The following is a 140,202-nucleotide window of genomic DNA, read 5'->3' as shown; positions in this document are numbered from 1 at the left end:
ATAAATGGCGTATGGTCTCTGTTGAAACTCAAGTCTCTCCTCATAGTCTGACAGGTGTGCCTGTATTCTAATCAAAGTTTGAATGTGAATTTCATGTAATTGTCATTAGGCTCCGAGGCTCGGCTCTCCAGGGCTCCCAGGCAAGCACCAGCCTTTAATGATGTCATGCTGCACATTAGCAAGTCACATGAGTTCAGAGCGTCTGAGCACCAACCCCAGGCCTGTAGGAAACACACTCATTCCAACCCCCATTCGTTCTGAGTCCCGTCGTGGGCCTGTTCCGAGAGCAGCAGCTGCGTGGACGGTTTCGTATAGCTGTACGCTGACCAAGTCCCAGATCTGAAGGCTCCGCGTTAGGAGGGATGGGTCAGAATTAGGGTGAGGGAGCGGGAGTGCACTTGGCCGTCTTTCCATCCTCTTGACTAGCTGGGCCCCGTCACCAACACAAGCGGCTGGTTTTTGTTTCTGGTTTCATCACAGCAGTGTGTGTCTGGCTTGTCCAAAATTAATTTTATTGCTTCATGGGTAGCAGCCCTAACAGACACTGTTTTTTGTCGGTCATCAGGGGCTAACGCGAGGGTGAGCCTCCCTCTGACAGCTGAACCAGGGCCAACCTTCGGGCCCCAGGGTCTAGGGCCTGACTCTGCGAGAGCCCGGTGTCGCCAGCAGGGGGAGCCCTTGGCCAGAAACCCTGGGCCCGGGGGAGGGATGGGGAAGGCTGGGGCCCAGCTCCAAACGCTTAGAGCAGAGTCTGAGCACATGCCCGTGGGCCACACCGTCTGGCAAATATCAGGACATGGGCGCTGCCAGATGAGGCACCAGACTAACTGGAGATGGGGGCATGAGTGAGGAGAGACGCTGCTGAGTCAGAGCGGCCCTCCTCGCTGGTTCCACGGGCACCCTCTGCGGGGTGGCAGCCCAGGCTTCACTGCACCCTCACAGTCCTCCGGGCCACGGCCCTCTGCACCCAGCTGGCTGATGCCCCCGAGGGCACCACAGTGCGGATGCCAGCACCTGCCTGCAGCAGGCCGCCAGCCGGTCCCCAGCTGTGCTCACAGCACAGGCTGGGTGGGGATTCGGGAGCTAGGCCCAGGGGTTCCCTAATCCCTGGCTCTCCACCAGTGATCATCCCCAGGATCTCTATGGGATATACTTAAATATACCCATTCCCTTACGCTGGCTGTTCAAAGACCTGAGCCAAGTTATCTCCCAGCTCTCCTGAGAGTCCCCTCCCGCTTGGGCAGGTATTTAGGAAGCTAAGCTCTTTGCACAAAGTTAGCGAGCTAATAGCTGCCCATTCCCTTCTCCCTCCTCCCCCCTCCCCCATCCCTCATAAGCCGTGCCCCCCACACCACCACCCAGGCGGTCAGATGCCCAGCACGTTCATACATCAGTCACCTAAGACTCTGGGTAGCATGAGCTGATTCCTCACACATGACCAAGTCCAAATTTACTGAAAAAAAAACCAGTTCTGGTGCCTCAGAGTTACATCAGACCCTGAACCACGACAACCTTCTAAACGACCAGCCACCCACTTCTGCGGCATCTCTGAAATACGTCTCCAGATCCACGGCATGAAGGGTTTCACCGCGTAATATTCCAGTCCTGAGTCACTGTCCGGGAAGCTGAGCCGATACTGGCTGGGACGGAGGGTTAACGTTAGAGTTAGGGTTCAGGTTAGGAGCTGGGAAGGAAGGGGGAGCCTGAGATGGTCCCCGGCACTGCCTAGGTTGGTAAATGGCAATGGAGGTACCGGAAATGATCTGGAGGTGGGTAAGCCAGTGGTAGCAGAGACTTCAGGTGATGGCACGTGGACAAAGGCTGTTGGAAACGTGGAATCGGAGGCCTTCCTGTAAGAGCTGAGGAAGCCAGCTTGTTAATAAACAACCAAAGCAGGGGCCGAAGTGTAAAGACAAAGCAGGCGGACACCAGCGTTATTTCTGCAGGACGTGTTGGAGAGGCAGGTGTAGCTTTTCACGGTCCCTTAATAGACTGGGTGTTATTATTATTTTTGGTAATCCTCGCCTGAGAATATGTTTTTTCCACTGGCTTTTCAGAAAAAGAGCAGGAGGGAGGGAGGGAGAGAGAAGCACCAATGTGAGAGAGACACGCTGACTGGTTGCCTCCCACACGAGCCCCGACGGGGGCCAGGGGCAGGGAACTAACCTGCAACCCAGGTACGTGCCCTTGACCGGGAATCGAACCGGAGACCCTTCGGTGCGCAGGCCGACGCTCTAACCACTGGACCACACCGGCCAGGGCTGCACTGGGTATTGTTTGCACGTCCCATCAGGAGCCCGCCCCGCCCTTGCGATTAGCCCAGGAAAACCGGAATCCAAGCCCACAGGGAAGGAGCCCCTGCCCCCGCCCTGGACTCCGCAGCTGAACGGAACGGGTCCAGGGTGCGGTTGACACTCGTCGGCCCTGCACTGATTTTCCCTAAATCGACTGAAGCTATGTGACCCAGTTCACAAGAAAGACAAGCGGAAGTAAAGCGTCTAGACCCGCGGGGAGAGAAAACCCGGGGTGAATGTTTAACACGCCTGCTGCGCCTCCCCAGCGGCTGTTTGTTTGACCTTGAAGTTTCCAGGGAGGAAGGTGCCTCCACACCCGCTGCCTCCGGCCCAGGGCCCCGCTCAGCAGGAGGCCCAAGAAGGAAACCGACAGAGTCGCAATCGTGACAGCCGCCCTTATCGAATGCCTCCTTCCTGCAGTTCACTCTCAAGACTTTCTGTAGTTTATATTAGTTGTTAAAAATAACTGAGCAGGTGGCCTGGGCAGTGTGGCTCAGTGGTTGAGCGTCCACCAGGAGGTTGAGATTCGATTCCGGGTCAGGGCACGTGCTCGGGTTGTGGGCTGGTTTCGCCCACAGTAGGGGGCGAGCAGGAGGCAGCCGATCGATGTTTTTCTCTCTCATCGTTGATGTTTCTCTCTCTCTCTCCCTCTCCCTTCCTATTTCTCTAAAATCAATAAAAACATATTTAAAAAAAAAAAGGGGGGGGAGGAGCTGCTGAATGCAGAGGCCACCTTCCCCAACCGGAAGCCGGTGCCTCGGTCTTTAGCAGCCAGGGAGCAAGTCGACCACAGCGTCAGCCCCCAGACCGGGCCGTCCTGCAAAGGCCCGTGCCAGCAACAGAGACGCCCAGAACTCCCCTCGCTCCCTACTCCAAACTCAGTTCCGAACAAGCCGCCTGGTCCTCTCTCCATGTGATTCGGTCCCGAATCAAGGAGAAGTGGCCAGTGACGCTGAAATCGTGTCTAGAGCCCCGGCTGCAACGGCGGCCGAGGCCTCACTAGATGAGTAATAAATAAATGAGTTTCCCCAGCAAGGTGCTCTCTTCTTTAAATTATTGGATAATCTGCATCTGGTTAATTACGAATCAATTGCTCCAGTTTCCTGGTGTTTTTAATTAGCTAGACCTCCCTCCATCAGCACCGTTCATCTGATTTCTCCTGTTATTTCCTGAGCACTCATTAGTTAATGTATACAGAATACATTTTTACATATTTACTTGCTTTGTGACTTTTAGCCTTTTAAAAAATAAACTTAAAGAGGGAGAACAGGACTATGTCTTTGGAGTTGAAGTGAGTTCATTTTCTCTTTGGAACGCCCACACTGGGACAATTCCTACACTAGTCCAGGCATTTGCCGTAACAATTCACCAGGCCGGAAAGGGTGAAACAAATCATGAGAGCAAAAGCGCCAAGGAGTCTCCGTGCTCTACGCTTAATCCACTCGGTGCCCCGCTAAAGGGCGGTTTCTTCCATCCCTGTCAGCCCTTCAAGGTCAGCGGACAGCAGCAGTCTCCTTAGTCCCGTCTGGAAACGTCCCGCGTTAGAACCCCAAGAAAGCGGCCAGTCCTCGCCGCGGCAGGTTCTGTCCTGCCCCGTGGTTAGTAACCCTGGTAGGCAGGCAGTGCCTCCTGGCTGCCATGGAAACGGCCGCCGGCCGCTGGAAGCAGAAAGAACAGCGGGTGGGAGACACGCATTCCACCGGGCCTGGCCCGTGAAGCAACTGTCCGGCCGAGTGGGGAGCGGAGGAGCGGCCCCAGCGGCGGGGCCTCGCCTGAGGACGCCGGCAGGTAAGTCATTTCTTGGTTCCCTTTTGAAAAGCATGTCGAGCTTGACAGACAGTTTTTCACAGCTTCAGAATTTCTGCCGCATGGCAAGAAGGGGCTGTGTCGGTGTGAAGAGCCACTGGCCGGCCGTGTCACCTCCTTATAGCATTTACCTGCCTTCCTTTCTTTCTTGTTGTTAATCCCCACCTGAGGACGTTTTTTCCATTGACTTTTTAAGAGAGTGGAAGGGAGGGAGAGGGGTGGGGAGAGACACACACACATCGATTGGTCTCCTCCCGTAGGTGCCCTGACCAGGGCCGGGGGTGGAACGTGCAACCCAGATCTGACCTGTGCCCTTGACCAGGAATCGAACCCTCGACCTTCCGGTGTGCAGGCCGCACTCTAACCACTGAGCCACACCATCCAGGGCATTTGCGTTTCTCGAGCATAATGTAGACGTATGGGTGACCGTCACCATGAACTGACCACCCCTAGGCTCCCAGGCCTATGAATTGCTCTTTACTAAGATTCTGCCCTTAAAGGCAATGTTTTCAGTGCACTAAGCAAAGAATGAAACGATCTTCTCTCTGGTCCCTAAATAGATAGACTCGTGCAGGCTAATGTTATATGACAGATATCGCCACAGAATCTGGGCCCCTCTTCCTATCTTAAAAACCTGGCTCTATGTCCACGCTAAGTAACAATTCAATAAAAGACGTGGGGCCCAGCCGGGCGTGGCTCAGCGGCTGAGCATCGACCTAGGATCCAGGCGATCAGGGTCCGATTCCCGGTCAGGGCACAGGCCCGGGTTGCGGGTTGCAGCCGATCAATGACTCTCCTCATTGATGTTTCTCTCTCTCTCCCCCCCCTCCCTTCCTCTCTCTGAAATCAATAAAGATATATTAAAAAAAAAAAAAAAAAGTCATGGGTCACACCTCTTTCCCTTCCTGTGCCCACAAACAAAACTAGGAACTCTCAACTGCTGATATTGTTTCTTTGCTCTGTTTTTATCGGATAGTTTTATATTTACTGCCTGTTGATACACAACTCATAGAAAACATAGGCAGATAAAGAGAAACTAAGCTTAGCCCTGGCCGGTTTGGATCAGTGGTTAGAGCGTCAGCCAGGGGACCAGAGGGTCCGGTGTGATTTCCCGTCGGGGCCTCGTACCTCGGGTGCAGGCTCGAGCCAATTGGTGGGACGTTTCTCTCTCTCTTCCCCTCCACTCTCTCTAAAAAATCAATGGAAAGAAAATATCCTCAGGTGAGGGTTAAAAGGAAACTAAGTGTAGATAATGATTAACACCTGAATCAGTTAGCGCTTTAAAAAACTGGTCCTTTTACTCAAAAGTGGGAAAAGCATGATAAATACTTTAGTAAAAGGCAAGGTGACGTTTGGGTAAAAATCAGCAGTCCCTACACAGTCCCGCGTGGTTCTTTGTCTAATAACCGTGTCTTCCAACGGTGTCTTAGCAATACGGGCGTCGGCGTATATTGAGGAAAGGAAATGTTTCAAAAGAATTGTGCATAATGTTGATTTTTAAAAACCTGCCCTTAGAAACTACCCAAAATATCAGACCTCATTTGTTTGAATTTTTTTTTAATAAAAAGAGTGGTCTTTGGGAAGTTTTATACTTTTGTTTTCAGACCGAATAATGCAATATGTTTGAAAGAAAAAATATTTTTAAAATGTATTTGGCAGAAATTAGGCGTTTCCTGAAAATAGCGATTTTAATAAAGTCTTTATATGGAGATGAGCACTTTCAACAGCTGGCTTGGTTTTCCCAAAGTGCTTTTCCGCATCTTTTTGCCGGTGGAGTGGCTTCGACTTGTGAGCAGCGCAGCGTCTGTGAGCTCGGCGAAGCGAGGCGCAGTGAGGCGAGGCGAGCCCTGCGCGTCCGTGAAAACCAACGTTCAGCCAGGGCGTCGGTGCGCGTCTTCTGCTCTAAGCACCTCGCGTGTTTTGCGTCACTTGATCTGTGCGGCGATCCTAAAGGCAGACACGGTGACCCCGTTTTCCTATCAGAAAAGGGAGACACAGAGAGGTGAGGTAAATTGCTCAAGGGCACAGAGCCAGGAGCAAACAGCTCAGATGTGAACCGGGACAGCCGGATGCACTCCAGGGAGCCGTGGTGGAAGGGCCGGCGCTGCGTCCTGCCCCAGGGGCCTGTTCCTACCCAGAGGACGGCCCACACCTCGCGCTGGTGCTGGCCCGGCGGCCTTTAGCCTGACCTGCGTGTGGAGACCGCCTGGCAGGGAGACAGGAAGCGAAAGGAACGGAGCGAGTTCTGTCACACACACACTTTGCAAAAAGAAATGTTTGTAAATTAGATTTCAAATAAGGACAGCCCTGGTTGAGTGCGGCTTCTGCTGACACAGGCGAGGGGCGTGGGACCGAGGCTGTCGGAGGCCGGCCAACGGGAATCGCTCGCTGAACTACGAGCGAGCGCACCTCGCACTCGACAGTCCCTGCGAGGGGTGACGAACCAGTGACCGCAAGCCCTCCCGTCCTGCCCTCGGTGGGTGCTCGGCCCGTCGGATCCCTGGGGCTCGGACCCACCGGCCCTGGGCTCAGCGGCCCGTGGAACCAGGTCTGAAGCTGGCAGGACCGTCAGCCGCCCCGGCTCCTGAAGTTCCTGGAAGGGGTGGCTCCTGAGGACGGGTTAAGAGATGAAGGTGGTTCCTTAGAAGGTGAAAAATAGGAAGCACAGCGGGACGCGGGGCCCACAGGCTGTGCCAGGGAGGCGACGCGCACACAGCGGACGACCCCCGGGACTGGGTCTCACAACATCCCCGACCCGCTTTTCCCAGTGTCACGCGTCTCCCGTTTGCGTCTCTGAAGCGCCGGGCCTCCGAGTCCCTGGACTGGGGAGCGGGAATCTCCCCTGCGGCGGGAGGTCCCACGGTGGCCGGAGCGGGGCCTGGGCGGCGTTTCGTGGGGACTCGGTTCGCCCAGACTGTGGTGCCCAGATTACCCACTGGCTGTGCCGTCACCTCAGGAACAGTTTCCAGGGAGGCATCCGGGGATCGGGAGGAATTCTTTTAGACAAAGTCCTTATTTCAGAGCAGTTCTACGGAGACGGAGAAACTGCGAAGACAGTGCAGGGCCCCCGTCTCCCGTTGTCAGCACCGCCCACGCGTGGGGCCCGTTCACCGCGGCTAAGGAACCGGCGCCGGACACTGTCGCCATCAACCGAGGCCCACGCTTTACTCAGGCTCCCTGAGATTTTACCTGATATCTTTTGGGGTTCCAGGACCCCTGCCGGCACCCCGCGCGCCTTAGCTGTCGTTCCCAGGAGAACATAAGGACCTTTCAAGAGAGCACCGGGGTTTAAGTTACGTCTGGTTCCGATATTTGTGACTGGAACCACTAAAGGAGACGAGTTCTCGCTTTTCTAAAATGCAGTCATTGAAGCGGCTGAGCACAGATGAAAGGGAAACCCGCAGGCCCCCACCTTGAGGAGATACTCGGGGTACCCGGCGGGACCGGGATAAGGTTCGGCCGTAAGTGAAGACCTGAATCCCTTCACTGTTCTGGGAGCAGGTGGTTAAAATGTTAAAGGCCCGCCGGCCTTTTCGGTGTCTCATGTCCTGGCACAGGGACAACTCGCTTTCCTTGGCACCCTCCCTCTCACACGGCACTGGCCCGGTGACGAGCACAGCCCCCTCCGAGTTGGTTTTAGGGGACCGAGCGTTAGGTTGCGGGCGAGCCTGCGGCAGGGCTGTCACATCCCGCAACCGAGGGCATCGGGCGGTGGCTCCCGATGCTCACACGCGCCTGAGGTCCCTGCACACCGGCTCTGCCCTGGGAGGTGGGTGCAGTGAGGAAGGGCAGCGATCGGGGCTCTCCCTTGGGGCTCGCAGTCCCCATTGCGGGCGAGCGTGTTCCGCGTGTGACCCATCAGGTTCACAGGGACGTTCCGAGTCAACCGCAGGCCTGGACCAGGCTCGCTGGTCAGGTCCTGGAGGCTGAGGCGGCCTCAGGGGACTTCTGCCAGACGTCACTCGGTGGCTTTCAAGGAGACTCTCAGGCAAGGCACAGGGCACTGACTCCAGGGCCCACCCTCTCGCCCACGCACGAAATCTCACCGCGCGTGCTCTGTCGGGGCCGGGCCGCAGCCTGAAGATCCTGCTGAAGGAGATGACCTTTGCTTGCTTGTCTGACATGGTAGACTCCACAGCCCCGGAGGAGCAGCTAAAGGAGGGAAAGGCCCGGGACTGTGCCTCCCTGACTGAGCTGACGTGGGGGTGCACTGGGATCGTGTAAACATTTACGGGGTGCCGCTGTGGGCAGGCGTGTGCCGGGGACCGGGAAACCATGGTCAACAACAAGGCCGGGGCTCTGTCCCGCCAGACGCCGGCTTACTCAGCGGCCCCGCAGCAAGGGCCCAGCATCGGGTAAGCAAGTCAGCGGGTGAAACCAACACCGGGGTGAGCTCAGTGCTTACGAAACACGGAACGTCTGCTTTCCAGTTGGTCCTCTTTGTTGTTGTTAAGCCTCCCCCAAGGATACTTTTTCTTTCTTTCTTTTTAGAGAGAGTGGAATGTCTCACGGGCATTGACGTGAGAGACACGTGGATTAGTCGCCTCACCCGGTTGTGCCCTGGTCGGAAGGTGGCCTGTGTAGCTGACCTAGGGTGGCCCGAATTTGAAATCTCCAAAAGGGGACTGAGAGAGAGATTGGCAGCCTGTGGCCGTCGGGAGGGGAGGGGAGGGCTCCTGACTCACCCTGACGGGCGTTTCTCGGGGTGCCGGCTTTTGTGTGCCGAGACCCGCCTGCGCCCCTCCCCACACCCAGGGCAGGGGCACAGCCAGGGGCAGGGGCATCGTAAGGTATCTGTGCCCCTGTGGAATCTGCCCACAGGTGAATGAACATGGAGAGAGAGCCGTGTGTCCACCAGCCAAGCTCAGCAAACCCGCAGAACAAAGTCATGGCCACGCTGAAGGGCCCCCGTAAAGCGGTTACCAGGGCGTGTGTCCTGCCTGTATCCCTTTGCGAGGCTTCCTGCCACTGGCCTCCGGTTCTGGCCTTGGGGTCCCCGACGTCCAGAAAACAGGGCCTTGACTGCTGGGAATTTGCTCACAAATCCCTTTGGGGACTTCAGCCCCACCCCCTCTAGGAAGCCAGTGTCCACTTCCCCCTCCCCCCACCCATGGGTGCGTCTGGACGCCCAGCACCGGGCGGGCAGACAGATCCTTCCCCTCCCTGCCCCTCAAGGCCGATGGTACTGAGAGCAGGCTCCCAGCCCGGGTGACAGGGTTACTGGGACGTGGAGTCCTAGAAACCTCCAGTGGAATCTGGGGCAGTGAATCCTCTAAAATTATCTTGTAACAAATAAATGCCCGTGTTGCTTACTAAGTGGGGTAGTCACCCCCGCACCGAACACTGTTCAACGCTGTTAGCCTCTTGTTCAGAGAAATCCGGCCCCGCATTTCTCAAAGCCTTTTTTTTGTTATGGAGCGACCGACGAGTAAACCCTTTAATAAAACCTTGTGCCAACTTCAAGATACACGCAGAACACCAAGAAATGCCTTATTCAGCCCTGCAAGTGGACCTTCTCTCTCTCCCTGCGAGGCTCCTGGCTCCGTACCTACTACAGTCAGCGGAGCCTTCCTCAGTTTACCTTCCTCTTTTTCATATAAGCCCTTGGAGGGCACAGTTCAGGTCTTTTTAAATTTTTATTATTTTTTATTGATTTCAGAGAGAGGAAGGTGAGGGAGAGAGAGAGAGAGAAACATCAATGATGAGAGAGTCATTGATCGGCCGCCTCCTGCACGCCCCTGGCTGGGAATCGAGCCTGCAACCCGGGCATGTGCCCTGACCGGGAATCAAACCCCTGACCTCCTGGATCCTAGGTCGATGCTCAACCGCTGAGCCACGCCTGGCTGGGCACAGTTCAGGCTTTGTGTGTCTTTGTGTCTCTGCTTGCCTTGGCACATGGCCCGAGCTGAGCCCCACTGGCCCCTGCCTTTGCCCCCTCCCCGCCCTCTGTCGCAGTCCCTGGTGCTCACCTGTGGGCCTGGCCTGCCCTGGGCTCTGGACGCAGAATCAAGGCCATTGGAACATCAGCTCCAACAGGTCACTGTCTTACTCTGGGCTGAACCCCAGGGCCAGCCATTGCCGGCCGCCCAGTAAACTCCCAGCGAGCATCTCTCGAATGACTGAATGAATGGCCTTATGATTGCCGTGAGAACCAGTGTCTCACCTTCTGTGCTAATTTCCTTGGCTGAGCTTATTTATAATCCCCTGAACTCCATCCTCTCTGCCCACCTGAGCTGGCATTTTTAGCTTTGCCTCCTTGGGCTTCTCATTGCCTCGCCACCTCCTGGCCTCATCCTGCACCCTCCGTGTTACATGTCTGCCTGACCTCTTTCCTCCTGTCACCAGCCTCTGTGGACATGTGTTTGTCCCTCCCCAGTCCTCCCTGCAGGGACCCAGTCCCTAGTTCTGGACTCTCCTGGTCAGAGGTTTCATCCATGTTTCTCACTATACCCCTGGAGCTCTGTAAATACAGGTGAACTGAATTGTATTGTTGGCTCGCTCTCTTCAGTCATCAGCTAATTCAGGGGAAATTCCATTATTTTTGCAAAACTGGAATCTGGTTTCATAATATGTATCTAATTCCAATCACAGTGCTGGGCATTTCCCCCCGGGTTGGACATCAGTGCTGCTCTTTAAACTCTGCGTGTGCCCTGGCTGGTGTTGCTCAGTGGTTAGAGCGTCAACCAGCACACAGAAGGGCTGCAGGTTTGATTACTGGTCAATGGCATGCACCTGGGTTGCAGGTTCAATCCCTGGTCCGGGTGTGCGCGGGAGGCAACCAATCGATGCATCTCTCTCACATTAATGTTTCTCTCTCCCCCTCCCTCCCTCCTTTCCACTCTCTCTAAAAATCAGTGGAAGAAAACACCCTCAGTGAGGATTAACAAAAATAATAATAATAAATGAACCACGCATGCACTCCTGCGGTCTCTGATCACTCAGCAGTACGTATGTATCTCTCAGTTCTGGAGCCCCATGGTAAATGCTTTGATAAAATTGATTCATAAGATTGGCTCCAGGAAAGGAGTGGGTGACTAGAGGTCATTGTGATGAGCTGGTGTGGGGCTGGCCTTTTCATCGACTATCAACACAGAATCGACTCTGACACTTGTCCAGGAGGCCAGGAAATGTACGAACGGACCTATACACAGATTAATGGGCTGGGGGCAGATTTGTCTAGTTAGAAATTAAAGTTTGCCATTAACTAACTGGCATTCACGCTATGTTGCTTGACAGGTAGCCCTCAGGTGACTGAATCCAACAAGGGACAGCTTTGTCTGTGGAATTCTGGGAAATCAGAGAGGAGTGGGCAGAGGAGGTGGGTGCTGAGGGGGCTGAAAGGTACTCAGTACCAGCGACTGGGTGTTTGGGGGACGTGCACGCTGAAATCACCAATTCCCCACCCACAGACAGGATGGCAAGGTCTCCTCTCTGTGTCCCCTCCCCTTCCTGCGTTGGCATGTGGGTCTCGTTGTCAGGACACATCACAGGAGTTTGATGCCTCAGATGAAGAGTTCAGGGTGCGGCTGCTGCCTGTTGGGAGGCACCCGGAAAAGAGTATCCCTGCACGTGGGCCCCTGGCATTGCCCGCCTTTGTTGGAGCTGCAAGGGAGAAATGTTTCCCACGGGTTATTCCGGGGCTCCTTTCTCATGAGCAGCACATTTCTAAGGAGTGGTAGCCAAGCTGCATGTTTTCTTTCAGGTGAGTTTCAGATGAACTGGTGGACTCAGGGAACCTCGAGGCCCACGTGGGACAGGAATGGCACCACCTCCCGGGCACAGTCTCCTTCTGATCAGCACGCTGGGCATCTTAGCCCTCAAATGCCTCTCACGAGGCCAGCACAACAGCACCCTGATTTTCACCAAGGAAAACACCATCCGGAACTGCAGCTGCCCCACGGACATCCGGGACTGTGACTACAGCCTGGCCAGCCTCCTGTGCAGCTGCGACACCGCCCTGCCCGCTGCCGCGGAGCCCACCAGCTACAGTGGGCGTCTCACCATCTGGTTCACCGACTCCTCTGCGCTGGGCCTCCTGCTGAACTTCACGCGGGTCCCAGACCTGAAGCTCTCCCTGTGCGGCGCAAGCACCCTGCCCACCAAATACCTGACCATCTGTGGTCTGCAGAGGCTTCACATCAGCACCCAGGCCAAGCGCTCGGCACCAGAGCAGAGCCTGGTCCTCCACGGGGAGCCTGGATTGAAGCCCACGTCAGCCCCGGGCTGGCATCCATGTGCCTATGTCTCATTCCTAGACATGGCCCTTTTCAACAGGGAGTCCTCCCTGAAGTCATACAGTATCCAAAACGTTGCCAACATCACCAGTAACTTTCCCTACTTCCCTGACATTAGAGCCTTCCCGAGTCTAAGCAACGAAAGCTACATTGTAACATTCATTTACTAACATGTTACTGTGTCCGACCACCGGGAACTCTGGCCCACTGTGGATAATGTGAAGAAGGGATCTGGGAATAAGTCTCTACCCACAGCCTCCCTTCTCCCCGAGCCCACTCGCAGCAGAGCCACACATGCAAGTAACCAGCCCTCCCTGCCCCCCCCCCCCAACCATGGGAGCTGTTAGGAAAAACAAAATAAAAGGAAACCAGAACCCAACTTGGGCCCTGGCTGGTGTGGCTCCCTTGGCTGAGTGTCATCCAATGAACCAACCGAGAGGTCGCCAGTTCAATTCATGGCCAGGGCACATGCCCGGGTTTTGGGCCTGATCCCAGGGGGGTAGGGCAGGAGGCAGCCAGTTGATGTTTTACTCTCCCTTTCCCTTCCTCTCTGAAATCAATAAACACATAGTTTAAAAACAACCCAACAAACTTGGTTCAGTCCAGAAACATGTCTTGAGGGCCAGCTGGAGGTCCTCGCGACTCCTGGGGGTTGTGGAGCCACATTAGACCAGAAATGGAGCGAGCAGAGCACCCAGGGGCTCTTAGTGGGCCTCCGGGTAGGGGCCGACTCCCGAGAAATGCATCTTCCTTCAAAATCCTGCCTTGACTGTTCTCTGCTGCATTTTGTGACGGGCCTGGAGCTTCCTCCCAAGTTGAGGGTGACCCATTTCAGGGGTTTCAGGGCTGTGAGCTCCACAAAACAATGAGGTTCTCTTCTGCTGCTGTTCCCCAAATGCCTGGCTAAGAAGATGCACTGAGAAAGGGGAGTTCTGTGACGGCATCTGTAGACGGGGTGGGGGAGGCCTGTGGAGGGTGGGAACTTAGGGCCAAATGAGGGCACCAGGCTTTTGAGGAGGGGAACAGGAGTGAAAACTGGGGGACCTAAAACCAATTGCACACGCCTCCACATTTTGCCTGGACCCTGGGAAAGTTTTCCTCATCTGCCCTTCTCTTCCTTTGTCATTGTCCCCGCTGCCACCTCCCGTTTCTCCTCTCCCTCTCCCATCCCCCTCCTCCTCCCTCCAGAACCAGAACTTAGATCCACACGGTTAGAACCACGCTCCACTCCACAGGGGGAAGCCTGGGAATCCACCCACACTCAGCATTCCTGTGGGTGGCACGCCCCTACGACCAGCAGATAGAAGAACGTTGGCACAGCCATTGCCAGCTTAAGGCTGGAAAGTTAAGACAGGCCATATGACATGGTCAGCACAAATGGTTTTATGTGTGTAAATACGAAGAGCCGAGGCCATGTTTTTGTGTTTTTTTTAAATATGGGAGAGGGAGGGAGAGAGAGAAACATCAATGATGAGAGAGTCGTCACTGATCGGCTGCCTCCTGCACGCCCCCGACTGGGGATCCAGCCCGCAGCCGGGCATGTGCCCTGACCGGGAATCGAACCGTGACTTCCTGGTTCAAAAGTTGACACTCAACCGCTGGGCCACACCGGCCAGGCTGGGCTAAAGCAACGTTTTTAAATTAAATCGACGCATCATTGTACAAAGAACATTTTTCCTCGCTGAGGCCCAACTTACCACTGTAGTGGAATGAACAGAAAGAATCCATGGCGATTATGGTAGAAAGGGCTACACTCGGAGTGCAAAGAAGTGAAACATTATTGCATTCATGACACCATAATTAGAAGAAATAGTTTTGTTATGAAATAAGAGGATGGCCCAGCTGGCCGTGGCTCAGTGGTTGAGCATCGACCTAGGATCCAGGAGGTCACAGTTCGATTCCCAGTCAGGGCACATGCCCGGGTTGAGGGCTCGATCCCCAGTAGGGGGCGTACAGGAGGCAGCCGATCAATGACTCTCATCACTGATGTTTCTCTCTCTCTCTCTCCCTCTCCCTTCCTCTCTCTGAAATCAATAAAGACATATTTTAAAAAGAGAGAGAGAAAGAAATAAGAGGGTGTCTTGGGGTTGATGACTTTAGATCACAATCACCATAATTTTTCTCTTAATCTTAGTGTAGTGTCGCGGAAATAACCTGAAATGTCTACATTTGCTTAATTGGTGGGGGATTTGGTGATCTGGGTTAATTAGCATGAGTCCATAATGTCAGTGTTTAAATTAGGCCACAACTAAGACCAAAGTATGAATTTTAATAGAAAAACATAATGGCCTCATTACTGACATTATACTTGAGAGGTGAGATTAAAGTCACGGAAAAAGAGAAAGAAAGAAAGAGCAAAGAAAGGCAAGAAGGACATAAGTGAAAATATTAATAATAAATACATTAACTGTCGCTAGTTACTGAAAATGTGAAAAATTGAGTTTTAATGGATTTTGACTAATAAAGTATAAAATTAAATGATGGAGATTCTGAACATCCTGATGTGCCTCTTCCTCCAGGTGGCTTTTAACAGTTTCAAAACCCTTTCACATATGATTTAAGTGATTCTTACAAGAAATAATTGTGGGCCAATGGGTCTGAAATCAATAGAGAGGGAAGTCAGTGTGTGAGAAATTAAGCGTGAGTTTGCCAGATATCTGGACTGGACTGAAAATGTGGTTCAGGTGGCCCTGCAGCTCTTATCTAGAATAGAATTACTGGGTTACAGTTTCAGAAAGAAAAGAAAACTCTAGATTAGGGATTCCTAGACTATCAGATGCCACCTGCCAAATAAAAATTTTAGATAAAATAAAAAATTGGGGAAGACTCATAGCTTTCACTGCTGTTTAGTTTGTCAAATAAGGGTGTAAAACACAAACACACACACAGACCCTCATCACCATTTCACAGAAGGCAAGAGATTTTTGTATCTCAACATGGAAAGAGAAAGATAATCTCAGAATAAAGGACTGTTTTTCTCCCAAGTAAGGACATCTGGCTACTCTACATGGACAGGCTGTCCTTACGCTTCTCACTTGGCAGCTGACTAGGGAAAAGTTTCCACAGGTAACCAGCGTTCCAGAGTACAGTCTAACACTGACTCGGCCAACAAAACAGACTGGCCTCTTTCGTCTGAATTTATGGGTCAATTATTCCATGTAAAGTCGCAATTTGTTGAAAAAACAACTCCTCATTGCTTCAGACAAATTGGTTGATGTAACGTTTCTAGGTAAGCAATCTTCGTCTTTGCAGGAGACTAAAAACACTCCAATATTAATTAAAAGGTGTTGACAAACTATATTCAATAAACAAATCCGCCTCTTTAACGCTTAAAGCACAGAAGAATTTTATAAAATAATTAACGTCTGATAATATACTGCTGACAGGCGATTAAAGCAGCTATTCAGTTTCAGGAGTTTAATTCCCCCAAGGTCTATAACCTCTAGAAAGACCTTTGACCTGGTTGGGCAGCAAGATAGCTCACAAGTGTTTAACTCTGCCCTGTAATTATTGAATATGTAGACTGTCGATGTTATACATATATTTGTTGCCTTTTAATGTCTTAGCTCACCTTCAAATGCAAATGTTCCCTGCTCTATCCTCATTAAATCAACTCTTATACAGTGGAAGATCTTTTTTTGAAGTTTTAGACCACGATATTAACATATTCCGCTCTGGCCCTTATTTTCTTTGTTTCCTCTACGGGAATCATGTTACTGCCAATCTGTTTCTCGGCTCAGGTGTCTGGAGGCTGACCAGGCACAATTTGAGTCTTTTGTGATGGGAACTGGAGTTCAATTTCACCCATGAAACGACCTTGGAATCAGAACTTAAATCAATGCTGAGCAGCCAGAACATAAGGACTTAGAGTAATTTGAATAGAGTGGAAGCCAGGTATTATTAGCTTTTCCTGTTAACTGGAAGAAAATGTTACAGAGGATTCTCTTGGCCTGGATCATCTTTCCAGTTTCCCAAAGTGAGTCCTGGTGGGCAGATCTCAAATCGGATCAAAGAAAACTAGAGAAAAGGGGCAGATGTGTATGACATAGAAATTCTTTTCTTTTAAAGGTTCTTCTTTTTTTTTTTTTTTTAATATATCTTTATTGATTTCAGAGAGAGGAAGGAAGAGGGAGAGAGATAGAAACATCAATGATGAGAGAGTCATGGATCGGCTGCCTCCTGCATGCCCTCCACTGGGGACTGAGCCCGCAACCCAGGCCTGTGCTCTGACCGGGAACCGAACCTCGATCTCCTGGATCCTAGGTTGATGCTCAACCACTGAGCCACACCCGGCCGGGTGACAGAGAAATTCTTAGTGGGCTTGGGATCATCCACTTCCACTTGGAACTTAAACCTGAAGTGAAATTGTTGACAGGATGGCGTAGGCAAACGCGCACTCTCACATTTGCTGGTAGAAGTACAAATTTGGCAGCTTCTAGAAAGAGCAATTGAGAATTAGCGAAATTACAAATGCACACATTTGCATCTAGCAATTCCGATTCTAGTTCACCCTACAGATGTGACAATTTTTCTATGCTTTCATGGCAGCATTAATTATACCAAGACTGGAAATAACCTTAATATCAATTTTTATGGGACAGGTTACATACATTATGGTACATTCCCACCGTGGACCACTATGCAGCTGGTAAAAGAAGAGACAATGCTTTTTGTGTACAGATATGAATCGATCTCCCATTTACATTAGACAAAAAAAAAAAGCACTCTTTATACAGTGTCAAAAAGGTATAAAAATGTACACATATTTGCTTTTATGCTCATAGAGCACCTCTGGAGGACCAGGAGGCACTCAGCATTGCAGCGAGCTGGGTGGCTGCCCCGGGCGGGCGGGCTTCACTGTGTGGATGCCCTTTGCTACCTCTCGGGTTTTGACACATGGAAATAAACTCGCAGGGACGCGCACGCGCGAAGGAAAGGGACCCAGGTTTGGTGACACAACAGGAGTGCCCGCGAGTCCAACCTCAGGGTCCAGTCCTGCTCCGGCCCCGCCAGCTGGCACTGTCACCTCTGTGACGCAAGCCCGAAAGGTGTCCTTGTCATCGCGGCCCAGTCGGTTTTCCGTTCGTCCGTCCTCGCGGCGGGCAGGTTCAGAGCCGCGGGCGCGCCTGGCATCCTTTCGAGGACTCGACACGCTTTCCCTTCTTGTAACGGCCAGAGGGGCTCAGCGATCAGGCCAGGCGACGCCCGTCACAAATGAACCCGACGGCTCTGAACGCGCTGGTCGCTGCGGTCGGTGATGATGCCCAGTTCGTACCCATTTCACAGCTCGGAGAACACCCACCCGCCTTCCCCGCCCCGCCCCGGCCCCGCCCACCTGACCACGCCCCCACCTGGCCCCGCCCCTCCGTCCAGGTGCCTAGAGCGCTTGGCGGGAGGTCTCCTCGCGGGATTGTCCCGCGAGAGTGCGGAGGCCGCGCAGCAGCACCGTCTCGGGAGCGTCCTCTGTCCTCCGCTCTCTATGATCCTCTTTGTGACCCGTCGAACAGCGCCCGAGTCCCAGCGTTCCGCACCCGCCATAGTCCTCCAAGCCGGCAGAGGGCAGTGCGGGACGCTGACGTTCTCGCGAGAGGCGCGGCGTTCTCTCCGAGCACTAAACGCGAGCGCACGCGCATGCGCGCCCGTGGTGCGCCGCCGCGCGAGGAGAGCAGACCCCGGCCCGGCTGGGAGCGCGCGTGCGCCGTCCGTCGCGAGCTCGGCGCTGCCGGGGCCGCGGGGCGAGAGCGGGGGCGAGGCCGCCGAGCGGGCCGCGGGGATGTTCCGGAAGGCGCGGCGAGTGAACGTGCGCAAGCGGAACGACTCGGAGGAGGAGGAGCGGGAGCGCGAAGAGGAGCCCGAGCCGCCCGCGCCGCCGCCGCCGCCGGGCTCTGGCGAGGAGCAGGGCGCCGGCGGCGGCGACAGGGCCCCCGGGGGGGAGGCGCTGCTGGGCCCCGGGCCGCCGCCGGCCGCGCTGACGCCGGGCCCCGCGCCCGATGCCGGGGGCTGCTTCCCCGGCGGCGCCGAGCCCGGCAACGGGCTGAAGCCGCGCAAGAGGCCGCGTGAGAACAAAGAGGTGCCGCGGGCCAGCCTGCTGAGCTTCCAGGACGAGGAGGAAGGTAACCGCCGCCCGCGCCCCGGGCCCCGACCCGCCACGGGCCCCCCGCCCCGCCGCACGGCCCCCGCGCCCCGGGCCCGCTCCCGCCACGGGCCCCCCGCCCCGCCGCACGGCCTCCCCGCTCCTGCCACGGGCCCCCCGACCCGCCTCACGGCCCCCGCGCCCCGGCCCCGCTCCCGGCCCGCCGCACGGCCCCCGCGCCCCGGGCCCGCTCCCGGCCCGCCACGGGCCCCCCGCCCCGCCTCACGGCCTCCCCGCCCCGGCCTTCCTTCCTGTCCCGCCCGCGCGCTTTCTGCTCGTGGTCTGGGGCCGGGGCCCAGGTCCGCCGGGGTGGTTTCCCGGGGACACCTGGCGCCCCGCGCTGCCTCGTTCCGGCGACAGCTTACGCGCGTCCCCCGCCCGCACGTGGCACGTCCCGCGAGCCCCGTCCGCACCCCCTTAACCGCGAGGTCGGGCTGCAGCGCTGGGCCTGAGCTTCGGGCTCGGGGTCGGAGCCACCTTGCGCCCGTCCCTTGCCATCTCCGAGCCTCAGTTTCCCCGTAAAAGTAAACTAGGGTACCTGGACCTTCGGGTGACGGAGAGAGGCGGGGCGGTGGTCATTCCGGGCAGTTTATCCAGTCCGAGGGCAGAGGCCAGGCTGCAGCGCGTTCAGGGTTCTGATCGTCCGGGAGCCTTTAATGTTTTTTGTGCGTGTATATAACCCTTTTGAGTCCGTGTTATCAAATAAGGAATTAAGACTTTGGGAAACCTCACCCGCATCTTCATGTGAGGTCCTTTCGTGTTTCCAGTGAGGCAGGCACTTCTCTCTGGCCGTCCTGTTTTTTTTTTAATTTGTGCAAGAGAAGAAGAGCCAGGTTTTTGCTTTTGAAGATGCAGGGGCTGTTGGTAGTGTTTGTGTTTGATTTGAAAACCTTCAGGTCAAAGGCGACAGAGACGTCGCCAGAAATTATTTCCGAGAAGTGTTTTGTTCTCAGGCGAGTCTTGAAATAACAGTGTGTCGCTTGGTGATGGGTTTTAGTCCCTCACACTTGACAGCTCTGTGGAGCAGCACCTTTTGATGTTGGGTATTTTGTTTCAGGTACCGGAGTCATTTGCTAAGTCCTTTCCCAGTGATTTTTTTCTCTCTTGAAATAGATGACTTTAAGGAGACAATAGGACATCAAAAAATTTTGTGCAGTTTACATGTGTTATGCCTTTTTAAAAAGTCTCTGCTGCACATGATCCCAGATTAGTTTATGAAGCTGACTAGGGGGGTGTACGGGTATGTTTGAAAGAATTTGAAAAGCACATAAGACCATGTAAAAGTTAGAAAGGAAGGCCGTCTGAAAATGGTTGCTACAGGCTTTGTTTAATTTCTTTTTAAGAAACTGAAGAAGTTTTCAAAGTGAAGAAATCAAGTTATAGCAAAAAGATAGTAAAATTACTTAAGAAGGAATATAAAGAAGATCTTGAAAAATCGAAGATTAAAACAGAACTCAACTCGTCAGCCGACAGTAAGTACCAAACTAACAGGAATCTTTCAAAATGTCCAACCGAAAGGCTTCTGGTGTGATTGAATGGATTTGCTACATATATTGTGGACTCGCTCTGTTGACACTCATTGTCGTGGGTCCAAACCAAGTGGCAATACAGTTCTGTTCTTTTTTTAATTTTTAATTTAAAATATATATCTTTACTGATTTCAGAGAGTGTAAGGGAGAGAGAGAGATGGAAACATCAGTGATGAAAGAGTCATTGATCGGCTGCCTCCTGCACACCCCCGACTGGGGATCGAGCCTGAACCCTGGGTATGTGTCCTGACTCAGAATCGAACTGCAGTCACCTGGATTGTAGGTCGATGCTTAACCGCTGAGCCACGCCCGGCCAGGCAGTTCTGTCATTTTTAACACAGTTGCAATGTAAATGCATTTTTTAACAAGAGAAAGTCACAGCCCCTGGAATTTTCCTACTGCAGTGACTAAATTCTGCCCATTTTCTTACAAGTGTTCAGACTGCTGTTGAGCAGAGAAAGGTTTCCCACTTAGCCTGAGACACAGGTTGGTTCCTCTTTGAGGGAGCACTGTGCAAATTCCTGTATTTGTGTGTTACAGAGACTGGCTTTCTGTTGTTGTTTTTTTGTGGTACTTCTACAGTTGGTTTAATTCTTGGAGAATGTTTAGAATGCCCTAAGTTCAGTGTTGGTTCCCACTCCACAGCCCTATCCACATGTGGCTGAGGACTTCTCAGTGTGAGGACCCAGCCTGCATGCATGGTTTTTTCACAACCTGAGTTAAAATGTTTTAAGCAGTTAATTTGTCTTTAGGAAAGTGGATCCATTATACTATGTTATGGTCCGAGTTTATTCTTATGTAAATGCCCTAGGGAAGTCTTTATTTTATGGAATTAAAGATGACATTATTTCCCAGTTTCTCAGCTACAGGCTTCATGTGAAAAAGTGTATCGCTGTATCTCAAATTTTCAATCTAATTTTGGAGACAGCATCACTTAAGTGTATAATTGGATCCACTACTTGGCAAACTGTCCAATGAATTGTTTAAAGAGTAACTATACTTTTTTAAAAGAAGGAATGCTTCATACATAGTGGAATCAGAAGCTGGGTCTTTGATAATTTAAATTCCAAGAGAGAAGAGGGAAGGTGTGGGGGTATCATCAAAGATGAGAGGGACGAAGGCTGCCCTGGAGAAGAACAGGTTCTCTGACAGGCCAGAGCCTATGATTTGTAGGGGAAGTAGAGGTTTGGGTGAGAGGTACATTGTTGACAGATTGTGAAGGATATTGAGAGTCTGTAGGGGTTTAGGGTTGCTGTGTTCACTGGCTTGCCAAGATGGGGACATGATGAATGCCCTGGAAACCCTAACCGGGTGTTAGCATGCAGCATGGATTGGCACCAGGAAAGATTGGAGGCCTGAAGCGCTTTAAACCAAGAGTTGGCTTTTATCCGTTACTAGTGGATCAGAAATCTCAGCTGAGCAAGACATGGCTTTTCCTGTCTCGCTGGGAAATCGTGGATGAGTTCAGAATGTTTGCTGTGGTTGTAAGAGAAGAAATGGGAAGAAAGCTTTATTGAGAAACCCTCCAAGAATTGACATGCTTTAGCTCTTGGATTTAAAAGAAATAGTCAAGCCCTGGCTGGGTGGCTCAGTTGGTTGGAGCGTTGTCCTGTACACCAAAAGGTGATGGGTTCTATCACCAGTCAGGGCACATACCCAGGTTGTGGGTTCGATCTCCAGTCAGGGCATGTATAGGAGGCAACCGATTGTTTCTCACATCAATGTGTCGTCCTCCCCTCTCCTAAAAATAAAATTAAAAAAAAACAAATAGTCAAATTTGAGCTTCTGTGCCAGGGTGACTGACACAATAATTATGTATCACATACAGAACAGAGATGGCAGGTGGGAGGAGGAGTATTTTTAGGGGGGCTGATTAACTTGGGAGTCTAGGAAACGGCTTCATTTTTTCCAGCAACTGTGTATAATGAAATAATACAGAAAAGGTCAGGAAAAGTGAGACCTGAGAAAGAACCATTTACTGTTGGGTTTAGAAATCTAAGTAGGTTGAACTTTATGAAGCTATTGTTTGTGACGTCTCCTGTCTTTCCACTGTCACGTAACTCACCAGGTAACTCGGTTAGTGCCCTCCCCAGAGGGGATGCTGTGTTGCAGGTTGTCGCTGTCCTCCCTGATGTGGTGGTGCCTTTGAGCCCTTTCGTTAACCTGCTCACAGGCCTGAACCCTTCCCACCCAGCCTCCTGAGATAGGCAGAGATGCGTTACCTTCAAAACAAGGGCAGTGCCAATTTGGAAAACCTGTTTTTGTGATTGTCCTAAAATAATGAGTGCACTTTTAAACTGAATTGGAGTGGAGTTGCCAGTGAGCAGTTGGAGATGTAGGTTTAGGTTTGGTGTTTATTGAGATGGCAAAACCAAAAGTAAATAGAATTGATGAGGGCACAGCATAAAGAAAAACTCGTGAGGACCAAAGATCTCTGCCTGTAGTCGGCGTGCATGCAGAGAAGAGGGTTTGCGGAAGAGAGACAAGGATCATATAGGCTGGTGGAGAAAAGACTGGGAAGTTTTCAGTCTGATGATGGTCAGTTGTGTGACATGGTACTGGAAGGTCAAGGGAAGTGTGGTCCGAGGAAGGACTGTTGTCAGGACTGCCATGTTTTTTTCTGGAGGGGGGCATCTGTCAAGAGCCTGCTCCACCAACTAAGCTCTCTGCTGGTTTGGGGAAGGAATATTTTGCACGTTGCTCAGCGATACTGTATGAAGTAGCTGTTGCTACAGCCACGTGTTTGCAGGTGAACTTGGTTGGATGGGAAAACATGGGCACGTCGGTGAGGAAGTGAAGGAGAAGGCAGCAGGTCCCCACTGCTTTTGGAAGGTTGGCAGATGAGAGAGGGCAATAGCTAGAGAGACCATTGGGGCCAGAAGCCTCGGTGTTTGCGGCTGAAGAGGGGGGAGCATGATCAGTTCACGGTAGTGAGCATGTCTGCGGGAGTGTTTCCTGAGGGCGTACTAAAAGCAAAACTGAGGGCACAAGAGGAGCCTGGAAAAAGGTCATTTAGCACCTCTTTTTATAAAGATGTCCAGAAGCATAATACCTGACCATTAATAAAAATTCAGCTGCCACTGGGTTTTGGACTAGTGCTTTCTCAATCACAAGCAAATACCTGTGAACTTAATGAAACATTGAATCCTTTAAAATCCACAGAAATCATTCTCTGACATCTGATCCGGTTGACCTTTTGCAGTGCTGTTTTGTCTATTAAAGGCCATTGGTTTAGTGTGGGTTGAGAGCAGAAGGAAGTGGCTATTTTTTTTTTAAAATATTGATTGATTTCAGAGAGAGGACAGGAGAGAGAGAGAGATAGAAACATCAATGATAAAGAGAGTCATTGGTTGGCTGCCTCCTGCACGCCCCCCAACTGGGGATCGAGCCCGCAACCCAGGCACGTGCCCTGTCCGGGAATTGAGCCTTGATCGCCTGGATCCTAGGTTGATGCTCAACCGCTGAGCCACACCCAGCCGGGCAATAGTTCAATCTTTAATGAGTTAAACCCATAATCGAATGAAAAGTCCCTCAATTTATGGATGTTTTTAAATCATTTTAATTTTTTCAAAACTGTAGATGAACCACCTTTGGACAAAACAGGACATGTCAAGGACTCCAGCCAAGAAGACGGTGTAGTTATCAGTGAGCATGGTGAAGATGAAATGGACATGGAAAGCGAGAAGGAGGAAGAAAAGCCCAAGGCTGGCGGCGCCTTTTCCAATGCTCTGTCGTCTCTGAATGTTCTCCGTCCAGGTGCGCCTTTGCTTGCGAGGGTGGGCACCTGTAAAGTTTAAGGAAGGAGCTAGCTAAGTGGCATTTCTTGTGGTATCCTTGTTTGAAGCCAGGGCGTTTCCTTTCGCAAGTCTAAAAAGTGAGGGGACTAGAAACTGCCCATAAGTTCCTTGTCAGACAGACGGTTTTATCAAAGCAAATGTGGGTCTTCGAGTGAATGGATAAACGGTGCTGAAGTGTTTGTTATGTATTTCACGTAAAGATGTAAACTCCTTTAGAACTGCTACTGAAAGCAGAACTAATTGCTATTAGTTTTCTGCATATACACACACACTTAATTTTTTACGTTTCTGTAGGAAGTAGTTTGCAAATCTCTGCTGTTTATAGTCAGCTTTTGAATAATTAAGTGCTTAGTAGACAAATTTAAATTATACAAAGGTAACTCATTAACATTTATAAAATTTAAAAATGCTTACTTTGGTAAAGTTGTAAAAGTTTTATATATAGATCTAGTAGCATTCTAATTGCTACAGTTCTTAAGCTCTTTGACAGAGATTTCAAATGTCCTTCACCCTGTAATTCCGGATCTAGAAATTTGTCCCAAGGAGATGATGTTTTCATTGCAATGTTATTTGCAGTGAGCAAAATTTGGAAATGTGTGGCCGGGGAGGAATGGCTTAGTAATGAAGGTACATTTACATGAAGGGATATTATATAGCTATTAAAATAACAATCTGACAAATGACAAGACAGTTTTTACTGTAGGTTAAAAGGTCAGTTAATTTAATTGTGTAGTAGATTATGCTTTATCTGTTAAGTTGTTGAGCCATTAAACATTGTATTTATGCAAAACAACAACATGGACAAAAACTTATGTTTTAGCATGAAAAATTAGGTACAGAATTACATAGTCAGTGTGCTTACAGGTGAACGGAACTGTTTGCTAGAGAAATAGACTATGAATCTAATAGTGTTTTGGGGGTTTGTGAGGTGTGGGCACCTTTTAAATTTTTATCTGTTTTCTAGTTTAGTAATTTAATTACTTTTGTTTTACTTGAAGATGAAAAAATTATAGTTAAAATATATCTGCTTTTGGTGGATCCCCCCGATCCCCCTACACATGCTCTTCCCATGTTGCCCTTATGTGTTCGTTTTCATTTCCTTGGTGACTGAGTTTCCATTTAAACTAAACTAAGTCATTGGGTTCGGGCGCTGTTTGGGAAGGGGCGCCAGCAGTTGGCATTAGGACATCGTAGCTGCGACAAGGCTTCTCAGTTAGGTTATCTCACCTGGCACATTTTGAAGAAATCAGAAACTTCATACCCTGGTACATCTATAACCCTACCGCCCGTTTCCAGGAGAAATCCCGGATGCAGCTTTCATACACGCTGCGAGAAAGAAGCGCCAGATGGCCCGGGAGCTGGGAGACTTCCCTCCGCACGACAGCGAGCCTGGAAAGGGCCGGCTTGTGCGAGAGGACGAGAACGACGCCAGCGACGACGAGGATGACGACGAGAAGCGCCGCATAGTGTTCTCTGTGAAGGAGAAGTCCCAGAGGCAGAAGATCGCCGAGGAGATAGGTACCGGGCGGGCAGGGGACCGGCCCCGTGCATTGCTTTTAAGGCCTGTTGCCATTCAGTGTGATTTGATAGTGAAAATAGAGGGCCCACATTTATTTGACTTTGCGTGATGTTAGAGGGCTGTCCTTGCTGGGCTACAGAGTCTCACTGGAACTTTTTGAAAACTCCAGTGTGATGTTTCATTGAGCACTTCCTGTGTGGCTGGCACAGTACGAAGCACTTGACTCGCTTAAACGCGTGTCATCGGCCCTCAGCATTCTCAGGAGGCACTGGACTCTGTTCTTCCTTTTGTTGAGCTGATGTCAAGCTCACAGGTTAGGAAACCTCTCCAAGGTTTTAACTGTGACATCAATGCTGCCTTTTGCTTCCAGGGATACTGTGTATAACAAGCAAAGTCAGGAGCGTCAAACGAGAGAGTGGAGATCATAGTAGATGTTTTTAGTGGGGTTGAGTCAATACCAGTAGTTCTGCTTAATTTCTGTGAAGTGTCAGGATAGCATCCCTTCCTTCCCTGCTCTGCTGATGTTACTTACTTCTCTCTGCTGCTTCTGGCTACAGGTATTGAGGGGAGTGATGACGATGCTTTAGTCACTGGGGAACAAGATGAGGAGCTCAGCCGATGGGAACAGGAGCAGATAAGAAAAGGAATTAATATCCCTCAGGTGAGAACTAAAGAATTAAACTTCAAAAATGAAAAAGTAAATAAACTTTTTTTGCCTATTTTGTTAAAGTAAAAGTTAAAAAATATTGCATATTAGGTTGAACCTTTGTTATTTGCTCAAGTCACATAATTAAGAAAATTACATAAAGGTATGTGTCCAAGAAGCTTTTAGAAGAAACTGTTATAGTTTGTTCTTTATGGTCAAATGATGGAAGAATTTCTAGTTTCTCAGATCAGGGCTTCTCAGAGTGGTTCTTCAGCTGGCAGCATCAGGTACCGCCTGGGAACAGTGGGAAATGCTGTCCCGCCTCCCAGGGCCTCGAGAAAGAAGCTCTGAGGGGGAGGTCCAGCCGTCCATTTAGTCAGCCCTCGGGTGATTCTAAAAGCACACTTAGCCTAAGAACCTCTGTAGGTAGAAAGTGTCTTTCCTGGATAGCTTACTTTTTCTGACTCTTTAGAAATAATTTTGTAGAGATCAGTCTCTCTCACTGTGGATGAGAAACACCTTCCTAGATGGTGGCGGCGTCTCTGGCGGATAGTGCGCTGGGAGAGCTGCACAAACTTAGCCCTTTTGTGACGTGGATGTAGAGGGAGTCCTGGGCCGGGCGGGGGGCTCGGGCACCCACCTCCGCCTGTCTTTATTGTGGCCATGCAAGCAGTCTGTTGTCTTCCCTAGATAGCATGGTGCCTTGGATTACTTTTAATATCCCTTCCAACTCTTCTTTGATATTCTTTTTTTCTGAAAGTTACTAGAAAGGAATCCAGGAATCCTGTAAGAGTTGGAACATTCATCCAGCCCTTTTATTTGATTTTGAAGGACTCTAGTTATTTTAAGTACACACGATTTGGAAAGTGGGTATAACTTTCGCTCTTAGATGTTGTTTTAACCCTGAGGCGTGATACTATTCATAGTTTAAGCTAATAGTTTTCACATACATCCCGTTTCTTTTCCAGGTTCAAGCCAGCCAGCCCACGGAAGTGAATATATACTACCAGAACCCTTACCCGGCTTTGCCTTACGGCTCATCCTACGGCATTCCTTATAGTTACACAGCCTATGGATCCTCTGACGGCAAAGCTCAAAAAACAGATAATACAGCCCCTTTCAAAACTCCCAGTAATGAGATGACTCCCGTTACTATTGATTTGGTAAAGAAACAGCTTAAAGACAGGTAGGGCAGATCAGCTTCTTAAAGACCTGTCCTCTAGCTTTGTGTCTCTCAGGCACCATGTAGTCTGGGGGTAGCAGGCACACAGAGTCGGCAGGAAGACTCACTGGCCCGGCCTCCAGTCAGACGGAAGATGACGTCGTTCTTTGTTTTGCTACCTCCGTGGATGACTCCTATGGAAGCCTCAGAAAGTTTTAACATGCCACTCCATGATCTTGTTGAAGACAGTTCTGAGTTTGCACCTCTTGGACTCTGAAAAAGTGTAGTCAAGATATGGGGGGAAAGCAGAACAGTGCAATTTGGTTAGCGCGCCTGATAACCACGAAGGCCGTAAACTGCTGCTTGCTTTTTTTTTTTATTAAGAGAAAAGCAGTACATATGAAAGATGCCACTCCAAGTATTTTTGTGTTCTAATAGTGGAACTAAATGCATTATAATATTGCAAGCATCCCGGCAGCAGAGGTTTGGGGTGTAAACATGTTATATGTATCCTTTTGTGCTCTTAGGTTGGACTCCATGAAAGAAGTGCACAAAACAAACCGTCAGCAGCATGAGAAACATCTGCAAAGCCGCGTGGACTCCACCAGGGCCATTGAGAGATTAGAAGGGTCTTCTGGGGGTATTGGTGAACGGTATAAGTTTTTGCAAGAAATGCGAGGGTATGTCCAAGACTTGCTTGAGTGTTTCAGTGAAAAGGTAAGAATGCAACAATATTATCTCTTTGAATAAGGCAAAGTGAGGGAGGTCTAGACGGCCTGTGTAGGTCATTTCTGTATTGCTCAGGAAGTGTCCACTGAATCCGGCTATAGACGTGATGAAAAGTGCTGCTCTGGTGTCATTTATCCTGGGGGCCAATATGCTGTCTTGTTGAAAACAGAGAAAGATAACTCAGCCCCTTTATTTTTTATTTATTTTTGAAATATGTCTTTATTGATTTCAGAGAGAGGAAGGGAGAGAGAGAGAGACATCGATGAGAGGGTCATTGACCGTCTGCCTCCTGCACGCCCCCAACTGGGGACTGAGCCCGCAACTTGGGCATGCGCCCTGGCTGGGAATTGAACCTCAATCTCCTGGATCCTAGGTCAGTGACCAACCACTGAACCACCCTGTCCAGGCAATAACAGCCCCCTTAAGAACCCTGGCAAGTCCTGCCTGAATCTAATGTAGATGATTGGCTGGCCCTGGATTGTCAGAATATAGGGGACTCATCTGATGGAATTTCCTTTTTATGGATCAGGTCTGAACTTATCTTTAAACTGTTTGTACAAGTAATTCCAAATATGCGTAAAGTTGCAAAGTTTTATTAGTTTTTATTTTTTACCCTAATGTTGCTCACCATTGCTGCTTGTAGTTTCATCTCAATAAGCCAGTGCTTCATCCATTTCAGAAACCTGTCATTAGGCATGGCTTCCTTTAGGTCTCCTTTCCTCCAGCTTCTCTTTTTTAGTGTGGTAGACTTTTAGTGTAAAGTTAAATTCTTTTTAGCATGATTTACATTATAATTAGCTGCATAGAGAAACCCCTCTTTTTCTCAGATGACTTCTTAGTTGAATTTTTGTCTTTAAGATGAGTGTTATTTGATGAATTGGTTTGTAAGCATTTGTGGGTTTGCGGCCTTATCTTTAAAATGGGTTAAGGTGGTGGTGCTTTGGATGTCCTGTCTCTAAACTTTAGTGATGCAGGATAGAAGGCGCAGTTTCCCTTTCCTTGGCTGTGTGGATTGGCACGGACCTATCTGTAAGCATCTGGCTTGTTTAGATGTGTATTTTAACTTTCTGTTGATTACTTCGATACCCTAAACCCAAAGCCTGGCAGGAGAGCATGCTACTGTCTTCCTGATGGGCCTTCCTGGTTCTAGCCAGGCCATGGTCAGGCCCAGGCTGAGGCAGCATTCACCGGTCCCCTTTGTAGGACTTACCACCTGATCTGTGGAGAAGCAGTGACAAATGAGCTGTGATACATCCCTTGTGGCAGAACAGTGGCTCAGGGTGACAGTACAAGTGGGAAAGAAACCCAGGTTTGCCTCTGTGCAGGGGTGATGTGTCAGAGCTGTAGGTCGTGTCTTTTCCTGCTAACAGAGCCCTTCGTTCCAGCAGGCATGGGGGAGCTGCTTAATAACCTGTGTGCCTAGCAGAAGGATTTTTGTCCTAAACCATGCTTGTGAGGGAGATTTGTCCCTGGGGAGCGTTCTCTGAAAGGATTTGGCCTTTGCTTTGGAACTTAACTCTAGTAAACCCTTAAAAAATGTTGACACTGATATGATCAACTAGATTTACAGCTCTTGAGGTAAAGAGACTCTACTAGGACATGTAGTTCATGTAGTTTCAGGTCCGTGTTCATTTCGTAGTCGGCTGTAAGTAACTGGTAGTGTGCTTTACCTGCTCGATCACCTGTCCCGGGCATCGGCTTCAGGCTGTGCTGTGTGGTGCAGAGGCACTGAGAGGACTGCTTCTGGAGCAGCTCTTAACCCTGCCGTGTTGTATAGTGACTGCATTTTAATAGAAAGGGGTAGATAATTCCTCTCTTATATTAACATGAGTATTTTATTTCACTTTGACATTTTCATATACATTCAATTTTAAAGGACTCCTACTGAGTGAGTAATGTCATCAACTCATCTGGATAATATTTAGGAACAATCGGATAGATTTGAGTATTCATTTTAGTTATACTGTAAAGACATGGTTTTGGGTTAAGACAATAAAATGAGAAGCATTACCTTTTTTTTCTTTTGGTATAAAAGTTTAAGTGGTTTTGAACTTAGATTTTTAATTATTTGTAGATCATCTTAACTTTCCATTGTTTTGGTTTCCTGTAGTTATTTTCTTATGTTCATCTTATATTTGGTCTTGGAATAACAACAGTTAATAATAACAGTTTTGAGTTTGGAGAGGTACAGAAATTGTTCATGGTGCATACTCTTGAGATCAGTAGTGTTGAGAAACGTGAGTGAGAGCTGAAAATGTGTGTGAGGGCTTTTATTCTCAGTAGAATTTTCTCTGGGTTTCGTTAAAGCCATTACAATTACCTGAGCAGGAAAGTTACATTGTCAAATTTTTAACTAAATTAAATTCTGTGCAATGCATTCACAGTCTCCAGACTGAAGGAATGTCCCTTAGGTACATAGGTGTAGCTGTCTTCAGTCCCGCATGGTTTAGAACAGTGAGGGGTCGGGAAGTGGGGGAGTCATGATGATACTACAGTGATAGCTTAAAAAATTGATTATAGTAAATTTTAGAGATAGTCTTTGGGCTCAGCCATCAAAGATAACCAGTGCAGATTTGGGGACCTGTTGCCCATGGAGTGGCATGTTAAAGAATAAAGTAACCCCATCACTTGGACCTTTCTGTGAACATTGGCTACTTTTGCAGTGGAATCATGCCAGTCAGTGTGTACACTTGCTTTTATTGCAGACATCTTTATATCCCACCTGCCTTTATTTTCCATTTGCAGTCTGTTCAGCTCAGGAAGTTGCTGTAACACTTGGTGACAGTGTTCCCAAGTTCTAAATAATGTCTTTTCCATTTGCACTAACCAGCAGGAAACTAGAATTTCTAGTTTCCTCAGGTATGTGTAGTGTCTTAGCGTTTTGTGAAAATTTCATAGCATTTGGTTATAACATAAGGTCAAAAATTAAGAGAACATTTTCGTTTTAAGATTTTTAAATTGATTTTTAGAGAGAGAGAAACATTGATGTGAGAGTGAAACATTGAACGGCTGCCTCCTGCACGCCTCTCACCGGGGATTGAGCCCGAAACCCAGGCATTTGCCCTGATTGGGAATCGAACCAGCAGCCTTTCAGTGCACAGGATGACACCCAACCAATTGAGCCACACTGGCCAGGGCTGCTGCTTTCTTTTTTAAGTTAGGTCTTATTCTGTAAGCTTTTGCATTCAGTGTGAACCATGGAAATGCTTAGCCATGGGTAGTAACCTGAAAAATCTTAGTGACTTTGTAAAATGACAATTGATGTGAAGACTTTCATTTTATTACAAAATGTGGAAATATTTAAACATTTGATGAGCTTTCTGAATTAGTGATAGCTAGAAATTTTATTTGCCGTATTGTGAATGAATCAAGTTTACATTTAAATGTGTAATAAAGCTGCAAAATAGTAAGGTCCATATGAGTGGCAGAGCAATTCCAGTGCCTAGAAGTAGGCAGTTAGTAGACTCCTGTTCTTACCTACTCAGAACCAGTGCAGTTTTTGGTATCACGGGGATAATAGTTTCTTTTAAACAACAAAAACTGCAAGGCAGATTGCTGCTGGAAGGTGAAAACTGGATGCTAGACTGCCAAGTACTTTATTCTGAAAGAAAAGCAATCAAACTTTTGACATTTCTTTACTAATAATTGACCTGCTAAGTTTCTTAACTGAACTTTTGCTCCAATAACTAGGCACCGGACATTATAGCTCTATATTTGGATTAAAAGAAGTGGTTTTCCTAACAGCATAAAACTGCATTGCTGTCTGTGTCCCACTGGGAACTCATGATTATTCTGTCCATAGAGGGTACTTTTTCAGAAATCCGGAAATAGAATGGAACCCTCAAAAGAGCGAGCAGCTGAGGAGTTTGGTGTTACGGAGTGTGTTGTATTTTCACAGGTGCCACTGATTAATGAACTTGAATCAGCAATACATCAGCTGTACAAACAGCGCGCCTCCCGCCTTGTCCAAAGACGACAAGATGATATTAAAGATGAATCTTCGGAGTTTTCAAGCCATTCAAGTCAGTCCATCTTGAAGGTTTTTATTATTCATTAAACAACCTTGTTTACTTAGTGCAGCCTAACTGAAAGTTAGAGATCTCAGAGCATCTTTTTTTTTTTTTTTTTTTAAATGAATGAATTCCCTTGCTCTTGAGTTAGGTAGATCTAAACCTTGTACAGCATGTATTTGGGTTGTGTTTAAGAACATTCGCTTTGCAGAGGAGCTCAGAACCTGTTCTGTATGCCATCAGTCTTACTCCTGGACCTTTTTTATTCTGTAGAGTTAGACCAGACATTACAGTGTTTTGTCTTGAAACCACTGTCTGTTGGGCTCTGATTGGTTTTTGCCCTGTTTTCATCCTGTCGATAGCCCCATTGTGAATGCTGCTGTTGATCGCAGGGAAAGAGTCAGGTCAGGGATGGGAATTTTGGAGGGCAGAGGGGTTTCATTACATAAATGAGTTTTGTGCTTCAGCTCTTGGATAAAGCAAAATTTTTTGTATTTAAAAATTGTATTTTGCAGTCTGTCTTAAATATACTAGGGTTTTTAGTAAGTCAGTTGATACCTACGTTTCTTGAAGTCTTAGTGTAAAAATTTAGAAATTGAATTTATATTATTTTCACTATGATGAGTGTTTTGGAAAGCCAAAATTTATTGGAAACCTCAAATTAAATAGTTCAGCTGAGATTCTTTAACCAGGTGTTTTAAACTTTTTGATCTCACTTTTCCCTTTGCTCTCCACATTGTTGGCTGCTCACATATAAATTTTCCCAGCATGGGGTCCTGCGGCTTCCTTTCTCATCTCTTTGTTCCCCTTGTCAGCAGTTCTCAGATGGAAACATGCATCAGAATTGCCCGTGGCATTAAAGTGCAGGTTTCCGGGTCCTTTCCCCAGAGATGCTTGCTAGGTCTTAGCTGGTGTCAGGTGACCTGCATCAACCACCCCGGGTCATCCGAGTGCAACAGGCCCTGGTGATACTCTTTCTGAAAACCATGTTTGTCATATGAGGTCCCTGAGAAGGCATCCTCCATGTGCCATTGTTAGAGCATCATGGAGAGGTGGTAACATGCCCTCGGAGCCCAGTCAGACTCGGGTGGGAGCCATATGAGGAGTGTCTTGGACCTTTTATTTTTGCCCCCTAACTATAAATGGGAGTATTTCTGTATTGGGCACCTAAACGGCGAATGCATCCCTCCAAGATCACTTGTGATCCAGACAGAACCAGAATTTTGGGGCAGATTACAGGTAACCATTGCACCTATAAAGGGAAGTAATTTCCTTTTAATAGTAACGGTTTGTGTGAGCTGTGCATTTCATCAATGCCCTTTCCTACCTATAATCTGTTCTTTATAACTTGGAGCTGTTTACTTACATGGAATTAGAGGTAGGGTTGAATGATGATGTATGTTAACTAGATTGAGAGTTGGAAATAAATTGAAAGGTAATGAGAGAGTGAAAAATACTGCCCTAGAGGAAATATTAATTGCCAAAGATTTGAGGAAAATTACATGGGGCACTGAAGTACCAATTCCATTTCTGATTTTTTTATAAAGAAACAAGCCTGGAGTTCATCTCTCTGGCCTTTTAAACACTTATCACAATGACTACATGTGGTTCTTAAAGTACTTCTTTGGTGAAGGATACCTCTTAAAGAGGCAGGCATTGTTCTGTGGTTTGGGACTTGTAGCTAACTCATCTGTGGCAAGCAGGGAACTCACATTTGACATGAAGCTGGGGCAGCTTGTACTGTGCTCATCTTTGTAATTTGTGAGTGCTGGAGCATCCTTCCTTGTATCTGAGGCATTCTGAAATATGAATGAAGAGCTCAGTAAGAAAGTCAGCTTTAAAAATACTAGGCTCCAAGATAGTGAGGCAGGGCAGAGTAGAGAGCTAATATTTTATTTTTCCTGTTGCTACTATTGGTGACACATCTGGGAGGAAAATATGTGAAAGCCTTTCATGTAGCATGTGATTTCTCCCTCTAACCCTTGGGTTGTTTACTTTGCTTGTGCGATGCCGTAAGAATTGAACTCTTGCTAATGTCAGTTAGCCTCTGGTAAAACTGGTCACAGAACCAGTGGACGATGTTAGTGGGACCTACTATGTTTCAGAGTATCATCTTAGTGTGGAGCTGAAATGTAGAAATGAGGGGAGGATTGCAGACAGACGTTCCCCACTCGTCCTACCCAGGGCAAGAGATCAGAGGGCTTCTCTGGAGACAGAATGGGTTCGGAGAGAAGAGCCTGAGACACTAACAACCTTGGGCCCCCAGCAAGAGTTGAATTTCTACCCAGCGATCTGATGGAGATGGCTCCGTCAGACAGTTCCCACCTGTGTCCACTGATGTCCAGTCTTCTTTATGTGAGGTGGCTAACAGTCATCAGAGAGAACAGCCCAGGCAGTGGAGCCCGAGGGACAGAGGAAACAGTCAGTGCAGATGGCAGGTCAGACATAACTGACCTCGGAGGAACAGAAGGTCCATACGTAAGACAAGTAGAGGGAGGAAAGGAGTGTTCTGAGGACAGGAACCACCTCTAGGAAACTGAAAGTGTGCTAACTGAACTGTAAACTTAAATAGGCAGGTTGGAAAGTAAAGCTAAAAAATTACTCCAGGAAGTTAAGAAAGGGAGGTGGAAAATAGGAAAAAAAAGAAATAAGGGAACTGCTTTAGAAGGGTGGTGATTGAGGGAGCACAAGTTGGTCCTGTTCAGACAGTTTTCAGTCCACGTTGTTTCTGCCCTTGTTCTAAAAACAATTTCTACAACCAAAATTAGAGTAAGAATAGTTATCAAACTCCAACAAAGCTGTTTCCTCCTCCTGTCCTTGTTTCTTTCCTGTTGTTTCATGTCATTCAACATGAGATGCTTAAGTTCTTTAAGACGTAACCTCTTACTTTCCACAGGTAATGTGGGCTTTTAATTTGTTTGATCATCACGATAGCATCAGCTCTGTTACTTACACATAAAAACAGGGATTAGATCCAGTTGAATCTCTGTAGGGTTGTGAACTTACTTCTCTACTCCTTTCCTGGGAACACAGAGACGAGATTTGCTCTAGACTAGAAGGCGGTCTGGGTTTCGGGTTATGGCAGACTCTGCTGTTGATGTCGAGATTAGCAACAGTCTGTCATTGTGGCTGATTCTGTGCAAACTCTTTCCTCAGGATGGTCGAAGGAGGTTTTTTAACTGGAACCATTGTTGTTTTACAGATAAGGCTCTGATGGCACCTAATCTCGATTCCTTTGGACGGGATCGGGCCCTGTATCAGGAGCATGCAAAGAGGCGGATTGCGGAGCGGGAGGCCAGGAGGTAATTTTGGAAGTGCTTGCCACGGTTGGCTAGTGCGGGAGGCATCTCATTGATCTGGTTGGGAACTCAGTGTTTGTTATTTAGGACACGTCGACGACAAGCCAGAGAGCAAACCGGCAAGATGGCAGATCACCTTGAAGGCCTTTCCAGTGACGACGAAGAAACGTCTACAGATATCACAAATTTCAATCTGGAGAAAGGTCAGACACTTTCTTGGAAATGAGATTCCTTGTGTTTGGTTTCTGCTGGGTGTGGCTTTACTGTGAAGGGACCCTGTGAAGGTTTGTGGCCTGTATTAGAACCAGCACTTTCTTCCTAATTGTAGAAACTTGCACTGTTTTCACTACTGAAAGTCATGATGAGTTCTCAGAAATAGTATGAGTCTTGTCATGGGGCTTACTGAGTCCTTGTGTGATAAATGGTGCTGCTCTGCAGAGCTACAATCTTAAGTGATCAGAAACTGTCAGGTCCCAAGGGCAGTGTGTGGTCTGGAGAGGTAGAGCTCGGTGGCACACACGCAGCCCCGGAGGAAATGCCTGATTTTGGAGCCCTGAGTAATTTCTCCACGAGGAGCAGTTAGTCTGTCACATGCCAGGCTTTTCCAGAAGGGCCCCCAAGGAGTCCTCCTTTCTTGCCACTGGCTGTGATGATTTAACTATATTGGCTGCAAACATTTGGGAACTCAGTTGGAGAAGCTTATTTTTCTTCCACTTTTCTATAGTGAACATTTCTAAACATGCAGAAAATTTGAAAGAATGACACGATTACCCGTGTACTTGCCAGCCAGACTCACAGTTTCTGTTGCCTCTCCAAGTTTGCTGTTCATCTGCGGGGATGAGTGTGTTTTGTGGCCCATTTGAAAATGACTTCCAGACATCCCTCTAAAAACCTGAGCGTGTGTCTCCCAAAAACAAGGATACTTTTCTACCTGATCACAGTACCATTGTCACACCTAGAAAATTAAAACTTCTTAATATCCTGTCTGTTCAGTTTTCCTCAGTAGCAGCCCCCACAAAACTTTATGCCTTTTTGGTGGGTTATTCTGTTTTCCAAACCAGGATTCACACAGCTCCTGCCCTGAATTTGGTTGTTAGGGCTTTTTATCTAGAATTAATGACTGTCCAGGAGGACCTTACACATCCCCACCCCCCCACTCCCCGGTTAATCCACCTGTTTGTTGAACACATTCACTTTTGAAGAGACCAGGTCACTTGTCTTGCAAAGCATCCTACCTTCTAGATTTGCTTGTTTCCTTGTGGTATTAGCTCGTTCTCCTGTCCACTGTATTTCTTATAAACTGGAATTTGGGTCTGAACTCTTGATTAGATTGAGATTATTATTGACAAGAATACTTCATACAAGATGCTATTTATTACTACATAATAACAGATTACAAATGTTATGTTGTTCCACTATTAGTGATGTTAAGATTGACCTGTTTGTCACAACCAGGTGTCTCCATTATAAAGATCTCCCTTTCCCAAGTCATCGGGCATCAGTTGGCCTCTTACCTAAAGATCCTGGCTTCTATCACTGACTTGTCTCTGTCAGTCATTGCAGTCACCAGCTGACTGAGAAAGAAGTGATACTATTGGCCACTGGTCCTGATGCACATGTTACTGACATAGTGATTTGTGGACCGAAGAGCTAGCAGCAAAGTTGGTACTTTATGTAATTGCTAGTGTACCGTGGTTACTGAAGTTTGAACTGAATTGTTGAGGGGCAGGCGTTATTTAACTAAATTGGGTAACAGAAAGTGGTACATACTGGAACCATGCAAAGGAAACAGCACCTGCACTTTGGATTGAAACCTAAACTGCCATGTTTATCCTATCTTTTAAACTGTAATTAACAACTATTACCTCAGTAATGAGCCTTTTTTATTGCTACGCAGGCTGTAAAGAAAAGGCTGACAACATTGAACTGTGTTTATTCCAGCACATCCTAAATCACGGTTCTTGGTGGGGTTTTATTGTTTTTAGATCGCATTTCCAAAGAGTCCAGCAGGGTTTTCGAAGATGTCCTAGAGAGTTTCTGTTCGATCGACTGTATTAAGTCCCAGTTTGAAGCATGGCGCTCAAGATACCACGCGTCCTATAAGGACGCTTACATTGGCCTGTGCTTGCCCAAGTTGTTCAACCCCCTCATACGGCTGCAGCTGCTCACCTGGACTCCTCTTGAGGTGGGTGCCTTCTGTCACCTTAGAAAGCCTGTAGCGTGTGCCTGGGTAATTCCAACCCAGAGCTAGAGATGTCAGCTTAAGCTAAATATTTTTCAAGGCAGGTAGCGTGGAGGCTATAGCTGGTCCCGATTGCAGCTGCCTTCATTTGAGGACCTTCTTATGCTCTACCCCTCCTCATGAGAGCTATCTGTTGCTTTTCAATTTATGTGCAATGCCTTAGTCACCTAAATTATATATAGTGACACCTGAACTAATGGGTCAGTGGTCATGGAAATTGGGAGGTGGCACAAATTGATAAATCTAGGAGGTGGAATCAGTAGGGCCTGTTGGCCTCATATCTAAGAGAGGAGACGAGTTTACTGTGTACGTCTAGTGGTCACGTTTAAGATATGGTTTCGGAAATTACCAACATATGGATGGAGCCATGGGCATGAATGGGATTGGCTGGGCTGAATGTGTAAACTGTAGTGAAAAGAGGGTTGAGGCTGAAGCTGTGGAGGTGATGGGGGAAAATGTGAGCTCTAGAACCACTCAGTGAACCCTTTGCTCTTTGCCAGACCTTGTGGACTTTCCCCCTTTGCGTGGGTGTGTTAGTACACAGCATAGGCTCAGGAGGCTGTGTGCATTCTATGTGCCTATGTGTCTTAGTACATGCTCTTGAGGACTCTGTGCATTCTGGAGTTCTCCAAAAGTAGCTCCCTCCTCTGCCCCACAGCTCCCAGAGTCTCAGTCTCCCTGAACCCTGTTTCTATTCCCTGAGTTCAGGATGCCTTTGCTCAGCTTGCAGTCCCCCCCCCCGCCCTTCTGATGGGCAGCTCACTCCACCCGATGCCCTTCTTTCAGGGGTCCAGTCCTGCACTGCCTGTGCTGCGTTGTCTGAAAACAGGTTTCCGATATTTTGTCCAGTTTTGATTTGTTCATGACTAAAGGTTAAATCCAGGTCTTACTACTCTTATGTCTGCTAGTGACAGCAGCAGCCGCCGTGTTAAACGTGTTTGGGTAACTGTTTTAATCTCCTGTAGGCCAAATGTCGGGACTTTGAGACTATGCTGTGGTTTGAATCTCTGCTGTTCTACGGCTGTGAGGAGCGGGAGCAGGAGAGGGAGGACGTGGATGTCGCACTGCTGCCCACCATTGTGGAGAAGGTGATCCTCCCTAAGCTCACAGGTAGGGCTTCGGAATCCAGCTTTCAGACGCATCGGCTGGGGTTTTCACATCTGTTTGCTGGGGTCTTTTTAAAAAAAATGTGTCTTTATTGATTTCAGAGAGGAAGGGTGAGAGGGAGAGACATCAATGATGAGAGTCATTGCTCTGCCTCCTGTAGGCCCCCTGCTGGGGAGGGAGCCCGAAACCCAGACATGTGCACAGTCGAACCTGGAATGGAACCATGAGCTCCTGGTTCATGGTTGGACGCTCAACCACTGAGCCACGATGGCCGGGCTTTAGGGATTTTAATCTCAGGATGTTTCTTCATAGAGATTACATTATATACTACATTTCATTATAAATGATAATGATACCACTGGCCCAGGGACAGCTAATGGGTATATACATGTCTCTTTACCTGGTACGTGAAGACCACTTTTGGGTGGGTCTGGAGTTAGGAGCAGTCATTGATCTGCTGTTGAATTTGAAGACCCTTTAAGACTACCTGAAGCAAAGCATAGATTTGGGGACATATGTATTGTTCTGGAGAGCAACTTCATTACTTTCAACAGTGTCTCACAAGAGATTAGAAATCACTGATACAGGAACTGATTTAAAGTATTAAAAATAGGTTTTTAGCTTTAGTTAGAAATTCTTGGTGCCGGGATAGGATTTCTTAGGATATTGACTTCTTTCCCCTGTGTTTATTTTTACTGATTAGCAGAAACTAGAGGAATCTGCCCCCTCCACTTTGCTAATCCTCAGCATTCCCAATTAATTGGACAAAGGCTTATGCTTTACAGAGGGACTTATAGCCCGGCCGGTCGTGGCTTAGCAGTTGAGCGTCGACCTAGGATCCAGGCGATCGGGGTTCGATTCCCGGTCAGGGCATATGCCCAGGTTGCGGGCTGCAGCTGATCAATGACTCAATCATCATTGATGTTTCTGTCTCTCTCTCTCTCTCTCCCTCTCCCTCTCTCTGAAATCAATAAAAAGATATATTAAAAGAAAAAAAAAAAAGAGAGAGGGACTTATAAGTGAGGACTGCTGGCATCGGGTGGGTCAACTGTGGTTCACCCCTGTGCTCATGCTCTCCCTTCTCTTAATAGTCATCGCCGAAAACATGTGGGACCCCTTTTCCACAACCCAGACTTCAAGGATGGTCGGAATTACGTTAAAATTAGTAAACGGGTACCCTTCAGTAGCGAATGCAGAAAACAAAAACACGCAGGTAACTTAACTATTGTCTTGGAAAGGTTTTTGTGTTTTCTCCCTGTCATTTTGGAAGTGAGCAGGAGCTGAGAGAATGAGAGGTAATGTTCCAAGTCAGCTAGAAAGTCGACTCTCCCACGTGGGCTGTGAGCCTTCATAACGCCTGGAACACACGGGATGTGAGGTGGTAGTTTTCGGGTCTAGGGTACCTACCTTGGTAGGACGCCATAACGAACCTACACAGCCTCTTAGTTTTACTGTTCTCACCCTTTTTACCACCCCACCTAATTCCTAGTCGGACTGATCAAACATTCCTGTAAGAACTATTTTTAGGAAAAAGGAAAATGTAAAACTACTAGAATGGGTAGTAATTGATTATTTAAGTGCTAAAACATTTAAATAGCATGTAAAACGACTAGGTATTGTTTTATAACTAGCTTCCAAACTTCACATTGCTGCTGCCCCTCGTGGGATATTCTTAGGAGCTGTAGACAGAAGGTGCTCTTACCCTTGGTCTATTTCCAGTGATGCATTTTGAGCAGAACCAGGTTTTGTGTTTGATCTTAAATCTTTGCATAGATTGAGGGGTTGAAAAGTTTCTAAACGGCTTTACTGCTTTGTAATTATTGCGGGTGAGCTAATAGAATGGCAGGTCCTGGAGTCGTCAGGGCTTTCAGTGAGGAAAGTGCAAACTTTGAGTAGAGAGTCCACCCAAAATTGAATACTTAGTTCTGTGATTTGGAATGCTGCTTACTTTAGTTTCTTAACTTTTTAGTGTTATCACAACCATTATCACAGTGTGGGATCTATTTTTACCTCTTTAGGTATACCTGAAAGCCCTTTTATTGAGAATGAGAAGAACTTTAGATGATGATGTATTCATGCCCTTATACCCCAAAAAGTAAGTTACTCCTAAGAACGTTTACCATGGAATAGTTTCCATTATCTTCCAGAGAAGGCTTCTTAAATTCTGGAAAAATGAATGGTAGCTTGAAATACATACTTGGCCTCTGTAGAGGAGGAGACTAGCTCGGTGGGGACAGGCTCCCTTCAGCAGAATAAAGCAGATGAAGCCCTCTGTTCTCCCTCAGTGTCTCAGAATAAATTCCTACTACTTTTTAAACTTATCTTCTGGAATATAGTTTGAAAATTTTAAAATATTACTTAATTCTTTTGCTTACCCATTTTAGTTGTAGGAATACTCTCTCCTAGGAACCATGTGGTACTGTGTATATATAAAGCATGAACGTGGTGTGTTTCTCTTTCAGTGTCTTAGAAAACAAGAACTCTGGACCTTACTTGTTTTTTCAACGACAGTTTTGGTCTTCAGTTAAGGTATGTATCTATAGAGTATCTGGAAGACTTCAGATTTGCTTGAATATATGTTTATACTTATATTTGTATTTAAACATATCTATTGATTTCAGAGAGAGGAAAGGAGAGGGAGAGAGAGATAGGAACATCAGTGATGAGAGAGTCTGATCAGCTGCAGCCCGCAACCAGGGCATGTGCCCTGACCGGGAATCGAACCCCGATCTCCTGGATCCTAGGTCTATGCTCAACCACTGAGCCACGCCCTGCCGGGCTTCTTGGCTATATTTTGAAAAGTATTTTTATTGATTAATTCTATAGGCTTAGATCTATGTGTATATACAAAATGTCCATTTTGCAAAATAATTTCGTTCCAGAAGTTCATTCAGGTTTGATGTTTCCATAGGATAAAATGAAGTAAGGCCCAGGCTTGTCAGCAAAATGCCTTGCTAACCCACAGTTTATTCAGAAACTAGAGGAGCGGGTCCTCTTCTGAGTGTGGGGAACAAAGCTGGGTGAGGAGAAGTGGAGCCTGAGTCCGCAGAGCTGACTTATGGGAGAGAGTGGTCTCAGGTGTGGCAGAAAGTTGAGGTGGTGTGGAGCCTGTGATGGGCACAGAGGCCCAGGCTAGGGAGTCACTGGAATTCCTCTTTCAGCCTGAGGAGGTGATATTTAGGTCATTAGACCAGAGGATTCAGTAGAGTTGGTCCTGAGGTGGGGGGAGGGCTCACTAGAAGAACCGAGGAAAGGCAGGTTTACAGAGAATGAGGCAGGAGCCACTCGGTCATTTGGGGAACTTTGGTCTACATACGTAACACTTTTTAGTGTATGTCCTGTCAGTTTTGATGAATGAAGATACGCATAACACTTCCATTGGGTTATATACACCCCTTTGTAGTCAAGCCCACCCTGCACCCTGGACACCCCTTTTTATGGGTCCTCTGGTTTTCTTTGCAAGAATGGAAATTACGTAGACTCATGAATGGAATTCCATAGCCGGTAGCCTTTTGAGTCTGGCTCCATTCACTTAATATGATGCATTTGAGATTTTTCAGTGTTGTGTATTGTCAGTAATTCATTGAATTTTATTGCTAAATAGTATTCTATTTATAGATATACCACAGTTTCTTCGTTGTTTTTTAAATCCATTCCTCAATTGAGGGATATTTGGATTGTTTCCAGTTTGTGGTAGTTGTGAATAAAGTTGGTCCTCAGTGTTTGCTCACAGGTTTTCCTGGGTGTGAGTTGTCATGTTACTTGGGCAAACATCTAGGCAAAGCTGGGTTCCAGTCCGGCTGTGCACCAGTGTTCTGGCTGCTCGGTTCTCTGTACTCCTCAGCGCACAGCACACTTGTTGCTGCCAGGGGTTTTGTTTGCTGTTGAAGTCGTCTGTTAGGTGTGTAGTGTATCTCGTACGGTTGTAATTTGCAGCCAGCTCCCTAATGACTGATGGTGCTGAGCATGTTTTCAAGTGCTCATTTGCCACCTGTGTGTGTAGTTCGGTGAAGTATCTGTTCAAATCTGTTGCCCATTTTTTTAAATTGGGTTTTCTTATTATTGAGCTTTGAGTTCTATATCTGGGGTATAAATCCTTTATCAGATACCTGATTTGCAAAGGGTTTTCCTTTTTCTGCAGTCTTCGGCTTGTCTTCATTCTCTTAACAGTCGTAAAAGCGCAGAAATGCTTAATTTTGATGAATTCCAGTTTATCGCTTTTTCCTGTGATGGTTTGTGCTTTCAGTGTTCTAAGAAATCTTTGCCTAACACGGGACACCAAGCTTTTCTCTTATCCTTTTAGGGTTCCATAGTTTTAGGCTTTACATCTAAATATTACTTCTCATATAGGATGTGAGGCCTGGTTTGAAGTTGGTTTTTCCTGCACTGTTCTGAAAAAGCTATTCTTTATTGTGTTGTTTTTGTACCCTTGAGGAAAGTAATTGATGTGGGGGGGGGTCACAGAAAGGTTTTTATAGCAGGAAGTTACGGGAGCAAATCTTTGGAGATAGTGGATTGAAGTAGGTAAGGATATTAGTAATGAAGGTTGAAATTAGTTTTTATTGTATATTTAACCGTGAGCCAAGCATTGTGGCACACTCCATATAGGTTATCCTGTGGACTTCTCCTAGTGGCCCCATGAGCTGTTCCTCTCACTACTGATGGGACAGTGAGGCCCAGGGTCATTTCAGTGGTGAGAGGTCGAGGTGGGACTCTAACTTGGGCAGCCGACTCTTGAGCAGTTTTTCTCAGCGCAGGTTTTGTGAAAGAATTAATCCCTAATGCCCCAAGGTCTCCAGGAAATAGGATGAATTCTCTGTTCTCACCTAGAACATTCATAGCTGTGCACTGTCCTTGGGAGAGCTAATCACCCAAATCGTTTTCTGCAGGCTTAGCTCTCCAATGGGCCCTGCTTGAGAGACCCTTCCAGAGCTCTTAGTCACTTGAGTAATTGCAGAGTCCAGGAAGAAATGACAGAGGGAACTGAGAAATGCGCGGAATGGGTGGAGGTGGGGTCAAACCCCTTTCAAGGGAGAGCTCGAGAATGACAGCCAGGCTTCTGGCCTGATCAGTTAGTTGGATAGTGTTACTATTCACTGAGTTGCGAAATACTGGGAAACAGAAATTTTAATGGTGGGATGGTGGAAGCCCCTACTTAATGGTGCCCATTTCCTATGTTCTGAGCTGGAGTAGCTTGAGATGTCAGAGTGATGAATCTCAGTCCAGGTTCCTGAGATGTGGTAAACATCATGTTGGAGTCAGAGTCGATGTCTTCTAGGGAGGTCACAGGACTGGCTTAAGCCTGATTGTGAATGGAGGACATTTATCTGAAGATTAGCACTTGCCGAATAGTCCTTTCTGTGATGAGGGACAGTGTTCTGTATCTGTGCTATCTAATACAGTGGCCACAAGCTACACGTGGCTATTTAAATTTGTTAACTAATTAAATTTAAATTAATTAAAATTTGAAATTCAAATGCTTGGTCATTCTGTAAAATATTTGGGCCCTTTAAAAGTGCTTGTTAAGCCCTGGCCAGTTTGGTTCAGTAATTAGAGCGTTGGCCCCCAGACTGAAGGGTCCTGGGTTCAATTCTGGTGAATGGCACATATCTCAGTTGTAGGCTCCGCCCCAGTTGAGGCATGAGCAAGAGGCAACCAATTGATGTCTCCCCCCCCCCTTTTCTGAAAAGCAATGGAAATATCCTCCAGGGAAGATTTAAAAAAAAAAAAAAAGCTTATTAGTACTTTTGCAAGACAAGGTTCTCTGTATTTTATAAGGTGTTTTATTTTACTATGTAACTAATTTATTTTGTGCCTAATTTAATTGCTTGATATTGCTTCTCACTATTTTTTTCTTTTTTCTAGCTCTTAGGGAATTTCCTCCAATGGTATGGCATTTTCTCGAATAAAACTCTTCAGGAGTTGTCAATAGATGGTTTATTAAATAGATACATTCTCATGGCTTTTCAGAATTCGGAATATGGAGATGACAGCATCAAGAAAGCCCAAAATGTGAGTTAAATAACACATCTTAGCAGTTTTCATGGAAATGAGTTGTTTTCTTTGTTTGAAGAGAAATTTGAGATTTTACGAAAACCCCTTTGATTATTAGACTTAGTGTACGGTTGTTCCAAACCCCACAGCATTTTTTACATAAAAATCTGCATCGTTGTATATGCATATCTCTATCTGTCTATGTCAGTATTTTTGTCGCTATTAATAGAAGTTAATTTCAGGGTAATTTTTTAACAGTGGAATGAATGCTGTTTTGAATGTTACTAAAGAAATAGTTTATTTTCTTGTTTAAGAAGTGAACTATTAAATATTGTTTTGTTTTCTACTTTATACATGAATTCCCTAATTTGACCGTTTAAAAAATGTTTTTTGAGACAATCACAAAATTAAAGCAGATTTGCCAGTGTAGCAGTTTTCCCCCAACAGCCAGCGTCAGAGTCTCTCTGACATGACGCCCTCTGGCCCGCAGATACTTCTGTGTCTGTTTCCTGTAAACATGGTTGTGCTCCAAGACTACACTTACCCATCAGCACCAGGAAGGTGTTTGTTACTGTAACCTGGTCCTCAGAACCTTCTACAAGTGTGGTCAGTTATCAGCAGTATTCGTGATTGGCAGGAGTCCCAGGTCCTCTCTTGCATGTGATGGTCATGTCTCTTCAGTCCCCTCAGATCTGGAGGAGTTGTCCAGTCTTTTCTTGACCTCATAACCTTTACATTTTTTAAGATGATAGACCAGTTATTTTGTAGAATGTCCCTCAATTTGGGTTTGTTAGATCATCTCATTCGATTCAGACTCTGCGTCTTTGGCCAAAATTATCCCAGATTTCATCAGTGTCAGTCCCTTCAAGTGGACTTCTGTGACCTTGTGACTTGTCCTCATTTTGAGGAGCACTTTCTTGCTTTCTGGCACATGATGTTCACGCCCATCTGGTACTTGCTCAGCCCCAGCCCTGGACTCAGTCATTTTTCCAAGCATCCATGGGTTCTCTGGTGGGGCTGGGGGCTCCTTCTCTGCACACAGACTGACCCCTGGGGTGGGCTGCCCTCTCCATGTAGGACTCAGCCTCCCTTGCTTGGGTTTGTGCAGCCACCATGCCCTTCTCACCCTGCTTAGGCTCTTGCCCGAGGCTGCCCCTCTGGTGTGAAGCCCTCTTCACCCTGCTCTAGGCCAGCACAGCTCCACTGCCAATGTGGCTGCCTCCCAGTGGAATTGCTTGGCAGGGGGGAGGGGCCTCATTTGATATTTTCACTGCACATGCTTTTAAGTCAAAAGCTGCTAATAAAGAAGAACTCAGTTCATTTAGGGCTTCCTGGAAGACTGGAGAGGGAAGCATTTGGTTATTAGTGTTATGTCTCTAATATATTTGAATACTGGACAAGTTATTTGTTTTTTGCTTTGAGTGTCTGATCTATGTGGTGAAGTAAAAATTCAGGTATATTAAGGAAAATTACATAGTACAGGTTGACAGAACATCCCCTCAGAGTAGTTACATAAAGCCCAGTAGAAAGCCTTCTAGTTAAATGCAGTACACCAGGATCTATGCTCAGCTGTTAGACACCTCTGTTTATTCTGGGTCAACTATTTCATTTTGCGTCTTCTCCTTAGGTAATCAATTGTTTCCCCAAGCAGTGGTTCATGAATCTGAAAGGAGAAAGAACCATTTCTCAGTTAGAAAACTTCTGTCGATACCTTGTACACTTAGCAGATACAATTTACAGAAACAGCATCGGATGCTCTGATGTGGAGAAAAGAAATGCAAGGTAATCATTTGTGACTGTTTAATGAAATATGGTGGTCTTGTCTATACTTATTTGTTACACTTGGTATTATGCAAATATTTAAGTAGAGACGTGCTTATAGTTTAAACTATATATTGACTTAGTCTTGGTAAATGTACCAAAAATACACATTATTTTCTATTTTTGTGGTTTTGCCTAATCTTTTTCAATAGGATATTTTATGAAGGCATTAAGAAAGGCTTCTGGTGAAGACCAGGCCTAAGGGGAATGAATGAGTCATTGCTTTCTGCCCCCTCCTCTGAAGAGTTGGGGAGACTCAAGCTGTAGATAAATGGGCCCTGGTCTTTGGGGATTCACTGTACAGATAAAACCCTGGAAAAGATAGTGAGGCCCAGAGTATGTTTCAGGTGATCTCCCAGACACTTGTGGTCTGTGTTGAGGTTTCTGTATCCGTATCATAGACTGAAGGTCATCACTTGGGAGTTTTGGGGAGCAGCTTACACATAGTTTTTATCAAAGGTTGCAAGGAAGGAAGGGTGATTCTTTTTGTGGACATTGTTTTGGATGTTCATGTACTTTTGGGATAAATCTCTAGCATAAAATAAGTAGTAGTATAATTTGAGAGAATTTTCTTTTTAAACGTTTCATTCTATATAGTCTTTCTCATATCCCATTTTCCTTTAGATCGCACCACTAATCGCAGCTATAACCGACCTGTTTTCTTCCTCATTTCTTTCACGTGTAAATAAAGGGAATTTGCTCCTTTATGATACAATGCAAAGCAGGTAGCCCTGGCCCCTGTGGCTCAGTTGGTTGATTGTTGCCCAGGTTTCGGCTCCATCCCTGTGGGAGGCCTGCAGAAGCTGGCGATTGGTGTCTCTCTTTTGATTTTTTCTCTCTTTCTCCCTTCCTCCCTCTCTCTAAAATCAATGGTAACCTTTTTTTTTTTCTTTTCTTTTTTTTTTTTAAAGCAAAGTAGGTAGTAAAGATTTTCGTGGTAAAATTATTTGGCAGATAATTTTGCCTTATATTTTAATTTCACCTTTGGTGTTGGTTATTTGTTGGCACTAATATTTCTTCTTAAGGTGTTACATTTTTAGGTAAATTCTGTCCACTTTTTTAATACTGTTTTGTTTGACTTAAATGTAACAAACCGTGTTTACTTTTGGACAGAAAAGAGCTTTCGGCACCTGCTGTGTGCAGTGCACATAAAATGGTTCCATGTAGGTGCAGTTTTACAGATTTTAATCCTTCCTAAAAGATACTACAGTTTTGTGGAGAAGAGACAACTAATCATGTCGCATTGTGTGAAACATTCAGAAGTAGTTCAGACTAAATGTTGAGAAACAGTTGATCTTAGAGTGGATCCCGCACCAGCCTCACCAGTGTTTCCGGGGAGCTGTGTTAGAAATGCAGTCTCAGGCCCACCCACCTGCTGAGTCAGGGCTCGGGGGCGGGGCCTGATGAGCTGTGTTAGCAACCTCTACGGCTCTGCGTTTGCTAAAATGTGAGGAGTGCTTCATGAGAAGGCAGAATGGCTTCTAGCCGGGGTGTAAGGAACCGCCTGTGCCTCAGTTGTGAATTCTGGAGAGGGAATTGTGCTGGGTCCTGATGGATGGGTGGTGAGCACACAGAAATATAATCTGGGCTCCAGTTGTATTCTCAAAGAACTGGGACTGTGGTTGGGAAGGAGTGGGAGGCAGCCCTGGAGTAGGTGGGAAATAGATCGCTTTCTTTTCTGGGTACTAGTTAAAAAAATCTGAATAAACTTTTTGGATGTTTTTGTTTTTGAAAATGGGTAATTTAAACGTGGTTTAAATAAACCTGAGAGTGAACAGCCCGCCGGCTTTAATACCATTCCTCATGTATAAACTCTGTATATATGTAAAGTTTCTTAAACTGTAAAATAGTGATTCTTGTTTTAATACAAAGAACATTTTTAATATCCAATACTGTGTCCTTACATGCGATTTCTTCAGAATGAAGAATTCAGATGGTTTTGTTTTATGTGGATAAATATATGTATTTTAAATATGCTGTAGCTCGCTTATCTCTTTGCTTTTCTTTAAAAATGTATGCTTGGAAAAATTGATTGTAAAACCTCAAAAATGGTCAAAAAGTTAATGTTTCCTTTGGGGCTTTTGTGCTAATTAATGAGATGCTGCTACACTTTTTTCTCTTTCAGGGAAAACATAAAACAAATAGTGAAGCTCCTTGCAAGTGTCCACGCTCTGGATCACGCCGTGTCTGTCGCAAGCGAGCACAATGTGAAAGAAGTTAAGTCTTTGATGGAAGGAAAATAGACCTGAGAGTGAACAGCCCGCCGGCTTTAATACCATTCCTCATGTATAAACTCTGTATATATGTAAAGTTTCTTAAACTGTAAAATAGTGATTCTTGTTTTAATACAAAGAACATTATTAATATCCAATACTGTGTCCTTACATGCGATTTCTTCAGAATGAAGAATTCAGATTATTTCTAGGAAGTTGATGAATGTTTTCCTTACTGCCTGCCCTACTTTGTTTACAGGAGTATTTTATATGGTTATTCCAGTTAGCCCTCTCAGTTAATTGTTCTCTGTAAACAATGTTGCCGTGTAAATTGTGTAATTAATGCATATATATATATTTATACCACCATGGAGTTACTTTCACACTGGAAGTTTGTGGTGTTTTTCTACAGAGTAAGCCTTTTAACAGCAGAAAACTATTCAGTAGCAACTTGTCTTAGGAAAATCACTCCACTGTTGCAACAAAGGGCTGGCAATGACTAAGTGTCCTCACCTCTGGTCAGCAGTGCTGTCACTGTAGCCGCGCCGCCTGCACTCGCGCGCTGAGTGTGGGCGTAGTCACTGGGCGACAGTGAGCTCCCTTCCCGGAGTCAGCGCTGCGGTCGGACGTGGGCTTCGTGCGACTCTTAACATATGCAACGTAGGGTTTTGAAAACACATAAGTTTAATTTTTTAAACTAATAGACCCGTAACCTAACTGCATGGTTTTGGGCTATTCTGTCCCATTCGTGATTTTACTCCCTTACCAGCTTCCAAGTCCACGCATTTGAATTTAGTGTCTTGTCATTTAAAACCCCATACACGTGAGTACATATGCAATAAAGAATGCGCCTTGCTGGTGCGCCCCACGCCAGGCAGTTGAATGTCCATGGTCTTCTATAATGTTTATACATGATGTAAATACCCGGAGAACTTGTTTTAAAGTTTATGCTTTCTGATTCTGTGATTTTCAAAAGAGGAACTTTTTAGAAATTAAGGACTATTGTTTGATAATTACATATGTAATGAAGCTTTAGCCAAGCATTAAATTAATTTTCAATTTGTCCTTTGTTGTATTTGCTGGCGACTAGTTTATTTAGAGCATTTCAGGTAAGTTAATGTAGTGAGGCTGTCAGCATGTGCACCCGAGGTCAACTCACATAACATGTAGGACAGTGCCACGCACTCACTGCTCTGACGATGTTATGTCTTGTAGAAACACAGCTGATGCCTACATATTCATTCCAAATGAATATTTTGTAATACCTTAGTAGCTTACTAAAAAATTAAAATGAGAACACCTATTCAGCTTCAGTGGAATAAAATGTACAAACGTGTGTAGCTGACATGCACATCTTTCGTGCCTTGAATTTGTTTCCAAACCGATAGACTGATGGCGTTTCCTCTACCTGCTTTTAAGGACTCTTGCAGGAGACTTTGGGACTGTTATCCTGTGAAATGCACCAGGCTCTCTCTTGTTTCAGCGCTGGGTTTGAACACCACACTGGGACCTTGGTGTGATGTGATTTTAGCAGAGATCACATGGTTCTCCTGTCTCCACCAGAAAGGGTGTGTTTCTGAGAGAGCAGGGGACAGCCTTTCTTAGGAAGGGAACTGTCTAAGGATAAATTCAGAGGGTGACATTTTAATAAAGCTGAAGTCTTGTCTAATTTTTTCCTTGTGGAGCAGTCTTCTGGATTGACTTCAAAATAGGTAAAGGCCTGGCCAGCGTGGCTCAGTGGTAGATCATCGACCTATGATCCGGGAGATTCAAGGTTCCATTCCCTGTCAGGGCACATTGCCCGAGTTGCGGGCACCATCCCCAGTGGGGGCTTGCAGGAGGCAGCTGATCAATGACTCTCGTCATTGATGTTCTCGCTCCCTCTTCCTGTCTGAAATCAATAAAAAATGTATTTTTTTAAAAATAAGTAAAGGCTTTTGAAAAGGAAAATTATTTTATTGAGACTTAGTACTGTCTTATGAAGTGACGGTGCCCCACCACGTCCAGCGCCGAGCACCTGCAGCTCTGCCCAGGGCTTGTTGGGGCTGGTGCAGCCAGCCTGGGGTGTCCACCAGGTGATGTCCTGGGGGCGCCTTCAACCAGAGAAAGACAGGAGTGGGAGAATCAACACCCCAGTGTGCTGGTCTGCCCTCGGAGCAGTCACCGAGGTGGCATTAGATGTACAGATCTATTGTGGAAACTGCTATTTGGGAAAAGGAGAGAGCTGGAGGTTGCTGGGCCAGCCCGAGGTGTGGAGTAAGGGGTGACCCATATGAAGGAGAGGGAAGGAATTAAAGACCGTCTCAGATGTGGGTTCGGGTCTAAGAAAGTTTCAGTAAGGCTGACGGAGCCCTCCACCCAAAGTCCCGCTTCTCAGGAGTCACACATCTCCAGAGCACGCCTTCCTCCATCGTTGCCAGTCCTTCACTGGCGGAGAATAGCCCCGGGGCATGTGGCCTGGCACATCCGCCGGCTCTTGTAGGAGGCCTGAGAGGCACGAGTGTGTGTCCACCACCAACTTCTAATCTCTCAGGGACACCGGGAGCTGCACATCTCCCAGATGGCCCCAGCCACTGAGCACAGCTGCCTGCAGCAATAACATCCCCCAGAACTGGCCAAAAACTGCACGAGTATTAAAGCAAGTACCTTCCTCATGAGACTATGCTAAAATGTAGACTTCCTTAATTTTTTAAAAAGCCTTGTTTACTGAAGTGTAATTTATACAAGTAATGTTTTAGTTATGTATAATTTAATGAGTTTGGACAGATGCCTAATTTTGTTTTAAATTGTAATTTTGCCCTGGCCAGTGTGGCTCGGTTGACTGGAGCATTATCCTGTGCACCACAAGGTGTTGGGTTCGATTCCCGGTCAGGGCACATACCCAGGTTGCAGGTTCTATTCTCTGTTGGGGTGTGTGCAGGAGGTGGCAGCCCATCGATGTTTCTCCCTTCCCTCCTCTAAAATACATTTTTTAAAATGCTAATTTCCCTTGAAATCCTGGAACCCTAAAAATTGTCAAATGTTGGAGAGCTGCAAACTACAAATGAGACTATAAATTGCTACATGGTAGTGATTCTTTGTCTTGACTAGAACTCTTCATCTCTAACATGGTCAAAGGATGTTGCCATTTTGGTCTCGGTTCAAGCAAATAAAAATGAGAACAAACAATTTCTACATGTAATGAGAACAACAAAATGTGTCTGAGTGAGTGAGAGGCCTCAAGCTTCAATAAGGCTGGCATCCAAAACATTTGGGAGGTTTCCTCCAGAACTGAAATTGTCCATGGATAGTAGGTGCCCAGCGGAAGCAGACAGGCTAAACAATTCTATGGGGCTGGTATTGACGGGCAACGCTTGGCCTGCTCCGACCTCTGGGCTCCAGCAGTTCGTACTGGCTGTTCCCCACCCGTCAGCCTAATTCCAGCAGAGGCTTGGAGGTTAGAATCACCGGCACAGTGACAATGACGAACACAGCATTTCTCAGAGTATATACTGTGGTCCAGTTGAAAAGATCCGTAGGAAAATATACCTTAGATCCTGTACTTGATGATTCAAAGCACATGGTGAACCGTAAAAGATTTGACTTCCTGTAGAAGCCCTTTTAAGCTACTTGACAAAAATACTTTGACCACAAAAGCTTACCTTTTACACTTAACCTTAAGATGCTGAAATTCCAGAGACACCTGCTGCTAAGGTACCAGATGCGGGATTGAAGAACGAACATCCTACGGCTCTAAAAAAGAGCCATCCCTTTCTATGTAGGAACAGATGCCTGCAGATCCTGAAATAAAAGTTAGCTCTAGCCTGTGTAACCTGAAGAAGGCTGCTAAAGATAATTGGATCAGGCTGTTAATATTCTCCAATTTGCCGAAAGTTTCCTAGCATTTTAGATAAAAATGCAGGCTGTAAGGAAAAGGTAAACGGCAAACATCTGTCGAAATCCATAGTCTAGTAACATGGCATAGTTTTTTTATGCCATTGTTTGGGATAATTATTACTGATTTCTAAAGTATTAAGTCCTAGCTGTAGTTTACTAGGGACATACTATTAGATTGGTCTATTTTTGGCCTATAGAAATGGCAATTTTATGTATAGACCTGATAGAATTTGCCCATAGGAGAAATAATGTCAAAACTCAACATCGGTAATCAGTGTTTATTTGTTTTCAGTTGCTTGAAGCTATCGGCACTGATATCTGTCACATCTGTCTGGGTTGTTTCAAGAGTGCGTCAGCCCATCTCTAGGCCCTTAGAGTCTGTGTGTGCCGCTTAACCTGTATTCTAAGACAGCCTGCCCCAGGCATTCTCCAAATTTGTTGAAAAATTGTCCAGCTCTTTTCAAGTGTTGTAATCAACAAGGAAGTATAAATAGGAAAGAGGGCCAAGAAAAAGAAAAAATAAGTTTAAAAGTCACTAGTGCCCAGCGGGCATGGCTCAGTGGTTGAGCGTTGTCCTATGAACCAGGAGGTCACGGTTTGGTTCCTGGTCAGGGCACATGCCCAGGTTTCAGTCTCCATCCCAGTAGGGGGCGTGCAGGAGGCAGCCAATCAATAACTCTCGTCATTGATGTTTCCCTGTTCCTCTCTCTGAAATCAATAATAATAATTTAAAAACCTCACATTTAAGTCACTAGTAAAAGTGGCCCTTATGTTTCCAAAACGTGGGCATGTGCTTATTTCATGACTAAAATGACCAGGTTTGAAAAGATTCGGAAAAGCTGTGGCCTTCTCCTGTCAACTCCAGGAATAACAGCCCTGCTTACCCCCCCCACCCCCCCACCCCCCAGTTTTATTTGAAGAAATAAAAAAATTCCATTCTCTCCCAGCGCCATGTAGTTTTCTCTGTCAGATGCAATCGCCAGTTGAAAATGAGTCTTCTGGAAAGAGAATCGCTCAGGGACCAGTAGGTTATCTTAATTCGAGGCTGCTGTCAGCAACCACGACGAAGAGCAAATAGTTTTTCTTAGGAGAGAGTACGAATGAGAGAATGCCCTTTATTCTCAGAATTAAACCCACGTGTCTTTGCCTATGTCCTAGGAAAGAAGTGGCCTCTTGTGTAATGAATTATAGTGACTTTGGTATCCTGAAACCAGGGTGGGTCCAGCTTCTCTGAAACCGGTGAACAAGTGATAAACCGAGCCACGTGACGGGGCCTGGAGGGGAAACGGTTTTGTGTACCACGCGAAATTTAAATTCTGCTTTAGCTGTTGCAATAACGTCGCTACGGGGAAGAAAAGGCAAAGCCAAGAGGAAACGGTTCCCCAGCGGGCTGGGTCTGGAGGGTTTCAGTTCCCTCCGAGGCCGCTGGCTCTGGCTTCATTCCCATGAACTGAAACAATGTAGCGGAGGCCTCTGGCTCTGACTTCATCCCCACGAACTGAAACAATGTAGCGGACGCCGCTGTTAGCGAGCGAGCGCCGTCCGCTGAGAGACGGGGTGGGAAGGGGAGCGGGCTGGCGTGAGCGGGTCCCACAGGCAGCGGGCGCTGCCGCCCACCAGTGACAGCGACGGCCCCGGGCCTCGGGAGGGACCGGGCTTGCGGCCGCCCAGTGGCCGCCGTGCGTCCAGGTGAGCGCGCTTTGCTAGGCCGCTCCCGAGAGCCCCGGGCACCCCGCCGGTTCCAGAGCAGGCCCCGATTTCTCCCAGCCGCCCGCCCGGACGCGCGGCGACACCATGGACAGCTCTCCAGGCACCGCCCGCCGGCCCGCGTCCTGCCCCTCACCCCCCGCCGGGCTAGGCGCCGCCGCCATGGGCGGGGGGGGGACTCGACGCCCGCCCGGCGCACGTGCCCGCACCCAGCCCGCGAAGGTCTTCCCCGGAGTCCACGCGCGGGGCTGAGGAGGCCGGTCCCCGTTTCCCAGCATCCCCGGCGGCGGGACCTGCGCTGCCGGCCCGGGACACCGCCCGTGGCCACGCCCGCTGCGGGCCCAGGCGGTCCCCAGCCCCTCCCCCCGCCCCGCGCAGGGCCGGTCGCGCGCTCGGGGTGGGCGGGGCCGCCTCTGGTGGGCGGGGCCTCTCTGGCGCCCCGCCCCGCCCCCGCCGCGGCGCAATGCGGAAGAGATGGTCCTGCTGGGGCGGAAGTGACGCTCCGGGCGGCGGCGGCCAGGGCTGCGGGGGCCGGCGGAGGAGGGGCCGGCGGGGGAGGTGAGCGAGCGGCGGGGGCGGGAGGCCAGACCCACGGCGGCCGGCGCGGGCGGCCGCTCCCGGAGGCGGTGTCGGCGGTCACAGCGGCGGGAGCGGTGAGGGCGCCGCGGGCGGCCGGGCTGTGGTGACAGCGCTGTCAGCGCCCGCGGGACCGGGACCCGGCGTGCGGGCGCCGTGGACGCGCCGGGCTGCTCGGCGCCTCCGGCCCCGGGAGGAGCCGCCTTCCCGGGCGGGTGACCGTCGGCGACCCCGAGGAGCCCGGCCAGGTGCGCGTCCCGGGTCGTGACTTCCCGCCCGCAGCCTGCAGCCGGCGTGGCCCGGGGCCCGGGGCCGGGTCGCGCCGGGAGAGCCCTTGCGGGCGGACAGCCCTCCCTCCCCCCGCCCGAGGCGCCTTCTTCCCCCCGCTCCCGCTCCCGTTCCGCGCCCCCGGGACCGGCTCCAAGTTTCCGAACCGGTTCCCGGCCCGGCGGAGGCTGGTAACGGCCCGCGCAGGGCGCGCAGCCCGGTCCGTGCTCACGGCGCCGGGCTCCGAGCGCCGACCTGCCGCCCGGCACCGGCGGCTGCTCCGCGCCCGCTTGTTGGCGACGCGGGGGGACGGCGGCCCGTCCGGAATAAACCCTTCTCCCCGCGCCCCCCGCTCCCCGCCCCACCTGCCCCGCGGGAGGCTGCGGGGCCGCGGGGGACCGGCTGCGGGCCGGGCCGGGCCGGGCCGGGCGGCGCCAACCGCTGTGCTCGCTCCGCAGGGCCGCCTCCGCGGACGGCAGGATGGCGTTCAGCAAGGGCTTCCGCGTCTTCCACAAGCTGGACCCGCCGCCCTTCAGCCTGCTGGTGGAGGCCCGGCACAAGGAGGACAGCCTGCTGTTCGAGTCGGGCGCCGTGGCCGTGCTCTGTGAGTCCCGGGGCCGCGGGCGTCGCCGGTCGGCGGGGGGGGGGGCCCTCGCTGCCCCCTCGCTGCCCCCTCGCTGCCCCCCTCCAGCCGACTGCGCGCTTATTTTCCTGCAGTCCACCTTATTTTGTCTGAAACTTTCATTTTCATTTTCTCCGCCTGCTGCACATTTTTTGGGGGGGAGCGGGGTGGGGTTGGTGCAGGTCTTGGTTACACTCCCCTCCCCCCCCTTTAGTGGCTTCTGCCGCTGCCCCTAAAAGTAAACCGTCCAAAGAAATGTGGCTGCAGCTTGTATCCCAGCCCATGAAATAAATGCCTTGCTTCCCCTTTTTCCCGTAACGAACAGAATGTCTTACAGGTCAGCGACAGTAATGAGCTATAAGATGCTTACTCAGTGTTTTTGGACTGTCTTACGGGGAGGACCTTATGTTTACATAAGAGAATTGTAGACAATATTTAACATTTCACGTGGGATATAGAATTGATTTCGTATCCTTTAAAAAATTATTTTGATAGTCTGTTTTAAAGAAAAGGACTGCATCACACAGGAAGAACAGTGCGTTCAGCCCCCGCCAGTGGCTCAGCTGGCTGGAGCACCCTGAAGTCGCAGCCCTTCCCCTTCCCGGCCACAGCACCGGCCGGTGGCCCTTCCCTCCGGCGGAGGCGGGCAGGAGGCAGCCCCCTGAGTTTCTCTCACATGCTTCTCTTCCTCCTCTCGCCCTCCCTTTCGCTCTCTCTCAAAAGCAATAAATAATTTAAACACCCCACCATATCCTCGGGTGAGGATTTAAAAGAAAGTCGATTAATATGATTTGGGTTATTTTGTAGGCAAATGCATGAAATGAAAATATTGATTTAAATGTTACATTTTTCTTGAGATAAAATTTTGGCAGATAAGTCCAGTTTGAGGTTATTTGAAATGTGATTGTGTTTTTAAGAGCGTTCTAGTGGTAACTGCTTTTTCTTCATTATGTTTTTGTTATATAGGGGCACATATAGTAGAAAGAGGCTATGTGTGTTCTAAGAAACAAGTGTGAATAATATGGGTTATACTCAATCGGTATGGACTTAACTTACTCAAATCGTTCTGTATACTTAACCAAAATAGAACTTGCTATAATATTAATTTGCATAGCATATTTTTTCATACTAGAAGTATAATTCTTATACTGATGAATTGTTAATTAAAAATATTGGGGGCCACCTGGCCAGTGTTGCTCAGTGGATTGAGCATCAGCCCATGCACCAGGAGGTTGCCAGTTGGATTCTGGGTCAGGCACATGCCTGGGGGTTTCAGGCTTGATCCCCAGTAAGGGGCATGCAGGTGGCAGCCAATTGATGTTTCCCTATCGTTGATATTTATGTCTCTTTCCGCCTTCCTCTTTCTCTAAAAAATTCAATGAAAACATATTTTTAAAAACATATGGGGGAAAATGTTTGGTTTAGCATGTGAAACATTTTTCAGCTGCTTGTGTTTTTGATGACATTACCTGATTTTCTAATTTGTCTAAATTTTAAATGTTTCTTTAATTGTGGTTACTGGTAATGATAGGGTCCAAATTTTCAGCTATGAAGTATGCATTACCTATAGTTATTAGGATTGTTGCTATGCTTTACTCCGTCAGGAAACCTAAGGAGAAATGTACTTCCAAACCTCCAGCAGCCTTCTTTTATGCCAGAAAATGATTTTTAAAAATTCCTAAACCATCCATTTGGCATTGACATTCATTTTAAGGAAAAAGAATACTCAAAATACTTTCTTAACTATTTATTCTACTTATTGTCCTTAGATTTAGACTAAGTAATTCTTTCAGGAGAAAGAATTTGAACATTGCCTCTTGGTAAAGCTAGCATATATGGATGTGTACTCTCTGGGGTATGTTATTAGCTTTTTTATTATAAACTTTGAAGCAGTACCTAAGACATTAATGTTTAAGAGCTAACAGACCTTTTTATAAATCACTTGGCTTATAAAATTAATCTGACATTCAGCTTGGAGTGATGCCAAGGTGTGTATTGTGCTGCAGTGTTCATTTTTAAAACCTTGACAGTTTTTAACCGCCTGCTTAAAACTGTGTTCAGGGAACTGTGCTTGGGAAATACCAAGGTGTGCTCTCTATCTTCAGCAAGCCCCGCCCTTGAATCCCAGTGCGTCTTGCCTGTTAATCTACCAGGAGAATCTCCTAAAACATTTTTTATATTGAACAGAAGTATAACCCCATTTTTCAGTAAGATTAAGTTCAAACTCCTCAACCTGTTAATCAAGGCTTCCCATAATTTGGCCCTACCCTGTTTATCCAGTGTTGATCTCCTTTAAGGAAACTCTGGTGTTTCCTCAGTGCTTTCCCAGAGTACCATGCTCTTCCAGCCTCCGTCATGCTGTTCCTGGTTACGCCCTCTCTCTCCAAGACTGCTGGAAGGCTCTTCTCTGCTTTTCCAGTGCAAGCCCGTTAGTTCCAGCTCTAATTCTTCCTTCATGAGAGTCTGCCACTCGCACCCACCCCATCCAGCTCACTCGTGTATCTTCCCTTCATTTTTGTAGAACTCTGTCTATATCCCAAGGCGACCACTTTTATATGCTGCCTTTGTTGGTCTCTACATGCTGCGTGCAGGTTATTTTCTCGAAAATGGATGGTGAAAGTGACCCTAGCAAGACTCTGCCTTCATGTACCAAAAGTTTGTGATTTCTGCAGACTCTCATTGCCCTAGCTTTAATGAGTAAAGCTGAAAAATGAGACATCTTGGGAAATGCCTATTGTTCAGGATTGATAGCCGCTGAATTCTCTTGGCTTAATGCCAGATGTGCCATGAGCTGCCCAACATGAAATCTTGTCTTTCATAGTATTAGCACGTATCAAACAATGGGTCATGAGGGAAAGACAGTGAGAAAATCTCAGATCACTGATCCTCTTAGGACCAAGTGTCCTCTAACGCAGCCTCAGGACTCTACGTTGACCGGATTCCAAGCTTAAATTGGTTGTGATGCCAGGACTTAGTCAATGGGCCCTGGGTACACATTCCCATCACCTGGGAGCTTTACGAGTCCTGGGGCCTGGGCTCCAGCCCCTAGAGAGCCCCTAGAGAGAGTCTGATGATAATTTCTGAGCATAGTTTATATAGGCCTTTCTATGATAATGGAACAACTTTAGCTTGCACACTTTATTGAAAATAACCATGTTTTGCCTGGCCGGTGTTGCACAGTGGTTGAGCATTAACCTAGGAACCAAGAGGTCCCAATTTGATTTCTAGTCAGGGAACAGGCCCGGGTTGCAGGCTCCGTTCCTGGTGGGGGACATGTTGAGGCAGTCGATTGATGATGTATCTTTCTCATCGATGTTTCTATCTTCCTCTCCCTCTCTGAAAATCAATAGAAACATTAAAAATAAAATAACTGTGTTTACAGAATTATGATGCTATTGTTGTTATGGGGCCAGTAGTGAGTTTTCTTGGACGCACAGCCTGGCCCGAGCGCAACGCCCCCGCAGCACTTGCGTGTGGTGCTGTTGCGTCGCGAGGATGTATGCACAGTGTTTTTCTGGATGCTTACTGCCCGAGGAAAGGCCCAAGTCTTGGCAGTCCTGGCCCCCCGGTGTTAGCACAGTGTTCACTCATACTTGCAGAATACATGGTTATTAATCTGACACAGGGGAAAGGGTAACCTAAACTAGACAGCAGAGTTTACAACATGCAGTATTCTATGTTTGAAAGTAGATACCTTTTTCTATAAAATTTATTTTCTCTCCTTTAAAGAATTCCTATTTGACCGAGCTGCTGATATAAAAGACATCTGTATTGTTTGGATTTGTTTATGAAAATACTAATGGAAATAACTATAACCACGTCCTTAAGTAAGGCCTTTCTGAAATGCCAGTTAAGGAGGAGTGTTATTTATGACTTCTATAAATATTATTATTTTTTAAAATACGTCTTTATTGATTTCAGAGAGAGGAAGGGAGAGGGAGAGAGAGAGAGAAACATCAATGATGAGAGAGTCATTGATTGGCTGCCTCTTGCACGCCCAACTGGGGATCGAGCCCACAACCTGGGCATGTGCCCTGACCGGGAATCGAACCTCGACCTCCTGGATCCTAGGTCGATGCTCAACCGCTGAGCCACGCCCGGCTGGGCTATAAATACTATTAACAATTTATTCTAAAGTTATGTTTCTTTAAATGAAAATAATTTCATTATTGATTTCTTTTACCACATTTGTTTATTTAAAAACCCTTCTGGACGGACATTCTGATCCTTAGATGAGTCAATATGTGTTTTTATACTGGACATTTTTTTAGTGTTACTCATTTTTAAAAATTATTCGACTGGAAGAATGTTCACTTACACTGGAAACTTGATGTCTGTGGAGCAGTGGTGCAGTGTAGCAAGTGGGTCCTCTAGTGTGCTTTGTCTGGGCCCGCGTGGGCAGCAAGTGTGATGGGCAGCAAGTCATAGCACTGCATAGAGAGGGGTTCAGTTTTCCTATTTCTACAGTTGTAGACACAAAGGGCGTCACAGGGGAAGCGCAAGTAGCCAGTGAGACACATACATGCGTTAAACACTGTTTCTATATAAATCCACTGTAAAGCCATCTCATTATTTCTTAACCCATTTCCTGCTTTATTGTTAAACAGTGGATGATTAAAGAGAAGGTCAGCAGGTGGGAAGTGGAGGAGATTCTAAAGACAGAATTCACGGGTCACCTGTTTGGAAGGTGGGCATGCAGGGTGTGTAGATTCCTCTTATGATTAGAGCTTTGGCTCTCCTGGATATCACACGGTAATAGGGGTTACTTGCTTTTCTCTGCCTAGTGGGTAGATTATTTTCAGGCTTTCCAAGTAGCATGAGCTGAGTCCAATCAAATCAGCACCAAAATCATGCACTTTAATGGACAGCAAGGCCTGGTTTTACGTGGTTTTACTCCGGGTTGTCCATCTCAGTTTGTCTAGTTTATTCTTTCTTTTATCATGGAAATATTAGCCATAAAACCATAGGACAATATCCTGGAGACCTTTGTCACAGAATCTGAACTACCTGCCCTTTCTGTGAAACTGCGTCCTGTAAAGGAGTGGTAATGAAGCAGTAGGGCCATTTGCTGGAAGCCTCCTCTGCCAGGCACAGCATGAAGCCACGGTCCCTAAACCTGGTTTCATGGCATCCTTGATGTCTCATCAGGTTACTCACAGCACCCCTAGGCCACAGTTCTGTTTGTTAAATAGGTCCAGACAATAAATATTTCTGTCCTAAGAACTTTAGTAGTTGTTTGGAAAAAAAATGCAAATAAATTGAAAATAATTTATTTTCTTTGTAAATAACCACAGCTGTTTACTAATGGGATATGTATGCCTGTAGAGCTTTGGACAGCTTTTCCAACCTTGGAATCAGATGGGGCAGTGCCACCGTCATTTCTTGTTCCCATTGATTTTTACCGCAGCAACCACTGCAAACCCAGCCTCAGAAAGATAAGTGAACCAAGGACCGCGCTGCAACCTGATGTTGAAAGTCTGAGCCATGTGTCTGTATCTCCCTGCCGCCTCCAATTTAAAATACCCTGCAGCGCCCTGGCCGGGCGGGTCAGTAGTTTGGAGCGTCACCCCGTACACCAAAATGTTGTGGGTTCTGTCTCTGATTGGGGTGCATCCAGGAGGCCGCCTGTCAGTGTTTCTCATGTGATGTTTCTTCCCCCCTCCACAGTATATTCTCGGGCGAGGGTTAAACAATAAAGTGCCCCGCAGCTCTGCTAGGAGTTCGTTGGCGTCCCAGAGCGTCTCGGCCTGCGTGTGGGGGATGTGGCATTAGACAGGCTTTATTTCATTTAATTCTGTGGCTTGTGCTTTACCCCATATCACAGGTGTGGAGACTGAGGCTTGGAGAAATGAAATAATGGCTCCAATGGCATAGTCTTACCATTTGTTTTTCTCCACTGTAATTATTGTCTGTGCTGTTGTGAGGGTGGTGGTGGTGATTTGGGGAGTTTGGGGGATGAAAGGGATGCCAATAGGAGACTCAAGTTAGGAGCGACAGGGTACGTGTGCTGATGAGGGGGCTACACTTGCTGTGATCTTGTCCACGGGCTAGTAATACAGTGGAGGGAGGGAGACCTGGCTAATTTAGAGTGGGCCATGTAAGACAGTCTCTGAGGTGGCCAAGTTAAATGTCAGCTTCTAGAACTTGGCATGACAAGTGTCGTAGGTGGCGATGACAAGCAGTGTGCATAGTTCCTTTTTATTGAATTGCCAAGTGCTGCCAGTCATCCTGGTTGCCCTTTAGAAAAGTAGAAGTGTCCTGTCTCTTTTTAAGAGACATGTTCAAGTTGAGAGAAGTGACGTTATATAGTTGACTTCTGCTGCACAGAAGTGATGAAATGTAGGTGTGTGTATCAGTTTATGTTAGAGTTGCAAAAATTCATTTCTGTTTTGTAAATAATCCTGGGGATGTTCATATTTAATAGAAATATCTTAAATATAACAATCCAAATGTCTTAAAATTGAACTTAAATATCAACGCTTAAAAAAATAATCTCTCCTCCCCATTCTGTCTGGGCGGCAGGGTCCGCCTGTGACAGGAGGCCAGCCAGTGTCCCTGAGTGCTCTCACTTTTCACCACTTAACTCTGCTGTGAGGAGGAAAGGGGGAAGGCTGCATTCCTCTCACTGAGCAGTAAAACCCTGCTGTGAAACTTTACTCATGATTTAAGGTCTATCAGATGTTCTTAATTGTCCCATAAAAATATAGCCCAGGACGGTAATAGGATGTTTGCTTATGACTGTGATGGTGTAACAGTAACTAAACTTACCATCCCACCTTAAATAACAACAAACAAAGTTTATGGAACAGTTTTCAGACATGGAACAGTAGTCAGCACAGGACGCTGCTCCCCGAGAGAAGGGAAATGAACAGGTGAGACTATGGGCTCCCCAGCTCGCTGCCTTGAGAGCTTCCAGGTGCCACAGGACGCCTGGCAGTCTCCCAGAGACGAGGCAGTCGGGACGTTGGGGAAACTAAGGCAGCTGCAGTTCTCAGGGCTGGGTACCAGAGAGGAGACAGCTGCACCGAGAGCCCCAGAGGTGTGGAGGCGATTCCACTCGAGACTCCGAAAGGAGGAAGAATTTTAAAAACTGCATATTATATTTTTACTGGTGACAAACAAATTTAAATTTGCTTGAGTTTTTAAATAAGAATTTGCGGTTTATGCTTTCTACTAAAATAGATTTTGCAGGTGTAAGCCATTGTTGTTCCTCTGTAATTTTGCATAATAGAAGCACAGTGTTCACCTTGGAGTCCGTTTCCTAGCTACTAACCTGGTCAAATGACCGAGAGGAGAGTGGGCAGCTGGAGAGTGTTACCTCTTCTTGGGCAATTGGACACTTTTAACTACTCCCTCAGTTCCGGTGGAAAGAATTTGTATGCCCTTTAAATTCCTGGATGATTTTGAGATAACAAAGTCAGTGAAAATAAGAAATAGAAAACAAAATAGTTCTTATGAAATTATTTGCTTAAACATTAAGTATTTTTATATATTGGATGTTATACTTATTTAAATGCCCTCTTCTATTTTATCATCATCTTCATATATAACTTTTTATGTGTAAAGTGTATTCACTTGTGTAAACTAGCTCTTAGCAATGAAACTGTATTATGGGTTGTGTTTCATTCTTTTCATTGGTAGACCATAGGATTGCTGAAGTCTGTTGAGTACCTTACTGCAATGTAGTTAAACAGTCTGTTAGTATCCTGCAGACCACGTGCAAAGTTCAGGCAGGATGGATCTTTTTTTTTTTTAAAGAATAGTTTATTGATTTTTAGAGAGAAAGGGAGGGGGAGAGAGGGAGAAACATCGATGTGAGGGCGTTAACCTGAATCGGCTGCCTCCTGCACATCCCTCCTGGGGATTGAGACTATAACCCGGGCACGTGCCCTGACTGAGAACTGAACCAATGACCTTTGGGTGCGTGGGATGACGCTTGGCCAACTGAGCCATACTGGCCAGGGCAGGAAGGGTCTTATGATTAAGTAAATTCTCAGCCGGTGTGCATTAGTGCTCATTAGCGGTCATCAGCGACCTTGTCGACGTCTATGTCCTTGGCCTGTCGTATTCAACAAGTTCATCATTTTCTTGGAGAATGGGGTAGGAAGTACAGTTAATCAGATTTGCAGATGTTTCAGAGTCGTGTGGGACGGACACAGAGCTGGGTAGAATAGTTATTATTTTGGATGACAGTCAAAATCTAGCTTTTTCAAACTGAGCTGCAGGGTTAGAACCCACCAGCTGAAAATGCACTGCCCCTCGCAGTGGAGCAGAGTGAGTTTGTGTCCCTTTCTGATCTGACTGCCATGGCTGCAGGGCTCTCGTGTGCTGCGTGGATCGGGAAGATGGCTGGGAAAGAAGGTGGAATTGCTGGCTGTCTGGGTTCCCATTGCACCCCAGCCTGTGTGGCGACTGCACAAGCAGGAGGGTTGAAGTAGGTACTGGCTGAGGTCCGCTGACCGCTGCGTTCCTTCAGACCTTTCTTCTGTCTGCCTATCTCACTGGATCACACACCATCCCCCTGAATGCCTGCCCCCCCCACACGTTCACTCCACCCCCAAGTCCTGTCAGCTCGGCCTCTTAATTTCATTCACTGTCTAGCTGGTTCTGTCCCAGTCAGTCCACGAGTCCCTTTCATGAACCATTGTCATCACCTTTTCCCCTGGTCTCCCTGCTTCTACCTCCCACCCACGGTCCAGTCTTTAAAAACACAATTTGGTCACATTATTTCCTTGCTTACTGCCCTTCAGTGGTTGACACTAGTCTTTGAGTCCAGTGCTCTTCGGTGTCTGTGTTCCAGCCACACTGACCTTTTAGTTCTGAATGTGCCAAATTCTCTCTGGTCTCAGGGTCTTTACACATGCTATTCCCTCTGCTTAAAATGTTATCTTTAAAAATAAACTTATCCACATTTGTAGAAAAGTAATAAACCATAAATGTGCAACTTGAAGTACCGCAGTGCACACACCCGTGTTACCACCTCCAGGTCGAGAATAGACATTGCTGCTGGCTCTCCAGAAGGTCCCTTGTTTCCTCTTCAGTTATCTCCACCGTAGTCCAGAGATCATCTCTGTTCTGACTTCTTAACTCATAGGTTAGTTTTATCTGGTTGAATTGAGCAGAAATGAAACCATTCGCTGTGCGTTGTGCGGTGCTGGCTTCTTTCTCAGTGTCGCAGTGGGAGGCGCCCGAGTGGCAGCCTGTGGCAGTGGCCTGTTCACCTCGGTTGCTGTGTAGTGTCCCACTGTAGGAATACTCCGGTGTCTGTCCTTTGACACTGCTTCATTTCAGTGTTTCCCCTTACGGGTGGCACTAGAGTGACCGTCTTGCCCATGCCTGTTGGTGCACATGTGTACACATTTCTGTGGGGCATGTTCTTAGGGATGGAATTGCTGGACCATAGGCCGTGTGTGTCGCCTGGGGCATTTTCACCCCCACTCCCCATCTGGCTAACTCCCTGTCTGTTCTTCAGGTTTCAGCCTAAAGTTCTCACTTCTGCCGAGATTTTAAGTTCGGTTGTTGCAGTTGATTGTACTGACCGTAACTTGTAGTTTGCATTTGTGTGGTTATGTGACGCCCGTCTTCCTGACAGAAGGTATTGGCGCTGACTTTTTCCTGCCAGGCCTGGCATGTGGTAGGCATTCAGCACATACTTGTTGCGTGAACAAGTGAAAGGTTGCTTCTGTTTGGGGCTGTTGCCAAGATTGGAATGTGTGGTTTCAGTGGGCATTAATTTGGACAGCTTCATGTCTTCGCGCTGGAATGGAATTAATTATACAGGGCACCTTTCCTTGAGGGGCCTTCTTCCCTTGGTGCGGTGGAAGGGCCGCAGCTCTCTGGCAGCTGGTTCTGTGATCGTGGCTGAGTCACCAGCCTCCAGTCTTCTCCTTCCGAAAAGTGTGGCCTCGCGGCCGCCTCTGGGTCCTCTGCCTGCAGGCTCTGGGTCTGCGTGTGCTGCCCGCATGCAAATCCCCGACCGCAGACCGCGGGGCGTGTGCCACAGGCCGGCTGCGCTCGAGGAAGGTCCGCTCCGGGCGTCTCGCTTCCTGTTCTCGTTGCCGCTCTCTAGCTTCCCCTTCCTCCTCCCCTTCCTCCTGCAGAGAGGTGCCTGTCCCGCCTCGAAGGCCTGGGCCCCAGCAGGGTGCGGACCGTGTTAGCAGGGTCTTCACTGGGCAGCCTACCACTGAGTTTGAGTTTTTGTAATTGATCAGAAGGTAGAGAAACTTACATTTAAATTTCATCCTCAAAGTACCACTTAAGTTAAAAACAAATGGCTTCTAAGTTGCCTGATGGCGTCAGGAGTGAGTTGATTTGTTTCTTCCCCGTCAGCTGGCGGAGTTGGCAGTGCAGGCGTGGCCACCACGGACGGTTATTCTGGTTATTCCGTGTTTCAGAGCCGCGCTCGGGGAAACAGGGAGCAGGCACCTGAGCGTCTCCCCGACCCCTGTAGCCTGATCGGCGCTTCACTGCTGCCTGGCGTTCCAGCTGGGGGGGGGGGGGTGTCATGGGACACAGCCCGGGACGGTGGACACTCCGGCTGAAGCGTGTCTAATACTGCGGTAGACGGTAGACGGCGGCTGGTGTGTTCGCTCTGACAGGACAGCTGACGCATCTCCGTCGATGGCACAGGTCACCGCTTAGCCGCTGTCGGCACCCCGTTCCTGTAGTCAGGTGGGAGACGTAGGCGAGGCCTCCTTCAGCACCGGTTGGTCCAGTTCGGAGCACTCGGACAGCGTGCGCCGAGCTGAGCAGTGGGCGAGTGAAGCTGTGGGGTGTCACTGCCTCATGGCTGTGGGGGGTTTTCAACGTCCTTAACCTCTCCTGTGAGAGCAAAGGCGAGCTTGTTATTTCCAAGGATAGTTTCAGCATAGTAGGGTTTAAAGCTAAGTTATTTAGGGTGAATGTAAGGGAAACATTTATGACAGTACAGAGATATTTGTCCATTTTGGGGTCTCCAGTCAGGAATTTCCAAGTCGTCGTCTTTCTCCGACGTCCGTCGTGCTTGTGACTAGACGCCTCTGGTCGAGGGTGATGGGGGCGCACCTCTCTGAGCACTTAGGGCCCAGTGGCCTCTGCTCTCTCGCTGACGGGGCAGAGTTACCCTGTCTTCCCGCCTTTTTAAATTTATCAGTACGCCAAAGAATGTTGTCAGAATAAACTTCTATCCTTTTGTTTGGGGAAGTAAAGGAGAGAACAGTGCTGCTGACTCCCGGTTCTCACCCAGCCTCAGCGAGCATCAGCTCGTGGACACCTGGTTTCTCCGTGTCTCTCTCCACTCTCTCCCGTCCTCAGTGATTTTCAAGTAAATCCCAGGCAGCATGTAATTTCATCCATAAATATTTTTATCAGAATCAGCGTTTATAGCACACATTTTGTTTTACATTGTGCTCTGTGGCCTTACTCCTATTCCCGGGGAGTGAACTGGGGCCTTCGGATGATCCGTTCGGTGATGCGGGGGAACGTTTAAAAGTACAGCTGCCCTTGTCGATCTGACGGGTAAGGCGGCTCCGTTCTCAGGAAGTGCGTGTTCGCGGTCGGTCCGTTCAAGACTAGGAGAGGCTGAGGCCCGAGCGCGGGAGTTGAAGGTGGCGGGAGGAGGGGAGGCTGGGAGGGGACTGGGCACCATCGTCCCTGGGCTGCGGCTCCTGACTCAGGTCGGGCCGCCCGAGGGTGCGCGGCTCACGGTCGGCTGCGGTCCAGGCCTGCTTGCCTTGGCTAGACTGCTCAAGATCCTGAATTCCTCCTAAAACAGTCGTCTTGGACATTCAGCCTGCTTGTCACCAGAAGTCAGTAACAAGTGAGGAGAAAGGCTTGTTTTCCCGGCATCTTGCTTGTTTAACAACAGCACCTGAACAGGAGGAAAAAAACACGGCCCCCTGCGGAAAGCAGCCGCTTCCCGAGGCGCAGAGGGTGCCACGAAGGGCGGCCCTCGCAGAGCGCGACCTGAGCCTGCTGTCACCGCCACCCGGCTCCCGTTTCCGCTCATCCTTTCACCGGGCTTTCCCCCAGCTCTCCACACACCTTGGCACTTGATAAGCTCCTAGTTTAACCCCTGGTTGGAGATAATCTAACGGCGCCAGGCTTCCCCACGCCCATGCTCACGCCGGCCACAGACACCGCCTGCAGCTTCCAGACGGCTGTGAGGGGCGTTGCGTGTCAGTAAGGGAGCGTTCAGGCCCTGGCGGTGCTGTTAGGGTTTCTCTTTCTATGGATTACTGTAAACTAAAGGGACACTTCCTTGGTCTGCACCTCTCGATTCGCTCTTGTCTGTCAGATGGATACTTAGCCACACTGTTCCGTGTCTGTGTTAGGCCCATGTTACGTTGAGATACGAAGAAAGGAGATCTGGTCTCCGCTGTTGGTCTGCAGGTGTCCCCGGTGTGAAATGGAGAAGAGAGCGACTCGCCGCCAGGGCGGGCGGGCGGGCTCAGGAAGGAAGTGGCGTTCGAGTTAGTGTCGAGTCAGTATCGCAGGCGGGGTGGGTGGACTGTTTACAGACGCGGTGCTGCCTGAGGGTTATTTATACACAGGGTTTAAAGTAGTAGGGTCTCTTCTTCTTTACCTAATCTCAGAGAGGAAGGCTCTCAGATTATCTTCCAGCATTAAATTACCAGAGAAATGGGACCATATTTTGACTAGGTCTCTCCTCTTACCTCATATATTTCTCTATATTTCATGGAGCTTCATAAAGTAAAGGCATCTTTCTTCCTCTGAGAAAAATGTGCAGTGAGGGATAGCATGGTATTACAAGTTTATCTTAATGCCATTTGGAGATAAGAGCATCTTAATTTAGAAATATGCACATGTACTTTTTAAAATTTATTTTTGTTGGTTACATTTGAAGTATTTTAAAATTTAAAATAATTTTCAGCATATAGAAAAGTTGAATTTCAGTGCAAAGAACTTTTTTTTGAGCTACTTGAGGATAAGTTGCTGACATGATGCCCTGTCACCCATAAATACTTCATTATGTATTTCCTAGAAAGCCGCTTTCCTGCTTAACTACACGAGAACCTTGAAAAATTAACACTGTCCTCCTGGTAGTCCTCAGACTCCGTGCAGCTGCCCCCGTTGTCCCAACGGTGACTCGTTTATAGCAAAAAGGTCCAGTTCAGATTTGCGCGTTCTGTTTGTTGTCACGTCCCTTTTGTCTCCTTAAACCTGAGAAGTTCCTGGCCATGGACGTGTTTGAATTAGAACTTGTGAAGGTGAAGGCTGACTGTTTGTAGAATGACCCTCACGTGCTCAGATTCAGGTTATGAGTCTCGGCGGGAATGTCAGAGTGGTGCTGGTCCTTTCATCGTGCCCGGGCAGGTGGCGCACAGTGTGACCTGTCCGTTCCTGTTGGCGTGCACTGTGAGCACTTGGGTAAGGTGGGGTCTGTGAGGCCTCAGGCAGACTCTTTCTCCTTTACAATTAATAGGTGTTTTGAAGTGAGGTACTTTGAGACCATGTAAATATCCTGTTCTCATTGGACTTTCCACTTATGGTCCTAGTGGGTTAGAATCTGTTACTCTTACTCTTATCATTTATTTTGATGTTCAGCTTGTAGCGTGTGGCCTATAAAACTCTAGAGTGATATTTGCCTGGGAGGCATGTTCTCTATAATCAGAGATATAACAAGCCTCCTGATGTGTTAGGGGCAGGCAGTCCTTTGTAAAATGTCATTAAAATGTACCTTGTGGTGCTTTATATTTGTGCGGCTCATCACTGAACCTTAGGAGTAACCGTTGTGCAAACCTATGGAATGGTAATAATAATAGGAACTCTAGGAATGCAAGTGAAACACGCATCCCCGTAACTGACGGCCTGGCGAGGTATTCCCCACTTCCTAATTTCACATGTGCGGGTCGGCACAGACGAACGCCTGCGCTAGTGATGAACACACTAGGGAATTGTGGAAGCATCAGCTAACTGAGTGATTAATGAAGCACTTAGTCTTAGTCTGTCTACCAGCTAGCAGAGCACAACTCACTGGAACACAGAGGTGGGACAGCTGGGCCTGGAGACTTGAGGGTGGGATAGTGTGATGAGAGGGGAGAGGGGAGAGGGGATCGGCAGGGAAGGAGATGGTCCGGGGAATCCTGGGAAGAGCTCGAGGCGAAGGAAACGGCCCCTAATGCACAGTCCCGAGGAGTGGTGGGCAGAGCAGTGGGCCCAGAGACAGTCCTGTGGCATCCAGGTGGACAGGAAGTGGGAAGTCACAGGCTGTGCTTCCGTGTGGGACACAGCCAGAGGCACCGCACTTCTGTGCCACAGGTGAGTGTGGCCGGAGAAGGGGTCAGCGAGCCGGTCAGCAGGAGGTGATCGGCGCTGGGAGTGGGGAGGGAGGGCGGCGGGAAGGAAAGGACTTGGAGGGAGAGGGCAGAGGGAGCAAGAGGACATGCCTTTCTGCATTTGTAGACTTGAGAAGGTAGTGTTTGTAATTATCAGTTGAGATACTAGCTATGGTTTATATTTCTTTGGTTGTTTCCCAAATATTTAGTTAAGTGTGTTTGCTAATAACTAGGAACATTTTTCCTTCAAAGCGCCAGAGCTGTTTTTTTCCTTAGTAGAAGAAACAAAACAGCCTTTGGTGGGGAAATAATTCTGTGGTTTATATTCATTAGCAAGATAACATTGATTTTATTGCGGAAGAAATAAATCGAGACAAAGGCAGACTGAAGATTTCCTGTTGGAGTGCTAAACCGAGTGGTCATTAGCCTTTATTATGTAAACGCTGGTCAGTCTCCTGCGAGGCAGCCCCAGCTAGTCTCTGTCAGGGGTAAAAGCATGAGTGGGCCAGGCCTCTGCCTTCAGGAGCAGGCTGCTAGGGAAGACAGTGATGCGGATCCTTGAAATGTTTGGGTGAGATGGGGGAGCTCTGAGGGAGCTGTGCTGGCGAGAAGTGAAGGTTTCCAGAACGGAGCCTTCTGCCTGGCCTTTGATCAGGTGAATAGAATTTTGCCAGGAGGCAAAGGCTGGGGAGAACCTTGAAGGCAGGAGGCTAGGTTGCTGTGTGAAGGGTCAGAAATGTGAAAGAGCAGGTTTGGGCACTAGTGAGAGTTGTCTGTGGTTAGAGCCTGGGGTGCGATGCAGTGAGCGGAAGAGGGGGGTGGGAAACGAAACAGAAAGAGCGTGCGGAGGCCAGGTTTGAAAGATGCCTTGTTGAGGACTTGGTCTTACCCCGTAAGGGCTGTCATGGCCGTGTGGTGCTGGTAGTGAGAACAGTCAGACAGATCAGTGAGGGAGAAAGGAAATTCGAAAACAACCCCCAAACATGAATATTAGTAAAGGTCAGTGCTCAGGTCAGTGGGGGATGGGTTTGGGTAACTCTGGGAAGAACAGTTAAGTTACTCGTTTAAGAAAGTATTTGATGCAGTAAATTTGTTAAGAGTTTCAGATTTAGATTTAGAAAATTTTGGTTGAATCTCTGACTTTATAGCTAAATAGCATCTGGTGTTTCACATTTCTTAACCTAAGCCTTTTTTTTGTAGCTTCTGCAGAAAAGGAGGCAATCAGGGGCACATACTCCAAAGTGCTGGATGCTTACGGGCTCCTGGGTGTTTTACGGTTAAACCTTGGTAAGTTTATTATTCAACATAATCTATTTTTCATTTCTGTTTTGTCATTCTAAGAATTTGAAAGAGACTACTTATAAATAATTTCCGGTTCCATATGTGAACTCTAAGGGTGGTAACATCATTTCAACCTTGATTAATCTAATCTGGGATGATGTTTGCTGACCGAAGAGGCGTGCTGCCTGCCCAGGGTCCTGTGATTGTGAGTTCCAGACGTGTCCCAGTTGAGTACTAAGCGGGGCCAGTGTTCAGAGGAGAGCGTCAGGGCGTCGCCCTTCCCTCTGCCGCAGTGCACTGGGGGAAAGATGTCCTAGTGGGAACCGCACTGATCTCCCTGGTTGACAGTGAAAGGGACGTCTGTTCTGTTTTCAGAAAGTCTCCGCTTGAGTCTGTCTCTGCCACTTAATGTCACCATGGGCTGCACACAACCTTTGCGATGACCAGTTTGGTTGTCTGTGACAGTGTGACTCAAGTGCAGCCCAGGGGCTGGCTCCATTCCCGGAGCTGTTGGTGATGTGTCTGTAAGAGATAGGAGCCTGCACTAGCCTGCAAATCAACACTTGGCTTCCTTCGTTGATAAAGGCTTACCATGAAAAAAGCCACACCAAACGGTGGGCTCCGTGGTGTAGCTGGTTTCTTTGCTGGAACAAGCACCTTTTTCAGTGTGAACTGGTATCAGTCCATGGACCACACTCTGAGGAGCACTGGTCTGCAATGGAAATGCACCATTTACATGAAGTAGCACATGCTGTCCTAGATGCTTAACTAATGTCCTAGGTAGTCCTCAGAGTCCAGTGAGGTTTGTTTAATCCCATTTCTTAGGGAGGGCATCTCAGGTTGGTTATGTTACACACTGAGTAGTAGAGCCAGGAATCAGAGCAGCTTCTGCCACCTCCAAGCCCATGCTTAGGTGCACCACTGCCTAATTCCACCCTCATGCTGATTTCATAGGGTTCGTGTCAAAATCTCCATGAAAGTTTTTGTGAACTAAATTGCTCTATAAATTGTTACCAGGGACTCTCTGCCCATATATTATCCTCACCTCACATTTTATACCATTTTTTCAACTTGACTGTTTACCAAGAACTCTCACATTTATTGTCTTACCTGAACTTCCTAGCAATCAAAAAGGAAAGGTAGGGAAGATAACACATTTTAAATTTTGTAAATTTTGTGTACTCCTCAGATTAAGCAGAGGAACAGTTTCATGCATGTGAGATTATTCTGTTAATATTTAAATGCTTCATTTTTCTAAATGTGCTTAAACAAGGATTTCTTTAGCTTTTGCCAAAATCTAGCTGTGAACACAAACATGTCCACGATATGTATAAAATAACCACGATGTCAGATTTTAAAAGATGGAGTCAGGAGAGGAAAGTTGGGATAAACTTTGAATAGCTCAGAAAACATTGGAGCTTTCTGTCCACTGAAATCTGTACTCTTTGCAGGCGACACCATGCTGCATTATCTGGTCCTGGTCACTGGGTGTATGTCTGTGGGAAAAATCCAAGAATCTGAAGTCTTCCGAGTCACGTCCACTGAATTCATATCACTACGGGCTGACTCTTCAGATGAGGATCGCATCTCAGAAGTGCGCAAGGTTTTGAATTCAGGAAACTTCTACTTTGCGTGGTCTGCCTCGGGGGTCAGTTTAGACCTGAGCCTGAACGCGCACCGCAGCATGCAGGAGCACACGACCGACAACAGGTTTTTCTGGTGAGTCTCTGTCCCTGTCTTCCCTCTGTCGTCGTAGCCTGGTGAGTTGGGCCACAGTGTGTCTGACAGCTATTTCCAGAGACAGCAGGGTGGGCGTTGCTGGTGGAACACTCTTTCCCACCCCAGAATCCTCAGCAGGGCAGGGCCAGCATCCACTGTCACTTTATTGAAGTTGTCATGTGACGCCAAACCCGTGTTTGCTCTCCTTGATCTCGACTGACCTTGCGTTTCAGAAACATTTAAAATCTTCATTTTAAAATTAGGAATGAATTAGTTGTGATAGAATTGTGCCACTCGTATTCACTATTCTTAGTTTTGAGATCTTGTCTCTGGCAATACTGCCTTTCTAAGCCAGCATTCCCTTATTATTTTTAATTTTAGTTGTAAGTAGGTGATCCTGATTCAGTAGGACTAGTGTGCAGGGGTAAGTTTGTACTATACGGTAAGACTTAGCCGGTGACTGATGGCTCCCTGCCTGTGCACAGTGCACTGTGCTGCAGGTGTGCCCAGACGGCGAGCAGAGCATGTGGCTGTAGTTAGAGTTGCTTCACTGGAGCCGTTTTAGTAGAGTGTTCCTATTACCCACAGCTGGCATCAGTTCTGACTTTCTCCCTAACGCCTTGTACAAATTGTATTTCCAAAGCCCAGACTCTGCTCTGGGCCTTCCTCAGAAGTTCAGAGTCAAGCTGCTCCTCCTGCATAGTCTCTCTCCCTGCACTGTCACCATCTACTTCTCTGGTCCTTGAGTAGCACATTCAGGTTGGACCCATTTCCCCTGGGTGTCAGAGGGCTCAGAGTCAATAATAACCTCAGGATAGAAAACTAACTTTAGGGCAACAGCTTGGTCACCTTGTGGCCCATGTGGAAGTTTCTTGGCCCAGAGCAGTAGAACAGGGGAGGAAAGAGGGTAGAATGGGAAAGGAGCACTGGAGACAGAGACTTGGAGCCCAGCAAAGGAGGAATGAGTGGGGAGGGGGAGGGGGCAGGTGAGTGGACAGAGTCCTGGCTGCTCCTGCCAACCCTACACTGTTCTGATGGATGAGACATGGAAGTCCAGGAAAAGGTAAAGAAAGGTGTTGCAGCTGGGCTCGCGGCAGCTGTCCTTACTCCCCCCCTGCTCATTTTAACTCCGGGTTCCTTAGATTGGGCGAGAAAATTTCTTCCATAATTTGAAGTCCAAGCAGGTGGAGACACATTGGTCAGCAACCAAGTGCTTTTGCTAAGTGTACTCAGTAGGAATGATTACTTTTCATTCAGTAAAGGGTAACTTTAGAGCGGAGATTGAGGGTCATCCAGCAGTGTGTCCAGACTCATCCAGAGGTGGGCATGTTTAGAGAACACACGGAGGGCTCACCAGTGGGAAACAGGTTGAACTAAGGGAGGCTGAGCCCCACAGGGGAGTTTGCTTGTTTTACGCTGTTTGTAGTTTGGCTCAGGATTGGCATCCTCTAGCCTCACTTTGCTTAGGAAATGAGAGCTTTAAGAGTTCATATTCATTACACACACCCTTGCAGCTTAGTAGGAATCTTCCAGGGCGCAGCCAAGTCAGTTCATAGCAGAGGAGAGTGTTAAATACCTGTCTCCAGAGCCCAGTAGTTTTCCTCCACTGAAGACTGGAAGCTGCTACCAGTTGAGTTGCTTACAGTTTAAATAGAATTAAAACAGCCACACATTCACCGCAGAGAAAACAAACCTGACAGCGGAGGGAGAGACTCTACCTGCACCAAAGCATAGGACCCCACACTCTGTTGCAGTGGGACACGTAAGTTTTCCATCCTTCTGCTGGGACCTGGGCCTCCACGTGTGTCTGGATACACTGGTCACAGTCAGCTTGAGCTCTGCCTCAGATCAGTGTGGGTGACAGTAAAGTAAGGAATCTTGTCATATCTTTAAAATAAATGGTGGTCGTTGGATTTACTCTTACTCTCCTAGTGACGTCAGCACTCATTGACACCTGCATGCTTTCCCCAGTGGGTAAGGAGAGGGGGGATGGTGGGTTACCAGGGCTGCAGCGACAGGCATCTGCTGTGCTCCTGCAGCCTGAGTCCCAGGAGGAGGGCGGGAACTGCTGCTCGAGAAGTACTGCTGGACGTTACTGATATGAGTGACCCTGAGTGTCAAGAAAATGCTGTTTCTTCTTTTGACACTTTTAAGACAGCAATATGGTGCAGAGCACTTAGAGAGAATTCTGCTTATTGCGCTAGGAGGGTTTTACAGCTCAGAGCCAAGCTTCAGTATTATAGGAAATTCATTTCATGAGGCGCCTTGTCATCTGAAAGTAGCAGATAGAAAGTTTTTTGCACAGTGTTATATTTTCCTTGGTTAGGTTGGTTAGGAGCTTCTGCAGTGTTCCTCGGAGAGACCCCCAAGGAGGGAGTCAGCAGGACGGGAAGGTGGCCACCCGGGCGGGGCTCCAGCCCTGTGCCTGCTTTAGCCACAGAGACTGTTTTACCTGTTTGCTGACATTGCCTTGTGCATGTTGGTTTGAATAAAACCTTCTACTGTGAAAAGGTTTGGAAACCAGGCCCCATCTTTTGCCTAGAATACGAAAAGTATTTGGAGTGATAGAAAGTAGGCATACGTTAAAACTTGGCTGCTTACATTTAAATGACCTAAAATAGAGCCTTACAAAAGCCAAGCCTTAAAAGTAGGGTTCTGTAAAGCGGGGTGGGGATATGTGTGTGAAACCCTTTTTGGAAAAGTTATGTTATGAATACATCATCTAAAAAGACAGCCGAGACGGGGCGCAGGTACTGCAGGCATAGTGGTATGCGCTTTCCTCTGGCCCGGGGCACCTGCCCGGGATCTCACTGTGCAGCCCAGTCTTCTGACGTCCAGCAGAGCAAACGTAAGCGGGCTGACGTGTTTCAGGCGCCCTTTACTTAACAGCATGAGCTTAGTGCTGCGGGAGGACCGTGTTAGAGCCGGGGGCGCGCAGTGAGCTGATGGGCCCTTCCTTCCTCCGCCAGGAACCAGTCTTTGCATTTGCATCTCAAGCACTACGGGGTGAGCTGTGACGACTGGCTGCTGCGGCTCATGTGTGGGGGCGTGGAGATCAGGACCATCTACGCTGCGCACAAGCAGGCGAAGGCCTGCCTCATCTCCAGGCTGAGCTGCGAGCGCGCCGGGACCAGGTTCAACGTCCGGGGGACAAACGACGACGGCCACGTTGCGAATTTTGTAGAAACGGAGCAGGTACAGAGTGTTTGTATTGCTGCTTCCATGTGGACGTGAGGGGCACAGGAACAGTAGAGTAACAGGTGCTCGCTTGATTCAGACTCATTTCTGACACCGGTAATGTCATTCTGTGGTTGCATTCAGCTACTGATTGGCCTTCAGAAAGGCTACCGGGCTTACGTGGGTTTGGCCCTTCAGATAAGAACCAGGATTCTCACAGCTCAGCATAGCTTGCCGGTGCCTGGGCTTTGGTATTGAATTAAAAATCCTCCTGGCTAGAGCTGGACAACTTAGGAAAAGTGTTTTGCTGTGAAATTAAGTCAATTCCAACTCTTACCTGTAGATATATGAACCATCTAAAATTATGATATTTTTGGCTGTGAAAGTATATAATTGTAAATTTAGTTCATGCAACTCAGATCTTCAAATTAATTTTTAGAAAATATAAAAAATGAGAGAAAAATGAACATAGATATGTGTATAGAATATTGATATTTAAAAGGAATTCCTTTTTTAAAGTTCTTACGCTTATTTATTTTTTTATCTTCACCTGAGGATATTTTTTTCCATTACTTTTCAGAGAGAGTGAAACAGGGGGAGAGAGAGAGAGAGAGAGAGTGAAACATCGACGTGAGAGAGAGACATTGATTGGTTGCCTCCCGCATGCGCCTGGCTAGGGCTGGGGATCGAGCCTGTAACCAAGGCATGTGCCCTTTTCGGGAACCCAGGGCCCTTCAGTCTGAGGGCCAACGCTCTAACCACTGAGCCAAACAGACCAAGGCTATGCTTCTATTTTTAATATTTTCCTGGTTATTACATAGATATAGAAGATATTTTGTTAGGACAGTTTCTACAGGAGAGAGGGGTAATAAGACATGACTAGTGTGCAAAGATGTTGGTAAATTTGCCTTCTAATGTGGAGGTAACGGCTGTGTCTGCGGAAATGATTTATACATGCTTTTCTCTGCAGGTTGTGTACTTAGATGACTCTGTTTCTTCCTTCATACAAATCCGGGGCTCTGTTCCATTGTTCTGGGAGCAACCAGGGTTGCAGGTAGGTGTTTAATGTTGTTTTTTCTCATGAAAATTTCTGTATTTTCTTTTTTCATTGGATGCTTCAATTATTCAATCTAATAATATTAGCCAGATTTATAAATGAGGACCTAAGTGCAGAGTTCCTGGAATTATGTTAGATGTTTCCCATAATGTTCTTTCAAATATCTAGAAATTTAGCTGCTCTGTTTAATATTAAAATTTTGATGTTTTCATAGTATGTTGATTTTAGAGTGTTTCTATATTTACTATCTTAGTGCCTTAGTATATAACAGCTTAGTCTCCATAGGCAGAAAAGTGTCATTTAGACAGAGCTCCTGAAACCAGACCTCTCCATTCAACTCTTACTCTCCTGCTGCTGCTGGTGACTTGGGCATGTGATTTAACTTCCCAGTGTCTCAGCCTTTTCTGTAAAGGGAATTGTAGTAGGAGCCGTAGCTACTACTTAGGATCCTTGTATTGTCAGGATGAAGTGAGCGCATAGACTAGTGCCTGGCGCACGGTCAGCGCTGTGTAAGGGTCGCTACTTTTTTGTCAGCAGTGTATCTGCTGCTAAAGTTCTTTGTCACCTATAGTGACCTGTCATCTTGAGTGTGTTCTCTGCTTGCTTTCTGATTTTTAAAAAACTTTTCTTTGTTGATATAAATGTCTAATCTTTAAAGTATGTTTATGTGAGATCATAATATCGGGTTGCCCATAATAGTGTGATTTGCGTTTTATTTTTATTCAAAAATCTTTAGTCCCTGAAGTGTCAGTTATACTCATTTAGGCATCTAGCATCTACGGTCTCTAACTTTTGTGCCTGTCTACAGCAGTGAGAAGACGGACAGGCACAGACCTTGCCTCCTCTTAGTTCACAGCGGGATCCCTGACATCCCAGGGCGGGTGTTGTGGAGGAAAAGTGCAGGCCGCTGGAACCTTTCAGTAACGCAGCTCGTTCAGGACAGGTGGAGGGGCGCAGGGGTGAGCGCTCGTGTTGCTGTGCTCAGGTTCCTGTGTCCTTGTCAAGGCTGGTCTGACGTGGGGGGCGGCTATCTTTGGTGTATTGGGGTGACTTCAGTAGCTCTGTCTCTCCCTAAGGCTCTTTCGGAAAGAACCCGTCCCTGCGCCACTTGTCCAGGCTCTCGTGATCAGAGCAAGGTGGATGCTTTTGCTTTGGACAGGCCGGTGCGAGAGCCTCGTTACTACTCCTGGGCCCAAGGTTATCCTGCTGTTGCTGATTAAGAAGCTCAGAGTTAGTGTCTGACTATTCAGGAAGGTCGATCCTGAGGAGTCGCACTGAGGGATCCTCTGTGGGGAGGGCTTCCTTCCTGCGTCCTCTGTGCCCTGTGGCCTCTGCCACACAGATAGTCTGGCCGCCCCATGTCATGTGATTATGGGTGAGAACTACAGATGTTATTTTTTTAAAAATATGTCTCTACTGATTTCAGAGAGAGGAAGGGAGAGGGAGGGGGAGAGAGAAACATCAATGGTGAGAGTCATTGATCAGCTGCCTCCTGCACGCCCCTCACTGGGGATCGAGCCTGCAACCCGGGCATATGCCCTGACTGGGAATCAAACCGCGATCTCCTGGATCCTAGGTTTATGCTCAACTGGCCAGGCGAGAACTACAGATTTTTTTATTTTTTAAAAAAATATATCTTTATTGACTTCAGGGAGAGGAAAAGGGAGGGAGAGAGAGACAGAAACATCAATGATGAGAGAGTCATTGATCGGCTGCAGCCCACAACCCGGGCATGTGCCCTGACCGGGAATCGAACCCTGATCGCCTGGATTCTAGGTCGACGCTCAACCGCTGAGCCACGCCCGGCTGGGCGAGAACTACAGATTTTTAAATCATGCCTTTCTTGGTAGAGAAAGTACTTTTTGAGACATCAAGGCAGTCCAGCAGTTCTGCGTACTGGTCACTGAGCTGACCTGTCATCTTGGGCTGGGTGAGGACTGGGCCAGTAACCATTTAATTTTCTCATAGAAGACAAGGAGTGGGGATGTAGGAGTCTTCTTTGGAGGCAGTGATGTTGACCTACGAGGACCGGTTATTTCACTTGGCTGCATTTGTTTCCTTATTTCCCAAGAGGCAGTAATATCTGTTGACTTACACAGGGCACGTAGTATGAGCTTAAAACAAGGTAATTTATGGGAAAGCACGCTGAAAGGTTCCTTCACAATGAGGTGTTCTGTGAGTTTACAAGTGTTTCATGATGGTTTAACTTCTAGCTCTTGTTTATGAGGTTACGCTTTAAAAATAAAATGGAGGAGAAGCTCCTAGAATTTGTTTTTTTAAGAGACTATCGTAAGTGACAATCTGTTATCTGATTGACTTCTCTTGTTCAGCAAATGTATTACTGCGTATTGTACACAGTGGTTTATCTTTTATCTCCTGCTGGCTTTTGGTGTGACAGAGCATGTCTTTCTTGTCCCAGGTGGGGTCTCATCGTGTCCGTATGTCAAGGGGATTTGAAGCCAATGCACCTGCTTTTGACAGGTAAGACTGATTCTTTTTACATGGTGCGCTCAGGGTTGATATTGTTAAGCAGTGAGACTAGTTGTATTATATTTACTGATTCACTTCACCCTTTTTGGCTCTAAGTAAAATATCTTCTGACTCCTAATTTAACTGGAAGACAGTGACTCCTAGTGTTGTGACTTCGAGCAGTGTTGGCACTAGGTGTGGGGCTTGATCTCAGCCTGGAACGCCCTCTGCGGGTGGCTGCCCAGCACAGCCTCGTGGGGCTGCTGAGTACTTGAAGCGGACTAGTCCACGTGGAGACGTGCTGGAGTGTAAAGTATGCAGCGATTTCAAACACGTGGTGCAAAGTGAAGAAAGCGAATTAGTACTACCTCATTAATAGTTGTTGTTTTTTTAATATATCTTTATTGATTTAGAGAGAGGAAGAGAGAGGGAGAGAGAGAGAGAAACATTAATGATGAGAGTCATTGATCGGCTGCCTCCTGCACGCCTCCAACTGGGGATCGAGCCCACAACCCGGGCATGTGCCCCGACCGGGAATCGAACCCCGACCTCCTGGATGCTAGGTCAACGCTCAACTGCTGAGCCACGCCCGACCAGGCTCATTAATGGTTCTTGTGTGCATTGGTTACATGTGTAAATGATGTTTTAGCTGCTCTGCGTTAAATGCTCACAGAGGGTGTGATGTCCTCGGGCAGCAGGGTGGCCCCATGTGCAGCCAACCAGGTGGTGTGTGTGCCCTGTGCTGGCCCAGCACCAGCCTCCAGAGTGAGAGGGAGGGGGCTGGTCCGGCAGCTCCAGCACATGTGGGGGCTCAGCGTTCATTGTCAGGGAGGAAGGACATCGATTAACTGAGTTGTCGTACGGTTTTTGAGGCCATGTGGATGAATTTGTATTCAATTTTCCCACTTCTGTGAATTTAAACAGGCCTAGGTTCTGATTAATGATGGATTCTTATGTATTGAAAAAAAATTTTAGATTATCACTTGACATGTGCTTTCTTTCTTTATTCAATAGGCATTTTAGAACACTTAAGAATTTATATGGTAAACAAATAATAATAAATTTGCTCGGATCCAAGGAAGGTGAACATATGCTAAGTAAGGCCTTTCAGGTAAGAGTGATGCTCAACAAGTAATGCAGTAGAGTCATCACACTCTCCCAGGAGGGAGCTGACTTCCTAGAAGACTGGGTGCCTTTTGGAACCATTCGCTCCTTGGGGCTGTTAGGAGACAGTTGAGGGTGATGTTGCTGAAACTGGGACTGTGGAAAGTTTTCAAGGCAGTTGACACTGTTTTCTGAAATGGGCTTATTGGTGTGGTGGAGAAACAGAATCACCCTCCTCCTCCATGTTGATCTTCCGCTGGTAGAAAGATCCTTCGCCTGCTCTCACCTTGCCGACTCCTAGAAACCAGGCATGATGACTGACGGACACACAGGGACCTCTCGTGTTGATGAGAGAAAATAGGAGAATTTCAAGTAAAAAATAAGCCAGGAAACATCTGACTGCTAAAGAAAAAATAGTCTTCATAAACACGTACTGAATCAATAACTAATACAAATTACAATGTCACATAGAAGTATAAGCTTAAAAAATGGTTAGAAAACATTTTATTAAATTCAATCTAACGAACTCCAGAATTATTCAGCTATTTTGTCTTAACCTTGTGAAAGAAATATTGTTAACCAACAGATTATATGTTAGAGAATGACTTTTTATGGTAAACTTTTAAAACGTTTGTATATAATGGACAAAGATGTAAGAACTGAATTTTATGTTTTATAGGCTTTGTCTTAAAAAACAAGTCACTTTATTTTGAGATTCTGTTCTAGATATAGACAGTTATTAAGTTTGGATTATAAAAAATGAAATGCAAGTGGTTGGAAATGGTTTTCCATTTTCTGCACCAGGAGGGAATATTAAGTTCTCTGAAGCACGTCACCACACCTCCCGGGTAGTCTAGGAGGTCTCGGGAACAGTGTGCCATCAGCTTCCTCGGGTAGCTTTTCATTTGACTGCTGTGCTTCAGATAAAGCTCTGGGAGGTTAGGCTTTAATTTAAGTGTAGGTTCCATTTATAACGTGTACTGATGGGATTCTGCTTAGTACCATTGTGATGAATACTTCCCTTTCACTTTCAGAGCCATCTGAAGGCTTCTGAACATGCTGCCGATGTGCAGATGGTGAACTTCGACTACCATCAGATGGTTAAAGGAGGGAAGGCGGAAAAACTGCACAGTGTCCTTAAGCCTCAGGTCCAGAAGTTCCTAGATTACGGGTTTTTTTATTTCGATGGAAATGAAGTTCAAAGGTTCGACTGCTCTGTTTCTCTTTCCTTTAAATTGGGACTTTGCTGTAGTTTAAAAATTACTCTTAAATTTCCTTTTTTAAAATCAGTCTATAAGTAGATAAAATATCTTCCTTTGTTATACTTGATTTCAGGCCTGTTTTTCTTTCGTTAGAATTCAACAGGTAATAATAATAGCTTACTTTACATTGGTACAGACAGTGTGCTTAGGTTCTCCATGTGTCAGTGACAACAGTTGTAGGCTGGGTTCTGCTCTTACCCCATTCACAGCGAGGAAACTGAGGCACAGGCTCTAGCCCGCCCCGCGTCATGTGACCGGGAAGCGTTCGAGCTTGACTTCAGGCTCCAGGCCTCAGGCTGTGGTCTATGAGGCTGCTTCACTTCTCCCTTGGAACTAAGGTTTTAATATTCCTTGACTTCCATAAGGATAACTAAATGGAAATAGAAGTAAAAGATGCTGCTTATTGTCTTCTGCTTTAGTATAATTTGAATCTTTAGTTTTTGCATATAAAAGAGGAGGAAAGTAAGTATTAAAATATTGAAATTAAGAATATAGGTTGAGGTAAACATTTGTAAACAAAGCTCAGATTTTTTCAGTATACAATATTTAGTATCAGCGCTATAGAAACTTTATAGGACAGTGAGTAGAGATAATAGATCTTAGGTTTTTAAAATTCATTCCTTAAATATTTGATATCTTTTATGTGCAAAGAGCTCTGGTGGTGTGAGCCAGAAGGAACGCTTAGCCCCTCACTGGCCTGATGTTATGCGCGGTGAGGGCGCCGCGGGGCGGGAGGAGGGCGCGGCAGGGTGCGCACTGTTGCAGGATAAACTTCTCTCACCGTTCCTGTATGTTTGAAAATTATAATCATAAAAAGTTGGGGGAGAAAGTGGGTGCTACCTTTCAGTCACCTTAACTTCCTGAGTTTAGTTGGTTTTGCTTCAGATGAGCTGTTTGACCTGAGTGAATCGTTGCAGGTGCCAGAGCGGCACGGTCCGCACCAACTGCCTGGACTGCCTGGACCGGACCAACAGCGTGCAGGCCTTCCTCGGCCTGGAGGTAACGCGCGGCCTCGCTCCCGCCACTCCCGCCGCTCCGGGCCGGGCCGGGCCGCCTCTCTGCCGCCGTTCCCCTCGTTGCCAGACCCCGTGTCACCTGACTGTCTCCTTTCCTGTTCTGAATCCTCTCTGTGGAGCTGTGTTTCCCTCTGTCCTTCCTTAACTTTCCCTAAAACCCTGCTGTTAATACTAGTCCAGTAACTGCCTCTTTGCCTGGCTTTTGGAAGAAGAAAATTCCTGTGTATTTGGCCTTGTTCTCTGCGTTGCATTTGAACAGTTTCTTGGGAATTGGGGGGTGTTTTCACATGTGCCTTCCCGTGGGGTTATATTTTGACAGAGTCTGTAACAGTGCAAATCAGCTACAAAAACAGGACCATTGTTAGTAAGAATGGAAGTGAATGAGATTGGGCTTCTCCAGCAGCCTTTGTGTTTTTTTGTTTTTTGGGGGGGTTTTTTTGAGGATTTTTAAAAAAATTTTTATTTTTGTTTAAAGTATTACAGATGTCCCTTTTTCTCCCCAATGACCCGTTTCCCCCTGTTCCTTCCCCCTCCCCAGACACTCTCCCCACCATTGTCCGTGTCCTTGGGTTGTGCATATATGCTCCAGCAGCCTTTGGATAGAAGCTTTTTTCTTTCCCACTTACCCGTCAGACTCAGCCTAATGCAGGCACAGTCTCAGCTGTTGGCAGACGGTTGCAGTGCTGAGCTAAGTCTCCTGTTCTGCAGCAGTTAGGGCCATAGGCTGTCGGGGATCTTCGTTTAGTTCCAGAGGAACTTAACACAGTGTTCAACTGCTGTGAAAAACAGGACTCGGAAATAACATGTTCTTATTTCCTCCAGTTAATGATCTGACACTTGGCCAGAATATTGGTTAATTATTACTCTGCAGCTGAGGCTCTTTCTGTCTCAAAAATGAAACTACAGTCTGCAGAATTCTCCGCTACAGAAATGTTGTTGTTTTTTTCAAGTAACTACATTTTACTGTTTTGCCTTTTTTGAAATCTGTCATTGAGATTTATCATTGTAATTTACTTAGAAAATATGACAGAGACAAGAAAAGTGAAACCAGGCATTTGGCCATTTGGATGGAGCTTATTACATGGCCCGGGTTTGTTTCTAGCTCTGTTTTAACTGGTTGGGTACACTTAGTGTACTTAGATTCTGAGAGTAGTCTTACCTAGATACTTGAAAGGCTTCATTTAAAGTGTAACAGGTTTTAGTTTTCAGACTGTGATTTCACTGGTTATCCGCTGTTGCTAGTTAGGTGTGAAATACTCCCCTGTATAGAAATTGGTTAAATGGTCACCAAATTTACTGGTAAAACAGGCAAAACCGAACGAGTAGTGAAACCCAGTTTTGCCCAATTTCTTGAAGACAGAGAGAGTGGTCTAAGTGAACGGTGGTCCTGGGGCTGGCTTTGCTTTACTCTCGTGCCAGCGAAGAACAGCTCTGGCGCCCAGTCCCCAGCCAGTCAAACCCAGTATAGGCTTTTTGAATACGATTTTAGTTTTTGAGCCCTCAAGAAGTATGGGTAATTTATAGGGATATTTTAATAAGAATAATTTTATTATTTAACCAGAAAGATGCTCTTATTACTACAAGGGAGTATTAAGTTGCTTGTAAGTTTCATTGATGTATTTACTTTAAACATAGAGATGGTGGGAAACAGTGCAGTTAGCCTAGTAAACTGTTGTTTTCAGGACCCAGTCCCACATAGTCATGTAACTACAGATTTTTGGTTTTCTTCTGGTAGTTCTTAAAAAGTACATCACAATTAAGGTTTTAATATACTTACAGAAGTTCCTCTTTCGCTGTTCTAGATTTTAGCTCAACAGCTGGAAGCTCTCGGCCTGGCTGAAAAGCCTCAGTTGGTGACTCGCTTTCAGGAAGTTTTCCGGTCCATGTGGTCGGTGAACGGTGACTCCATCAGCAAGATCTACGCGGGAACCGGAGCCCTGGAGGGGAAGGCCAAGGTGAGTGTGGACCTGTCACGTAGACAGGACCCCCGTCCTCCTCTTGGTGAAGCTTCTCAGCAGTTTGTTTTTCAGTTAACAGGGTTTCGAGGCCCCGCTGTAGAACTCTGCCTCCTCACGCTCTTGTCCTTCACTCTGCCTTCTGTCCTGGGGCTGGTCAAACGGAGGATGGTTCCCCAGGTTGGCGGGGGGCCTGGCACACTTAGTTACTTAGTGAGAGTCTGCTAGGCCTGTGTATGGATTGCTTACTTTTTTTAAATGATTTTTCCTTTGCATATTTGTTTTACTTTTATATTTATTTTTACTGTAAATACGATTTTTTAACCACAGTCTGTCTTCATAATAAAGGGCCCTATCTTATTCGGTGTTGGGTCCCCAGCACTTAACACAGTGCCTGCTATTGAACAGACGTGACAGATGCTGGTTGGACAGATAAATCAGTGGATAGTTTTTGCAGCACCTGCAGTGAGCTGCACAGTGTTAGGGCCTGATTGTTAAGTTTTTATTCTTTACCTACCTTATCTCGAAAAGGAGACTATCAAAATGTGCAGAAGAGGTGTGAGGTATGGACTTAATTATAACTCTGTGCCTCATTGTTACCTTTAATGGCTGGTATTGTCTGCAGACTATTTTCCACCCTAGTATCTGCCCCATATTGAGGGGCTTTGGAAGCATGCTGGAGATATTTTTTGTTATTTTATATGCATTATTGACTTTTTAAGGCTCCTGGCCCCCATTGAATTGAATTCTTTACAGTTCCCCATATTCGTTCAGAATAGAAACAAGAACAGTTACCAGGTTTATAATTCTCATTCAGCCTCTTCAGTGTAACAGGTGAAACTCTGTAAAGACCAGTCGTCATCTCTAAGTCTTCTGTTCATTTCCAAGTCCGCCGCCGCTTCTGTGTCTCACAAAATGCCACACCTGTGTCCGGAGGTGGTGGCCTCACCTGCAGAAGGTCCTTTCGTTCGACTCATAGAAATCATACATGTTGACATCTGCAGAATTTCTTCTTAAATGATCCCTATTTTTAAAAACCTGAAATTGTTAAACTTTCATTTATTCCTTTCAATTAAGAACATAATTCTTGCTATTAAAACCTGATTCTCTGCAACTGTTGCTTAAAATCCTCTTCATTGTTCTCTTGCCTTTTGTTTCTGCAGCGACTACGACAATATATGTGCAGAGGTTACATGTATTGTCAGTGGTCTTCTACTCTAACCTGGTAGATACGAAATTTGATATGTTGCTGTACTCTCTGCATTGAACTAAAATCTAACATCTGAACTGTTCTTTCTTTTCCTTTCTCTGGGTTCCTTTTGATTAATTGCCTGGTAATATGAATGGTGAGTGTCTTTTCAATTAATATCCTTTGTGTGGAGTCATGTGGAGGGAATAACATTTTAAGCCTCAATTACTGTTATTTTTTTAAGGAATAAAAATAATATATTGCAAACTAAAGTATTTTCCTAAAAGGCAAAAGTTTTTTTTTAAACAACTATCAAAATCTGTAAGATCAAAGTAAGTCTTTATTGTAACTAACATGCCTAAGTAAATATATGTTCATTCAGAGTTATATAAATTCTCACTGTAGGAATTAGCTTAAGTTTATTATTTTTAGGTACAATAAAATGACCTAAAATGTAACAGATGATAGTTTACATGTAATCTGTATTTAGGAACTGTAATTATAAATTTCTTTTTAGACTAGGCCTTCATTCTTATGTTCAGTTATAGTTTTAACTAGTTAAGTTACTTGGGAATAATTTTAATTTCTACTAGTGAAGTCCTATGCAGCTTTTCTAAGAGCCTGAGTGCCCCATGTTCCCCTTTGTCTCCCCTGCTTCCCACCCACCACCCTGCCCCACGTCTGAAGTGCCCGTGAGAAGTGATTTCCTGTTTCGAGTGCACTGCAGTCTCCTCTCTCCACAGGGAACAGTGTTAGGCATCCGTGTCATCAGTGAGTGCAGAGGGGCACTGAGCTTCCCATCTCTGTGCAGAGCTGTCCTCCAAGAGGAAAAGAAACAGAGGCACCTTGAGCCATTTTAATGCGATGATCCAGTGTTCAAAATAGATTGATTAGGTCCTTTGTTACAGTAAAATTATGCAAACCTTAAGTTTCAGAAAACCTACTGAGTGAAAATAGCATTATTAGAATGAAAGTCCATGCTCCTTTCTCCCCAACAGGCTGGGAAGTTAAAAGATGGTGCTCGTTCTGTTACTAGAACGATTCAGAATAACTTCTTTGACAGCTCCAAGCAAGAGGCCATTGACGTTTTGCTCCTGGGAAATACTCTAAATAGTGATTTAGCTGACAAAGCACGAGCACTATTAACCACTGGAAGTTTGCGTGGTATGCGTACTTTATATTTTACCTATTTCACTTTATTTATATTCCTTCTAAAGCCCAAGAGGTAAATGTAAGCTTATTTACATAAATAACTTTTAGGTTGAGTTGATTAAAGTAGGCTTGGAGGGATTTTATGTTGACATAATTTTTAAAAATTACATTCTGGAAAGGAAGTTTATCTCTTTGAAAAGGTTTATATCATCAGCGGTGTTATTAGTCATAAAATGAGGCCCATACAGGTTTACTTTTATAGATTATGATGGAAGGGTAAAGGTTTAAGTATTGCTAATTTAGACTGTTCAGCTAATCCAGCATTCAGTATTCTAATTACATAGAAAACAAGTGCTTTACTGAAAAAAAACAACCCCAAAAAAACACCTATATTGGTTATTGTGCTAATCACCACCCCAGAAGTTTCCATTACCTCAGTCTTACCTTTTCATTGCGATTGCTTGAATAAATATTAAATCATATTAATTAATAATTAAAATACTGCTTATTATTGGACACTACTATTTCCTATTTTAACATTTGACATCAATATATGGCTTTCAGGATGGCTTTTGTTTTTTACTATCTTTTATTAAAATCAGAAGAATCTGAGCTCATACAGGTGGATATACATTAAGTAGTCTCATGGGAAAGCTCAGCATTCACTGTGAAACTTAATAAATTGACGTCCTATCCACATTTTTTCTATTTTAACTTTTCAACACCTGCAACATGTTTATTTCTTCTGTTATGTCCAGACCAAGCCTTCCGCTTTCTCTGTTCGAGTAGGAGACACTGCTCCTCATCAGGGAGTGTGCTCCTGCATAATTGTCTGGTCAGACGGGTCGCTGTGGACTCTCTCAGAACTCCACGGGCTGAGGGTAGTTAATGGGCCTGTAAGTAGGCTGGAGGATGGAGACCACTAGAGCTCTAAACAAAACCTGGCCCGGCCTGTGTGGCTCAGTTGGTTGAGGGTCGTCCTGTGCACCAGAAGGTTGCTCATTTGATTCCCAGTCAGGGCACAGGCCCTGGTTATGGGCTCGAGCCCCAGTAGGGGGCGTGCAGGAGGCGGCTGATTCATGTTTCTCTCTCCCCCTTTCTCTCTCTAATATCAATAAAAAACAATCAAAAAAAAATTTAAATCTGATCTTACCTACGCTTTTAACTTCAGGCTTTCTTCCGGGCTTCTAGCAGTAGAGACTTAGCTGGTTTGCATCTGACACCTCTTTCCACCTGTACCTCCTTCGATACAAAGGCACTACTAAGAACCATCAAAAGTAAGCAACTGAAGGCAAGAAAGGAAAAGTGAGGGACCCAAAAATTTCCCAGACTTGACCATCAGCTGTTTACTTTCCTGTACATTTTCCTATATGTAAAATAAATGTGTCTTAAAAAAGTAGAGCCAGTTCTGCCAAAACGCTTATTCTAAGAATGGGAGAGAGTTCCAACATGGATGATACCCTAGGGAACCTGGTGAGCACAATGCCAGTTCTGCATTGGTTCCTGCTTGATTTTGCTGGCATAACACCAGGTGCACACAGGAAACTGCCGCAGCAGAAGTGAGGCGACTACAATGTAGAACGCACGCAGACACGTGTGCGCACACCTCGCGCGCATCCCTCTGCTTGGTCCCCGGCTGGCTGAGCCACACCCTCCCGCTGGTGCTGCTTCTCATCCGTGTCAGAGACCCTGCCCTGCCCGCCTCCTCCCAGTTACTCAGGCTGCGTCCCTCCCGGGCCCACTGCTGCAGGCAGACTCTGGGTCTTTTTCAGATGAAGTGCCATGTTTAAGGAATATTCGTGCACCTTGTAACCACTTAACGCGTATAAAACTGGGCTATTGTCTCCATCAGGTTCCTGTCTTTTTGGCATGCCACTGCCGAAGCGACGGTTTTGCTCTAACCCCATTCTTCCCATAAGTCCTGTGGCTGGCACTTTGCACAATTTTGCGCAGCATGGTGATTTTTTGGGAATGCATGTGTTTTATTATAACTGAATTGATTGAAGTTATCAGTTGGAGAGTCACAGAGAGAATTCTAAAAGCTGTATGTCAGGGCAGTGTCTTCCTCGTGTTCCGTATCCTCCAGCCTTACGTTTTCAGGTTCACATTCTCCCTGCAAGTACGTGCACATGCACACTCTTTCTCTCCCTCTCACACACGCACACACACGCTCACACACACTCTCACACACGCTCTCACACACAGGAGCAGCCTGAGAAGCAGGCCCAGGCCCTGACATTAGAGTCACTGTTGGGTTTTTCTAAGACGCAAACGGTTTGCTTCAGCTGTTGTCAGTTACTTTTAATTTCTGTGTCCTGCAGCCATCAGAAAAAGTAAGGTCATCAAATGGACTTGAAAGAAATGAGGCCGCCTGAGAATGTTTTGTCATACACTCTAGGTTTTTCCTGTGGCTCGCCGTTTGACTAATGATCTTTGTTTTCTTCCTAATGCATCCATAGTTTCTGAGCAGACATTGCAGTCAGGTACAGTATAGAAAATCACTCTGTACATCAAAGCAACTGTTTCTTTATTTTTCTAAAGGTGATACTGTAAGTAAATAAAGCCATATAAATGGAAACTCTTATTTTCCCCTCAGATTCTAACAGCACAAATGGATACCTTGTTTTAACCTGAGAAAAACATTTTAGATTTGAGAAAACTGGGTGACTTCATTTAGAAGGAAATGTGCACCCTGTATTTAATTCCTGTTAAATGCGGCTCACCTAGTTTCATTTCACTTTATACTTCTCTTAACAGTCAGTAGTGTACACCTGACCCTCAGTACGCTGGTGGGAAACCCAGCTGGGGCTGTTTGGGATTAATCTCAGAGCACGGTCCTTGGCGTGCGTGCCTGCCCAGCAGTGTTCTCACTCGAGTTGAGAGGCTTTGGTTCAGTCCTCGTGTTGTGGGTGGAGCGCTCTGACTGTAAGACCCGCCCTGACGTGGCCTGAAGTGTGTCACGGAGCATCGGCTTGCTGGCAGTTAGCGGGCTGAGCGCGGGAGGCCTGACGCGGTTTCTGCCCGCCTTCCCTCTGCGGCAGTCTCACCGCTGCCCTTCCGGACAGAGTGGGATCTTGTCTTGAAACGCCAAACACTTGCCAGAAAGGTAGTGGAAAAGACATCTTTCCTCTCACTTCAGATTTGGTGCCACTTAGGACGTGTGTTGCTGAGTTGCTCCGAATGTTTTGAGAAACTGGTTATTTTTTAGAAGGATGCAGGAAAGGAAGGCTCCACGTGCATCTGAGGGACAGCGAAACCACTTTATGGAGGGATAGTGTGGTGCTGAGGGCGGACGTCTCTGAACAGAATCGTTTCTTCCTTCACATTAAGGTCCCAGCCAATTGAGAAACTGGGTTTTTTTAAAACGTTTTATCCGTTTATAAACGGACCTTGTTAGTTCGTACACTGGCAGCACGTCTTGCTCACGCGATGCAGCGTTCGTCTTGCCGATGATCTCAGCCGTTAGGTCATTCTAGAGTGGTGGTTAGACTCAGGAGGACTGCAGGGCTGTGTTCATAGTGACAGTGGCAGGGCCTTCATTATAAAGACCAGGGATTCTTCGTCTACGTTCAGCCAGCTTCCCATCAACCAGGCCGGCAGGCCGGAGCAAACAGCCTGCTTTCTTCACTCCGACACCTCTGCACAAGCAGATTGCTCAGCGAGGGGGTCAGAAAGCTGGATGTGCCCCTGGGATCGAAGGTGGTGCTGACGTGTTCCCTCGTTCGCCTCCCTCCAACAAAACTGCGGTGTCTTGTCATAAAATAAATAATAGAATAAAATAATACCACGTGGTAACTGGCTAGCTGCCAGTTAAGTGCATCGCCTGTTTTTAGAGGAAGGCCTCTTACGGTTCCATGCACTTTAAGTGCCGAGAATTTAACCAAAAGGAAGTAAGCTTTAGAAGGAAAGAAATAGGCAGGAAAAGAGATGGAGGATTTCAGATGTATTAGACATTCATTCATTGAACGGTTTCCTTTTGAGGACTTACTGTGTACCAGGTGCTCCTAGTCACTAAGTGCAGGAATCAAAGTAGACCAACATTTCCGCCCTCGTGGAGCTTTCGTTCTTGTGAAGGGAGATGGATAGTTACAGGATAAATAAATGAAATACATAATTTGTGAATGGTGATAAAAGCTATAGAGAAAAATAAAGCAGGGAGAAGATATGGGAGGTTAGGGACAGGACGCAAATTCTAATGAGGTGGTCAGGAAAAGCCTCCCTGCAAAATAAAGACCTGAAGGAAGCGGGGAAGGAGCGTGGCCCGCAGTGGAAGCCGCCAGTGCAAAGGCCCTGTGGTGGGAGCAGGCCTGACGTCCTTTTGAAACAGCCTGGACTCTTCCTCCCTGGCTGCTTGAAGATTGACCATCATCATGAACAACACAGTAACTGTCCGGACCAGGAAGTTCGTGGCCAACAGACAACTTCAGCGGAAACAGATGGTCCCCGATGTCCTTCACCCTGGGAAGGGAGCAGTACCCAAGACAGAAATTGAGGGAAAACTAGCCAGGATGTCCAAGACCCCACCAGGTGCCATCTTTGTGTCTGGATTCAGAACCCATTTTGGTGGTGGCAAGACAACCGGCTTTGGCATGATTCATGATTCGTTGGATCATGCAAAGAAAATGAACCCAAACACAGACGTTCAAGACATGGCCTGTGTGAGAGGAGACCTCAAGAAAACAGAAAGGAACCCAGGAACAGAATGAGAAAGTCGGGGCCCTGCACAGGCCGGTGTGGGTGCTGCGGAAAGGAGGGGTACAGGGTCTTCAGTGACTTGATCCATGAGAGGATTAGTAAACTAAGGACCTCATTTTGAAAAGAGAGAGAGAGAGGAACAGCCGGGAGTCCAGTGGCTGAGCAGGGAGTGAACGGGGAACGGGGCAGCTGAGGCAGGAGGAGGGCAGGTCGCCCAGGGCGGCCTCACTGGCCGGGAGGGCGCTTCCCCTCCGGTGAGCTGGGAAGTGGGCGGCGTTTGCCAGGCCTTCGTTCTCCGGCATCCCATCGTCCGTAATTGCATTTTCGTAGGGGAGCCATCAGGCCACCTGTCAGCAGCTGGAGTCTTAAATGTGCATGTTCTGAAATGGTTTTGTTTTGGGGAGAAGTAAAATTGATATATTTTTTGACCTATGAATGAAAGTTATAGGAAGGTCAGTTGCTGTATTTCTAAAAATGTACCGTCTCTGTGTACCTTATAAAATAGCATTTTATTGAAACAGAGCTGTTCGTTCTGCATGTTTTGTGTTGCTACCGTAATTTTGTGATAGCTTTTCTTACTTTGGTTATTGTATTTATGTGGCTGATTTTTAAAATTTTGTTAATTGCTCCGTGCTGGACTTTGTGTGCAAGGCCGCTCTCTGTGCCTCCGCATGTGTCTTATGGTGGTTTGTGCTTTGATTGTTGTACTTTCCTGATGTCATTTCTCGGTGATGAAAATCCATTTTAACAATCATTTTAATGCAGTTAAAATTCTGTTGTGTTTTGTTTCTGATTAGCCTCTTCTAAAGTACTGAAGAGCATGTGTGAGAATTTCTACAAGTATTCAAAGCCCAAGAAAATCCGAGTATGTGTCGGAACCTGGAACGTGAATGGTGGGAAACAGTTTCGCAGCATAGCTTTTAAGAATCAGACCCTCACCGACTGGCTTCTTGACGCGCCCAAGTTAGCTGGCGTCCAGGAGTTCCAAGGTTGGCTTTGGTGGGGCGGGTGTAACGAGCAGGCCTGACTGGTGCGTAAGCTGGAAAGCGATGGCCCATCACAGCAAGCACCGCTTTGTAAGAAGCTTTGAGGGCCAGCGTTTTTACAGATCAGATCCATCAAAACTTCCGTCTTTTTATTTCTAGGTTTTTATTTCTACGTAGCACAGAAGGTCAGGCCTGTGGTTTTCGAATTTGAATGTGAAAAATCTCCCCCAACAGTTCCCTGGAATCTGTGCTGGTGTCCCAGCCACTTTCTTGCCAGTGCCCCTCCTGGGGACCTTTCCCTCCAGCGCTGGTCCACGCCGGCCTGTGACGGCTGTTCCCCGCTGTCCGTGGGGTGAACTCGGGCAGGCGCTCTCAGAGTGGTTTCTGAAAGGACTTGGGGACCTTCTAGAATAACAGTCTTAAGGAAGCAAATGGGGCCCCTCAGTAGAAAGTAAATTTAAAGTAACGTCCCACTCGTGGGTTTTGCTTTCAGTCTGAATTTGGTTAAACTGAAACACAAACATGGATTGTTATAAGATCTGGGGTTGACCTTTGTGTTGGGGGGTGGGAGACTCGGGGGTGCTATCGGCTGAGGCCACATTGTGATCGTCTTTCTCGGATGTTGATTGTAGAGAAAAGAAGTAAACCGACGGACATATTTGCAATTGGCTTTGAAGAAATGGTGGAGCTGAATGCTGGGAACATTGTGAACGCCAGGTACGCCCGCGAGGCCGCCCACGGGAGCCCCCCGGTGACGGGCGGGGGGCAGATGACTAGCAGCTGCTACACAGAGAGATTGAGATAATGTATGTGAATGTCCTTTAGACTGTGAAATACCATTTTTCAAACTTGGGTGTCAGGATCTTTTCTACACTTAAAAATACTGAAAATCTTAGAGAACTTTTGTTTATGTGGGTTAGAGCTTTTGGTATCACATTAGAAATTAAAAAACGGAAAATTTAAAACATTTAATTCATTTAAAAGTAACAATAATAAACCCATTATGTGTTAACATAAAGAACATATTTCTTTTTTTCCTGAAAAGTAACTATTTTCCTAAACAAAAATTTACAGAGAAGGATGGGATTGCTTCGTAGTTTTACAAATCTCCTTAACATCTTAAGTTAGCTGGCCTTTCATGTGAACTTGTGCATGAGGGTTGTAATATGTTGTTTTGGTTGAAGTATATGAAGAAAATTACATAAGTATGTAGTTGGAAATGGAAATATTTTAATAGCCTTTTCAGAGAACTACATCTCTGAGATTGCACCAAAACTCAACCAGTAGAGTAGTTTCTTCAAGTTTAGTTGCAATATGGAATCTAAAGCCAGAGCCGTGAACTTCTTGTGCAGGTATTAGTTTTTATTCACCTGTCTTTTACTCGTGTGTGGTTTTGAAACATTGCATATTACTCATTTGGGAAATAGTAGTTCACTGAGGTATGTAGATCTTCCAGATGTTGACACGGTTCCTTACCCAATATGGACCATCCTGTTGGCTGCTGTCGTCACCGATCTCATCAGCAAACTCTTTGGAAGCTGTTACGATCACAGCAGCAGATACAGGTTTTCCAAAATTCTCATTTTTGCTTAAAAACTCATTTCATCATTGGGAATGCATACTATTGGTTGTTTCCCTTAAAAAGATAGGGTTGGTTGAAAAAGTGTTTGCTAAATAACCTAAGTCTGAATAACCAGTCTGTCTGCAATTAGTTCTTTCAAGTAAAAGTTGTTTTCCATGAAAAAAGTGACAATTCATCTTTCACACTGTCAAGCGCTTTTCTGAGAATCGACCTGCACAGGTCAGTGTGCAGCGCTGGCGCTTCTTGTGTGTTTCCCACTTGTCACTCAGCGTTAGAGGGACTCGGGACCCGGCGTTGGTCGGTCAGCATTTGCTGCCACGTCGAGGGCGGTCTTAGGCGAAACGGGATCTGTCAGCCGCGGGTGCAGGGTAGTGAGGACAGTGGTGAACCCTAAGCACCTGGTGCCTGGGTTCATGCCAGGGCTCCAGCGTTGTGACTCGTTGCACCGCGATGCAAATACCAGTCAGCACAGTGAAAACGGCAAAGGGTGTCTTCGTAGTGTTAGGAAAACGGTTTTGAGCTCATGGGTTTGGGGGAACCCAGGGATGTTTCCAGACCACACTTTGAGAACTGCTGTTCCGAAGCCTCATTACAAGGACTGTTTGAGTGAAACCCAAAGCGTAAGTGCTTTATTTTAACCAAGTATGCCGGCTTTTAAGGTTGAGCAGTTGCCCATCTTTGATGACATTTTAAAAGACTTTCAGAATAAAATTATGGGCTGAAACCGTATGGTATCAAAGCGTGGCCTTGTTTGGACCCTATTTTAAAGATACCAACTGTAAGAAGACATCTTTTTTATAATTAGGGAACTTCAGACATGGGCTGAGTATTTGATCCTGCTAAGGAATTGTCATAGGAAGTGTGGTGACGGAAAATGGACATGTCCCCTTACATGGGAGACGTGCACTGTGGTATTTCAGGGTAAATGACATCGGGCTTAGATTTGGTTTAAAATATTCCAGGCTTACCTCTGCTGCACCCCCCCCCCCCAAAAGTGAGGGGATAGAGATAAAAAGATTGGCAAATATGGATAATTGTAGAAGCTGGGTAGTAGGTGTGAATGGTGGTTTATTTTATGATTGTCTCTTCTGTGTATATCTAAATTTTTCTATAATGAGTTTTTTAAAGTATTAGTTATAAGCCAGAAAAATAAGAAAGGGGGAGAATGGATCTGGAGCCTGCGCTTCTCTGTTACCCTACTGAATGCTCGCGGAGCAGTAAGGCGCACAGGCTTGGGGCTCACGCGGTGGGTGCTCGTTTACAGTCAGCCGGCTTCCGTTTCTCTGTAAATGAGTAGTAGGTTAGATTCTGAAATGGGATGTTCTTCTGGCTAAATTTTGGTTTTTCCTTTTTATTTTTTAAATTTTTATTTATTTTAAAAATATGTTTTTATTGATTTCAGAGAGAGGAAGGGAGAGGGAGAGAGAGAAACGTCAGTGATGCGAGTCATGCATGGCCGCCTCCTGCGCACCCCTACTGGGGATCGAGCCCGCAGCCCGGGCATGTGCCCTGACCGGGCATCGCACTTGAATGTCCTGGATCCTAGGTCGATGCTCAACCACTGAGCCACAACGGCCGGGCATGGGTTTTCCTTTTTAAGGGAGACAAGGTGCCGTCCTGCCTAAAGATGTCACTGCGGGGTTAGACCTCATGACTTCCGGGAGCCTGGTTAAACTTGAGCATGTAAATTATCAAGTGTAATTGACGGCTGTCCTATGAAACAGGCTCCTTTGTCTGTCCTTTTGCTCTGTGCCCGCAGCACTACCAATCAGAAGCTGTGGGCCGTGGAGCTCCAGAAGACCATCTCCCGGGACAACAAGTACGTGCTGCTGGCCTCGGAGCAGCTGGTGGGCGTCTGCCTGTTCGTCTTCATCAGGCCCCAGCACGCCCCTTTCATCCGGTCAGTGCTGCTCGTGCGCCGGGGCGTTCTCCGTTACGGAGTTGCCCGTGGGAGTGTGACGGCCGTGCAGGTTCCCGGCCTGGCCCCCGTTGCTGTGCGTGGGCGCGGCTGCCCGCCGTGGAACGCGCGCTCCTGACGCCTTCCGCACGGGACCTGCGGAGTTCCGTCTCTGACCCCGTTCTTTGTGTTGAAGGGATGTCGCAGTGGACACGGTGAAGACAGGCATGGGGGGCGCGGCCGGCAACAAGGGGGCGGTGGCCATCCGCATGCTGTTCCACACGACCAGCCTCTGCTTCGTCTGCAGCCACTTTGCCGCGGGGCAGTCCCAGGTCAAGGAGCGGAACGAGGACTTTGTGGAAATAGTGCGGAAGCTGAGTTTCCCCATGGTGAGCTCCTGCTGCGGGTCCCCGCGAGGAAGCTTTGCAGCTGTGTCAATGTGCCCCGAGTTCTGGACCAGTTTTTGGATTTAAGTAGTTCCTGGAAACAGCAGCAGCGTTCACCTGAGTAGATAGTTCGTGTGATTTTACTATTGGGTTGAACAAGTGGAGTGTGGCTGGGGATCAGGCCTATCTGAGGCAAAGGAATAGTTGTGAACATTTTAAAAATTGTTCTGAATTTACAATTCCATCTCCCTGCTTCCAGGGCAGGATGCTGTTTTCCCATGATTACGTGTTTTGGTGTGGTGATTTCAACTACCGGATTGACCTCCCTAATGAGGAGGTTAAAGAGCTGATCAGACAGCAGAACTGGGACTCTCTCATAGCCGGAGACCAGCTGATCAGCCAGAAAAATGCCGGGCAGGTACAGTCACACGCGGAGGCGCCCGCGGGCTCGGAGGGGGTCATGCCTGCGCAACACGTTGGGGTCTCTTTATACTTAATAAATGTATGTCTAGACTTTAATGGATGCAGAATTAGCTTTCCTTTTAAAAAAAGGGAGGGGAAGGAAAGGAAAACCCATGTTAATTCCCAGGAAGAAAAACATGTCTCTGTAAGATTAACTTTTAAGTAGAAGAATATACTTTTCCCCCCCCAGTAATAGTGAATTTAGAATCTTTGTCCTCAGGGCTGCTGTTTTTTACTTTAAGATCCTGTGGTAATGTGCTTTATGTGTCTCTTCTCTCATTTCTTATATCATCTACATTTTGAAACTTATTTCTTAAAACTCATAACCACAGCATTTTGGAAGAGTTATGTAAAAGATTTTTCAGAGTAGAGGCGAAGGTGGCCACTTGCTGTGGTGCCTCCGTGGTCGTCAGATGTAAATTCGAACCCTCGGGCACCACTTGACCTCGTTGGGCCCACGCCCTCGGCTGAAAATCAGATCAGTGGAGTCCCTGCCCGTGTCTTACAGCCCGGGGGTGGGCGAAATCCCCTTATGCAGGGGGCGGACCAGGGGCGGGAAAGGCCGCGTTTCAGGTCCCTTCCCTCAGCTCTGTCCCCTCAGGTGGACACGCTTGTCAGGTGCCCACAGGCTCTGTGAGCGTCAGCACCACACACTTAGTGCACGACCACCTCAGTGAAATCAGCTTTTGCTTTTAAGCAGCTTGCTCTGCACATAAATAACCTACTTTGTATATATGTTTATTGTAGATTTTTAGAGGATTTTTAGAAGGAAAAGTAACCTTTGCTCCGACATATAAATATGATTTGTTTTCTGAAGACTATGACACCAGCGAAAAGTGCCGCACCCCCGCGTGGACCGACCGCGTCCTCTGGAGGAGGAGGAAGTGGCCTTTCGACCGGTCAGGTGGGGACGCAGCCTCCCGGGTCGGGGTCGCGGGGGCGGCGCTCAGGGGGGGCTGCTGGAGGCTGATTTCCGCCTCCTCGCTGTCTTGTTTTGTTTGCTCGTTTCTCTGATTAGTGTGTTGGGCTGACGCTGGTCAAGGTCACGCGGGTCCCGGGGCACATTCTGTGAGCGCGGCCTGTGTGCTACATGGCGCGTCCACCGCCCAAACTCGGATCTTCTTCTGCCACCATATTTTTGACCCCCTTTTACCCTTTTTTTTTTTTTTTTAACAACGGTTATATAGGGTAGAAGAAATGAAATTTAAATATAAAACAGATTTTAAAAATATTCCCAGACTTGCTTTTAATAACGTATTTAATTTTTCCGTCTATTTAAGTGACTCTTTTTCATATAAAGAGAAGAAAACCTGACATTTCAGTTGGCTGCTAGTTGAGGTTTTACACGAAGCGGGTGGCCTGCAGATCAGGAGCTGCGCTCCTCTGATGGATCACTCATGAAATCCTGTGTGGCCACAGGCTTTGAGTAGGCTCAGGGGTAAAGCCACGTCTTAATTTTTGCTAAGTGAACATAACATGGTCACTTCACCAGAAAACCTTTCTAACCTGAAGGTGTCCCGACCTCCTGCCCGTGGGCAAGTGTGTCCGGCGCCCCAGCCTCAGCCGGCGGCAGCCCCTGGAGCAGAGGCTCTCCCGTGCTCCTGGGGCCTGTCGTGCTCATGTGCTTCTCTCGTGTGGTTTTATTTCCGCTGCAGCTGAAGACTTAGATCTTCTAAATGCTAGTTTCCAAGATGGAAGCAAAATCCTCTACACGTGGACTCCCGGCACCCTGCTGCACTACGGGCGAGCGGAGCTGAAGACCTCCGACCACAGGTTTACAGCCTCGGTGTTTCAGGGGGCTTGAAACTCATCCGGAGCCACGTCTCTCCTGGGGTGTTTCTAACCTGCTGTCTTCCTCACGCCTCCAGGCCCGTCGTTGCCCTGATAGACATAGATATATTCGAAGTGGAGGCCGAGGAGAGGCAGAGCGTCTATAAGGAAGTCATTGCCGAGCAGGGCCCCCCGGACGGCACGGTGCTGGTCTCACTCAGGAGCTCTGAGCAGGGAAACTTCTTCGATGACACTCTGATCGATGCTCTGCTGCAGCAGTTTGCAGGTTTTGGTGAAGTAATTCTCATAAGGTGAGTAAACGTGTATCGTTCAGAAGCAGCTCGTGATTCATGAATCATGTTTTCTCTGTTAGAAATTACCTCGTTTAGTATTTGAATAGTATATGAGTATTTTTATCCCCAGACTGTAGGAAAATTATGCTACAGAGATGTTATTCAAAGAGCTCATAGGTTTTAAAACTGAAATTTCTCCTTAGGAAATTTAAAGTCGAGTAGTGAACTTATATGGACAGTTGATGACCAAACACGTGCGCATTTGGATGTGGTCGCTCACGATCCCCATGCGATATAACACGAGCCCTGTGACGCATGAAGATGTAATTGCTGTTTTATTTTTTCAAGGAGAGTAAGAGTAAAGTGGATTTTTCCCCCCCTCCTCAGTTTAAGAACTTTTATGTTTTAAGTAATTTTAACTCATTGAATTTTAGTCCTGGTTCCATTGCTGACTCAGCCGCCTGCCCTTTGCAGAACCACGGACGGCCTCCTTCTTGTTTAGAAAACGCTCTCTCCTGGGCGTGCAGCCGTTGTGAGAGCCCAGGGACAGGTGCTGCTAAACTGTGCCGTCCGTCTGCTTGTTGACGCGTTTCATAGGTGTTGGGTGGCCACGCCTCTGTTAGGTTCTGTGGGAGGCACAGGAGACAGGGAGACTCGGCGCCTGTTTGTAACCTGGTGGGAAGATCCGCGCGTGCAGGGGCTCCCCTGGATCCTGAACGCACCAGCTCACAGAGTGAGGTGGTCTGAGAAGCAGGCCTAAGAAGCCTGGAGACCTTCAGGGAGCAAACGAGCAAGCAGAAAACATCGTGTTTAGACTTCCCTCAAATCTTTTGACAAAGATCTACCCTAAAGCTTTAAAATAAAACAAAAATGTTTCTGAAAATCTTCAGGCTTGAGGAGGTACACAGTGAGATCTTGGAGTTTACAGCTGACGGTAGGCTTGGCCAAGTGCAGGAATGCCAAAGCACCGGAGCGTCCTGTGGGCTGTGGGGGGCAGAGAGCAGTGTCCTGTGAGCATGTGTGAAGTCTGCACTGGCTGGAAGACTCCAAAGTGTCCCTGAATGACCGACCCACGTGAAGGGCCTGTGCGTCTCAGCCAGTCTCTAAGGAACGTATTGGAGCCAAAGCTTTCCCCAGAGTGCTTGTGGTCATCAGGAAAAGCACTGGTGACAAAGCAAGGCGTTGTCCTGACGTAAAGCGCGGGTGCCTCCCGCCTGGAATGTGCTGCGTGTTACACCTTTAAACAACCCAGTTGCAAGAGGAAAAAGACACTGGAGGTAACAGGAAAGGACTCCTGTCACCAGGAAGACCTTCTGGTCTAGAGCAAGACAGCCACGGGCAGTGCTGGGGTCACAGCTCCCTTACGTGTGACGGGGCGCCCTGGACGTGAGGGTGGCACACATTTGGATGCACGTAGATATTTATCTCAATTGGGGGGAAACTCTAGAAGCTTTTACTCTAGTGAGTGGAAAGGGGAAGAAAATACAGCTTCTAAAAGGACCTACGTACATCCAGGGATATTAGAACCAGAATCTCTGTAAAAGTTAGAAGTGTGTGCGGGCGCGTTGCCAGTGAAGGACAGGCCGCGACTTCGCCCCCACGGGCCCCGGGTGCTTGGGGGCCACCGGCGGGCGGGCACCGGGGGAGGAGCGCGTCAGTTTGAAAGGCCTCCCTGATGTGAGGGAGAAGGGCTCTCGACCCTGCAGCGTCGGGCCCTGGTGCCAGAGGGACTGCCCGTGTGCCAGCGGCGGCAGAAGTCTCCTCCGGGCCGTGGATTCCAACTGGACGTAGCAGCTGCTGTCTGCGCGCCTGCGCTTTTAGCCTTTCCCGCTTAATGCCTGGAACGCACGCCCTCGCGTCCTAGGCTGAGTGTGCCTGTGCCTGTGTGTTTTCTCTCACCTTTGGAGAATCTGCAGGGGTTTCCGAGCGTGATCTGTGCAGGTGGGAGCAGTTCAGCTCATCTGTCTCTAACTAAGGCGGGTGACGTTGTAATTTGTCTCATTCTTGTTTGCGTGATAACGTTATTACGTCAGTGGCCGTCTTCTTCAGAACTTACCCTAACGTCCTCTTTATTTTTTACTCGTGGGGTTTCTTATTTCAAAGTTATAAACTAGAATCATAGCAAAGGCCATTGAAGTCTCCAGACAGTAAGTGACAAGGACCGTTCACGTGCGGTCCCTGGGGGAGGTCTGAGGGGACGGACAGGCAGGGGGTTTAATGAACACCCCGATCTTCTTTCTCGGTCAGAGGGGTTTGCTTCAGGGCGGTCATGAGGCAGCAGAAATACTCGTGCTGGCCTGTGGGTTCAGGAGACTCGGGCGCTAGTCCTGTGACTTTCTTGCCTTGTAAGGTCACTTTGAACGAGCCACTTAACCTCCGGCCCCTTTTCCGTCGATGAAGTGGAGGGTGGGATGCGCAGGGGTCCCGGTGGTGGTCCGCAGGCCCGGGCCTTCTGGCCGGCTGCTCTGTGGCCTGGTGCTGAAAGACTGCAATTGGGGTGCTCTTGGGAGAGCGCCCCCTGCAGGCCACCTGGCCCTGCTGCGCTCGCTCTAGTTTTTTTATTTCCCAGCCTCCACAGGCCCCTGCTAATCAGGAATCACCAGACTAGTCACTGGGCTAGTTATGTCTAAGGTATTAACTATTTTTATTGTTTGTTTCTCTCTCTTGAAGGTTTGTAGAAGATAAGATGTGGGTTACATTTTTGGAGGGCAGTTCTGCCTTGAGTGTTCTAAGCCTGGATGGTAAAGAGGTGAGGTGGCCCTTGTTGATTCTGAATTCTCTGTGATTAAGTGTCTGAGGGTTATACATGGAGCAAAGTTATCTAAATGTGTTTCCAGTTCCAGAGGATGAAAGACCTTATGGAGAACTTTATGTTACTATTTAGACGAGGTTTCTGACTGGTTCAGGATTATTTTGGTCGTTCCCTGGAGAAATTAACCATTGATAGAGATGAAGAAGAAAGCATGTTTACCACCTAATTTTATTTTAATGATTTTTGTATAAAATTTTTAAAAATTATTTGAATAGCTATTTTGGCTCATCTGTATAGTAGAAAATATTTCTGTCAAATGAAGAAAATGCTTTACTTACAAGAAAATGAGGGAGGAAGGTAGTCATTATTCTCAAGCATAAGTAAAATAATTCCCGCAGAGAGTGTAGTTGGTAATATTGTAATAACTGTGTGTGGTGTCAGGTGGGGACTGGACTCAGCGGGGTGATCGCTTCGCAAGGCATATAAATGTCTAATCACTATGTGGTACACCTGAAACTAATATACTACTGAATGTCAGGTGTAATTGGAAAATTAAAAATAATAAATCCATCTCATTGAGGCGCTTTAGAAACTTTTACTTAGTGGAGATAGTCCTACTCTGTGGTCTGAAATGTCATTGTGGGGGAAATCTGTGTCAGTGGTCTGGGAGACTTTTGCTTCTATAGAGTGCTGTGTCTCCATTTCTTCTGAGTGCTTTTGGACAAATCCTAAATGTCTAAGTAAATGGCCACTAGATAGGACGGACTAAAGTCCAAGCCTGATTTCTCCAACAGCGGCAACTCCAAAGGATTTCTCTGAGCTTCCTTTCAGCTATATTACTTCCACTTCCTTGGAGAAAATTTCCATGCACATATTGCTTTTGAAATAGATTTTTGTAGTGTCTTAATATGATTGTAATACACTCATGCAAAAGCAAGTCAAGAAATCCAGAAAAATGTAAAGAAAGAAATAATGAGACTTGAGACCCTACCGTTATGGAATAATGGCCCTCAACCTTCATATCACACACTATGTATATTACATATACACATATACATAAATACAAATGAGATATATGCGTGTACACATACATACATGCACAAGCACGCATGGGGCCATGTTATACATGCTGTTTTCTCACTGCCTCTTGAGACTCATAAACATCTTTCTATATGAACAAATATGTCGTTTTTAATGGCTGCTCTAGCTTTGTTATATAGATACATATATAAATTTATTTAACCAAACTCCTACTAATAGACATCTAGATTGTTTGCAACTTTTCATTATTAAACATTCTAGAGAGCCCTGTGTACACTGTGCCTCCCAGGGAGTCTAGTCTCAATTGTACTTTGAGCTGAGGAAGACCGAGGCGCAGGGGTGGCAGCTGTCCTCACAGCGTGCTGGTCACAGCCACACGGTTCATTTGGACGCTCATGACGGTTACACTCCAGAAACTTGTCAAATGCAGGAAGTTGAACTGTGTAGGAGAGAGCTTCCGTTTCAGAAAGAAAATTCATTTTGTGAGTGTAGGTGGTAAGTGAGAACATCCTTCTAGTGTCCAGTCATTTTTAACCAAGGACCTGGCGGCTGCCTACAAGTTTTTGACAATATTTTAACACATCAGTAGGATGGTGTAATTGGATATAACATGTTGGTGTTTTAGGTTCTACTTCCGTCTGCAAGCACTCAAAATCGCGGAGCAATAAGTGCCCTTTCACAAGTGACAGTTGTTATGTTTCCAGCCTCTGAGTCACTCCTGTGAGGATTTAAAATGGTCTTAAATTCTCTCCGCATTCTTCTGGCCTTTGAGACGCTGAAACTGCTTTTGCAGTGTGGCAGTTTCCAAGACCGTTAGTCCAAGCTTGGCAGTCCAAAAACAGGAGAAGCGTTTTAAAGATTTGCTACTGCCTCCTCTGTGGCTGCCTCATCCAGGAACAGCCACTTAATCTGTGGGTCAGAATCAAAGGAAGTATAAAATTATGTAGCTGAGTTGTCAGTGAACTTAATCTGCTTGAGGGGAGATGCTGGCTGCCGCAGAGAAAGCTGACTCAGCGTCCTGGAAGAGACGACCGTAGATTTAGCAACAGGCTTCTGAAGGAGAGGGGGCGTTTAAACTAGTTAAATTCAGCGTATGTGAAGCAGGTACGTTGAATTGGTCTAAATTAAGCCTGAGTAGGCAAGGCAGTCACTTTATTCCGGAATAGTTCATTTTCATGCCAATGAATTGTCATCTTTTATCTTTTACTCAACTAGTTATTGGGCCGGATTATAAGTATTACTTTAAAAAGTCCCGACTGGATCAAAACCTTGGAAGAAGAAATGAGTTTAGAGAAAATTAACGTGCCGTTGCCCTCGTCCACAAGCTCCACCCTCCTGGGTGAAGATGCGGAGGTGGCCGCGGATTTTGACCTGGAAGGTTTGTTGATTGAACGTGCTTCTAGATGCGTGTCCCTCCCCTCAGCCTCCACGCCCATCCTTGTCTCTTCTGGTGACCCACACAGCAGTATCAGGTTTTGTTGTGCATTGTACTGTGTTTATTTTGATTGTAAATGCATTGGCCACTGTCATTCAAAGGTGAGGATCCTTACAGGTGTTAGTTTAGGTCCTTGTGTAATAGGAGCACAAGTTGGTGTGTGTTTTTTTAAATTTTTTTTAAAATCCTCACCTGAGGATATTTTCTCCATTGCTTTTCAGAGTGGAAGGGAGAGCGAGAGGGAGACACATCGATTGGTTGCCTCCTGCACACTCCCTGACAGGGCAGGGATCAATCCTGCAACTGAGGTATGTGCCCTTGGCAGGAATCGAACCCGGGACTCTTCAGTCTGCAGGCTGACGTGCTAACCTCTGAGTCAAACCAGCCAGGGCACAAGTTGGTGGGTGGTTTGGTCCCACTGTTTGCAGTAAAGGTAGAAAAGCAGAAGTTCAGAGTGGGTGTCCTAACAGCGGACAGGAGCTCAGGGCAACCGCTACAAAAGGGGATACATTTCAGAATCATCGAAAACGATTCTAAAACTGAGCCAACCCGTATAGATGTAGCCACTTCGGGTTTAGGATATGGGACAGGTTATCTGGGTATAATATCTTCCTTAGACATGATTAAGAAATGACTGATTTTCTGGTGCTGTATGCATATTGTTCTAGCATATTTTCCATTCAAATGCTTTTGTTTATAAAATGACATTACCTCATATTGTAGTACCCTGTGCATCCAGGTAACGAGTTTAAGAGCTAAACACTTTACAAGGTTACCTCCAGCTTTAACATTTCTCTCTCCCTTGGTTTGCTCAGTCCACACAGCGCCCTTTATGTGCCAGGTGCATGCTGGGTGCTGGAAGGTCAGCAGATGTCATCCTTGCCCTCTGAGAACTCACAGCCCAGTGGGTGTCACAGGGAGCAGGCAGTTACAGTCAGGTGACATCCGTCAGGAGTAGGCCTACTGCGGGTTCCAGGAGGGTCCCTCCCTTAGGTCTGGGAAGCTGGGAAGGGATCCCAGAGGAGTAGAAATTTAAACTGAGAATCTGAAGACAGAACGAGAGGTGACAGAGGGTGGGGGAGGTGGCCCAGGAGGAAGGACTGAGCGGGGCCTGGGGCAGGTCTCGGGCGGACGTGCAGGTGCGCTGGCGAGGAGCATGGGGAGGAGGCGGGCGGGGCCGGCGGGTGGAGGAGAATGTAGCTTGAACATGTTGAATTTGGGGGGTCTGTGGGGTCTGATGTGGGCTCACAGGCAGCTCTGAGGGCAGTTAGACCACAGGTGTTCATCGCCTGGGCCGCAGGGCTTTATAGAGATGGAGAGAACAGGCCCTGATTGAAACAGAGAAACAGACTTCAAGCAAAGGCCAAAGAGGGCTGCCCGTGAAAGGAAACCGAGAAGGAACCACTAGAAATGTCAGAGCTAAGGGAATGTAGTGGCTTAAAAATGAGGGAAAGAAAGGGTAACAGAGATGGAGAGTCTGTGTCCCGTGGCTCAGATGAGGAGAGAGGAGGCTGCAGCTTGCCCTCTGAATTCGGTAGCACAGAAGGAGGCTGCTGGTGGCTTCACAGGAGCCACTCAGTAGAGTGAGGAGCCAGATGGGGGTGAACTGAGGTGCGGACGGAGGGGTGGATGTGCAGTGTCTGTAGGCAACCCTTTAAAGGAGTTTGGCTTAGAAGCGGGGAGAGAAGAGGGCAGCTGCCCCTGGGAAGTGGGGGTCTGGGGGTGCTGTTTAAATGGGAGGCACTAGAGACTGCTGGGTGCTGATGGGAAGGGCTGTAGGGGCGGAGGCCCCTGGGAAAGGGCAGCGGGAGTGACAGGGCACGTCCCCCAGGCGGGCGGCAGAGCCCGTTGCTCCACCCACAAGGACAGCTGTCAGACTCCACTTGGGGCCGTTGGTGAAAGGGGTCCCCATCTCAAGACTCCTGGGTTCCCTGTGACGTGTGAGAGTCAGGTGACCTCCAGGGATGGGGCCCCCCACCGTTTCAGAGTTGAAAAGGTTTGGGATAAAGCTCCTGAGCAGGAGTCTGGGGAGAGCCAGCCAGAAAATTGCGGAGTTGCCAGGCTGGACCCCGCATATTGGATGTGACCGCCGTCCTGAGGGGCGTGTGGTTTCTCCAGCAGGCTCTCAGCAGCCCGTGTGCAGCTGTGAGAGCAGACCGTGGCCCTTGTGCAGGTGACGGAGGACCAGTGCAGCAGGGGTGGTGGGCAGAGGCGCAGAACCGGGGACTGAGGGCAGGTGCCGAGAAGCAGACTCGGACTGGGGGCCAAATGTGCAGGAATCCGGCCTGAGTCCTGGTGACGTCAAACAAGGAGGAAAACTGGGGAGACGGGGAAGTGGGAGGCGGTCGGAAGGAGGTGTCTGGAGCGGTGGGAGCATAGGTGAGGATAAGACCAGGTCTTTAGATTGTTGCCCTGTTGTCCACGTGGACTCTGATCCGCCCAGAAGGATGTCACTCACCGCAGTGCTCTGTGGTTGGTCCTTGACGGAGGAGGGTGGAGGCTGGAGGTGAAGGCGGGGAGGGGAGGTGTGAAGTGCATCCTGATGGCACAGCCTTGGAGAAGTGGGGAGTCCTGTTCTGGAATCAAACTAGGTTGCAAGGGGGCTCCCTGGCCCCACTTTCTAGCCCTAAGGTCAGGAGATGAGGGGGCCTGGGGAACCAGCTTCCAGTTAAAGCAGAGAGAGTCTGTGTTGGGTTGGGGGTGGGGGAGCTCAGGGGAGGTGGTCAGGAGGCCTCTGGGAAGAGGGTGTGTGGCCCTCTGCCAGCCTGTTTACCACAGGGCCCCACCTGGGTGAGGGGAAGTGCCAGGGAGCATAGGAGGGGTGGGGGACAGCAGTAGGTGGCGCCAGCTGCCCGGTAGAATGCGAAAGCCCTGAGTCAGCCCAGCTCCAAGGCTTGTCCCCACCCCTCCTGTTGCTCTGAGATCCAAGAGCATCTTTTTTTTTAAAAAATATGTCTTTATTGATCTCAGAGAGAGGAAGGGAGAGGGAGAGAGAGAGAAACATCAATGATGAGAGTCATTGATCGGCTGCCTCCTGCACGCCCCCTGCTGGGGATCGAGGAGCCCACAACCCGGGCCTGCGCCCTGACTGGGAATCGAGCTGCGATCTCCTGAATCCTAGGTCAAAGTTCAACCGCTGAGCCACGCCGGCGGGGCCCAAGAGCATCTTTAATCAAGTTTTCTGTAGCACAGTTGTCCTGATTCTAGTTTACATATAAATTTTATATGTACCTGCATGCTTAATCCATGCACGTTGTCGGTGTCATAGTGTTAGCATGTTTACTTTGTGTATTTCACCCCTTAAAACCAGATTGGTGAGGAAGATGTCTGAGAAAGTAAAGCAGGTGGTAACGGATAACCCTGTTTCCATAGGTGACGTTGATGACTATAGCGCTGAGGTGGAGGAGATCCTGCCCCAGCATCTGCAGCCGGCTTTGGGGTCCGGCCTCGGCACGTCCCCGAGCTCCTCACCGCGGACCAGCCCCTGCCAGTCACCCACAATTCCCGAGGGCCCTGTGCCCTCCCTCCCCATAAGACCAAGTCGAGCCCCGTCCAAGACTCCTGGGAACCCACCCTCACAAGGTGGGTAAGGTGTTTCAAGTTCTGTGTGACCGTCCCTGGCACTGTCTTAGGTTTCAGGTGGTTGTATCCCTGGTGCCGCTGGAGCCCCTGTGGAGAGCCCTTGTGTTTAGCTCCTCCCTGCGTGCAGAGTGCGCTGTGGTTTTCTGTAGACAGAACGGGGGCTTCCTAGGTGGTGCCCCAAGTGGAAACGAGACTCACCGCCGCTCACTGGGCGAGGCTGTGCCTTCACCCTTGTTCTGTGCGCTCAGCTCGCCCCGGTCGTGTAGCTGACGCTCGTCTGCTGTTGTAGTGAGAGCTGTGCCGCTGGGCTGAGCTCTGCGTGACCTGTGTGCCCGCATGAGGCAGGATTGAAACTGGAGTCATCGCTCCTCCCAGTTGGAAGATCTGTCCTTGGAAGCTGTTTCTACCACATGACCGGGTCCGTTTCACCCCAGCCAGCATCTCCCATTGCGCACACGTCCCACGTTTGCCGTGGTGCTCTTAGAGGCCCGGCTTCGTTAGGTGAGCTGGGAGCCGCTGAGGCGTAGAGAAGAGCAGACTCCTTTTCCTCCTCTTTGCTGGTCAGCGGACTGCAAATGCCCTAAACAGGCCTCTGTGCCGTCCGGACGGTCCCCTCAGTAAGTCTCCTTCAGCACCTGGGCCCAGGTGAGTCCACGCGCAGCGAGCATCACTGCTTCCCGGTACCAAAGCGTAATTCACTGACACACCGCTTCTGTGACACTAAAGGCACAGGTCATTTTGCTGCAGAGAGAAATGGCGAGTGAGAATGTCGTTGCTGTGCAGGAAGCACCATCCCCCCTCACTCCCACCCCCTCGGAGCCTGGCCTCACTCCAGGTGCTTTTCCAGGTTCTCCCGTGGACGCTCAGCCAGCAGTGCAGCCACAGCCGCAGGTCCTGGAGCCCAGGCGGCCCCCTCCTCCCCGCCCAACGGCCCCTCCCGCACGGCCAGCGCCCCCGCAGAGACCTCCGCCACCCTCAGGTAACAGCTGTTTCCACTTCGGGACAGACAGCCCTCCTTGCTGCATCACAAATGCATGTCTCCGGTCTGGGTTTTACTCTGTCGTTGCTGCCTCCTCAGCCTTCTTTGCAGAACACGGGAGGCGAGGCGGCAGGTGGCGTCCCCGCGAGGTTCCCAGGGACGTTTTCATAGCTGCCTCCTGGCAAGGGCGCAGTGTTTGCGTTGTTTCTGCTGACTGGGTGCCGCTGTGCTAACTTCTGATAAGCGTAGGGCTAGACCCAGAGAACACACATATGCTTGTTTACTGTGAAGCTTTACATACTTGTTTAAAGGTTCTTTTTAAATAAGTATGTGTTGTTACTTAAGCTATTAGAAGTACTTGATTTAAATAATAGCTTTTTTGTAATAGCAAGATGCTAATCGTTCCTGCATGATGTTGACGTCAGGCTGCTGTGGTAAATCTTCTACTTAATGTTGTTTCCTCTCTGCTGCATCTTTCCTTGTGGACCCCAAGGGGCTAGGAGTCCTGCACCTGCTAGAAAGGAACTCGGAGGTAATCGTTTGTTATCATATGTGCATCTCGGCTCATGGTGTTTTGGAGTTTGATCTCTGTAACTGAAGGGCATTTTAGGTTTGTTTGATGAAAGTCAAAGGGAATGACGATTATATTTTTAATAGCTCCAAACTTCTGTTCCTGTTAAGTAAAAGCCTCGAGCTCGTTTCGTTAGTGGGTAGAGCCTGCGGCAGCTCCCCGTTCCCGGTAGACAGGGCTGGGTACCCATCCAGGCCTGATACACTTTTCCTTAATAAATATGGTCAGTTTGGTTACAGAGATTTAATTCCCAAAGTCATACTGATTTCAAAGGGGGTGTGGGTGCAGGGACTGTAGAACCCCCAGCGTTTGGCCAGCGGTGCTGGAGCCGGTGCCCTCGTCCAGCAGCTTCCCGGAGGGCAGTTTACAGGGAGAGCAGTGGCCGGAACCAGCCGTCGGGGGTCCCACAGGGTCTTCTCATAACTTGTCACAAAACCCAGCCCCCGTTTTTAAACGTAAGAAAATTTTTACTAACAGATGAATCACTTTTTGTGTAAAGTACAGTTTGATTTACGTGGAAACTCACGAGAGCTCATGGGAGGTGTGTGTGTGGGATCAGCCGTTATTAGTGATCAGCCTCACAGCTCTGGACGCGCCTCCGCGGGGCAGTTTTTTCACCGACTCTCGGACTGCGTCTGTTGTTCCTCTTAACTCCTGCTTTTATTTATATTTTCTTGGTAATTCTGTTTATCTCTTCCTTTAATGAGGAAAACAACCAGTAGAAAATAAATTTTTTAATGGATTTTAAAAACTAACTCAGTGACTTATTTAGAAATCCGATTTAACTGTTAAAAATCGCCTCTCTGCCTAAGTCTTTCGTAGGCAGCATTCGCAGCGTTTTCCCCTGTGGACTAGTAGCTCCCGTAAGGCAGTGAACTTAGAGGAGTCATTGTAGTGCTTCTAGAGTTTTTGAAAAATAATGCAGCAAGACGCCTTCTGATGGACTAGGATAGTCTGGTCTCGTGGGAATTTAAAATGAAATCCAAACTGTGATTTTTTTCCCTTTTGGCTGCCAAGCACTGGAGCTCTTTCTAGGGATTTCACTCTAAACCTAGGGAAGGAGGGGATCATAGCAGAGGCTTTCCGCGAACGCCCTTTCCCTCCCTGCTGCGGGCGTCTGGGTCTGGACGGAAGGAGCCCATCCCCCTGCCCTTCTCCCGGGGCGCGGGCTGGGCTGGGCGTCCCAGCCTGGCTGGGGGGGATGTGACCGAAGAAACCGGTAGAGAGCCCTTCGCACAGGCAGGCTTCCCACGAGATCGTCCTGCGTGCCCGCTGTTCACTCGGCGCCGTGGGCCCTGAGCGACACCCGGCTTCTGTTCTTTCTCTAACAAGGTGCCGGAGCCCCGCGCAGTCCCGGGGTGGCCAGGCGAGAGATGGAAGGTAACAGACCTGCGGGTCAGATGTGTAGGGACCTGTCGTCCTCTGACCGTCAGCCCCCAGTGTCGCAGGCGCTGAGTGTCCGTGGTCCCACCGCGCACGTCCACCCCTCCTCACGTACACCTGTCACCGTGTGTCCTCCCTTACTCTCTGCCGCGTCTAATTTCTGGTGACGGCCATTCGATTTCCCTGCGACTCTTACTTGTTTTATGCTGTTTTGTGTCTATTTCATGTATGCTTAGCAGTGAAATTACTGTACAATGTTATTTTAAGGAAAATACCTTCAAAATCCTTTTCAGAATAAGTCATATTTAGAAGTGTCCTGTGCTAACTCTGGACCTTTAATAATAATAAATAAGCCCTGTTAATTCAAGTCCCGGAATTACTTGTGAATGACTTCAGATAACGTAAGTAATTTTATACGTAATGATGCCGAACTAAATTTGCTTAAAAGAGCGTTGAGAGTGGAAGCCATTCGTTAGGATGAGAGTCATTAGCAGGCTGATGTATTTCACATAACAGTCGCACTTGAATTTCCTTTCAAAAAGCGTAAACCTGAGGTGCTGCTTTCACTAGCCCCCCGACTCCCCCACTTCACCCTTGGCCCCCACTCCAATGTGTGAGCCGCATTTCACACTCCTTCCCTGAGGCAGGTGTCTAGCAGTACGACAGCCTGTCTCCTAACACCCCTCAGAGCTCATCGTAGGATCACTTTCTCCATCGTGACACCTACGGCTGCGCCCCCGCGCCCTGTCGCTAGGAGCCCCTGGGTGACCTGGTCTGTCTGCTCAGGCGCAGCTCTCGGGTGGCTCGAGAGGCAGGAGCCAGTCTGACCTTCCCCTGAGGGGACCCTCAAGGTCACAGGAGGGAGCTGTGCTGGGAAGTCAGCTGGGAAGCGCCCCTGTGGGTGAGGCATCGACTCGGCTCAGCTGTCCCCATGCCTGTCATGAGAGTGTCCTCATTTCAGGGCTGATAAGACCCTTCACCGTTGTCCAAAGCCACGTCCTTTGTCACCGTCTCGTGCCCCGTGCCTGCTGGTAGGGGGCAGAGCAGCACCTCATGTTCTGCTGTGTTGCCGTGTTGTTCACTTACGACTGTTTTCTTTCCTGCTTCAAAGCACCCAAAAGCCCTGGGACGACACGGAAAGAAAATATAGGTAAAAACGCTTGAATTGAGCTCCTTACCTTAAAACTGGCTGAGACTGGACACGTGGGATATAAGTGCATGGCTACTTGTTTCTTTTTTAAAAAACCTCGAATACATGGTGTGATGTGTTTGTTGCAGGACGCAGTCAGCCTTCGCCTCCAGCAGGACTCGCAGGCCCAGGACCTGCTGGACACAGCGCAGCCCGACCGGTAGGCAGACCTGCCCTGGAGCAGGGGTCTGGGTTCTGGGTCCCGAATGCGGTACCTCGGAGAAAGCGTGTGATCCACCAGGGCCTCCGTGTCTGTGAGGGCAGACGTGTTTGGGCAGCTTTTATCATATTTTCTGAGTAGCTAATGAGGACAGAAAGTCACCTTCAACAAGAAGAATTTTAGTAGATTTCAGGAAAAGGTTTATGGTGGAGTCTGTACCTACGCGGTGCTCACGGTGTTAAGTCTGGGAGCGGAGCAGGCGCAGTGTGACGTCTGTAATCGCGGATTGCCGTGCTCCCGGGGTGGGAAGTAATGTACAGACGGAGAGGAAGGAAATGCGAGCCCTCAGCCGAAGGGTGGGACCTGGGACCTGGTACAGCATCTAGAAGTTAACAAACTACGTCTAATGGAGCTGCGGCTAATTTCTAAGGAGACATTCTCATGAAATGTCCAAGGTGGGAACGTTTTGTCTTTCCCCCGGGAGCTCCACTTAACACCCGACCTAAAGGTCCTTTTCCAGATGTAGCCTCACACCAGTGTCGGTGGGATGTCCCCAGAGATCCCTCGTCCCCACTCCTGGTTTCAGAAGAGGAGAACCCCTCTCCACTGGCTTGGCCACGCTTCCCACACGCACTTTTTCAAACTCCTCTTGTCACTGTGAGAATAGCCAGAAAGCCAGGGCTCTGTGGGGGGGGCTCGTGTGGTCACTTAGAGTAAGAAGTGTTGGGGGTTTAGAGCCATCAGCAAATGTATAGAAATACGTAACATAAGTAGGTGGCGGGTTCAATTCCCGGTCAGGACGCACACCATGTTTCGGGTGTAATCCCAGATGGGGGCGCCTGCAGGAGGCAACCGATTGATGTTTCTCCCCCCATGGAAAGTGCCCTCGGGTAAGGATTACGTTTACCGGACTGAGGTGGTCACTGGAGAGTTTCTGCTTCTGTGCTAAAAGTGAAACCTCAGCGTGGTTTTTCACGAGCCTCCGTTGCTCAGTGTCCGCGTTGCTGCATTGCCCGCGACCTCAGCGGTTTGGCCGCGGTGAGGGACGCGGCCCTGCAGTTCTCACACCTACGAGGGATCCTGGCTTTGTTCTCTAGCTTTGTGGCATTGAGAAGTTGTACCCACGTCTGCCCTTGCTTTAAAATGAGATGACAAAATGACACCTACCTCTGAGGGGAATTTTGAAGATGGCATGTCTCTACTGTGTTTAACACAGTGGCACATAGTAAACATTGGAAAACAAAAAGAAAGATTTTAAAACTTAGGTATGGCTCTGACTAGAGAGCAGTTAGCAAACAGAGATGGAGAATAGCAGAGAGGAGAGGAAGTGAGATGCAGGAGCGAATGTTCTCGCCCAGTCCCTTACCTGTGCAGTGCGCAGGTGCCTGAGACGCTGTGCTTCCTTCCCCTTCAGGTGATCCCACCCCGCGTCGGAGTGATCAGTGCCCCGCAGAGCCAAGCCCGGGCATCTGGGGGGAGGCCGGCTCCCGAGAGCCAGAGCAGAGCCTCGGAAGTCCCAAGAGGTAGGCACAACCCTAGAAATCTAGTTGAAAGACCCAGAGCCTCTGCCAGTGTGCGAAAGGGGGTAAGAGTGGTTTCTCAGGAAACACCAGAAGATGACTTTTTAGGTCCAGTCCTTCTCCCTGAACCACTGAAGCCTCTGGCCGCCCTGCCCGCCTCTGGTCAGAAGATGCAGGAGCCTCTGGTCCCTACAGCAGCCCCACTGCCTCAGGCTGCCCCCCAGCCCAGCCTGGAGACCCCGCCCCAGCCGCCGCCCCGCAGCAGGTCCTCGCACAGCCTGCCCGCAGAGCCGCCGGCGCCGCAGGTGAGTCCTGGGGCGCGGCCTTCGACGCCCTCCTCTCGGTCAGTAGCTTGCACAAGAAGTAAACGAACCCCCGGTGTACTTTGCTTTTCCCTCTTGGTCGTGATAGCATCTTCAGGTGTGACTTCAGCAGATGAGCGTCGTCTGACCTCAGTCACGGAACAAACAAACTTGAGGGTCTGGATCTTTTCTTTGAACCTGTTGCTTAGATCAGGGTTTCTCAGGGAACCTACATTAGGTTCTTCAGGGAGCTTCCAAGTGGCTTGTTGCTTTTAAAGTGTTTGTGACTCTTTTCAGGCACAATTTACTCTGAATAGTAAACAACTTAGGATGAACGGCAATAGCTGATTTTCCTTATTGCCTTTGCTCATGGCTAATAAATTAGCCTGGCTTTAAACAGAGAAGACTCCTTTTACTCCTCCTGATGCGGGCACAGTTCCCTTCTGTGGCGGAGGCCCTGGGTGCCTCGGGAGCTGAGCCAGGTTCCGCCCTGTCGGCGCAGTCGAGGTGCCTGGGTGTGTGGCACAGGCTTAGCCCCCAAGTGAGAGCCATCAGAATGCCGCTCGGCGCTGCACGGAACGGGGCTGTTGGCCCGGCGGCCGGAAATCGTGAGCGCACAGGGCCTGTTAGGCTGCAGGGGTCTCGCCTGGCAGAGCCATCTGCTGTGTGTACCGGAGTTATTGTAATACAGGAATAGTCACGGAGGTTAAATTGTTCTGTTTTTATTTGATGCTGTTTTACTTGGTTCTTGTTATAGCCTTTTCAGTAAAATTATTTAAAATAAAATTTATATTTAGTAAGTGCATTTTCTGTTGTCTAGCCTTACATTTTAATTTATCCTAAAGTTTTAACTCAAAAGGACCATCAAGGCCAAAGAAATGTGCAGAGTTTTAGAAGCCTGCTTTTAAACTTTGGGCAGATCTAAAGCACAGAGACCCTTAACTCATTTATAAGGTATAGTTTGCATTTATTTTTACAGGTATTGGAGTATGTCTAGCTACTTGGCAGAGGTGAAGTTTATGCTTCTACATAGTGAAAACAATGTTAAAGTAAAACAGTGTGAATACTGTTAGCAATTAGCAGTTACTCAGACTGTTGGCCACATTTGTAAAAGCTAAAGGATATATAATCAAGAAAAACAGTATGTTCTCTTAAGCTAATTAATACCTAAAATATTCTACATTTTCAGTTCAGAAAATGGAGGATCCTGAAGATAATGCAATTGTCTGTTCTTTTCTCTCTGAGACTTTTTGTGAGTCATGGATTTTTTGTCTCACTTTCTTGTAAGGTGTACTATTGTATTTTCTACTGTAATCGGAGGGCAAAGTCTTTTAAACTGGCCGCCTTCGAGCTTTCAGTCATGTTCCAGGACAGAAAGTGAGCGTCCGTTCCATCAGACAAAATTAGTTTGAGCCCTAACTCAGCAGTACATTTTTCACACAAAGTTACAAAAGAAACTGGAGTTGCTGCTGGAACGTATGCCATGACCTGTAAATGTCACTGCTCGCAGGTAGTGCGTAATCTGGAACCGAAGGTATTTTGAAGACTGGGTTTTCAGGGCCGCCGCTGGTTTCGGATTATCCTAACTCTTTCCTTTGCTGTCTGTCCCTCTCTCAAAGCAGGAGCAACCGTCAGGGTAACAGGTATTGGACTGTTTCTCGGTCTTCTGCGTGCTTCTCGCCTGTCTCCACCGTGGATGTATGGCTCCCGCCCTCATACATCTGCAGCTTCACTCATTTTTACAACCACCCGTCCACATCGATAGCTTCTGTTCTCATACCATAAAGCCCGCTTTTTTCCCCTTTAGTATTTTGAATTTTTAGGAACCATTTTAGTTGTTCTTGCTAATGCTTTACCATAATTTGCTTTGTTTTTTATGAAAATTAACAAAACTAAAAATTATAACTTCAATAAGGTGAGCTTTACATATATGAAAGCATTTGGCAAAACTAAATTGATTCTTGGCATAATTTTCTTTCTTAGGTTTCTTTTGGAAAATTTCAAATTTTAGTTGCAAGATTCTTTTTAGTATGGCAGAATCGATGATTCAGAAAGATGAAAGTTAGTATTATAACAGGATTATTTAAAGGTCCTTCCAACACCTTTCTCTGTGAAAATACCACCGTTTTTACTGTGAATTCATCAGATTCATAGGTTATAAATTCTAATATGATGAATGGTGGGGTGGCTGTCACAGTTTCAGGTTTGATAGGGCAAAATGATCCTGCTTCTACCAAATTATCTTGAACTTGTTTTGAAAAAAATTTTTTGTAATATATGAAAATAAAGATATTTAAATGTGTAGCGTTTATTTAGCAAGGTCCTACTTTTCTAAGCTGAGCATAAACTCTCCTTTCCTATAACCTGTTTTGTGGACTGTTGCCTCTGCCGCTGGAGAACTGGGTGCCAGACCCAGCCCAGGACTCCGTTTGTTGCGTTAATCACGAGAGTCCAAACGCCATCGGCAGTGGAGAGCCGGCTGCACCCCGTGATGCCTGTGACAGACTTGTCTCTGAAGCAGGTTTCCATCGTAGGTCTGTTTGCCTTCAATAGACTTAGGGTACAGTTTAGAGTCTGGGAGATGTTTACTCTTTAATCTTGTACAAATTTATTGTCATATTAAGTTTGAAGAAAAATATACTTAATTATTCAATTGTCAAGTATGTTACAGGACAGTTGACTAAAACACTCCTATACTTGAAAGTCGCTTATGGAGTTCCCGCCCGCTTGCTGTGCGGGTGCACGGCTCTCCCCCCTGAAGCACCAGGTTACTGCTCCTAAGGCCCATGCATGTATTAGGGGGACCGCTGCTCTTTTTCAACATGGTTCATGAACGTTTAGTTATTTGCTTTAACGACTAAGTTCTTTTGGATAGTGCTCCATTTTGTTACATTCCAGGTCTTGAGCTAAAATTCTCCCTCTCCTGTTCTTTTCAACCCAAAGGTCTGTTTTTTTATTTTTAAATTTGGCGTTAATATCCAAGATATCCAAGTCATCCATCTAGTTTTAAAATAAAAATGAAGTACCTGGTGAGCTCATCTGCTCCTGTGGCCGGGACCATAATGTGTCCCTGAGAGAAGGTCGCCGAGCGCCCCTCCACCGGCTTCCTTGTGAACAGGCCCTGGGCGCCCATTGTCTGTGATTGAAGTAGCTCGACACTGACCCCCCAACACCAGTCACAGACGGCTCTGCACGTGGCCAGGATGGGGCACTACTTGGCACAGCTACATTGTGGTTTTAGAATTAATAGACCAAGTAGAAATGGGATTTTTAAAACGATGGGTTTAAAATAATCATTGCTTTTGATTACTAGTGAACACATCTAGATGTTTTGGAACATTTTTTCAAGATGAGGCAGGTCACTTAAGGAATATCGTCACGTTATTCGTAGAGCTGCTTCTACAAAGGAGAGTTACAGGAAACGGCAGAGTGCTCGGCACGTGGGTTTTCCAAGTAGAATAGGAAAAGGTGCAGTGTCTCCAGCTTATGAGTCCAATGGACTAGCAAATTAACCTTCTGCCAGGAAGGTGAGTTTCCATAGTGACATTAGCTTTAAATGAAAGTACATCTAAAGGAGTGATGAAGCCACTCCGCTGTCACAGATGGGTGTTGGAATGTCCTAGATTCAGCATAAGTGGGTTCCCCAGTGTGCTGACACCCTGGGCAGGAGCAGGGCTCACGTGCCGATCCTGTGCAGCTCCGTGTCACCACATCAGTTACTTGCGCAGACGAGAAAGCGCTAATAAATGGATGTATTGAGTGGGGAGTTTTTTAAGAAGATGATTTTAGCTGTCTTATCTTATTTAATCCACCAGAGTGACAAGCTACAAAGCTTTCTATTTCCTAAACATGTATACTTGCCCCAAGTCAAGAATAATTGAGAAAAAGCAAGTGCAGGGAGTATTAAGAGTAAATATATTACTTTAAAGTTATTTTTTTGATCACTCAGTGCTCTTCTTTTCCAGGTAAAAACCAATGGAGTCCCAGCCATCAGACTGGAATCACCGATGAAGAGTGACCCGTTTGAAGATCTGTCACTTAGTCTGCTTGCTGTGTCAAAGGCCCAGTCACCTGTGCACGCATCACCTGTTCTCACCCCAGGCCCGAAGGGGTTGGTCCCATTGCCTCCTGCAACACAGACTAACGCCAGTGCTCTGAGCTCTGTAGGCTGCATGCTGACATTGCCTCCACCTCCAGCCCGGAATAAGTCCCAGGAAGACATGCAGTGTTCTCCCAACCCGTTTACTGCGAGACCGGCCGGCACAAACCCTTTCGCCGACAGGACTGCTGCTCCTGGAAACCCATTTAGAGCCAAGTCCCAAGAACCCGGGGCACCTTCGTGGCTCCCCAAAGACGAGCCCGTCGCCAGCAGTCCCTTTCCTCCTCTGAAGCCTCCCGGTCATAACAGTAGCCAGCCTTCACCTTCACCTTCCCCTGACTGCTTCCAGGACAGCTTTGACCCGCAGAGCCATTCCACAGTGACGATCAGCCACCCGAAGGGATGGGTGACCTTTGAGGAAGAGGACGACTTTGGTGAGAAAGGGAAGTCGAAGTCAGCTTGTCTAGACCTGCGGGGTGCTCGGCCAGGCCCGGCTTCTGCCTGCAGCGTGACCTTTGATGACGCCTGGAGTAAAGGTACAGATGTCCCCTCCTGTGTGCTGCCATCGCGGAGGCCGCCCCCTCCTCCTGTCTCTCTCTTCCCTGCGGGCCCCGCCCCGCCAGCTGACCCTTTCACTGCTCTGGCGTCTCAGGCGCCTCCCGCACTGGACTTCACGGAGAGATAGTGCTCTGCGTGGAGGACGGCAGCTCCTGTGCGGGCGGCCGGAGCCGAGGGGACTGGGCATTAGCTATGTTATGTGCAATAAGTCGTCATTCAGTGCACTGAGGTGAAGAAATACCACTACTGCTGTGTACAGAGTTGGAATATGTTGTATATTGGAAATAACGACAAAGTCCTTCTCATTATTAACTGGAGTTTTGGTGTGTTTCTGTTTGAAAACTGAGTAGTAGCCATAAAAAGTGCTCAGAACTACTTTAGAAAATAGTCCTTATTCAGAAATTTGTGAGTCTTCTCTATAGAGACCCCAGAAGCCCAAACAACTCCCACCCGAGGTTGTGCCAGCCTTTCGTCCTGGTTAATATTGGGGTTTACAGGTATTTACCAGAGAGCCGTCAGAGGGACACCAGAACAGGGTTTTGAAAGGAACTGCTTTTAAAAAAGTGTGTACACGCACACCCACACACACTGCATGTGTGTACACTTAGACGTCTGTAAGACTCGTTTAATTCTAGGGTATAACTCGGGCCAAATTTTTACCTAAATGTTCTAATGGATATTTTTTTTTAACATTTCATTATCAAATAGCTATAAATGAAATTTGGACACTTTTTCATAATTGTCTTTCCAAAACTAGAGTAATCCTTACTCCAGAACCAGAAATTTTCCCCCTTACACCCCCCCCCCCCCCCCCCCCCCGTCACTCTGCAGCCCACTGCCCAGTATGCTCCCCTCAGGGAGCAGCAAGCCCATGGGCGCTGTCCTGCAGGCGGGCCCTCCAGCCCTTCCCAAAGAGCATATGCCCTTTTGTGTGGGGAGGGCACCTCCCGCCGGGCTCAGCGATGCACCCGCACCGAGCGCGCTCGTCCGTGTGGGAAGGCGTGTGCTGCCCATTCCCTCCCGCTCTCCCCTGTGCCGCTCTGGCTCCGGAGCTTCACTGGCCGGGGCAGCCGCCCAGGTGTGCTCTGACCTGGGATTTTCTCCGGGTCTGTCTCCCCTGAAGGGGCTGCAGACAGAGCACACCTGTGACGCTGCTGCTAGTCTCAGAGGCAGCCCTACAGTGGGCTGTGGATTGCGGCCCCTGCGCGGCCGGCGTACAGCAATCCGCCTTTATGTTATGAAGAAGTGCACAGAATTCTTACACAAGGTGGTATGTTGCTATCTTTAAGTGATCCCCCAGCAGTTCCGTTGTACATGTAAGCTAAAATCACCTCCATGTAGTGAGACTCACATTAACACTCCTTTTATGTAAAGAGTTGTGTATCCACCTAACCTCATGGTCCATTTAACCTTTTCAGGAGTGTGTTGGGCGTATCAGAAACCAGAGCTCATGGCTAAGAGTGTGTCCAGTGGAAAAAGCACAGTGACTGCATTGCACTAAACCACATAAAGCAAATCTATAGAAAAGTACTTTTCTAAATGCTCAAATGTTATCAAAGTGCTCTATTTATAGAAGTAATCCTCTCTGTTAACAGCCAGGATTTGCTGTTAGAAATAACTCTTGTGAGTTTTATATTGTGCTTTTGGGGTTCTAATCATTTCAGCGGTGGTCTATTTTAAACAGCAGTATTACTCTAAGCGGTGTGCTTCAAAGTGTGAACTAACTTGTCGGAACCGTGGCTTCAGCATCCGTGTGATTAGTGTGTGGTATTTGCTTTCCATTAGCCAAACGATTCATCATCCACTTCACCAGTCAGACAGCAGTTCCGTGGATCTAAACTACTGTCTGAGTACACACATCGCGCAGCAGGTCGGCCTTTATCAGGAAATTATATTCGGCAAGTTGCTGAGCGTGCACAAAGTTCTGAAAGTTCAAAGTACACTGCAGATAACCAGCCATTATTCTGTGTGCTATGAAAAGATTACCAGTTCTGATAAAAGCAGAGCAGAAATTAGACACTAAGGATCTCTTTGTGAATTCTTTGTTCTCTATAGTAGATTGCTGTTTATATGTAAGAATTTTATTGCTTATGTGGCATACAATATTTATAACTATATACTTTATAGAAAGATATATTACAGTCGGTGGTATACATTCTGTATATATCCTGTGAAATGTGCCGTCGTATGAAATAAATATACTGTCTTTACCATGTTGACTACTTTGCTCAGAAGGGAAGAATTTTTCTCAGCCATCTTCCTTGACCTTTGCTTTACAAGTTAGTGATATTTGGGGATTAACTTGTTGAATCAGGTATTTTAATTCAAGGTCTTTCATCCATTCTACTTCTCCATGTGCTAATGTTCCAGGAATGAGAGAAAGATACGGAGATTAGTAAGCATCATTAAGAAGCCCCTGCACGAATTCTGAGACATCTTGTTGGCTTAAAGATAACGCATGCAGCACAAATGATTATTTCCTAACTACAGCAAGAGAGACAGAGACTGGGGTGGGGAAGGGGAGGGCGCAGAGGGAAACCAGTCAGAACCCCCAGAGGAGAGGCTGGCTGGAAAGACTCGCCCTCAGGGGCCAAGGCTGGCAGGTCCCATGAGGACTGCCCTTTTTTCAGCCTTACAGGGTTGCTGTTCTAAATAATAGCGACCTGGACTCGTAAATAGTTGAAGTATGTTCATTAACTTCTGGATGAGAAGTTACAGTACAGAGTAACAGGCTTCTACGTTTTTAAATTTTCAGATAATTTTAGATTTATATGCAGTTGTAAGAAATAAGAGAGATACCAGGTACCCTGTACCCATTGCAGAACTCGGCACCGCACCGCAGCCGGACAGGACCGTGGGTGCAGGCCCTCCCCCGGTGCCCTCCCCGGCCCCGCCCGTGCCACCCCTTCCCCTCGCTCCGCCCGGATCACCAGGCCGGTCTCCTCTGTGTCTACCCTTCGGCATGGGGCATGACTGGAACCCCTGCACGTGACCTCTTGGAAACGGCTCTTCCACCCCCGCGGCATTCTCCGGAGGCTCACCCGGACGGCGCGTCCGCCGTTCATTCCTTTTATTGCCAAGTGTGCTCCGTGGAGCGGGCGCACCCCCTGGGGAACAGCCGGGCCGCCCCGGGGCGGGGAGACGTCTGCCTCGTGGGGTGACCCTCCCCGGCCGCCCCCGGGCCCCACCCGCCCCCTGGGTCGGTCAGTCCGACAGCCTCCAGCCCCGCCGGCCGCGGGCGTCCACTCGGCCCGGAGCCGGCCCCGCGAGGCGGCGTCAGCGCAGGGGCGTCGGGTGTGCACGGCGACCCCCGGGGCGACGGCGCCGCCGAGGAGCGGGGGGGAGCGCCAAGGCCTCTGCAGACGGGCCCCTCCGAGGCGCCCCCGAGCCGCGGCCGCAGAAGCGGGCACCCGCCCTCCCCTGCCCGCCCGCGGGGACCGCGTCAGCTGGGAGACGGGCCCGCGCCGCCCGCGCCCGAGCGCACCGCCCCTCCGTCAGTCTGCAGGCGGGCGGCCAGCGGGGCAGTCGGGAGGGTCGCTGGGCAGCAGCCGCGTGAGCCGCCCGGACGCGCGGAGCGAGCCGGCCCGCTGCCGACGGGGTCTCCGGCCGCGGGGCGCCGAACACCAGCGCCGCCCGCCCGCCCGCCCCGGCCCCCGAGAATCCCTCGCGAGCGTCCGTACCGGAAGCTACGGGGCTTTTCCGGAAGTGGGCGGGGCGTTCCCGGAAGTAGGCGCTGCTGCGGGCGGAAGCGCCGCGGGGAGGGGGAGAGGGGCGGACGCCCGTGCGCGCTCACGGCCCCGAGCGTGCCCTGCGCCCCGCCCCCCAGCCTCCCGGGTGGACCCTCGGGCGCGGCCGGCGGACCGGGCGCGACGCGCCGCCCTCGCGACTCGGACTGTTGGGAGGGTTGCCGGGGCAGCAGCCACTTCCGGGGGCGGGGCCAGCCCGCGGGCAGGCGCGGCCGGGACCAGCCGTCGGGTGGACTGCGCGGGTCGTCGCCGGGCGGCCCCTGACCCAGGAGCGGGTGGCCGGCTGTCCGCGCACCGCAGCTTCCCCGCCGCAGGACTTGGACTTGAACCGGTGGCGCCCCAGACGCTGTGTTTCTTTGTTGCTCCTGGCAACAGCCACTTCCGGGACGAGTCCCTCCCCCCGGCTTCCGGCCCGGAGCGGCGGTTGGTCGGCGGCGGCTGCGGCCTCTGGGCTCCCGCGGGCCGGGCCTTCCCGCGGCGCGGCGGGCAGCGGGGCCGCCATGGTTGTGCTGCACGTGAAGCGGGGCGACGAGAGCCAGTTCCTGCTGCAGGCGCCGGGGAGCGCGGCGCTGGAGGAGCTCACGGCGCGGGTGGCGCGGGTCTACAACGCGCGGCTCAAGGTGCAGCGCGTCTGCGCAGGTGCGCCGGGCGCGGGGCCGCGGGGCGGAGGAGGGGGCGCCGGGGGCGCGGGGCGGAGGAGGGGGCGCCGGGGGCGCGGGGGGGCGGGGCGCGGGGCGGAGGAGGGGGCGCCGGGGGCGCGGGGGGGGCGGGGCGCGGGGCGGAGGAGGGGGCGCCGGGGGCGCGGGGGGGCGGGGCGAAGGAGGGGGCGCCGGGGGCGCGGGGGGGCGGGGCGCGGGGCGGAGGAGGGGGCGCCGGGGGCGCGGGGGGGCGGGGCGCGGGGCGGAGGAGGGGGCGCCGGGGGCGAGGGGGGGCGGGGCGCAGGGCGGAGGAGGGGGCGGCGGGGGCGAGGGGGCGGCGGGGGCGAGGGGCGGCGGGGCTGCGGCCGCGCTGGAAGGGCGTCCCCGGGCCACCAGCGCCGCGGGAGCCGGCGGGCGGACGGGCCGCGAGCGCAGCGCCCGGCGGGGCCCCGGGAGCGAGCCCTGGGCGCTCGGCCGCTGTCGATCCCGCGTTTGGAGCCCCCGAAGCAGAGCAGGCGGCGGCGGGACGCCCGCCCTCCCGGGTGCGAAGCCCTGGCGGGGCCGCCGCCCTCAGGACCCTCGGCCCGGCGCTCGGACGCAGCGCGTGGCCACCTCCCCCGCGCGCAGCAGCGCGGCCCCAGGGAAGGGCCCCGCGTGCGCTGCCCACGAGGGGCGGGCCCCGCGGAGCACCCGGGGGGCGGCAGGGGCGCCCGGGAGCCGCCGTTTCAGTCTCCCCGTGGGAGTCGCACCTGCGTGTCCGTGCAGCTCGCAGCCGCTGCCGTGGATCGCGGGCCCGACGCGACGGCGACTCGCGCGTGGGCACCGCGAGGGCGCGGCCTCTGCCCCGGACGCTCCCACGCGGGTTATCGGTCGGGCGCTCCGCCTCCAAACAAGCTCAGCAGGAAATGTTATCTCTGAGTTAAAGCGTTTGGGGAGAAAGGGGCTGACGAAGGTGCCCGTTGGGGGCGCGGTGCTGAGCGTGGTCCTGTGGGAGCACCTGGAGCCCTCAGGCCCCGGCGCTGGATCCGGACCAGCCGCTGGCCCCTGAGGCTGAGAGTGACCGCGGTGCCGTCTTCACGGGGTCAGGGGAAGACCCGGGTCCATGTCACCTTCCTGGTTGGGGGGTGGGATGCGGATTCCTGAGGCTGAAACGCGGCTGCTTTGGGGGTGAATACACTGTGGGGTAGGAAAACATAGAGCCCTGGTTTGAAGAGTGAACTTGATGCTAGAAAGCCAAGGATTTGTCCGGTCTGCCGCTTCCAGGAGCGGGGGCCTTAAATCCTCCCCACTGGTGGGATTGACGTGAATCATTCCTGAAGTTTTGTATAAAGCAGTAGCTGTTTGAGCTGAGCCAGCCTCAGATCCCACAGCTGTAAGTTAGGGGGATGCGGTGTTGGTAAGTCTTGCCCACCTCACGAGGTTGTTACCTGAGAGAGTTACAGGAACACGCTTGGAAAGTCAGCCCTAAAGCCCTGTGTGGATATGTGTGCAGACTGTCGGTGAGTTTTAATCTGTGCCTCCCGAGCGCCAGGAAGTGCAGTGTAGTCCAGAGGGTTAGGGCTCAGCCTCTGCAGCCGGCTGCCCATGACCTCGGGCTGCCTGTGGCTGCCGGCGGCCTCCTAACGCCTCTGTGCTTCCATTGACCTGGGCGGGTGGGTCATTTGTTAAAGGTCAAGGGCAGGTCTGGCACACGCCAAGTGGTAGCTAAGTGCTTGTGAAATAAAATCACGAGCCACCGGGCAAGCCCCCTGCCCACTAAGGTCCGAGGTGTTAGGGTGACGATCGTGACATGTTGTCTTACTCTTGTGTTTAAGAAATGGAAGAACTGGCAGAGCATGGGGTGTTCCTCCCTCCGAATATGCAGGGGCTGACTGACGACCAGGTTGAAGAGCTGAAGTTAAGGGACGAGTGGGGTGAGAAGTGCGTGCCCAGCGGAGGCGCCGTGTTTAAGAAGGACGACATTGGACGAAGGAACGGGCAGGGTAATGCAGCGACCCCTGCTCCGCACGCCAGAGTCCAGCAGCCAGGGTGGGCGGGAGCTGTGCCTTAGGTTAAATACTGACCTCGGTGTGCCGGTGCAGAGTTAGGAAATACTGCACCATGTGACCCCTCCTTGTAAAACGCCCACCCAGATGAATTAGGTGGATAAAGGAAGCCCCCGTCGTCCTGCTTTTTTTTTTTTAATCATCACATGAGGATATTTTTTCCATTGCTCTTGGGGGGGGGGGGAGAGACATCGACCTGAGAGAGACATTGGTTGGTTGCCTCCCAAACAGGGAATGGAGCCTGCAGCTGAGGTACATGCCCTTGGCCAGAATCGAACCCAGGACCCTTCAGTCTGCAGGCCGATGCTCCGGCCACTGAGCCAAACCGTTCAGGGCCTGTCATCTTGCTCTTAGTTGCAGCCAGCTTTTAAATATATCCAATGAGCCATATGAAATTGCCATTTTTATGGGTCAGAAATGGTTGAAAATTGGCAATTTTGTATGGTACAACCTAATAGTTTTGGGGGGAAATTGCTGAAAATGTATTGAAGGTTGTGTTTTGTTAGGATTGACAAAAACTGGGCTTTATTTAGAGATTGCGTGTGAAAGAAGGAAGTGAATGTGAGCACAGGGTCTCCACCTGGGTGGAGGACATCCTCTCTCTGGTGCAAAGCCCCTAGGTACCTGTCAGCACCGGGGAGAGGATTCTGCTGCGGTCAGTGTGTGACTGACGGTGTGAGTGTGAAGGACAGACGGGGTGATGACTCACTTTGATAGCTTGTCCCTCTTAATTTGCACAGACAGCTTCTCATAGAGACTATAACTGGTCATTAACAAACGCCTGTGTACCTACTGTGCCCCCTAAACGCTGGAGCAAAAGAAATGCAAGTGTCCTGCAAGGGCTTCACACTCAAATACATATGTATATGTTTTTTGTTTTATATATAAATAGACGTATTGGGGATAATGGGAATTTCTAGTGTTAATTTCTTTGACTTTTTACCCAGAACGTGGTTGTCTTCTCTACCTGTTCATACCTAAATTCCTCCTCAATTTGGAGAGATTTTTTGCTTTTAAGAAGGAATTGCATCAATAGGAAAAAAAGATCTCATAAGATAGAGTTTTACACTTGTATTTTCAGTGTCTAAATAGTACTGTTCTTAAGTGCATAAGGTGTGGACTCTCCCCATCTCCCTTAGATTCGGAAATTCTCCATTATTTTTGCTTCTAAACTTTCAGGTTACGATTTTTTTCTTTTCTTGTTAGGGGTGGGCAACCCTGAGCCATGGGTCCAATCCCACCAACACCCATTTTTGTAAATAAAGTTGTATTGGAGTGCGCCCTTCCCCCCCCCCCACACACACTTGTTTAAGTGTCATCTGGCTGCTGTCACTCTGAGTGGCTGCAGGAGAGACTGTGTGACCTGCACGGCCTGAAATGTTTACTGTCTGGCCTCACAGGGCAAGTTTGCCAGCCATGTGTGCAGGGATACCCATCCTGTTCTCTGCACCTTTGCTTCTCTGCGTGGAGCGCACTCCAGGTCTCTGCTCTCGTGAGAGATTTTACCCAGACTCTCCCGGCCAGCTGTCTGTCCCTCATCTAAACTCCCTACTTTGTCTCATTTCACTTACTCCCCGACTCAGACTGAAGGGTTTGGGACATTTGAGTAGACTTTTAAAGGTTGCTGTCTCTCCCTCCCCTTTTTATTTTCATAGCTCCAAATGAAAAAATGAAGCAAGTTTTAAAGAAGACTATAGAAGAAGCCAAAGCAATAATATCTAAGGTTGGCTTTTCCAGTGCTGCACTAAGCTGGTCTTTTGAAGTAGGCCCCAGTGGTGGCTTCCAGAGTTACCTGCCCACCGGCGTTTCCTATTGCCTTTTAAGCCTTCCAGGGGCGAGCAAAACACACGAGTTGGGGCGGGCCCCAGCTCTTCCTCTCCACAGCTGTGCCATTTGTCCTGAATCCTCCCAGTTCCCAGTCAGACAGGATGTTACTGGCTCGGGTGGATGGGCTCACCCAAGCTGATAGGAACCGATGCAGTGATTTTGTTTCCTTTACCTTTTTGAAGAACTTAAGAAAGTGAAAGGCCCTGCCCCTGAGGTAGATCGAGTTGCTTCTGTACAGGGACTTGATAAACGTCTGTTGAATGGACCAGCTGCAGTGTAGGTAACTGGGCCTGTCACCTTCAGAAACAAGTGGAAGCCGGTGTCTGTGTTACCATGGAGATGGTGAAGGATGCCCTGGACCAGCTCCGGGGGGCAGTGATGATTGTCTATCCCATGGGCCTGCCACCCTACGACCCCATCCGGATGGAATTTGAAAATAAAGAAGACTTGTCAGGAACTCAGGTGTGTGGCTCTTGGGTATTCTGTCGGGTGTGTTCACCTCCCCCCCCAAAGAGCAGGGGCCCCCTCAGATATTTTAAAAATGTTTTTATTGATTGTTAGAGAGGAAGGGGAAGGGGGAGAGAGAGAAACATCGAAGAGAAACATCACATCAGTTGGCTGCCTCCTGCACACCCCCTACTGGGATGGAGCCTGCAGACCGGGCATGTGCCCTGACCGGGATTGGAACCAGTGGTACCTCGTGGTGCAGGGGACGCCGCTTAGTCCACTGAGCCATGCCGGCCGGCGCCCCTCAGATTTGACCCCCCTCTTCCGGGTTTAGTTTTTGCTCCAGAGCCAAGTTCTGAACTCGGGGCGCCGGGCTTGTGAGGCCGCCCGTGGGCAGTAACTGAAGCATTATTGCTTCGGGGCCACGGAAGCCAGAAACCTAACCTGTGCCTGTTGACGCCCTTGCGTGGAGTTGTGTGCTCCAGCCTCACCTCTGTTTTCCACCCCCTTCGTCTCATCTGTTCCTATCCTGTCAGACAGTGTCTGCTTCTCTGAGCCGTCTCGCACGAGCGGGACATGCAGGAGCAGCAAGCAGCCCCACGGCCTGTATTAAAAAACCCAGCGAGATCCCCGTGGGCTCCCCGGCCATCTCCTCAAAACCCATCTCTGAGGGACCTTTTATTACCGATGGAGGTGCAGAGAAGATAGGGTGCTCCCCACTTCCCAGGGCAGGGAGCTCACTGAGTCAGGGCGTGAGCTGAAGCTGACACGGTCGGCGCCAAGAGGTGGGGAGCCAGTGCTGCCCGTGGGCTCGGGAGGGGAGGGCAGGGTACAGGAAGCGGGTCCCAGGCACCTGCGCCCTAATAACCTGAGAGCGGTTCTCACCGTGCCCCAGGCAGGACTCAGTGTGGTCGAGGAGTCGGAAGCACAGCTGTGGTGGGCGGCCAAGGAGCTGAGAAGAACCAAGAAGCTCTCAGACTACGTGGGCAGGAACGAGAAAACCAAGATCATCGTCAAGATCCAGCAGGTGGGCACGTCAGCAGCCACTGTTTTCTACTTGCTGTCAAGCTGATAGACGTTCCCAGTGAGTCTGAAAGACTTAAGCTCCCTGGACAGGTCCTTGAATCCTGTTGGTCTGGACTTAAAGAAAAACTTTCCTTCACATACCAGCCCAGGCCAGAAGAAAATGTGGATGAATTGACAATATCAGGAGTTTGTTTTGACGGGGGGCGTGTTAGTTTCGACATTAAGGTCTAGGCTGCAAGTGGATAAAAGCATTCCTTGGAATGAGCAGCCTGCCCGGAGCACCGCTGCCCAGTCTCCAGGTGCCGACAGTCTGGTGAGGAAGGAGGTCAGCGAGCATCGGGGTCTAACGTGCTGTGTCTGCAGGGCTGCTGTGGCCGTGTGCTCCCCCCTAAACCATCTCTCTAATCTGGGGGAGACAGAGTCCCCTTGTCCCTTCCCCACGGGACCTGCAGTGCTGACGTGGGCGTAGCCCCGGTCTCCATCCACCTCGAGGGCCAGCAAGGGCCCAGTGACACGTGGATGGTCAGAAGCAGACGACTTGTTTCCCCTCAGCAGGTGGCAGGGGGTTTGTAACACAGTCACTGTCGCTTCCTGGTGGTCCCTGAGGAATGCCTGACCCACGGTGTGCCCTTCGTCTTTGCAGAGGGGACAGGGCGCCCCAGCCCGAGAGCCGGTGATCAGCAGCGAGGAGCAGAAGCAGCTGATGCTGTACTACCACCGCCGGCAGGAGGAGCTCAAGGTGCCGAGACGCCTCCCCAGGGGCCGGCCGTCCTGCAGGGCCTCTCCAGGGCTGTGGGGTTCTCCCAGGTGCCCCCCATTAGGGTCTGGAAGTGTCCTGCTGGGGGGAGGGGTTACAGTTCATTCCTTAGTCTCTTTATGCTGCAAAACAGTTTCCTGTGGTGCCTTCCTGAATAGAACGTGTATTTCCAGAAACTGGAAGAAAATGACGATGACTCCTGTCTGGATTCTCCGTGGGCAGACAGCTCTGCTCTGAAGAGACACTTTCAGGGCGTGAAAGACATAAAGTGGAGACCAGGGTGAGGCGCCGTGGTGATGCCTCCAGGAGTATCCACTTGCCTCTGGGCAAGCTGTGACAGTGGTGACAGTGGTGGCCACGGAGAGGGACCCGCACAGTCCCGTGAACAAGGTTGAAATTCCTGGTTTTCCTAGTTTCTCTGAGTTTGAATTTTTACAATAAAATTTACTTAAAGCTGTAGAACTTAAAAAATATATCCCCAGAAAGTCTGTCTCCGTTATTTTTGTTTCAGGACACTTTGCCCCAAGGCTCTTCTCTGACAGTCCTGAGGATGTGCTTTCTAGAAAACAGGCTTTTCCTCCTGGTGGGTTTTATCTCCTGCAGCTCGGAGGAGGCCAGGTCCTCTCCATAGCGACAGGTGTCTGATGGGAAACAGCCATCTGTCGCCACTAGAGGCCGCCACTCGTCCCCCGTTTTCCTGGGGCCTCTTGTAGGTCTGTGGGAGGCCAGTCTCAGTCCTGTTTGAGGGACGAGCCTGGCATCTCGGGCTTCAGAGGTCAAGTTCACCTCCTGGCTGAGACAACCTGGATGGAGGGTGGGTGTCGTCTAACCTTGAACCTGAGTGAGTTCCTAGGTCGTGTAGGATGAATGTGGATCCTCATGGCTCTCCTCCCTCGGGCGTAGCTGTAGCTCTCAGGTGCTGCGTTTCCTTGAAAGTGACGACTGGGGCTGGGCTCGGTGGCCATTTGGCCATGGACTGGTTTTCTAGGACACCTTTGATTTTTAAATTGCCCAACTCACCCTCCTCAGAAACCTGGCAATTTAGCAGCTCACGTCCATCTCCCAGACGGTCTCTGCAGCCAGAAGTGGCCTGGACATCTTGTCCTGCCTGACTTGCTCTGTGGGACACATGCCCCAGGTGGAGGAAAGAGCATGCCACCCTGAGAGGTGCAGTGACGAGCACTGTCCCTGCCCCAGCCTTCCTGTGCCCACGGCTCCTCCCTGAGCCTTCCCAACAGGCCACAGACATGCAGCTGTGGGATCTGTGGAGGAGGCCGTGTGGGTGCAGTTCCACCTGTTGAAAGGTGGCCTTTCCCTACGGGCGGGGGTGGGGCCGGGACATGGGCTGAGTTCCCACCCTTGTGGGGAGTGGGGACTGACCACTTTTCCCTCTGCCCGTCTCCATGGGCCACAGAGGGTGGAGTTGGGAGGTCACTGAGACACCCCTCTTGCACCTTGAGGGGAAGACAAGGCAGAGACTGGTTCCTGGAGAGCCCACCCTGAGCCCCCTGCACAGGTTCTTCCCCACCTGCCAGTCCCTCCAGCCCGGGGCCAAGCTGGCTCCTGGGGCTCCTGCTGTTCCAGAGAGTGTGCACAGAAGTGAGTCATAGCCGACTTTGTGTTCGTGTGTCTTACTCTCGGTCATCTTGTCACATTTTGTAAAGTTGAACTTGTATCTGTCTTCTTTCTGAACTTGTTATAATCGTCTCCATGAAAGCTTGTGTCCTTGGATGATGTAAAGTTTTCAATAAGACCCTGTGCTTTTCTTTGAAGAACATTTGCCTTGGCCTGTATGTCGTTCAGGTGCATCATGTCCTTGCCAGATGCAGAAAACAGCCATGAAGCCACATGGTCATGGGGGAGCCGAGGAACCAGTTTCCATGTCGGGAATTCTGACCCAGTGAGGTAGACCTGCTGCCCTATTGCTTCCTGTGACCACCAGCCAGAAGGCCACTCACGCAGGAGTGTAGAGCCACTTGATCGGTAGCGTCACACTGCGTCTTTATCAAACGTCCTCCCGAAAAGGGAAGACCTGGCTGCCTTCCAGCCTCAGAGCCCTGCGCTCTGGTCACAGCAGCTCGTTAGGACATGAATGTGTGAGTGGCTCAGGCACAGCCCCCTGAGGGGAGGGGCCAGCCGGCCACAGAGCTGCCCTGTGCTCATGGTCCTGCTCACCCGGGTCAATCCACTGTGTCCACACTGAGCACAGTGGGGTGACTGGACTCCCGTGATCACATGGCTGGTGAGGCAGAGCCAGGGGTCACACCCAGGGCAAGAAATCAGCTTGTCAGCAGGTCGTCTTGCAGAGTGGCAGGCTGTACACCAGCTGAGGAGGGTGGTCTCCGTGTGACCGTTTTCAGCCCGGCACGTTGATACCCAGAGGGAGCACAGTGCCCGCTGTCGGTGCGGGGCCAGCTGAGGCGGGGCTGCCCCTTTACAGCACCTGTCTCCTGTGGTTACTCGTGGACACCAGGAATGCAGTGACGGAACGGGGCACCACCCAGAGCCCCTGTGACCAGGCAGAGTTTCTGCCACAAGATCACCTCGCTCCTGGGCAGAGCTGCTCAGGCTGCCTCGGGGGCCACCTGTCCCTGCCAGCGCTGAAGGGGCTGGCGTCTGCCCACGAGACAGGACGCACGGGGGTCAGGGCGCCTGCCGCTGCCTCCAGTTCCCCCCAGGGCCACCAGCCCATCTGGTCACCCTGGTCCGGAGGCTGGGGTACAGGGATGCGGGGACGAGCTGTCTCGCCTCCTGGAGTGAGGGTCAGGGCCCATATTTGGGGAACCGAGAGTCTAAGTTTAGAATCTCAGAGAAAGGCTCCGGCCTGTGAACCCAGGGGGTTCTGGGCTGTGTCAGAGGAAGTTCCTGCAAAGCTGTGGGGAATGTAGCACTTCCTTGGATACAAACAGCCCGGCTACAAGTCAGCTGGAGATGTCACTGTGAGAAAGCCGATCGCTGGAGACCGCGGAACTCGGGGGGCAGGAGCCAGTTCTCGGGGCCCTGGGGTCTCGGCTTGGGAGCAGCCGCTGGAGGACCCTGAGCGAGATGGCGGGGAGGTCGCCACTTGCCAGGCCCACACGGGGAACCCAGGGCTGGCGGGTCACACCTGTGGGAGTCGCCAGAGGGCAGAGCTGCACCTTCTCTGTGGGGCTGATGACACTCGACGCCCGAGGACTCCGCCCACCTCCCGGGCCGCAGGCAGCACGGCAGGGTGACGCGGCCGTGAGGAAGCACGAGACCTTACCGTCCGCAGCAGTGCAGACGGACCTGAGGGTATTACGCTGCGAAATCAATCAGAGAAAGACAAACACCATATGATTTCACTCGTGGAATCTAAAGAAACAAAGCAGACTGATGGCCGCCAGAGGGGCGGGGCTGGGGAGCTGGAGGAAGGAGGTGAAGGGACTGAGAACAGGTTGGTGGGCGGTGACGAAACAGCCAGGGGATGTAAAGCGCAGCCCAGGGAATAAGGTCGATCGTATTGTAACTGTGCGTGGTGCCAGGTGGGCCCTGGAAACGGGGAGGGGACACTTGGTGAAGCCTGTGGCTGTAACTGCTCTGCTGTGCCCCTGACGCTGATACAAAGGGACACTGAATGTAAACTGACTGGAAAGCAAAACAAGTCAGGAGGGGGTCTGGCCGGAGGAGCAGGCCTGCGATCCTGAGCTTCGGCCGAGTTCCCTCTGGTTCTTCAGGCGCTTCCCTCCAGCCTCAGTGGCTCCAGCCTAAACAGGTGCCGGCCAGTTCTCAGCAAAGCCCCAAGGGACCCTCGCTCACCTCTGGGTCCTCCTGTGCACCCGTCCTGTCTCTCTCGCTCTGTCCTGGGTGCTCCAGCCGCAGTGGTCTCCCTGACCGTTACCCACCGGGCCCCACCCAGGTTGTCCCGCCGTCTGTGGCTCTCAAGGCACAGCCACCAAGCACTGTCCCTCCTTGTCTGCTGCCCAGTGACTTGATGGTTTCATACTTTTTTTTTTCAGTTTCGGGGGGGGCTGTAAATCCACACTCCACCTTGGCCAGAAGCAGAAGTCTCAGGATGCTCCTGATAACCAAGTATTACGCTCACTATAGACCCACTCTCATAAATGCCAGTTTAGAGAATTGTAATAAAATGCAACAGAGCGCCTTGATTGCTATCATTTGTCTTTGGATGACCGGGAAGGCCATTTGGAGTCTCACGGTGTTTCCTGGCCTCCGAGTTGAGCCCATCACTAATCAGGTTCTTGGTGGCAAAGGACAGGGTTGACTGGTAAATGTCAGCAGCAGAGTAGGTACTGGAGGGACCCGACGCCCTCAGAGACTCACTGGGAGGCTCAGAGAATGGGCAGGGAACCTGTGCGACGCACACATGCTCACATGTGCACACGTGCACACCTACACTGATGCACGCACACAGGTACATGTCTGCTTGTCCTTCAACAGCTGATGGAGAGACGGAAGGAGCTGAGGACACTCGAGCACAGGAAAGGGGCGAGCCCTGCTCCTGCTCGGCACAGGGCGGCCCTGGTGAGCGGGAGCAGCGCTGTGTTGGTGTTGACGGGCTGGGATTTAAAGGCGCTGATGGATCCCCCGCCCCACCCCGCGAAGGCACCTCGTGTGAGATGCAGACACCTTCAGGCTGCACTCAGGGCACAGTTGACAACTAATGACAACCGTGCTCTGAAGGAGAATTTAAACAGACCCCACCCCCACCCCGTGAGTGGGAGGAGTCACGGGCGGAGACGGGCCTCACCGGGGTGAAGCCCACAGGCTGACCCTCCGAGATCCCACGCTCGCCACCAGCCCGGGCAGCTCGCACACGGAGGAGCCCCTGTCCCCAACCACCACGCCCGCTCTGTTTCTGCGGCCACGTTCCTGGGACGACACGTACGTCCAGCTGACGTTTGGTGGTGCCGCCTCCACGAGCAGAAAAGGGCATTATTTAGGGCCGAAAAGGTGTGTTTTATATCCACACACTTGACTTGCAAGACCCTGAGTGAATTCTGCTGAAATAAATACTCCCCTTTGGGTTCTGGCCAAGTCTGTGAAGTTTCAGTCCCAGGCGCCTTTTCTCTCCATTTTTAAAGGAATATTAAAAGTGACTGAAAGAGGGATTTAGGAATGAATGGCTCTTTTTCAACACGTCTTATGAAATGAAAAGGGGCAAATGCTATAATATTTCTCAGAGACACGGTTTTAAGGAAAATGAAGTTGAGAACCTGGGTCTGTTTGTGGCGATGTGATGGCGTCCTGCCCTGCAGGCCTCGGCGTCCAGCTCCTCAAGGTCAGGCGGAGGTGAGAATTCAGGTGCCCTCCCGTCCCACTACCCAGGACTGCCGCATGGTTTAGCACTGAGAGCCCTGCGTGGCCAAAACCCTCGGTTCCCAGCAAGCAAGGGTGGCTGGTCCCCTCGGTGAGGTGACCGTGGATCTCATGAGCGCTCCCCAAACCCGCTCAGCCCAGCCCAGGTGAACCTTGCCTGCCAGCGGCATCGCTGGTCCTCAGCATCCTCCCCGAACCCTTCCAGGTGCAAGTCCCTGCCCCTTGTGCTGTTTCTGGGGGCCTGTGGATCAGCAGGTCTCCTGAGAGACCACAGATGTAAGCTGGTGTGGCCAGGCATAGTGGACACCCGATGAGGGGGGCTCTCACCTTCAGGCCCCCAGAAACCCCAACTCCTGGAAGCCGTCCCGAAGCCGATGCACCTGCCCCTTTCCCTCACTCGCCTCACCCTCTGGGGCTGGGCGGCCGAGCTGCCCCGGGGCAGTTGCTTTGGGTGTCGCCCTCAGCACCGGTGAGAAGCTGGGGTGAGCGTGGGCGGCGGGTGCAGAGGAGCCGCTCTGAGTGGATGTCAGCAGGAGTGTTTAGGGGCCACCAGGACCCTGCCAGTCTCTGTCCCCAGGCCGCCTGCCCTCCCCGGCCCGGGCCAACTGGGGCCAGAGCCATAGATTTCTGTACATTTGTAGAAAAAGGGCTTCATGTTGAGTCTTCTTGTTTTACATAAACGACTTCATAATCCATGTATTTATTAGCTTATAGTTTGCACTTTTTATTTAATGACTTCAAGAATTCTCTACCTATTTAAAAATAGTACTTTTTTTCCCCTGGAACAGCTGGAATTCTTTCCAAGAATCTTCAAGAGGAAACGTCGTCCACTCGCATGAACTGAGGGGCGTAGGCCCGACTCGTGTGCCAGCAACCCCTGCTGACCACCGAGTGCCCGGCCCACAGCGCCCGCCTCGCCGCCGGGCCCGGTGGCCCGCCGACCGGAGCTCAGGAAGGAAGTCCAGCAGCTCAGCGCCAGACGCAACTCCCTGGCTGGCAAATTCTCCGCAGATTCAAATTCCTAACGCACCCTCTTGATGGTTCTTTGTTTCGAACCAGCCCCTTTTCCCTTTTCTCCGTTGGGAAGGCGGTGCCAGGATTTGACACTTGCCACTCGCAGCCGCCTCCCTTCCTCGAACGAATGGAGCGATTTCCAGGCCAGGCTGGAGCTTAGTCACCCAACGCGAGGCCCCTTCCTCTCGCCTGTCCCTCGGTCTTTGAAACAACAGGAAATGACAGTCTCTCTTTCTTTTCTCAGAAGGACCCTCGGACGCGGGCGTTGGAACAGGGAAAGTGCTGGGAATGAATACGTAACCGGTCGGAAGTGACCCGCTTTCCTCTCTTTGTCCTGCGGGTCCTGCCACCCGAGTTCACGATACCACAGGAGGGCGGTTCGCTAACAGCAGGAAGGCGGCGTTTTCACCCCGAGATAAATTCCCGATTGAGTTTTCTGTTAGCGAAGTCGCGAGAAAGGCGATTAGGCTGTGAGCAGTCTCCTGGCAAAGACCAGGAGCCTTCCAAAGAAGGGCCCTGCTGGAGGTGATTTGTTGGGCCGCTGACACGTTTGCACTGACGATGTTAATTGCAAAGTGTCCACATGAGCCGCACGTTCCAGGAGGTTTGTTCATTTCTCCCACAGAATTTACCTGAATTTTGGTCATTTCCAGGCTATTAGGACCAGCTGGATAGTGCTCAGCAACCTTAAATCAGGAGCAATTGCTATCAGAAGCGTCAGAAGGCCAAGGCGTGAGGCCAGGCTCCTCCTTGACTGGCTGCGGGTGGGCTGAACAGGTGAGGCCCGGCCCGAAGGCGAGGCTGGGCACATGCACCGAGGCACACGGGGGTGGGAACTGGGGGTCAGAGGCCTCGGGGCTTGGGGACTGGGGCGCGTGGGCGCACCCCCAGGAAGGCCAGCAGACGGAGGAGTGGGTGGCTACCGGGTCCCACTTCTCTGCCCTGGGAATTCGATCTGATTGCTCCCTTGGTTGGCAAGGCCCAGGGAAATGACGGCGCCATTCCACCACAGTGAGCTGGGCACGTGTCCCCGCGTCTGACTTAATACCCGAGCTCAGCATCTTCCAGGGGAAGCATCTTTCCGAGACAGTCGCCTCTGGCCGGGGGCTACTGAGCCCTTGAAATGTGGCTACTGCGACGGAGGAACTGACTTTAAATGTTATTAGAGCTGACTGTGTATGACTCAGGGGTTAGGGGTGCCCACCTCTTGGGCCATTGACTCCCCAAAAACTTAACTGCTAATAGTCTACCGTTGATTGGAAGCCCTACAAATAAACATAAACAATTAACAGATATTTTGTGCCTATATTATATACTGTGGTGTTACAATCAAGTAAACCAGAGAAAGGAAAATGGTATTAAGAAAATCAGAAGGTGCCAGGCTGGTGTGGCTCAGTGGTCGAGCGTTGACCTATGAACCAGGAGGTCACAGTTTGACTCCCAGTCAGGGCACATGCCCAGGGTTGCGGGCTTGATCCCTAGTAGGGGGCATGCGGTAGACGGCCGATCGATGTTTCTCTCTCGCTCTCTAAAATAAATGAAAACATATTTTAAAAATTAAATTTGAAAAAACAGTCAGAAGGAAGAGAAAATACATTTACAGTCTTTATTGAAAAAAATGTGCTTCAGGTGGCCCAGCGAAGTTCAGCCCCGTGCTGTTCAGGGTCAGCTGTAATTGATTTAACTGATAAGCTCGGGTGCTCGTGGCTCTGCACTGGGTGCAGCCGGATGGTCACCATCTCACCCTATCTCCAGGGAGCCTCACGTTGCACCCCATTCCTGAGAGGACGGGGGCCTCGGGCCTGAGCTGGCTTCCTGAATCCCCCCCAGAGTGGTTGATAGTGATCATGGCTCTTTCTTGCCGTATTTCCAGCTACAGGCCGTAGGCTTTGGTAAACGGGTATTCACTTGGAGTTTTTATTCAGGATTAATCTCCAGGGCTACTGTCCAGTCTTGAGAGGGAGTTCGGCCAGCTCTGCATTGGCGGCCAGGCTCACAATGAGCTTCTTAACCCCAATGACCACAGCTCCGGGCTCATGGCCACCCTTCCAGAACTGAGCACGACCTTGTAAGTCCGAGTAAGGGAGACGGCTCAATGGACTTGGCTGAAGAATCCAGGAAGGCCAGGCCTTGACCCTGGGCTCTGAGCTCTGCAGACAAAGTCTTTCCTCTCCTGAAACCCCCTCCACTGCAGGCTGAAGGGGGTGGGAGCCACAGCAGGAACCAGGACGAGGTCCTCACCCAACATCCTGGCACCCAGGCCTGGGCTTCCAGCCTCCAGAACTGTGAGGAATCAATTTCCACTGATTATAAGCCATCAGTCGTGGTGTCCTTGCTCCAGCCGCCTGAAAGGCTAAGACAACGATGGTGAGAGGGCAGTTCTCCCAGAGAGCAGCTGTGGGCCCTTTGAACGCTGGGGCAGGTGCCAGGCCTGGTACAGGGATCCGGGCGACACAGCATTATGCCTGCCATGTGTGGGGTGAACCATGGGACCGCCCACACCTCCCCACACCTGCTCGGACCCCCTAGGTGTGCGGCTCCTCCCGAGATGGGAGTAAATGCTCAGCATCTGTGAAGCTTCCACAGCCCCGCTGCAAGCCTGGTGGGTCCCAGAGGGTGAATTCTGCAGCAGGAGCTCAGGTCCTGAAAGCCAGAGTTTGCAGCCAGGAACTGAGGTGCTGACCTGAGCAGACCTCCCACCAAGGGCAGGCCTCTGGTCACAGACGCGCAGAGCCCAGGCCAGCAGCCTTGGGTGGACTTCCGCCCGAGCTCCCTCCAGCCACAGTGCCCCGTCGGGGACCTTCCATCCAAATCGGGGCTGGTCCTTTCCCTCCTGGGCTCGGCGCCCATCCAAACACGCTCTCAGCAGGCCCCTCAGGCTGTCCGTGAGAATGCGGTATTCTTCCTTTGAGCTCAGAAAGTGCAAATAAACAGCTCACTGCATTTGCACAGGCCAAAGACTGACCCTTGCCTTGGCCGGCCTGTCCTCCAGCTGCCTCCTCGGGGGTCCTGGGAAGGGTGTGCCTGTTGGGGGGGAGGGTTGGTGGCTCAGGGGAGACTCAGATGGAGGCAAACCTACTGTGGGACTCAACAAAAGCCTTGTGCCCGAGGTCAGCATGGGTGCAGCTCTTTCTCCACCTGGTGACATGAAAACCTTCAGGGGCCACAGGCTCCTCAACCCCAAGAAGATGGTCATAAGACAGACAGTGTTTATGTCCAGGAAGCCAGAAGAGTCCTGCTGCTTGAGAACTGGACACGAGCCGGGACACGACCAGGTGCTGCTCCCCGGGCTTCGGGCAGTGGAAAGAAGAGGTTCCCTCAGATGAGGAGAGACCCCCAGGAAGCAGTCAGACGACCGGCCTGTGTGTTCAGTCTCCGCACAACCTAGATGAGACTGATCCCTAACGACAGGTTTAACACGCGGCACCCCCACACCATCAGCTTCTTCCAGTCTCCTGGTCAGTGCGAGGGACCCAGGCGCCGGGAGCTCCAGCCTCTGTGCAAACCACCGGCCTGCCCGACGGCACCTCTCTCGACCAGCCCCTGACTTCCCGGGCTCCCCTTCCCTCTGCAGCGGGCACCAGGGCCTCCTCACCCACGCTGCCTGCAGCTGAGTTTTTGCGTGATATTTCGCTGTTAAAAACCGCACACAAATGTTTACAGCTGCACCCTCACAACAGCCCTAAGTGGAAACAGCTCAGACGCCCCCCCGAGGGAAACCGATGGACGGGGGTGCGTCTGCGCAGCGGAGCATTGCTCGTCCACAGGGAGGAGCGAAGCCTGATCCTCACAGCGCGAATGAACCTCGGACACGTTGTGCTGAATGCGAGGAGCCCCCCGGAGACTACAGTCCGTTTATGTGAACTCCCCAGGACGGTGAACCGCACAGAAAGCAGGCTGGTAGCCCAGGAGCCGGAGGGAGGAAGGAATGGGGAGCGGCTGCCTCACAGGCAGGGGGTTCATTTCTGATGCTGAAAATATTTTGGGACGAGACAGAAGCGGAGGCTGCACAGTGCTGTGGATGTACGAGATGCTGCTGAATCGTGCACTTTTAAATGGCTAATTTTACTTTATGTGACTTTCAACCCTGCTCTAGACTGTTTGTATCTTCCCCAAACTCTTATGTTAAACCCTAATGCCCAATGTGATGGTAACTGGAGGTGGGACCTTTGGAAGGTGATCGGGTCATGAGGGTGGAGTCCCCAGGAAAGGGATTAGTGCCCCTTTCAGAGACACTGGAGAGACCTCCCTGCCCCTGGTGTCACGGGGGACACAGCCAGACGATGGCCACCTATGAACCAAGAAGCCAGCCCTCACCAGACACTGGATTTACCGGCCCCTTGATCCTGGACTCCCAGCCTCCAGAACTGTGGGAAATACACTTCCGTTGTTTATAACCACCCAGCATTTTTGTTGTAGCAGCTCGAATGAACTAAGACTAACTAAATAAAACACACAGAACTGCAGACCCCTCGCCAGTCCGGGCGGCTGGGCTGGCTGCTGAGACACAAGCCTCTCACTC

At 49.0% G+C, this 140,202-nt stretch overlaps 4 protein-coding genes across 6 annotated transcripts; all 4 read left to right on the top strand.

Moving 5' to 3' along the window:
• The first annotated feature begins 11,856 nt into the window (after positions 1 to 11,856).
• EPCIP (exosomal polycystin 1 interacting protein) lies at positions 11,857 to 12,913 on the top strand. Its single transcript, XM_081138313.1, has one exon. The coding sequence runs from the start codon at positions 11,860 to 11,862 to the stop codon at positions 12,502 to 12,504; it is 645 nt and encodes a 214-aa protein (XP_080994439.1). The 5' UTR covers positions 11,857 to 11,859; the 3' UTR covers positions 12,505 to 12,913.
• Positions 12,914 to 18,022: 5,109 nt separating this feature from the next.
• Positions 18,023 to 49,597, top strand: PAXBP1 (PAX3 and PAX7 binding protein 1). Its single transcript, XM_081139400.1, has 18 exons — positions 18,023 to 18,447; positions 19,811 to 19,939; positions 23,576 to 23,752; positions 25,090 to 25,311; positions 25,870 to 25,973; positions 26,927 to 27,144; positions 27,648 to 27,837; positions 31,748 to 31,871; positions 35,062 to 35,161; positions 35,246 to 35,361; positions 37,144 to 37,343; positions 38,366 to 38,510; positions 39,599 to 39,720; positions 40,526 to 40,602; positions 40,970 to 41,036; positions 44,373 to 44,519; positions 46,129 to 46,283; positions 48,448 to 49,597. Exons 1-18 carry the CDS (start codon positions 18,108 to 18,110, stop codon positions 48,563 to 48,565), a joined length of 2,751 nt encoding a protein of 916 aa, XP_080995526.1. The 5' UTR covers positions 18,023 to 18,107; the 3' UTR covers positions 48,566 to 49,597.
• A 4,973-nt stretch (positions 49,598 to 54,570) lies between these two features.
• Positions 54,571 to 119,194, top strand: SYNJ1 (synaptojanin 1; the record flags this gene model as incomplete). Of its 2 annotated transcripts, XM_081138777.1 has the most annotated exons (31): positions 54,582 to 54,676; positions 55,420 to 55,565; positions 71,060 to 71,146; positions 72,592 to 72,859; positions 75,829 to 76,054; positions 77,007 to 77,090; positions 79,513 to 79,574; positions 80,577 to 80,673; positions 81,701 to 81,870; positions 82,846 to 82,927; positions 84,747 to 84,899; positions 87,087 to 87,252; positions 92,733 to 92,924; positions 93,554 to 93,638; positions 96,263 to 96,403; positions 96,597 to 96,789; positions 97,046 to 97,204; positions 97,996 to 98,152; positions 98,904 to 99,021; positions 99,117 to 99,329; positions 101,982 to 102,060; positions 104,320 to 104,482; positions 107,912 to 108,121; positions 108,969 to 109,100; positions 109,594 to 109,632; positions 111,004 to 111,051; positions 112,166 to 112,204; positions 112,333 to 112,403; positions 113,818 to 113,926; positions 114,032 to 114,228; positions 118,191 to 119,194. In XM_081138777.1, 31 exons carry the CDS (start codon positions 54,582 to 54,584, stop codon positions 119,007 to 119,009), a joined length of 4,800 nt encoding a protein of 1,599 aa, XP_080994903.1. In that variant the 3' UTR covers positions 119,010 to 119,194. The 2 variants fall into 2 exon arrangements, with proteins under 2 accessions (XP_080994904.1, XP_080994903.1); XM_081138778.1 differs by lacking the exons at positions 109,594 to 109,632; positions 111,004 to 111,051; positions 112,166 to 112,204 and having other exon boundaries at positions 54,571 to 54,676.
• A 3,633-nt stretch (positions 119,195 to 122,827) lies between these two features.
• On the top strand, positions 122,828 to 129,853 carry LOC308557775 (cilia- and flagella-associated protein 298). Of its 2 annotated transcripts, XM_081138574.1 has the most exons (7): positions 122,828 to 123,267; positions 125,081 to 125,248; positions 126,967 to 127,034; positions 127,442 to 127,600; positions 128,481 to 128,612; positions 129,255 to 129,350; positions 129,542 to 129,853. In XM_081138574.1, exons 1-7 carry the CDS (start codon positions 123,129 to 123,131, stop codon positions 129,650 to 129,652), a joined length of 873 nt encoding a protein of 290 aa, XP_080994700.1. In that variant the 5' UTR covers positions 122,828 to 123,128; the 3' UTR covers positions 129,653 to 129,853. The 2 variants fall into 2 exon arrangements, with proteins under 2 accessions (XP_080994700.1, XP_080994701.1); XM_081138575.1 differs by lacking the exon at positions 128,481 to 128,612 and having other exon boundaries at positions 122,839 to 123,267.
• The last annotated feature ends 10,349 nt before the right edge of the window (positions 129,854 to 140,202 follow it).

This window comes from Miniopterus schreibersii (assembly GCF_964146895.1).
Source record: "Miniopterus schreibersii genome assembly, chromosome: 5".
Lineage (NCBI taxonomy): Eukaryota > Metazoa > Chordata > Mammalia > Chiroptera > Miniopteridae > Miniopterus > Miniopterus schreibersii.
This window is presented reverse-complemented; position numbering and strand designations above follow the sequence as displayed.

Excerpts from the sequence above, each read along its gene's own strand:
- LOC308557775 (XM_081138574.1), top strand. The coding sequence starts at position 123,129 with ATGGTTGTGCTGCACGTGAAGCGGGGCGACGAGAGCCAGTTCCTGCTG. Across the intron at positions 123,268-125,080 it reads GGTGCAGCGCGTCTGCGCAG|AAATGGAAGAACTGGCAGAG; the intron begins GTGCGCCGGGCG and ends CTTGTGTTTAAG. Across the intron at positions 129,351-129,541 it reads GCCGGCAGGAGGAGCTCAAG|AAACTGGAAGAAAATGACGA; the intron begins GTGCCGAGACGC and ends GTGTATTTCCAG.
- PAXBP1 (XM_081139400.1), top strand. The coding sequence starts at position 18,108 with ATGTTCCGGAAGGCGCGGCGAGTGAACGTGCGCAAGCGGAACGACTCG. Across the intron at positions 31,872-35,061 it reads GGAGTTTTCAAGCCATTCAA|ATAAGGCTCTGATGGCACCT; the intron begins GTCAGTCCATCT and ends GTTGTTTTACAG. Across the intron at positions 44,520-46,128 it reads GCATCAAGAAAGCCCAAAAT|GTAATCAATTGTTTCCCCAA; the intron begins GTGAGTTAAATA and ends TCTTCTCCTTAG.
- EPCIP (XM_081138313.1), top strand. The coding sequence starts at position 11,860 with ATGGCACCACCTCCCGGGCACAGTCTCCTTCTGATCAGCACGCTGGGC.